Source organism: Coregonus clupeaformis, chromosome 7 (assembly GCF_020615455.1).
Source record: "Coregonus clupeaformis isolate EN_2021a chromosome 7, ASM2061545v1, whole genome shotgun sequence".
NCBI lineage: Eukaryota > Metazoa > Chordata > Actinopteri > Salmoniformes > Salmonidae > Coregonus > Coregonus clupeaformis.
The window spans coordinates 24,066,085-24,187,980 of NC_059198.1; the positions used below are offsets into that span (position 1 = coordinate 24,066,085).

General features: G+C 42.5%; 7 protein-coding genes and 1 long non-coding RNA gene across 10 annotated transcripts; 2 read left to right on the top strand and 6 right to left on the bottom strand.

The window, feature by feature from the left end:
* Window positions 1-2,229: 2,229 nt before the first annotated feature.
* On the bottom strand, window positions 2,230-24,011 carry LOC121550977. The gene is made up of 3 exons (XR_006661277.1): window positions 23,012-24,011; window positions 10,607-10,690; window positions 2,230-2,265 (listed from the first exon to the last, which is right to left on the bottom strand). It is a non-coding gene; the product is annotated as an uncharacterized LOC121550977 (long non-coding RNA).
* Window positions 24,012-53,938: 29,927 nt separating this feature from the next.
* On the top strand, window positions 53,939-57,847 carry LOC121570500 (growth arrest and DNA damage-inducible proteins-interacting protein 1-like). The gene is made up of 2 exons (XM_041881959.1): window positions 53,939-54,377; window positions 57,436-57,847. Exons 1-2 carry the CDS (start codon window positions 53,977-53,979, stop codon window positions 57,731-57,733), a joined length of 699 nt encoding a protein of 232 aa, XP_041737893.1. The 5' UTR covers window positions 53,939-53,976; the 3' UTR covers window positions 57,734-57,847.
* A 14,564-nt stretch (window positions 57,848-72,411) lies between these two features.
* LOC121570501 (tetratricopeptide repeat protein 39A-like) lies at window positions 72,412-85,074 on the bottom strand. The gene is made up of 18 exons (XM_041881960.1): window positions 84,815-85,074; window positions 83,738-83,842; window positions 83,041-83,172; window positions 82,191-82,249; window positions 82,030-82,106; window positions 81,146-81,210; window positions 80,771-80,870; window positions 80,585-80,650; window positions 80,207-80,315; window positions 79,954-80,021; window positions 79,588-79,647; window positions 79,269-79,430; window positions 78,911-79,002; window positions 78,670-78,790; window positions 78,435-78,546; window positions 78,104-78,218; window positions 77,511-77,627; window positions 72,412-72,598 (listed from the first exon to the last, which is right to left on the bottom strand). The coding sequence occupies exons 1-18, from the start codon at window positions 84,847-84,849 to the stop codon at window positions 72,487-72,489; spliced, it is 1,707 nt and encodes a 568-aa protein (XP_041737894.1). The 5' UTR covers window positions 84,850-85,074; the 3' UTR covers window positions 72,412-72,486.
* A 1,815-nt stretch (window positions 85,075-86,889) lies between these two features.
* Window positions 86,890-91,745, bottom strand: LOC121570503 (tetraspanin-16). Of its 3 annotated transcripts, XM_041881961.2 has the most exons (8): window positions 91,525-91,744; window positions 90,711-90,796; window positions 90,149-90,346; window positions 89,912-89,986; window positions 89,654-89,761; window positions 89,364-89,519; window positions 89,183-89,266; window positions 86,890-87,026 (listed from the first exon to the last, which is right to left on the bottom strand). In XM_041881961.2, the coding sequence occupies exons 1-8, from the start codon at window positions 91,610-91,612 to the stop codon at window positions 86,961-86,963; spliced, it is 861 nt and encodes a 286-aa protein (XP_041737895.1). In that variant the 5' UTR covers window positions 91,613-91,744; the 3' UTR covers window positions 86,890-86,960. The 3 variants fall into 3 exon arrangements, with proteins under 3 accessions (XP_041737895.1, XP_041737897.1, XP_041737896.1); XM_041881963.2 differs by lacking the exon at window positions 89,654-89,761 and having other exon boundaries at window positions 91,525-91,745; XM_041881962.2 differs by lacking the exon at window positions 89,183-89,266 and having other exon boundaries at window positions 91,525-91,745.
* Window positions 91,746-92,532: 787 nt separating this feature from the next.
* On the bottom strand, window positions 92,533-104,669 carry LOC121570504 (tetraspanin-1). Its single transcript, XM_041881964.2, has 8 exons — window positions 104,509-104,669; window positions 101,058-101,133; window positions 96,587-96,802; window positions 94,341-94,415; window positions 93,881-93,988; window positions 93,559-93,708; window positions 93,305-93,397; window positions 92,533-93,078 (listed from the first exon to the last, which is right to left on the bottom strand). Exons 2-8 carry the CDS (start codon window positions 101,112-101,114, stop codon window positions 93,019-93,021), a joined length of 759 nt encoding a protein of 252 aa, XP_041737898.1. The 5' UTR covers window positions 101,115-101,133; window positions 104,509-104,669; the 3' UTR covers window positions 92,533-93,018.
* Window positions 104,670-107,865: 3,196 nt separating this feature from the next.
* LOC121569414 (zinc finger protein 653) lies at window positions 107,866-112,626 on the bottom strand. Its single transcript, XM_041880347.1, has 10 exons — window positions 112,308-112,626; window positions 112,029-112,066; window positions 111,610-111,921; window positions 110,924-111,471; window positions 110,594-110,768; window positions 110,334-110,424; window positions 110,081-110,192; window positions 109,788-109,902; window positions 109,552-109,651; window positions 107,866-109,334 (listed from the first exon to the last, which is right to left on the bottom strand). The coding sequence occupies exons 1-10, from the start codon at window positions 112,601-112,603 to the stop codon at window positions 109,157-109,159; spliced, it is 1,965 nt and encodes a 654-aa protein (XP_041736281.1). The 5' UTR covers window positions 112,604-112,626; the 3' UTR covers window positions 107,866-109,156.
* A 148-nt stretch (window positions 112,627-112,774) lies between these two features.
* Window positions 112,775-114,247, top strand: LOC121569415. The gene is given in 3 exon segments (XM_041880349.1): window positions 112,775-113,032; window positions 113,351-113,491; window positions 113,662-114,247. Coding segments are annotated over 3 exon segments (729 nt in total). The 3' UTR covers window positions 113,992-114,247.
* Window positions 114,248-115,820: 1,573 nt separating this feature from the next.
* LOC121569416 (erythropoietin receptor-like) lies at window positions 115,821-120,425 on the bottom strand. Its single transcript, XM_041880350.2, has 8 exons — window positions 120,124-120,425; window positions 119,293-119,428; window positions 118,932-119,098; window positions 118,679-118,830; window positions 118,357-118,513; window positions 118,118-118,205; window positions 117,933-118,020; window positions 115,821-117,764 (listed from the first exon to the last, which is right to left on the bottom strand). Exons 1-8 carry the CDS (start codon window positions 120,377-120,379, stop codon window positions 117,063-117,065), a joined length of 1,746 nt encoding a protein of 581 aa, XP_041736284.2. The 5' UTR covers window positions 120,380-120,425; the 3' UTR covers window positions 115,821-117,062.
* Window positions 120,426-121,896: the final 1,471 nt, after the last annotated feature.

Here is a 121,896-nt window from a genome sequence, read left to right on the forward strand (position 1 = left end):
TTCTGTCTGGAACACAGGGGTTCTGTCTGGAACACGGGGGTTCTGTCTGGAACACGGGGGTTCTTTTTCAACTGGCTCACTCCAGTGGCAATATTCCACACCAATCAGAAAAGCACTATCAGACTCTCTGCACCACTGAACTCAAGCACAGTAATATTATAATTACTGTAAATCAGTTGGTAGAACATGGCGATTGCAACGCCAGGGTAGTGGGTTCATTTCCCACGGGAGGCCAGTATGAAAATGTATGCACTCACTAACTGTAAGTCGCTCTGGATACGAGCGTCTGCTAAAATGACAAAAAATTAAAAAACATATGTCTGCCATAGAAATTCTATAAAAGGCATTAAGGCATAATTTTCTTCCCACTGCAATTCAGTGTTTTGGAGCACTACACTTTGGGTGTTTGTTTTTGCGCCATAGATGAACCACAGTCAGTGCTGTCTGAGTGCCTCTTAAAAATTGGTATAAAACATAATTGCCATTCAGCCTAAAAATGGTGGATCCTGCAACACAGGCTAATTCAGTGATAACCACACAGCAGCCTAATCGGCATTAGGACATAGGACGGAAGGTTCTGGTGTGTTTGTGTGTGTGTGTGTGTGGCTGGGGAGTGCATGGGGCTGTTTGTGTGAGTGTGTATCTTTAATTCAAAAAATCCAACATTTCTGTTTATTCCGACTGTGGTTCCATCAGATTTTAATCCCCTGAACAGCTGTTCCAACTCATTTTCCAGGCCTGGGGAGAGAGACGGGGAGGAGAGGAGGCGGGGGGAGAGGAGGAGGGGTGAGGAGAGGTTAGAGGAGGGGAGGGGTGGGGAGAGGATGGAAGGAGAGGGGTGAGGAGAGGAGGAGGAGGAGGGAGTGGAGGAGGGGAGAGGAGGAGGGGGATGGGGGAGGAGAGGTTGGAAGGCCACCTCACAAAATGTCTACATGGAGGTTTCAGTGGAATACGAGGTTTAAACTACGATGGCACCACTATAAATCCTCAGTACAGAATAGTAATCCATACAATGGGATTACATCAATTTGGAGCAATATTCATAAACAATCTTGCTCATTCCATTCTTACTTACTGTTGCTGGAAAAAAAATATCAAAACACCATGTCTGATAACAACTGATAATGACATAGCCATAGCCGGTACCCCCCTGTATATAGCCTCCCTATTGTTTTACTTCTGCTCTTTTTTTCTCAACACTTTTTTGTTGTTGTTGTTGTTTTATTTTACTTTTTTATTAAGAAATAAATGCATTGTTGGTTAAGGGCTGTAAGTAAGCATTTCACGGTAATGTCTACACCTGTTGTATTCGGCGCATGTGGCAAATACAATTTGATTTGATTTGATTAGACAAATATAATCTATCTATGCAGCAACTCACAGTAATATAGACTTACTTAAACCTAACATAATTTAGGATCATTTAGGGCAAGTGACTAAGCCACAAATGTAGCCATAAAGGCAATTAAGACAAAGGTGAAATATTGAATGACCTGCAATACAAAGATGACATGCAACAAGAAATATGTTTCTTAGGACTAAATTGTTTCTAAACTCTACAAATATCTGTTTAGTCTTTCTGTCTCAAATATGCATGCAAAGAATGGGTTAATGGTAAAACATTTTGGGTTTGCCACTCAAGGGTTAATTACATGAAAAAGGGAAAAGCAAGATACATTTTCAAGGCATCAAGTTTGCAAATGTTAGATGACATCATTAAATTATGTGACTTACTTTTGCTAAACACTAGGCCTATCTGCTTGACTAGATGTCTGCTAGTAGGCTACATTCGGCCAATCGGTGCTGCAGGGCTGCAAACTGCATAATTAAGTTCAATTACAAAATGTTATTAAATAGCCATCTTGTTCTTTCTCCGCAGTTACCTTTTGTTTTATGTATGTTAAGCTTTTTAAACAAATGAGTAGGACTTTAGGCCTACAGCAAGAGTGATTGGCTGCCAGTGAGTTGTCTGAAACAAAACAGGCCTATATTTTTGTGCCTTGTGCCTATATCTTGACTGCTTTTCAACAAAGTCCGAACGTGCGGGAAAAACATTTAGCAAATGATGCCTAATTTCAATAAGCTGAATGGTTAAATTAAACGAATGTTTTACATTTTGAGTGTTTAAAAAAAAGTGTCATATAGGCTACAACAACCAATGCCTAATAAAATGTATATAACACACATTAAAATATATAGGCCTTCAAATAAATAATAGGCAACACTTACCACTAATGTATTGTTTAGAAGGTGAGTAGTGCAATACTTTAGTGTCGCGAGGGTGTTAAGAGGTGTGAAAAGCATTCCCGTGCAGGGGTCACCGTCCCGCGAGCAGGAGAGCAAAGAGAAGAGGAAGTTAAAAGGTCGTACGAGTAACAATAGTATAGAGTGATCACATTTCATTTATTGTTTAAACTTGTGAGCATAAATCAAATCATTAAAATAAAGTGGCTTAGGCAAATGCGAAAAGAAAATGGTGATGACCTGGTGTGCTTTATGGGAACAAGCCAAGCATGCCATGCTTCCTTGTAATAGCCTAATAATAGCCTATGCCTAATAATGACTATAACAAGAACAACAATGACAATGTAATTTGTATTTTTCAATATCACGGCAACTCCACTTAGGATGTGTAGAGAAGAAAAGTGTTGAAATCTGCTTTACTGAGCTAAGCTGGTTTGATTATATGTACGGGTGACAGAAATGAAAAAGGACACTTTTTGTTAAGACTTAGGCCTAGCCTACACTCTTTTAAAAAAGGGTTCCAAAAGGGTTCTGCGGCTATCCCCATAGGAGAACCTTTTTTGGTTCCAGGTAAAACTATTTTGGGTTCCATGTAGAGCCCTCTGTGGAAAGGGTTCTAAATGGAACTCAAAGGGGTTCTACCTGGAACCAAAAGGGTTCTCCAAAGGGTTCTCGACAGCTGAAGAACCCTTTTAGGTTCTAGACAGCACCTTTTTTTCTAAGAGTGTAGCGCTGTAAGAATGGAAAAGGCAATGCTATTCCGATTACTGTGTCTAATAACTCAGTCAATAGCCTATATCAGCCAGCCACACAACACGGTGACTTTGGTAGGCCTATTTCCATACCTACTGTAGATAACTTTTTGTATGGGCCTACATTGTATATAACATTATAAAAATGTATGCTTACTAAAAACAACACACGAATAAAGTCTATCCAGACCTCTGAATGCTTTCCATAATTTGCCTCCATTACACCCCCATCCATCTCGCCACTCTCAGAAAGGCTTTTATCACTGTTAATAATTTATTTGATTGTTTACATGTGTTGCCATATCCGAGGTCCAAACTCGTTTTTTAAATTATTAACCTTAATTAAATCAACATAAATGTGAGTCTACATCTGCAGACAAGAGGCACATCAGAAGTGAGGGGATTGCAGGAGGCTTTGGCTGGTCAGAGAGGCGCAAGCTCCACACACGCTGGATGAGTGCAATGCACAAAGCTGTTCTCTTGTTGAATATCTCCCTAAATGCATGAGCATACCAAACTCTATACAGTAAATGTATAGCTTTAAATAATACATTTATATTGTTCATCCAGTCCAAATGATTTAGCTTATAGGCCTACTTCTGCATATGTGCATCACGTGCGGAATGTGCAGTCAGATCTGTTGTCAATTAAATTTTATTAACGGACAAAAAATCTCTGGCTCTATGCAAGCTTCATTTTCTTTACCATTCATACTGCTGTATAACCGCTTTAGTAAAATAATTACAACATTGATCAATTCCAGAAACGCTGTAACTAAATATGCATGAGCATATTAGGCTATATGTGTACAGGCCTACCAAAATCTCAATGCTAAACTGTTGGAGAGAAAAGTTTGAGCCTATATAGAGATTTCTCTCTGTACATCTGATAAAGTCCCATTCCATCATTTCTAAATATGTGGGCCTATTTGCTTTCTCAGTTGCATTTCATTTAGACAGGTATGGCCTAAAAAAGTACAAGAGTCTCTCTTCCAATAGATATCCTCTTTTTAAAAATGTATTCAAATCAGCTTTGTCTCGCTTCTGTCAATCAGGGAGTAGAATAGACAACAACATATGATCATTGTGTTTTAAATGGAAACAGACTACTGGCTGTGCCCGCAACTGAGAAAAACACCCTCTCTGCTTCTGTAACAGGAATCAGAGGCATGGAAGTAAAATTATTTTAATAAAACACTGTAAAATGAGGAATGAATTACACATCACACAGGCCTTGGCAGTCTACTGTCCAATTAAGCCAAGGGATAAACAAGTTTGCTTTATAGGAGTAGATTTCCAACAGTTATGCCACCGGTTAGGAGAGTCACAGAATTGCAGATCATTTCAACAACCATTCTATTTTGGACCCAGGAAAATGCATGGCTTTTTAAAGAATCCATAAACATTAACAAAAAATCAACACACAAATGCATAGAAAGGAGAAAAGCAGGCCACACATTTTCTTTTTGCAGAACCAGGAATATATTGATGCAGAGAGTTAAATGATGGATGCCTCAATATTCAGTTTAGGCCTAGGAACTTTCTAAATTTGTATTATGTGGATTATTATTGCTAAAATATGTTAAATATTTCAGTCAGTCGGCTCAAACACCCCTGTTGTATGTCTCATTTATCTGTGAACATATACTGTTGACAGTACAACTTCAAGCAGAGCTTTCTCTGGTGCTTCCTTCCAAGTTACTTTGCCAAGCTAAGGAAAATTCCAGTTCCAAGAGTAATGATATTGCACATAAGTCAGAAATGAATAGTTACTGAACATCATATATTTAGAGTTCTTGGTGAGTCAAAAAAAAGTTAAGCAATGATGTGTGACATTTGGCCATTTTAGAATAGACCATAAATCACTGTTCACTTGACAGAGATCAGTTATAGGACTATTACTAATGCACATTATTGTTTCAAAGGAAATACATCCATAAACTAAATAACTAACTGTTTAAGTTATCTTAGGACTGTGCAATGCACTTTTTTGTTAAAATCCATCGAACACATCTCTGCAAAAGTTACAACAGGCACTATAATACTTCTTAATACTCTCTTTCATCATGGACAAATAGACTACAATTTCATAAAATAGACAAATATAAGCATTTTATAATTTTTCTAAGAAAACTTGCCTTGAATTCTTGATTTTCTAAAAATCATGTAGATTCTAAAACTGTTGTTACCTGATCAACTCTCCAGTTTTAACAAATAAAATATATCAAACAGATTTTTCCATTAATGAGCATGTTGAACAATAATTTATTTAGTTATATTATATAGCCAGAGATTATATATAGCTTTACAAAAGTACATTTTATTTGGGTAGGACCTTATCAATAAGCTATTTTTATCTGCCCAACTGTCCTCAGAAATGTGGAATATTGCATGTGGAAGTATCAGAGTATTCCCTATTGAATATGTCATTAGTCTTTTTTTTTGCAGACGCTCTTATCCAGAGCGACTTACAGTTAGTGAGTGCATACATTTTTCATACTGGCCCCCGTGGGAAACGAACCCACAACCCTGGCGTTGCAAGCGCCACGCTCTACCAACTGAGCTACAGGGAACTTTACAATTGATGGTGTATGTATACCAAATATACCAGGTTGTAGGGTCTGGACATGCACTGTATAGTTGAAAGTAGGTTATACATTTAGGGGAAAAGCAGCACAGAGTAAAACATCAGAGGTAGGTTTCTTATTCAAAGTTATGGTATATTTATCGGCTGTAAATTGTGGGTCGTTTTACTATGAACAGAAATGGTCAAGAGTTTACAATAGCAGATTAAATACAGTATTTGTGCTAGGTACAGTGGACCAGTCACTAAAATAAATTCATATCAGCTGGGCATGACCAGAACCTTGAAAATAATCATTATGGCGCATATATGCAGTGAGATACTCATGCGTAAAATAGTTTATACATTATATTCCCGAACATTTACTTTAACTAAATACGTACGTTATATTAATCAGAATCGAGCACGGTTGACAAGTGCAGGCTACACCGACCCAAAGCCCTCGAATGTCACAGATTCAACCGTTAGCGGATAAAGCTGTTTTACGGCCACGCTTCCACATGTAGCCTCTCTCACTGCCAAGCGTTTGCGAGATCAACATTTTGGAAAATGTCGAAGTAAGACCATCACATGTAACACTAAACTTCAGTCCAGTTTTCTACACTGACTCCTTTCTCCTCCTCCACTTCTCCCCTCCTTTTTATATTAAATAGATTCGGGAGGAGCGCCATTTTCTCTCCAAAACCATGTGCAATGAAATGCATAAGAAACTCCTGCGAAGAAATGCCATCTAAGAAGAAAAAGTGTCAGAGATACAAGGTAAATGCTATCAGAAAGGAACAGAGAGTAACAAATAAACTCAAATTCAACTATTACATTGTTTCAAATGGTGTGAGCACTAAGCTAACCCGCAACACCGACTGTATACTATGCAATAACAATAAAATAATGGCATTTACCTGTGTCAAGCAGTACGGGGAGTACATGGTTATTTTTAGAAATAAAAATTGGAGAGCTTATTTAAGTTGGATGGAAGTTCGCTGTAGTGCTGCATTGCAATCGCTCGCCGTCCTGTTTCGCTCACTCCATGCTGTACTGTAACCCCGCCTAGAAGGCTGAAAGTGAAAGCTTACACAAACTTATGGGGGAAAAAAAGTTTTGTCTCCCACCCTCTTCTATGGACTCTCCTGTCGTGTGCACTGATTTTTTATTGATCAGGGGCGACGGTGTTTGCTATACAACATAATATCACTAACATTAACCTCTCAATTTTGTAAATCATGCGGTGACAAACTCCTACTTAATCTGGTTGTTTCAGCTCATACTCAGTAATCATTCGTAATGACAATACGCCGCTCTTTTTCTTTATGGTAACAAATATGTTATTACGAGGGTTAAATGAATGGGAACGCCAAATGCATAATATCCAGCGTTTTATCAATACGACGTGTAGAGCAGCCTATAGCCTAAAAAGAGAAAGGTAAAATGCTTTACAGAAGGTCTGCCAGTCTGACGGTGAGCACTGTAAATTTTGCAAAGAGCTAAACATTTGCTATAGCTACAATGTGATTTTGTGTGTTTTCTATGAAATATTATTATAGACTTATTAAAGTCCATGCAAATGTATGCCATAAGAATATGATTGCTGTAAGGTCAAAGGTGCTGTTGCATATGGGGCCTATAACCGACAATAAAGACCTATAATGTTGATAAATAATAACTTGATATTAAGAGATTGTCTTAAAATATTGGAAATGTCATTTGTTTTCCATCTGAGAAATGAGAAGGTAGCTGAAATATTTAATGAGATTGGAAGAGAAGGACACTGGGGTCTTGGTTTGGATTCATTTTATCTAGACCCTTGTACATTTTATTCTAGCTATGTAAATTAATGGGTTTACATATAAGAGTATTACATTGTTATTACACTACAGTTACACTGCCTCTGCAATGTTCAGTAATATTGCATATAAATGGCATAAATTAGTTTGTAAAACAAATGAACAAATTATTTGTCAGTGTTCCGCATGTTTTGTGTTACTTCTATTGGTTTTCTGCCCTCTGATACAAAGGCACTTTCAGCATCTTGACTGAATTTCAGTGCACACTTCCAGCCCAGGCCGATGTACAAGTAAGACAATTAATGAACATGATCTACTGTGGAGCTTATTGCAGAGTGTATAGAACGCTATCAGACATTAAATCCAAACTGAAACCTGCAATGGCGACTGCAGTTGAAACAGCAGAGGCGCACGCTGCAGCCACACTGTTGGTCTGGCCAGGGACATTTACTACAATGAAGTTGACTTGAAAATGGAAAACAGCCCAACCTGAAGACTGCTGGATAAGAACATACTGTATGCTACCAAAACAAGATAGTGTCCCATGGAAGGAGGAGTGTATTAGAAAACACAGAATATTGGTCAAACTGGGAACAATTTTCAGAGGCATGTACCCTCTCACAGAAAACATCTCTCTCTCTCTCTCTCTCTCTCTCTCTCTCTCTCTCTCTCTCTCTCTCTCTCTCTCTCTCTCTCTCTCTCTCTCTCTCTCTCTCTCTCTCTCTCTCTCTCTCTCTCTCTCTCTCTCTCTCTCTCTCTCTCTCTCTCTCTCTCTCTCTCTCTCTCTCTCTCTCTCTCTCTCTCTCTCTCTCTCTCGCACACACACACACACACAAACACAAACACGCTTTTCACAAAGTAATAAAACAAGTTTTGGACCAGGTCCTAAGTGTGGTATAGGGGTTTGGTGGGGGTAACGTCAGTGTGGAGCTGAAATTTAGATCTGACACTGGAGTCCCTAAGATTTATGAGGCCTACTGCTTGTGCATTTACACCACAAGCCTCTGCTGGAGAAACAAAGAGATCTGGGCTCTGTGTGGCCAATTATACTGCACACAACCAGGGGAGCCAGAGACTGAGGGAAGGAGGGAGGGAGAGAGATAGAGAGAGACAGAGAGGGAGACATGGAGGGAGGGAGGGAGGGAGGGAGGAGGGAGGGAGGGAGGGAGGGAGGGAGGGAGGAGGGAGGGAGGGAGGGAGGGAGGGAGAGAGATAAGAGAGAGACAGAGAGGGAGACATAGGGGAGGGAGGGAAGGAGGGAGGGAGAGAGATAGAGAGAGACAGAGAGGGAGACATAGAGGGAGGGAGGGAAGGAGGGAGGGAGAGAGATAGAGAGAGACAGAGAGGGAGACATAGAGGGAGGGAGGGAAGGAGGGAGGGAGAGAGATAGAGAGAGACAGAGAGGGAGACATAGAGGGAGGGAGGGAAGGAGGGAGGGAGAGAGATAGAGAGAGACAGAGAGGGAGACATAGAGGGAGGGAGGGAAGGAGGGAGGGAGAGAGATAGAGAGAGACAGAGAGGGAGACATAGAGGGAGGGAGGGAGGGAGGGAGGGAGGGAGGGAGGGAGGGAGGGAGGGAGGGAGGGAGGGAGGGAGGGAGGGAGGGAGGGAGGGAGGGAGGGAGTGTGTGGTCAGGGGTCTGTGCAGACCACATAACCGTAACCTCCCCTTCTCACCACACAAGGTCATGCTCACAGCATTCCATACTGGTTGATTCCATCTGTGAATATGATATGACTGAAATAATAAACGTTACCTTGATATATTGGAAAATATATCCCAAAATGACGTCAATTCTGATAAGCAGTAACTTTCAGAGTGACAAACATACACATAATTTGGGCAGTTGTGTAACAGCAGGTGGAATGAATCCTGTTCCCAAGTTGTAGTCTCTGTCTAACTCAGTGTATTCATGGATGTTTTTTTTGTCTCGCTCTCTCTGTCTCTGAAGTCATAAAAGCACACAGGATCACAAAAGTGAAAGGTTGCAGAGAGTGGGTTTGAAGGGGCTCAAAAACTGTTTTCCTCCTTTATAGAGTTGAGTTGAATGCAACACACGCAAACACTCATCCAGCATCGCTCCTTAAATGAACCCCACATTTAGTGGTCTATGTGAGTAAATCTCTCATTAAGTAACACATGGTAGAGCCATATGCTATGGTTTTTGAGTCTGTGGCTCTCCTTTTCACACGCTGGAATATACATATTTGCTGTGCTACACCACTCAGTGTGGTAAAGTCAAAAATGGATTTGCTGTTATATTGAAGCACTGTAGCAGCAGCATCTGCATGGGTTGTTTTGCATACCACAAACACACAGAATATATGGAACAACTAAAACATACGACTCAGAAGTTAAGCACAGAATTCACAGGGTTAAAAATTTGATAAATGACTAAAATGTAAATGTAAATTAGGATTCCCAACCAATTACTCCCTCATATATGAAGACAAAATGGACAGACAGAAGATTCTGAGGTAGCTGGAGTGGTGATGGTGTCATGGTAGCCATGCGATGCCTGGGGCCTAACCTCCATATGAGGAGGTGAGTACAGATACCCTTCTCTGGATGGCCTTGAACTCACTGGCCCTGATATCTAATATGGTCACATTGATGCTCCTCCCCTCTCCAACTTCTCCACCAACCATGATACTCAATTACCTCCCATTATGGCTCATTTCTGTACCCCGAGACACACGATACACTGTAGCAACCCAGATTCTCTATAACTTGGCAAAAGGCTTTAGCTGGAAACAAAGAGTAGAAAACTGGCTCCCACCTCATTAACAATCACATTTTCAGTCATCCACAGACTACCACTCCCCCCATCCAGCAATTCTCTTTTTATTACCATTTCATTTCAGGCCGATCGCTGTAAATCCAATGCGCTCGCTGGGTGGAATTTTTAAAGCTGCATGTTTTTTTCAACTGTGTGTAGTTTTCTAGGTTTTTTGGGGTCCTTTTTTTCATTTTATACAACTCTGCATGCTGCACATTATCGTTATAATTTTCTTTCCCACGAGGTAAGGGCGCTTGGCGGAGTTGCAAGGCCCTTTTCTCAAAGTGTGTGTGGAAATAATGATTGTAATGGTTTGCAGCTGAGGAGAGGGAGCTGTGAGTGACATTATGATTGTGGTGCAATTACCAAGAGCATAAAAGCAGACCATCAGTCTGAATAATGACTAATGACTCAAATAACACATTAAATAATCATAATAATAACAATAATAACAAAATAATGCATACCCTGTAGGAATCTGATACTACAAAGCATTCAGGCATCCCAGGACCTCTGGAGGGGTCTTCATTCACCAGAAAGGTTTCGGTGGCCTGAAACGTAACACAACAGTCATTCATAGTGTCAATGCATTTACCATCCTTTAAACAACTCCTTACCTTATACAACACAACACACAACACAACATCATTTTCTTTTTTAATAATAATAATAACATTATTATAATATTATTATACTTATGTATTTATTAATTATTAATTATTATAATTATAATTATTGTTCTTATAATTATAATTATTACTATTGTTATTATTATTGGTCAGAGATTATGTGCCAATTACAGTTCAGTCAAGCAATATCAGCATAATGTACAAAATCTAATGGAAAATCCCTACCCCTCTTATACTCACACACAAAACATGATTCATAATGTGCACTGGCCAACTCATATGCTACGCAGGCCTGAACTCCAGTGCTAGCACCAGAATGGAGACCAGAACGTTTCAGCTGCTTTTGGATCACACCACACAATACACACTGACACAATGGCATTTCCTGTCCCTGGTTGTCACCTGGTGACTTCTCCCACAGCGGTGACTGATTCAGCACAAAACATTCACATGGGGCATACATTCACTGATCGATGCAGCAAAGGTATTTTTCTAAGTGTTATTTCCATTCAGCACAGTTCATTTGTATGCTGTGGAACACACCAGCTGGGCCTTGAGCGCTGAATGAGCATCCATTCCAGTTCTGCCGTCAATTGAGGCAGGCCAGCCCAGACAACATAGCTGGGAGGAAACCTTGATATGGAGAGTTGGGGGAAAATCCTATTTTCCAGAACCTTAAATCCTGATTTCTCAAGTTTCACAAAACAGGAACAAACAGTGTTCGAAGCCAACTCTGAATGCATGCTACTCTTAACTTGTGTACCTGGTAAACATACACTATATACACTTAAAACAGACATTAACACACACAGATAACACAGGAACAATACTTGAAGGAATACTTACACACACAGACACATGCATAAACACACAACACTATAATAAGTCCCAGACTTTGGCTAACCAAGCTGCGGCTAGAAACAAAGGCTATTCATATCCCACCCAATGAGAGGTTAGCACTCTTGTCTTTTCCCTTTCCCTTTTAACACTGGAGGGGCATCTGTGTGTGTGTTTGTGTGTGTGTGTGTGTGCCTGTGTGTGTGTGTGTGTGTGTGTGTGCCTGTGTGTGTGTGTGTGTGTGTGTGTGTGTGTGTGTGTGTGTGTGTGTGTGTGTGTGTGTGTGTGTGTGTGTGTGTGTGTGTGTGTGTGTGTGTGTGTGTGTGCTGTATAAACTAATCATTTAATGCAAATCCATTGCTTACTTTTGTATGTTTGCTCTTCAAGTTAGATTTCCGAATAAGAAATGTGAGTGCAAGTCACAACTGAAAACTCAAATTAGACGATTCATGACATTCGGCTTCAACAACCATGTTCGGACCTGCCATCATTAATATGGAGGAGAACAGAGTGAAACCATAAAAGGTTTGTTCCATCACAATAACTGCTCTTTCTCAGCTCTTCAAAGGTTGTTAAGGACCAAGGTTCATATGTAATATGTCCTTTACTCTCCTAATGGACATAAGCATATCGTCTTGACATTGTCCTACAGTGGTAGTTCTGCTTGCCACATACAGTGGGGAAAAAAGTATTTAGTCAGCCACCAATTGTGCAAGTTCTCCCACTTAAAAATATGAGAGAGGCCTGTAATTTTCATCATAGGTACACGTCAACTATGACAGACAAAATGAGAAAAAAATCCAGAAAATCACATTGTAGGATTTTTTATTAACTAATTTGCAAATTATGGTGGAAAATAAGTATTTGGTCAATAACAAAAGTTTCTCAATACTTTGTTATATACCCTTTGTTGGCAATGACACAGGTCAAATGTTTTCTGTAAGTCTTCACAAGGTTTTCACACACTGTTGCTGGTATTTTGGCCCATTCCTCCATGCAGATCTCCTCTAGAGCAGTGATGTTTTGGGGCTGTCGCTGGGCAACACGGACTTTCAACTCCCTCCAAAGATTTTCTATGGGGTTGAGATCTGGAGACTGGCTAGGACTCCAGGACCTTGAAATGCTTCTTACGAAGCCACTCCTTCGTTGCCCGGGCGGTGTGTTTGGGATCATTGTCATGCTGAAAGACCCAGCCACGTTTTCATCTTCAATGCCCTTGCTGATGGAAGGAGGTTTTCACTCAAATTCTCATGTTACATGGCCCCATTCATTCTTTCCTTTACACACGGATCAGTCGTCCTGGTCCCTTTGCAGAAAACAGCCCCAAAGCATGATGTTTCCACCCCCATGCTTCACAGTAGGTATGGTGTTCTTTGGATGCAACCCAGCATTCTTTGTCCTCCAAACACGACGAGTTAAGTTTTTACCAAAAAGTTATATTTTGGTTTCATCTGACCATATGACATTCTCCCAATCCCTCTTCTGGATCATCCAAATGCACTCTAGCAAACTTCAGACGGGCCTGGACATGTACTGGCTTAAGCAGGGGGACACGTCTGGCACTGCAGGATTTGAGTCCCTGGCGGCGTAGTGTGATACTGATGGTAGGCTTTGTTACTTTGGTCCCAGCTCTCTGCAGGTCATTCACTAGGTCCCCCCGTGTGGTTCTGGGATTTTTGCTCACCGTTCTTGTGATCATTTTGACCCCACGGGGTGAGATCTTGCGTGGAGCCCCAGATCGAGGGAGATTATCAGTGGTCTTGTATGTCTTCCATTTCCTAATAATTGCTCCCACAGTTGATTTCTTCAAACCAAGCTGCTTACCTATTGCAGATTCAGTCTTCCCAGCCTGGTGCAGGTCTACAATTTTGTTTCTGGTGTCCTTTGACAGCTCTTTGGTCTTGGCCATAGTGGAGTTTGGAGTGTGACTGTTTGAGGTTGTGGACAGGTGTCTTTTATACTGATAACAAGTTCAAACAGGTGCCATTAATACAGGTAACAAGTGGAGGACAGAGGAGCCTCTTAAAGAAGAAGTTACAGGTCTGTGAGAGCCAGAAATCTTGCTTGTTTGTAGGTGACCAAATACTTATTTTCCACCATAATTTGCAAATAAATTCATTAAAAATCCTACAATGTGATTTTCTGGATAATTTTTTCTCATTTTGTCTGTCATAGTTGACGTGTACCTATGATGAAAATTACAGGCCTCTCTCATCTTTTTAAGTGGGAGAACTTGCACAATTGGTGGCTGACTAAATACTTTTTTTCCCCACTGTACAGTGCCTTGCAAAAATTGCATTACAACCTGCAATTTAAATTGATTTTTATTTGGATTTCATGTAATGGACATACACAAAATAGTCCAAATTGGTGAAGTGAAATGAAAAAAAAACTTTCAAAATATTCTAAAAAATTAATAACGGAAAAGTGGTGTGTGCATATGTAGTCACCCCCTTTGCTATGAAGCCCCTAAATAAGATCTGGTGCAACCAATTACCTTCAGAAGTCACATAATTAGTTAAATAAAGTCCAATCTAAGTGTCACATGATCTAAATATATATACACCTGTTCTGAAAGGCCCCAGAGTCTGCAACACCACTAGACCAAGGAGCTCTCCAAACAGGTCAGGGACAAGGTTGTGGAGTACAGTACAGGTTTGGGTTATAAAAAAATATCAGAAACTTTGAACATCCCACGGAGCACCATTAAATCCATTATTAAAAAATGGAAAGAATATGGCACCACAACAAACCTGCCAAGAGAGGGCCGCCCACCAAAACTCACGGACCAGGCAAGGAGGGCATTAATCAGAGAAGCAACAAAGAGACCAAAGATAACCCTGAAGGTGCTGTAAAGCTCCACAGTGGAGATTGGAGTATCTGTCCATTGGACTACTTTAAGCCGTACACTCCACAGAGCTGGGCTTTACGGAAGAGTGGACAGAAAAAAAGCCATTGCTTAAAGAAAAGCAAAAAGGCATGTGGGCAACTCCCCAAACATATGGAAGAAGGTACTCTGGTCAGATGATACTTTTTGGCCATCAAGGAAAACACTATGTCTGGCACAAACCCAACACCTCTCATCACCCCAAGAACACCATCCCCACAGTGAAGCATGGTGGTGGCAGCATCATGCTGTGGGGATGTTTTTCATTGGCAGGGACTGGGAAACTGGTCAGAATTGAAGGAATGATGGATGGCGCTAAATACAGGGAAATTATTGAGGGAAACCTGTTTCAGTCTTCCAGAGATTTGAGACTGGGACGGAGGTTCACTTCCAGCAGGACAAAGACCTTAAGCATACTGCTAAAGCAACACTCAAGTGGTTTAAGGGGAAATATTTAAATGTCTTGGAATGGCCTAGTCAAAGCCCAGACCTCAATCCAATTGAGAATCTGTGGTATGACTTAAAGATTGCTGTACACCAGCAGAACCCATCCAACTTGAAGGAGCTGGAGCAGTTTTGCCTTGAAGAATGGGCATAAATCCCAGTGGCTAGATGTGCCAAGCTTATAGAGACATACCCCAAGAGACTTGCAGCTGTAATTGCTGCAAAAGGTGGCTCTACATAGTATTGACTTTGTGGGGGTGAATAGTTATGCACGCTCAAGTTCTCTGTTTCTTTGTCTTATTTCTTGTTTGTTTCACAACAAAAAATATTTTGCATCTTCAAAGTCGTAGGCATGTTGTGTAAATCAAATGATACAAACCCCCAAAAAATCCATTTTAATTCCAGGTTGTAAGGCCACAAAATAGGAAAAATGCCAAGGGGGGTGAATACTTTCGCAAGCCACTGTATAGGCTATTTCTGTGAATATGATTCGGTTCTCTTCATCTCAGAGAAAGAGGCTTATTCTCAGGCCTGAGGGTGTTACAGTCCTAAAAGCGGTTGGATTGACCAGTGGTTTGCTGAAAGGAGGGAGGGGTGAAGGGATGGAAGGATGAAGGGATAGCAGAGTGAAACCTCTCTCTCTGCTGCATGGATTGCCTTCATACTTGAAAAGGGGCATCATTTGTTTGAGGCGGCACTGATTGTTTGATGTAGCTCCCTGTAGCACTGGCCCCTTTTTCCCCTTTCTGTATGTTTGTATGGAGCATGTTGACAATTGTATATGCCACCCTTTTCTATATATATGCAACATATGCCTGATCCATATGGCCAGCCTTGAGCGAAAATAGTATTAAGGCCTCACTTAACAAACAATGATTTGATGTCTGGGATGGAGTTTTAGTGTTTGAAAATGTATGCACTCACTAACTGTAAGTCGCTCTGGATAAGAGCGTCTGCTAAATAACTAAAATGTAATGTAAAATGTGTTTTACCGAATTCAAATGTTCATCAAATGTAATTGATCAAGATTTGATTTCTTAACATTCCCATGTTTGGTTAGCAGTGAATGCTCAATTTAACTGTGTGGGTTTGACCAGCAACCAAAACAAAGGCAGAAATGCTTTCTTTTCCAAATGACAATTAATGTCTCAGATTTTCGTTAGTCTAATAGTTGATTGAAGTATTTTTGGGACCTGAATCCTGCCCAGTCTCTCTGTCCATCTCTTCCTCTCTTTTTATTACGCACACACATGCTGCAGACACACAACTCTCTCATCAAACTATATACAGTCAGGTCCATAATTACTGGCACCCTGAGCTACAGTTGAAGTCGGAAGTTTACATACACTTAGGTTAGAGTCATTAAAACTCGTTTTTCAACCACTCCACAAATTTCTTGTTAACATTTACATTTTAGTCATTTAGCAGATGCTCTTATCCAGAGCGACTTACAGTTAGTGAGTGCATACATTTTTCATACATAGTTAACAAACTATAGTTTTGGCAAGTCAGTTTGGACATCTACTTTGTGCATGACACAAGTAATTTTTCCAACAATTGTTTACAGACAGATTATTTCACTTATAATTCACTGTATCACAATTCCAGTGCGTCGAAGTTTACGTACACTAAGTTGACTGTGCCTTTAAACAGCTTGGAAAATTCCAGAAAATGATGTAATGGCTGTAGAAGCTTCTGATAGGCTAATTGACATCATTTGAGTCAATTGGAGGTGTACCTGTGGATGTATTTCAAGGTCTACCTTTAAACTCAGTGCCTCTTTGCTTGACATCATGGGAAAATCAAAAGAAATCAGCCAAGACCTCCGAAAAATAATTGTAGACCTCCACAAGTCTGGTTCATCCTTGGGAGCAATTTCCAAACGCCTGAAGGTACCACGTTCATCTGTACAAACAATAGTACGCAAGTATAAACATCAAGGGACCACGCAGCCGTCATATCGCTCAGGAAGGAGACGTGTTCTGTCTCCTAGAGATTAACGTATTTTGGTGCGAAAAGTGCAAATCAATCCCAGAACAACAGCAAAGGACTTTGTGAAGATGCTGGAGGAAACAGCAAGGAAGAAGCCACTGCTCCAAAACCGCCATAAAAAAGCCAGACTGCGGTTTGCAACTGCACATGGGGAATGTCCTCTGAAATGTCCTCTGGTCTGATGAAACAAAAATAGAACTGTTTGGCCATAGTGACCATCGTTATATTTGGAGGAAAAGGGGAGGTGCTTGCAAGCTGAAAAACACCATACCAACCGTGAAGCATCGGGGGTGGCAGCATCATGCTGTGGGGGTGCTTTGCTGCAGGAGGGACTGGTGCACTTCACAAAATAGATGGCATCATGAGGAAGGAAAATTATGTGGATATATTGAAGCAACATCTCAAGACATCAGTCAGGAAGTTAAATCTTGGTCGCAAATGGGTCTTCCAAATGGACAATGACCCCAAGCATACTTCCAAAGTTGTGGCAAAATGGCTTAAGGACAACAAAGTCAAGGTATTGGAGTGGTCATCACAAAGCCCTGACCTCAATCCTATAGAACATTTGTGGGCAGAACTGAAAAAGCGTGTGCGCGCAAGGAGGCCTACAAACCTGACTCAGTTACACCAGCTCTGTCAGGAGGAATGGGCCAAAATTCACCCAATTTATTGTGGGAAGCTTGTGGAAGGCTTCCCAAAACGTTTGACCCAAGTTAAACAATTTAAAGGCAATGCTACCAAATACTAATTGAGTGAATGTAAACTTCTGACCCACTGGGAATGTGATGAAAGAAAGAAAAGCTGAAATAAATCATTCTCTCTACCATTATTCTTACATTTCACATTCTTAAAATAAAGTGGTGATCCTAACTGACCTAAGACAGGGAATTTTTACTAGGATTAAATGTCAGGAATTGTGAAAAACTGAGTTTAAATGTATTTGACTAAGGTGTATGTAAACTTCCAACTTCAACTGTATATTGTTTGCAAAAAAAATTAGGAAATTAATATTATTTTATACTAATTACTCAGAGAAAGAGATTTAGTTTAACAAGTAATAAAAACAAATCTCAAAATGATAGGGGTCAAAATTATGGACACCCCTGTATTCAATACTCTAGCACCCTCCCCTTGCGATCCTTCGTCTGTTCTTATGGACTGTCCTCTTCAATTCAAACCACAGGTTTTCAATGGGGTTCAAGTCCGGAGACTGAGATGGCCATTGCAAAATGTTGATTTGATGGTCAATTAATCATTTCCTTGAGGATTTTGATTTTGATCCACTTAGCCTCCTGGCAGAGGCAACCAGGTTTTTGGCTAAAATGTCCTGGTACTTGGTAAAGATGCCGTTGACCTCAACAAGGGCCCCAGGACCAGTGGTAGCAAAATATCCCCATAACATCAAAGATCCACCACCATATTTTACTGTAGGTATGAGGTTATTTTCTGCTTATGCTTTTGTTTTTCAACTCCAAACCCTGTGTGGCCAAAGAGCTCTATTTACATGTCTTCTGACCACATCCACTGGGCACAGACGTCAGTTCAACTTCTACTTTCAACTAAAACATTCACCATGTCATTGGATTTAGGTTAAAAGCTGGGTAAAAAATATGAAATTCCCTTATGTTGATGACTTTTTGCAAATCTCAGTCTCTGGATTTGAACTCTATTGAAAACCTGTGGTTTTGAATTGAAAAGGGCAGACCATAAGAGCAGACGAGGGATATCAAGGATCTAGAAATAATCTGTATGGAGGAATGGTCTAAGATCCCTCCCAACATGTTCTCCGTCTCATAAAACTTTTTAGAAAAAGGCTCAGTGTTCTTATCCTCTCAAGGGAAGTGTGCTAGATTATTGAAAACAGGGGTGCCAATAATTTTGACCCCTATCATTTTCAGATTATTTTTTTTACGATATGTAAAGCTTATTAAAGAGCAGTGGTACTATCAAGAGCAGTGTGCGGGTTTCTTTTTTCTCAATTGTATTAGTATAAAATAATATATTTTCCCCTTTTTGAGCATACAATATAGCTCAGTATTTGTATTATTTATTTTATACAGTCATTTTTGCTCATCTTGATCAAGGGTGCCAATACCTGACTGTATGTATGGGGTTTGCCAATCTTTTCATGGCACAGGATAAATTAAAACATATACACGTTCTCTCTCTCTCTCTCTCTCTCTCTCTCTCTCTCTCTCTCTCTCTCTCTCTCTCTCTCTCTCTCTCTCTCTCTCTCTCTCTCTCTCTCTCTCTCTCTCTCTCTCTCTCTCTCTCTCTCTCTCTCTCTCTCTCTCTCTCTCTCTCACACACACAAACACACACACACACATACACACAATAGAGAAGCACCTGACTTCCCTTACTAATTTCCAAACCAGTCTTTCTGGCCTCACAACAATCCATGAGAACAGTCATCTCCTCCATTATTGATCAGACAGTGATCATCATCGTTATCACTCCTCATCCCCACCGGACATTGTCATCAATAGTGCCACAGTTAGTGTTCTTCAGCATCACTGATATCCTCCCAGTCCCAGTCAGTGGCTGCATGGGGCTTCACTGTATACTCGGTAACAAGCTAACGAACCTGTGCTGATCAAAGAGAGGACAGGGAGGGGGAACTTGTTTGTTAAAAAAATGTGGGGGGAAATATGAAAGGGGAAATGTCGTTGTGTGAGTCCACGCCAGAGCCACCTCAGGGAAAAATGCTGGGAAAATGTGATATTTTACACCTGCTTCTCAGGAGGTGAGGGGTAAGAGAGGGGAGGTGGGGATAATAATTAGAAGGGTGTATGTGGGATTGGAGATTGGAGATTGTTTATTGTTGTAGGGCTGTTTGGGGTTTGCCTTTGGTTCTTTCTCGTGCATTCCATTTTAAGTCTGAGGTGTGGATAATGTATTTGATGCCAGTTTATTATATTTGCTCAACCTGGTTCTAAATACAGAAGAAATGTAGAAAAATGTAATATGCAAATACAGCTCGACTGATAAATAGCCCTTAAGCTCAGTTTAATGAAAGTCTAATTCTTCATTAGAGACCCTCAACTGGAGAGCAAGCAAAAATAAATATATTGTTGGGAAATTATTTCAAATTAAACTAGGAGGGCAGAAGACACTGTAAAACAGTTCCAAACTAAATGGAATAAAATGACTCATTAAGCGTTGGTATGCAGTCTGCAGTGGGCATAGTACTATGGCTGAGTCTGGACTATATAAAACATTTGAGGCAGTATTTTGAATACAAATGTTATGACCTGCTCACAGTCATCTAAATTTGGTCTGACGCTAAAACGACATTATAGTGCACAATGAATGTGTGCCCAAGGGACAACAGGTTAGTGAGGGGTGGCAGGTAGCCTAGCAGGTTGCCTAACAGTTAAGAGCGTTGGGCCAGTAACCAAAAGGTTGCTGGTTTGAATCCCCGAGCTGACTAGGTGAAAAATAGTAGAATAATCTGTTGATGTGCCCTTGAGCAAGGCACTTAACCCTAATTGCTCATGTAAGTCACTCTGGATAAGAGTGTCTACCTAATGACTAAAATGTAAAAATGGGTGTGATGTGTACATCTTCTTCTCTCTGCAGTGGGCACTGTAAGATGCCTTTAACGGCTGAGGCTGGCATTCTAAAACAGGGGGCCTCATTCTGAAGAATCAGGATGGCTCAAAATGCAACACAACTTCTGCAGCATATGGATAGCTACCAAAACTTGATCCATGTTCATAATCTATGTACATAGTCCTCAAAGGTTATGGCTCCACTACCATATGCCCAAAGTCTACCCGAACTGCTAATCTAAGATGACCTTACATGACCACATACCTTTAAGATGAAATGAGAAACTGACTTCGGATCAGAACTGAAAGACAACTCTCTGCACCCTTTATAGAATCACATCCAGGAGTTAATATGACACATATGCATGCCATCACCTCCTCCCAAGTGTTTATTTAACAAAAACAAACCCTAGCATTCGTCTGGATTGCAACGCCAATGAGGATATGGTAGCCTCTACACCACAGATCACAAAAGGGCGAAGGAGGACCACATATACACAGTGAGAGATGACATCACTGGCAGCGACAGCCAAGAGCTGCAGAAAACATACGGCCTGGAAACCGCCTGTTTGATCATGTGGTGGGCTGCTCCCTCTGTACATACACATCAACATCTACAGCGTGGGATATACAATTACCTAACAATTTACACAGCTCCTCGAGATTATGACACAGTACTCCTCCTCATACAAATCACACACATCCTGACCATGGGCCAGAACATGTAGCACTCGAGAAAATACTACTTTTAGTGCCTGAAGTCAATAGAGGGAAGGGCATTATAGAATACTTAGAAAGGAGAGCATACATTAATTTGTGAAGCATATAAATTATATGTTATTCTTTAATATATGCATATATTTATGCACTCCTAAACTACAATATATTTGATACGTGAAGGACTCAATGGACAGGGTGAGTTTGAAGGATTGCCTTAGCATCCTTAAATACTGATTGTGCGTGTTTACATGTTTAGAAAATGTTGGGCAGAAATTCTAGGTCTAGCTTTTCATTAAAAAGAGGTGATTTGCTAAGTAGCTGAAAAACAAATCAACATAATCCCATGTGAGGCCTGTCCTGAATTTTGTTTTTATATTAAGGTACTGATGAGCTACTTGGACTAGTGCCATGCCAGTGTGCAAGTAAACAAATAATTATTCATACAAATAATTTTCCATATTCATGTGCAAATAGAATTGTAGGAATCTATCAGTAACTTCAAGGTTGTATATGTCAGTGGTTCCTCAATAGGCAATGTTCACAAAATGACTAACTCAATTGATCCTATGCCAAGATATCAAGCTAAAGGTCAAGAACCTGACAGCTACATTATAACTCATTAAACAACACTTTTACTTTCCATGACTAATTTAGAACTTAATAGCAGTCCACTTCTACCCAATATCCCACAACTGGACTACTTTGGAAAAATACACTAAACAAATAAAGGAGCAGAATATATGTCCTTTGTGCTTACATTTAATCAGAAGTCAGATCAAGTTTTTCCTTGACAGTCTTAGAGACATGATTCACTCTACTACTTTACTGTGTAAAGATTATATCAAACTTTGTTTTGGTGTAGGCTTACTTATAGCTTAGCAATATTTTCTGTTCTCAAGAAACTCATGTTAAATGTTTTAAGCCATAGAGGAAATTAACCTCTACTGAACTAAACTCTCCATTACAATATCATAACATGCAATCACAAGCAGCATCACAAGGACCAGTGCTGTGGACTTGGTGGGCCTAGTGGTTATTAGAATGGCCTTGTGCTCTCCTTACTGACCTGAATTCAACAAGTAGCCTTTACAGCTATGCGTAATTACGCACCAGTCGGTAAGAAGTTATAGGCCTACCGGTAGATCATGTTAACAGAGCACGAGAGGAAAGCAGTCTCGCCAATTATCTTCCACAACTAACATTGATTTCAGCAATAAAGTCCAATTCTTAGGGTAACATCTCCTATAAACTGTAGCCAAAATGCACTTATAAACCAAAAAGTAAGTGCGCCCGTTGACTATTCACATTAGGTGATTTCGATTTTTATGTTACTGCTTATTCAATTTCTTTCACGTTTGGGTTGTGCAACGCTGCGTTGACTTCGTGTATAATATAGATACATCAAAGTAGACGCTTGATTGGTGGAGAGCAGTGCTCTGCTTGTCAATATGGGGGCGACAGCATGACCACGAGCTGCAACGACTGGAAGCTGCTCAACTGCCCCGGGAACGTAGCGGAGTGGAGGGTAAAGGAAGATAAATTATCCGCGTTATCCTTGTTAAAATATAACCCACTTCCATTGATGATTTAACATAAAATCCTATACAGTATCAATATGAGATTGGGTAGTGCAAAGTTAACTTTAATGTATGGTATTACTCCTTAAACCACTCACAAGATAACTTTGGGATTATCATTAATAATTGTTGATGCACTAGCGTGATGTTTTCGTGTTTAAACAAAACATTAAGATGTTTACAAGCTTTCAGATGCATAAAATAGCAAATTATTGATTTACACAGCACGTACCATTGTGGAGGAGGGAAATGTGCCAACAGTCTCAAATACCCATTTTCCACTCTAAAAAAGTTCAGCTTCCAAAAAAAGTGTGGGAGAGAAACTACTCGTTTCTTCTGATACCGGAAGCAAAATAACCCTAATACGGGACGGCCTGTGGCCCGGTGAACATTTTTTTAAATTGTAGTTTTACTGTTCTCCTCCAACATGGAAAGGGAAGGGAGACGGCTTATCCAAGTCATCCACTTCCCGGCTTCATTCGGGGTGTTTATGTCCGCTATTAATGCGTGGGACTTCCATGAAAACACGGACGGCGGTTGTCGGAGCTGTGAGGACTTGCAATGGTCGCCTGTCAGTGCGCCATCCCTTCCGTCCGCTTTGTCCACCGAATACCCCGCGAGGCAAATCCGTGCACGATGCGAGCGTCTCGTCAGCTCCCAAGTAACAGAGCAGAGGTCTCTCTTTGCAAGGGACCGACAGTAAGTAGACTGCTTACACGCTCACAAATCAGCTGTTGCTTCTGTGTGCCTCAAAGGAACTCTGTGTGTTATCCTCATCCTCTGGTCCTAATAAAAAAAATAAAAAAAATAGAATTCCCTTTGGTTCTTCTTCACCTGTTCTTCAATGCCCATATTTACTCAAGAAAAAAGGAGACCACAACTAGCACAAGATCTGGCACCATGGATGTTGCAATATCATAGTTTGGGAGAGAGGTGATACTTGATCATGCCACTATGCCAGGCGACTTCACGAGAACGCGCATATGTATACGCTAAATCCCTGTACATATGACGAGTGAATTAAATAGTTGGAGTTAACGGCTGTTACAGTGTAATAAACCCAGAAAGAGTGATCCGGCGGTCCGGAGCTCGCGGAGGCGCAGCAGTGGATCGCGGCCGGAGAAGCGGAGGGCTGGTGAATTATTAATAAACGGAGCGGTTCACAGTCTGTCGTGCTCAGTGAGTAACCAGGACGGCAGCTGGGGGTTTAGAGGAATTAAATACGGGCTCAGAGTAAACCATGGACGGCAGGGGATTACCACTCACCGGCTACAGTGTAGAGGCAGAGCGGGGACGCGGGGAGGGAGGGAGAGCAGAGGGGGAGGTGGTATGATAAAATCCAAATAATTTAAACATTGGTCAATGATATAAGCTATAAGTTACAAACCTCTCTTCTCGGTATTAGGCCTAGATAACATTTAATCATTATCCAAAACAAATATGTAATCAGTTCACACTGCATGCAGGGATATGTTTCTTAGATTTTTATATGGATATTTAGGCTAGTCATGCCAGATATTTTACATATTTTATATGAGGCCAGAGTAGGCTATAGGAAAATATTTTGTAATCTAAATTAATACAAACGGACATTTTTTTCCACACAATAATATGCCCCAAATTGTCATGTTTGTGCGTTTTAGTAAAAACAGAGCAGGTTTGGAATAACTTTCTCTGGCTTGCAGTGAAGGACAAGATTAAACGAGGATTTACCACCAGTTTTGTAGGCTACATAATTATTTCCACTAAATTTTCTACAGAATTCATCCACATTTAGCCAACTATTGTAAGCAAACTATTCATTCTTAATGTAGCCTCGGCCTAGAGCAAGAACGGGACAGGTGCACGGATTGATGGGGCTGATCGTTTTTGCACCCTGTTCAAATCACTGTGGTGTTATTCATATCAAACAATACTGGGCAATGAAATTCATTTGACATTTAATAGGACTTGACTTTATTAAAATATTCATTTATTCCAACACATTTCTGAGTTGACCTTAAAGGTAAGACGATGTAAGAGTTGTGATGCCACAAAGTATGAGCGTGCCCAATCGATTCCAATACCCCTGTAGCTCAGTAAGTCGCTCTGGATAAGAGCGTCTGCTAAATGACTAAAATGTAAAATGTAGTTGTTCATCTCCTCTTCCGCAATATAAGTTTATGACCTTATATTTAGAAATACATTTTACATTTAAGTCATTTAGCAGACGCTCTTATCCAGAGCGACTTACAGTTAGTGAGTGCATACATTTTCATACTGGCCCCCCGTGGGAAACGAACCCACAACCCTGGCGTTGCAAGCGCCATGCTCTACCAACTGAGCTACAGGGGGACCCATGAGAAACACAAGCTGTTATTTAGTGATAGAGCTTATTATGGCTACTGCAGGTTTACAACTTCAGGAGAATCTAATAGCTAAAGAAGAGCAGATTATGATGATGATAATGATGATGATGAAGATACAGCAATAACAAAAATAAGAAAGAAAACAATGATCCCAACATTATTACAATTGCTGTAATATTATTATTAGGCTATTATTAGACACTGATTAATTTAAATACATACATTCAATTATTGTTATTATCACCATTAATCACTTTTATTTTTACTAATCATCCTTGGAAGTACTCATTTATTGCCTCCCCAGACGAAGTTCCTGCACTGCAATATAATGTCAGAAGCCTGCAATTCTTCGATTTTTAACTTTTAAATAAAAAATAAATAAGATTTAATTCTAAAGAGACATGAGGACATGAGAAGATCAGAATGGCACTTGTTTCATTTCTACGAGAAAATTAATTTACTATAATACAACTCTGCTTTAGAACGAAATTGATTATATTAATAAATGCAGCGTATCCCCAAAGACACAGTTTGGCTATTTTTAAATTGTATTCATAGATTTAAAAAGTGGTTGATTTGGATGACATTTTAGATACTTCAACAGACAGTTTCCATGTCCAATAATAGGCTACATCCAATTCAAATTATAATCTAAAATCCTCTGGAATTCAGGTGAGAGACCCGCAGGTTAGCTTTAGTAATATTAATTTCTGGATGTAGGTTGCCCTTGTCTATTTAATGTCATTTAACCATTGGGGAAAAAAACATAAAAATACACATTTTGTTTATTCTTTGAATGTTTTATGTCATAGGTCTACATCTACATATTAGTGTGGTTTGCAACACAATAAGTGTTAAAACATGTCTGTCACATTTAACTAAGCTGTATTGATACCAAGTCTAGGTCCAAAAGACTTCTCAACAGCTTCTACCCACAAGCCATAAGACTCCTGAACAGCTAATCATGGCTACCCGGACTATTTGCACTGCCCCCCCCACCCCATCCTTTTTACGCTGCTGCTACTCTGTTAAGTATTTATGCATAGTCACTTTAACTCTACCCACATGTACATATTACCTCAACTACCTCAACTAGCCGGTGCCCCCCGCACATTGACTCTGCAACGGTACCCCCCTGTATATATAGCCTCCCTACTGTCACTTTATTTTACTTCTGCTCTTTTTTTTTCTCAACACTTTTTTTGTTGTTGTTGTTTTATTTTTACTTTTTTGTTTAAAATAAATGCATTGTTGGTTAAGGGCTGTAAGTAAGCATTTCACTGTAATGTCTGCACCTGTTGTATTCGGCGCATGTGACCAATAAAATTTGATTTGATTTGATTTGATTTGATTAGGCCTAAATACTTTTTCATATAATCTGCTTTAAAATTATTCTTTGTAGAAACCTTTTTATAAAAATAAAAACGTTTCTTTAAATTGATGGGTGCTATAATTTGTTTCAAAATGTATGTCAGGTATCAGTTTAGGCAGTTAACTTTCAGACAAATAATTATTTTGTTCTAGGCCTAAAGAAGAAGAAAAATTGTATAATGCATAAGATATGATACAAGTAGACCTATATCTATACAATAAAATGTGTAAAGCAAAACATGTAATATTAACTAGGCCTGTTTGTGACATAATGACCATACTCAGCCTTTTGTCATTAAGCAAACATCACACAAGACGTTAAACCTAAAGTCATCATCATAACCTTGGTATTCGCTTGGACAAGAAGGTTCAATATAGTTCCGGAAAAAACAAGGGAGTAGGCTACATATTAGTGCCAGACCATGCATTTCTCTGTCTGACGATGCTGTCGGCATCGATATCAGGCAGACACTACTCCTGTAAGTGTAGGATATAACTGCAAAATACACTTCTCTATTATTTTACCAATTGTGTATATTTTATTTTAGTACTTTATTCGTTTATGATATAGCCTATAGGCCTAAGCAACTTAGTAAAGCTAAGCATTGTATCATATCCTGATTTCCCACATCTTCCTCATCAATAGTTTTCTGTCACCCAAACATTAGGCCTACACATGTAGGCTCTCAATGCCTATGTAATCTGAATTCATGAGAAGCCTATTTATCTAAACGATTAGATATAGGCAACAATGTAAAAGCACACAAAGTGATTTATTTATGTTGAAGAGAAACCATCCTTGTCTGATTTCTCACATAGTGTAATGTCAATCTTCACTTCCCTGCATGTGAAATTATTAAAATGTAAAAACTGCATTATTGCACACTGATATCGAATAATACAAATAAGCTTTACATATTACAAACACAAAATTGACCGTGTTCACTATATGCAGTGCAGAGCAGATAGACTCATGCACTGGCTGGCGCACTAATGAGTGTATAACAAAAACTCCTCAAAAAGTTTTCAGTTAATATAGTGATTAAGTCAAAGAGGGCCATTCGATAAAAATAAATAAATAGGTAGCCTTCTATTTCTGTCGAAATAAATAGGCCTACATCAACTCAAACGAACTTGAACACGTATTTAACCAATCCGGCAAAACCCGAAGTAGGGCCTAGGCCTAGGCCTAATGCATCTGCTTCATTTTATTACTCAACCTTTCAAGTCCATGTGATATAGCCTACTCTCCGCACTTTCACTTAGAAATTAAGAGTTGTGATTTAAGAGTTTTTAAGCATGTTCTAAAGTAGTTTATAATTTATAACAATAATTACAAAAGATTTAGGCCCAACACAAAGAAGCTCACAGCGTGCATGATGTGTCTTAGTACTGTAGGCCTATAGTGAGCATAGGCCAAAACTAAAGAGCCACGACAGTTTTGCATCAGCTCCAGCAAAATAATTGCATGCCATTTGTAGACATAGTAGACATGGCTCTTAATCCTGTGAATCTTTATAAGCACTGTTCTCGTTGCACAGCCACGGCCGATAAATAAAAATGTGTTTCTGATGGGCCCAAAAACTGTTATTCACAATCCATTCTTGGCCTAAAGAAAACGAAACAGTGTTGCTCTTGAGGTAGCAGTAGCTACAACCATAGGCTATCTGATTCTCATTAAAATGAAAATGGACTTTCAGGCAGCGTTGTAAAGTGTAAGCCCTTATTTCCCAATTCCATTATTCAATTCCTTCTCGCGCTCTCCTGCCCTAACCAGGGACTTTACTTGGATTCCCTTCGGTGTCTCTACAGTTTACCCAGTATTCTCGACTTGAGCTTTACAAAAACCGGGAAACAAAAGTTCCACTAGGCAACGGCGTGTTTAGGAATGCTGACATTGGCAATGCGAACGGGCACTGGCTGAAAGAGCAGCAGCCCTGCAGCCCAATTCACTGCCTCTGTTTCTCCACCACAGGTACTGTAAGCCGATAACTTCCCATACGGAAGGACTAAAAAGGGCTGTTTACACGCTCGCTTCACCTATTCCCACACAGTTCTTCAAAACAGCAATGCAACGGTTATCTCTCATGCATACCCTATCCCCAGTCTGTCTGTCGTAGCTCACTGCAAAGCAAGCGTAGGCAACTGAACCTATAACCTGCGCGCAATACTGTTTGAACAACCCGCTGTTAGCAGACCGTGGCCCGTGTTGACCAAACTACCGAATTTTAGAAACTGTGGGTCGCCATACTGCTTTCCTTTAACCTTACTCCTTCCCGGACCAGGTGGGAAGGGGTCTGACCCCAAACGACATGGTTACAACATTGGCCATGCCATGCCATGGCTCATCTAAACTCAAGAGTATTGCCTTGAACTAACTATAAGCAAGCATAACATAAACCCACAAAATGGCCTATAGGCCTATTCTTATAGGCTACAGTAAACTTATAAAACTTGACCTGTCTCATAGCTGATAGGCCTACTTGGATGTGGACTTTGCTTGCTTGAGTGATGTTAGGCAGAATTACTGTTTGCTTTTCTGTTCTGTCATTTTGTCCCCAGTATAGTAAACAGAGACCCCAAACATGGCATAATATTATAGGCTATATATCCTCAGGCGGGTATAGTTCTTTCATGATCTAAATGTCAGTACATAAATTGGTTACAGCTTCAAAGACAGAGAATAAGTTGCATCTTGAACATCTAGGTAGGCCTACCATAAATCTCCTGAACAAAATTGGTTTTTCAAAGGATCTTTCATCTTAAAGGTGTACATTTCTGTGTCCCAGTAGATTGTACATTTCATCTAGAAAATGACTTTTAAATAAAAAAAGGTGCTTTGAAAGTATGTCAGTTTTAAAGTATTACTGCTTAATTAACTCTCCACCCCTAATGAGTTTCTGTTGGAGTGGAACTATCAAGCCTGTGGAACCACAGAGGAGATAGAGGGTGTTAAAACATCTGTATACAGGAACACATATCCACACGCACGCGCATAAACACACGGTGGCCTACACATGATGCATTAGGCCTATTACCACAGCCCTGTATGTAACAAAGGCAGACACCTAACCAGTCCAGGTATAGAGTCCACCTCCAGGCACCCAGCAGTGAGATAAATAGCATGTGACAGAAGGCTGTGATTGGCTGGCCCCGGGACCAGGGCCAGGGTGGCTGCTGCAGGAAGCAGTAGTGCAGCTGTCCCTGTCCCTGGTCCCTGGCTATCCCACACTCCCCAGCCTTATCAGGCTCCTACACGGCACCGCTAGAGGAAGGCACCTCTCAGGAGGGCAGGGCAACCAGCACACCGCTTATCTTCCACCAGCAAGGAGGGTTTAGAGGTCCGATTAACTCTGTCTGTGTGTGCGAGTGTGTGCGTGCGCATGTGTTTATGAGAAAGGGACATTTATGTTTGTATGAGTGCATGGCATTTGGATGTGTGTGTATTGTTTGCACACGTGTGCATGAGTGAAGTGCTTGGTGAGATGCTGTTAATCATGACAAGAACAAAGTAAATTATGATACACACTTCTCTCTGTGCCAGCTCCCACTCTCTCAGTTAAAGCTCAGCTCACAGTTCTTCAAAGCCACTGTAAGGGAACACACAGGCTTTTTCTTAAACAAAGTCAAGTGTTCTGTATATGTTTAAATCCACAAGGTTATCTCTCCACACAAAGCGAGAAACAATGCAGTGTTTTCTCAGGCTGATGAACTGCAATCAAAAGCAAGCCACCAACATCTCGTTCCTGTGTGGAAAGATACAAAATTCTGTCATTTCTTTGGTCATTTCAGTACATGTGTGGCTCCATATCTCAGAGCCCCATTGGAAATACACTTCTTCATCTCTGTGATTTACTCAGGTCTGGCTCCAGCCAGTCCCATGGAGAGGGGGGCTGCAGGGGGGGTTTAAAGGAAGGGGGTTCTGGGAGAGTAGGGTTGTCCTCCCCCAGGAGAGACCAGCACTGGTATAATCTGTTTTCCTGGCTCTCCATGAAAGAGAGAGGGAGACCCATTAGAGACTGGCCCTCTCAGATCGGCTACCCCCCACCCCTACTGTCTATCTTCATCTGCTATCTCTCCATACCTCTCTCCAGCTCTCCTTTTCTCACTATATTCTCCAAAGCTTATTTTCATTCCCTCTCTCTATTCATCCACTTCATCTGCTATTCTGTCCATCCCTTGGTTTGAAATTGATTTATTCAACTCTCCATTCCAGTCCACCCTCTGCTTGCACAGGCATCCATTTGCTTTTCCTAATGGATACCGTTGTGTCAATGTTTCCTTATTCTTATCTAAACGTATGTATCTCTTTGTATCTACATTTGTATTAAACATGATTTCAAATATGGATTCATATTATTTATAAAAGATAAGGAAATCATTGTAATTATTTACATCTATTCACTTGAGAACAGCAGCTGCCAATATTCTAGTCTTTTTAGATCAGGGTGGGATTTAGCTACTACATGGAAACAATGATGTAGCTAGAATTCTATCCTAAAACTGTACAGTAAAGATGCTTTGTAAGCTTAATTAAAATTTCCCACAATTGAACAAAAAAGTCATATTTCATATTATTCCTAAAATCTCTAACTTCTTTCTTTCTCCATATTGTGTTTTTTTATTATTTATTAGCAGGTGGATCAGCTTTAATACTGCAAATAGATTGTGGCTTCTACCAATGTAATTGTCTGCATCATTCTCCATATTGTGTTACACATTCCCCCCTCTCTTCTTGCCCCCATCCTTCGCTCCATCCCTCTGCTTCCTGTGTTCACTCTTTCACACCTCTGAGAGGAGAGCGTTGTTTTATGGAACCGTCCATACAGTCTGGTCTGGTCTGGTGTGGTCCCCTCTCCCTCTCTATCTCAGTCCCTCCTTCTTTCCTCCCCGCAGTTTCCCCCATTTTCCTCCCTCTTTTTTCCCCCATCGATGGGTAGAGCCTCCTTAGTAGTGCCAGGCTCTGTTTGGTAGAGTGGATCCAAGAGAATATGAATATTCATGAATCAACCCCCCACCCCCCCACCGTCGGCGGCAACACTTGGTAGCAGCACATGGCGAGACAGCTGTTGCAGGCCAAGCCAGGCATCTGTGCAGTGGGAGAGGGAGACTCAGAGAGCGCCAGGCAGTGGCTGGGGCATCTGGGTAGAGAGAGCCAGACAGACAGACAGACAGACAGGACAGGGGCAGTGGCAGGGTCATCTGGGTGAAAAGAAAGAGACAGAATGAGGGATAAGGACACCGGAGGGGTAGTTGTCTGGAGAGGAAGAGGACAGACAGGTTGAGGAGCAGAGAAGAAGTGAGACAGACAGACAGACAGGTTGAGGAGCAGGGGAGAAAGTGAGACAGACAGACAGGTTGAGGAGCATGGGAGAAAGTGAGACAGACAGACATACAGGTTGAGGAGCAGGGGAGAAAGTGAGACAGACAGACAGACAGGTTGAGGAGCAGGGGAGAAAGTGAGACAGACAGGTAGGGATAATGGCAGGAGGGTCTGCAGACAGACAGACAGACAGACAGACATACAGACAGACATACAGACATTCAGTTTTGGTAGGAGTGGTCTCCTGGACAGGAGGGACATATGATAAAGAGACATTGAAATGTGTTTAAACACATTTGAGTGTGAGGTTTCAATGAAATGATACAGTAAGGAACAGTCTATTACATACTGTATATACATACGTATGAGCAGTCATGAAACACAACAAATGAAGACACAGAATCAGGCCCTAACAATGACAGTGAGAGTGCTAGAACAATACCAGATTTTCTGACACGTACGTTCCGGTTAGCAGGGCCTGCTGATTCTCCACAGGGTGAGAGAATGTTCCTTTACCAGCCATAATAACCCAGCCTTGCCCACCCCTGTGCCCCAGAATCCTGCAGTCGCCTCATCCCCTGCCACCCCCCTACGTGGGGCCCCAGTTCTGGCCGGCCGGCCTCCCTCCCCCTCTCCCTCCTCCCTCTCCCCTCCCCCTCTCCCCAAGGTGGCAGGCCCTGTGGTGCCCTACATAGCAGTGAGCACAGCAGGCTGGCACTGCAGGGAAGCCTGGGGTTTTCTAACTGTGTCAGGCTTCAGGACACCTCTGCGCTGTGTACCAACACACGAAGGACAATCAATGCAATGCAAACAAGAGTGGTACAGAATGATCAATGCTATCAATATGTACTATTTAATATAAAGGGGTCTGATGTAAGGGGTCAAATGATTGGTAGCTGGCAATTGGTTCTGAACCTAAGGGTGCAGAAATTGTTCGAGTTGTTTTGTATGAGTATGAAGCAGGATATATGATATATGTGGATGAAAAATGTAGGCTATGTAGATGCAAAAATATGACCTAAAATCATTATGTTATGCTTTTTGATAATTGTACCTCCAATCAATCCTTATTAGAAACAGTCCTCTGTCCATTTTTCTTTAAAGACTTGTGGGGAAATCACTGAATATTAAGTGCAAGCTGAAGTACAGTTTGAAACTATATCCATTGGCATTATCTTTAATCTCAAATATGAGATCATTTATTATTCAGTAGGTGATATGATACGATAAATGTATGCATGCCAAAAGTAACAAGTATTTTCAAAACATTTGAAGTCACAATATTCTGAGAGTAATAGGATGGATTTTATTTAATAACAGTCAAGGTCTGTATTCCACGACAATTAAAATATTTAATCTTGCATTGAATTATGTTAAATAATTGTGTGAGTGGCGTTTAGTTTCTACCAACTTTCACTTAAAAAAACTAGCCATCAAAGTACAGTTCAGGGCAGTAACCAAATTTTGTACACACACACCATTGAGCTTTTTACCATTTAATGTGGCCCAAAGAAAAAGCATTATTGAAAACACAAAATGATCACTATTGTTATCAGGATTTTGATGACTACACCATCATTCCAATATCAATTGATATCCAACTTCTCTATAGGAATACTTTCACCCAAGTCAACTAGACCCTCGCACATCAATACATCCTCTCACCATAAATCACTTCATCAAACATTCAATCAGTTGATTCCTGACCATAAACTTGCCATTTTAAAAGTAGATACGCACAGTAAGGAAACATTTCTATGCCCCATACCTGAGCAACAACCTTCACTCAAATGACATTTTAATGAAATAATTGTTTTACATTTAATGAAGAGATGGGCAATGGAGAGAGAGAAGAAGAGAGTGAGAGTGATAGAGAAAGCGATAGAGAAAGACAGGGAGTATCCCTACCATCCACCATGACCTGGCAGAGAAGTCATAGCACAGCTGCCACCTGAGCCCTGGGTCACACTGTCTGTCCGACGCCATTCCTGCGCTCACTCCGCCAGCCAAAATCCTCTTCCCGTGATGCCTAATAAATATATAAATAAGTCAATGAGGGAAAACACGGATGGCGCACAAATCAGGAGCTGTGTGTTACCAGGATGCACCCAGTGTGAGTGTGTGTGTGTCTGTGTGTGTGAGGGAGAGGACACGGACACAAAAACACCAAGAAGCCCTCTCCAAGCAGCTGTGCCCGGGCTTTGCCAGTCCTAGTACCCTGCCATATGTAGACTTAGAGATGCACCATTACTGAACCAATTCAGAGCTGTGTGTGTGTTTATGTGTGTATGTGTGTATGTGTGTGGGGAGGGGGGAGTGTACATTTTGTATTGTATGTTGGGCTGTCTATTTTTCTGGAAGTGCAGCCCATGGTGGATACATGCTACAAGTTGCTGCGAGCCAAAGTCACATGTCAAAGCCTCGTCATTGAAGTGCTTTCATGTTACAGGCCTTGTACATTTATCTTCAGTCTCTGTGAATAAAACCTATGAATTTCACAAAAATAATTGCTGACTGATAGTGAATTGAATAAAATGACCATTTACTTCAATAGCTGTGTCTCGTGTGTCCTGTCATCCTCAAATCACCGTAGTCTTGTGGTTCATTCACCTTGCGACATGATGTCTTGGTTCCCCTCCATAATGCCTGTATATTCTGACTGGATGGAGGTCTGTTGTTGATGAGCATAATGAAAACAAAATAAAGTCATTTTCCTCAGTGGTATAAACATTTAGTCACTGCACATGAGGAAAATATGACTGTGAATTCCATTTAGTCAAGCCTATTATGGAAAACAAAAAATAAATGTCTAAGATAAAAATGCGACTTTTACTTTGTGCTTATTCCAAAGAAACCAGTACTATTATCCATAACACTGTTTTCCACTGTAGGTCATTCTTTTTCCATCAACTTACACAGATACCATATAGCTTTGAGTCTGTCTGTCTGTCTGCCTGCCTCACTGTCTGTCTATCCAATATAGTCATAGCTGGATCATGATACAGATATGTGTTTATCCAGGGTCTCATTTGTAGTCATTGACAGACTGTGAAGGAGAGTGCCACCACAATGGCATGTATTCCCAGGTGATCTTGCGTAAGTGCTGCTGTCATCTGTGAATTTTACATGCGTGTGAACGAGAACGCAAGTGAGCAGAAGATAGAGGAAAGAGGCTGTGTATGGAGAGAGAGAGACAAAGCATGGATGGGGACCCGAGGTGTGGGATGAGTGGTAATTATAGGGCCTGTTATGGTGTGCTAGCTGTTACAGAGAAGCTGGGCTTGGCACGTCGCCCCAATTGAATTAAAAAGCGCTAGACGGGACCCTTTTGTGTGACCCCACACGCCCCCTCCCTTCTCCCAGCGCTGTCTTTAATCTTGCCAGGCCTCAGCGGGGCCTACAAGCAGAGGGAGTGGGCGCAATGCCTAGATGACCCCGGGTAATATGGAAATGGCTCGAGAAACTCCTAACAATACCCCCACCAACACACATACAGTACATACAGCCCTCCTCTCTTGACTTTATCAAAACCATTCCGGCTCCAATGGTTGCTGCCAACATCACCAATGCCCTCTTTTGGAACCTTGACTTACCTCTACAGTTCATGTGCTGCTATAATGTTATATAAGTGTTCCAGATACATTTACACGCAGCTCAAGAGCTTTCAGATGCTGATGGTGTATAGGTGGATATGAACACTCAAAAACAGTTTTATTGGCTAAAACCATACCACTAAAGTAATCTGTAGAATAAGAGTGGTACAGCCGTATCATCCGTACTGTACCTAATAGTGGATGAAGCACTCTCTGGCCTTCCCTGCCTGGCCCTCTACACTTTCTGATCAGTAATCACATGGCAGCATTTTTCCACTCAAGGCTAAATTTATGCCTCAGAGACAGGATACACTAAAATCCCAAGTTTACTCTCTCCCCTGCGCTCCCTCACACACTCCCGGCGTAATGTGCCTACCCACTAGTCTCACTTATTACATTTCAAAGGTTTCTGGGCAACGTGGTTTAAGAAAAAAAAGTAACCATGGCACCACTCCACCCGTCTTGCCCAGGACAAGGGGGTTACCATGGCATCGGTGGGCACCTTATAAAGCAGACCATTGTTGGGGTTTGTGTGTGTGTGTGGGTTTGTTTATGTGTGTGTGTGCCACATCAGGTTGCATGCCAGCGTCCTCTGAGCACCCAGACTCATAAGAAACCTAGATCTAGAATATGGGCAATGCCAGGTTGTGATACAACTACACCCACACCAAGCCTTTAGCCCTGTCCATTACTCCATCATCACATTGCTACAGAAATGTAAAGATTTCACATAGTCAACTGCAATAGATTTTCTTGAGGTGAAGCAAATTCAAACAATGTACTATTTCTCTGTGCATTGTGTACTCATTGAGCATGCATTGTCCAAGCAGTTTCACCATGTACATACTCATGAAACATAGAAACATTTCTGCTTAAAACATGGACAAAATGAAGAAATATAAACACAACCTAAAATAACCTGAAGGGGAAACTAAATGTTTATTTTCCTTTCTTTCCAACTCAAATCCATTAACAAAGAAGGGGTGTAATACAGGTTTGTTTGTAATTGTTTCTGTACCAAATAGCCCCCAAACACTAAGTTACTATGTGTGAAAACCTGGAAACAATTTGTGGTTCCCCTTAAAAGAAAAAACATGAGTGGAGGGAAAGAAAGCTATTTCAATTGATAAAAGTTTGGTAAGAGTTGAAACACTCTGATAACAATAACCTTTGACAGGTGTCTGTTCTTTGGTCCAAATAGCGTGTGTGTGAGTTGAGGTGGGGCTGGATGTGGTTGTGGTGTAACAGAAAGACCGGTGGCATGCAGCAGGAACAACCATACTTCAGGGAGTAAATGAGTACTCTGGCGCTCTCTGCTGATGGCTTTGGACCACTGCATTGTGCACTTCTCATGGGCTGTGGTTATAGGTGTGGTATTCAAGAAGATGCCTGCAGATCAATGCAATTACATTACATTACAGTATGTACGGTATCAGTCAAAAGTTTGGACACACCTACTCATTCAAGGGTTTTTCTTTATTTTTACTATTTTCTACATTGTAGAATAATAGTGAAGACATCAAAATTATGAAATAACACATATGGAATCATGTAGTAACCAAAAAAGTGTTAAACAAATCAAAATATATTTTATATTTGAGATTCTTCAAATAGCCACCCTTTGCCTTGATGACAGCTTGGCACACTCTTGGCATTCTCTCAACCAGCTTCACCTGGAATGCTTTTCCAACAGTCTTGAAGGAGTTCCCACATATGCTGAGCACCTGTTGGCTGCATTTCCTTCACTCTGCGGTCCACCTCATCCAAAACCATCTCAATTGGGTTGAGGTCGGGGGATTGTGGAGGCCAGGTCATCTGATGCAGCACTCCATCACTCTCCTTGCTGGTAAAATAGCCCTTACACAGCCTGGAGTTGTGTTGAGTCATTGATAGTCCCACTAAGCCCAAACCAGATGGGATGGCGTGTCGCTGCAGAATGCTGTGGTAGCCATGCTGGTTAAGTGTGCCTTGAATTCTAAATAAATCACAGACAGTGTCACCAGCAAAGCATCCCCACACCATAACACCTCCTCCTCCATGCTTTACTGTGGGAACTACACATCCGGAGATAATCCGTTCACCCACACCGCGTCTCACAAAGACACGGTGTCTGGAACCAAAAATCTCAAATTTGGACTCCAGACCAAAGGACACATTTCCACTGGTCTAATGTCCATTGCTCGTGTTTCTTGGCCCAAGCAGGTCTCTTCTTCTTATTGGTGTCCTTTAGTAGTGGTTTCTTTGCAGCAATTCGACCATGAAGGCCTGATTCACACAGTCCCCTCTGAACAGTTGATGTTGAGATGTGTCTGTGACTTGAACTCTGTGAAGCATTTATTTGGGCTGCAATTTCTGAGGCTGGTAACTCTAATGAACTTATCCTCTGCAGTGGAAGGTAACTCTGGGTCTTCCCTTCCTGTGGCGGTCCTTATGAGAGCCAGTTTCATCATAGTGCTTGATGGTTTTTGCAACTGCACTTGAAGAAACTTTCAAAGTTCTTGAAATGTTCTATTTGACTGACCTTCATGTCTTAAAGTAATGATGGACTGTTGTTTCTCTTTGCTTATTTGAGCTGTTCTTGCCATAATATGGACTTGGTCTTTTACCAAATAGGGTTATCTTCTGTATACCCCCCCTACCTTGTCACAACACAATTGATTGGCTCAAATACATTAAGAAGGAAAGAAATTCCACAAATTAACTTTTATGAAGGCACACCTGTTAATTGAAATGCTACATCATGAAGCTGGTTGAGAGAATGCCAAGAGTGTGCAAAGCTGTCATCAAGGCAAAGGGTGGCTACTTTGAAGAATATCACATTTAAAATATATTTTGATTTGTTTAACACTTTTTTGGTTACTACATGATTCCATATGTGTTATTTCATAGTTTTGATGTCTTCACTATTATTCTACAATGTAGAAAATTGTAAAAATAAAGAAAAACCCTTGAATGAGTAGGTGTGTCCAAACCTTTGACTGGTACTGTATGTGATTATTTTAATATCTGTCAAATATAATGTTGTGTATAGTGTTCACAGATTATCATTTGCAAGAACATTGGATTCATTTGTTCCAGAAGATTAATAACAAAAATACCAGTTTGTCCTTCATTCTGCCATACAATGTGACACTACGCCTAGCCCTTTACTTCGGAATAGTCAGTAAACTCTATGTACAAAACCTAATACCCTAACATTTGTGGAACTATAGATCAACTTAAAATGTCCATAGCTTCTTAAAGGACAAGTGCGGTCAAAAATGTGATTTTCCTGTGTTTTTTATGTATGTTTCCACACTATGAGGTTGGAATAAAACTGTGAAATTGTGAAAATGATCATAATGCCCTTACTGTAAGTTTTGGCCTGCCTGGTGTCATCAATAAGAACGAGAGTTCCAAACCTCTTTTCCAATAACAGCTCGTTTTCAGTTTTCCCCTCACCACTCAGACCACTCCCAGACAGTCCTAGCAAAATTCCTGCTTGAGAAATTGCTCTTTGTTATGAAGCTATTTTTGAACATTTTTGAACATTTTAACTGAAAAAAATCACAGTAAGGTACTTAATTGTTACCCAGAAATGATTTAATATTGAGATAAAAAGGTCTGCATTGGACTTTTAAGGAGAAGCTTCATTGACCACTGATGTCCTGGGAAAGATGGAAGGCAAATGTAATGTCAAAACTAATACATGTAACCACCTGGAAGAGACTCTTAGTCTGCCTGGCCAAATAAATACGAGTTGCATTTAACACAGGCAGGCCTGGCTGCATGCGTCTGCCATGGACGTTTGGTGCTTGGCGATGTGCAGCATGTGGCCTACAGATTAAAGCTTCAAATTAGTCTCTCTCCTGTTCATACCATGAATGCACCCTCTGTTTGACTACAAGGCCTGGTTGTGAGAGAGTGGAGGGAATAAGTGGCTGTTTTGGATCTTCTCCTGTGCTGAGGGGGCATCCCATTATGATAGAGGACCAGGGGAGGACTTGGTCACAAAGGGTTAAACCTGAGTTTCTTTTGCCACAATAAGCAGGACTGGCTTCTTTACATGTGGAAAACAGCTCCAAACAGATTTTGACACAAGACAGGTGCCAGCATTACCATCTGCTTTGAATTCTACCCCCCTTCTTCTCTCTCTCCTCTACCCTTAAATACCCTCCAATCCCGCTTTATCCAGCTCTTGCTCTCTCCTGTTCTCTTTCTACCCATCATCAAGCAAGGCTCATTCTCTCCCTGCCTGGCTGACACTTTTTAAGTACCTGGCTGAAAAGTGAAGAGAAAGCAAATCAAAAGGAATTCATTTACATCTCACACACACACACACACACACACACACACACACACACACACACACACACACACACACACACACACACACACACACACACACACACACACACACACACACACACACACACACACACACACACACACACACACACACACACACACTTTCCCTTCAACTGATGTACAAATCAGTAAACATTGGAGGTGTATGTGTAGACCTATCATACTAAAGTTATCACTGCAGGCTACTACAGGTTTCAGGGTGAGAAGTAAGGAATGGTACAATGAAGTGTCACAATTTGAGATGAAATACTGAACTCCCATCTCTGAGTTGTAATTAATTATACATAATAGGTTTAGAAGACTTCTACCAAACAAGACAATGACTGCAGTCTACATCCCATAGCTCCCTACATTTTTCTTATAGTCGGTTCATGTTGTCCTTAGTTGAACTCTTGGCTTAAGGTTCTCACTCACTGGTGTAGTGGAGGCCCGTCAATAAATCACCTATGAAAGTACATGAGGCCTGCTGCCGCTAACGCCAAACACAGAAAACCATTGGGACTCCAAATTTATGTTCCATACTATTCTCTAAACTTGCTCCCACTGACTTTTTAAACACAGCCTACGTTGGCTATTCCCAAATCCGTTGTTTTTGCCTCTCAAGTAGAGAATATAAAACATTCCAATACGGTGAGATTCATTTTTTGAATAGAATATACTGTATTTCTTGTGAAAATATAAATGTTTGTGCTATAGTTGAGTTATGAAAATAGCATAGTTCAAATGAAACCATATTGTATTTTGTGAGCTTACCCAACGTTGAGAGCCTCATTTACCGTGAGGTGCCTGTGCGTTGGAGTCTCATTACTCTAACCTGTGATTCGCGCCTTGCCAGCACGAAGCTCCCGCTAATGAGCCCATTAGGACAAAGGAGAGTCCTAAATAAGCAGAAGAAAATAAACAAGCCAGGTGACAAATTGCTGCACATTAGAGTTGAGACTTCTGTCGTCAGAAACCCACAGCCATTTTCAGCTTGTGCTTTGCTATCTTCTATAGCCTTACTTTTGAGTTACACAGAGTGCGCCAATATTTTTTTGGTGGCTTAGAGAGACTTTTTGTCGGTCTTGTGAGGGACACAGATCTCGCAGGTGCTGTTTTCAAATGCAGCCCAATTGCCAGGCACTTTTTGGCCGATCTTGAATGTTGAGCTGCTTGCAGGGCCATTTGTTTGCGTACTGGGTAGCCTATTTTATTTACAGAATGCAGCCTTTCAACACTGTCACAAGAGACACTTTTCACGATTTTCTCTTGCCTACTATAAACCTGTAACAGTCAGAATAATGAGTGTGTTTATGTTTGTAAAAGTGCAGACAGGGGCGTCATGCACCCCCAAAATCTGAGGGGGCACAAAGCAGTAGCAGTGTGTGGGTAAAATCACTGGGGAAGCCAAGCCAGAAAAAAAGCCATATTACAATCTATGTGTTGTGATAATTGTGTTGTTTGCAGTATAACCTGTTAGTTCATATGCCTTGCCACTGTGATATATAGGCCTAAGGCCGAGACAAGAAGATACAGTGGCAGAATAAATTCAACCACACCTTTGTTTCATCACAAAACTGGAGAACAACATCTGTCTGGTGAACTCCACAAAGCACATTGCATGTAACAAACAGTTACATGACTTACAGCATGGTGAAGCAAGTTAATGTTTCCGACGTTTCGGACCACTAAACAACTATTGATTTAGAACCACGGAGAGTTAACGCAAGTCGCAATGAAAACAGGAGCTGCCTCCACTATTCCAGCACCATTTCAACATCATCAAATCACCTATGCTTAGTCTAATACCAAAAACAATTTAGTCCAATCAATGTAAGCTAAATATGATGTGGCTGTCCATGGTTCTGATTTCTGTGTGTGTGTGTTTGTGTGTGTGTATGTGTTCGTGCAAGTAGAAAAAACATGTTGACTCACCCTACTTGTAGAGAAACGCCAATGCCCTCTCTTTCATGTTGACGAAACGGTCTATGACTCTGTCATACAGTAGCCTACACTCTTACATTTGTTGTTGTCCTAGGCTACCTGGCTAAAATGCTTGCTCGCTAGCCTAACTTCCTTTCATGGGCAACGTTAGCTAGCCTTTTTCAACATTAGCCTTCTACATCTAGCTACATATTGAACTTCCATCCACTTAGGCCAGGGGCACGATGTATGAATTTATGGTTGGATCAGAATGGCCATTATAATCATTGGTCTGTACAGAGAATTAAGTAAAACCACAAGTCTAAATCCCTATCTCCATCCATGGCTAATTTAGGAAAGGGCCAATTTTAGCTAGCTAGCTAACCACCGGAGGACAACGAGATGCAACAATTCAAGTTGTTTCTGTCAATGACATATTGCTCTCGATGTGACGTGATTGGAGGGAAGCCAAATCCAAACTGGCATCCCTTGACACTTTGTTTTGGTGTACCAGGACCATCCACAGTTGGGCTTACTCAGTTTACCTCAGCACTGATTTGGTAAATTTTTTGGGAAGCCTCGCAATCCTTGGCATCCATGAATACACGTCACTGGCACAAAGTACGTCATTTAGCAGACGCTCTTATCCAGAGCGACTTACAAATTGGTGCATTCACCTTATAGCCAGTGGGATAACCACTTTATAATGTTTATTTATTTATTTTTTTTTATTTTTTTTTGGGGGGTGGGGTAATGGGGGGGTAGAAGGATTACTTTATCCTATCCCAGGTATTCCTTAAAGAGGTGGGGTTTCAAATGTCTCCGGAAGGTGGTGAGTGACTCCGCTGTCCTGGCGTCATGAGGGAGCTTGTTCCACCATTGGGGTGCCATAGCAGCGAACAGTTTTGACTGGGCTGAGCGGGAACTGTGCTTCCGCAGAGGTAGGGGAGCCAGCAGGCCAGAGGTGGATGAACGCAATGCCCTCGTTTGGGTGTAGGGACTGATCAGAGCCTGAAGGTACGGAGGTGCCGTTCCCCTCACAGCTCCGTAGGCAAGCACCATGGTCTTGTAGCAGATGCAAGCTTAAACTGGAAGCCAGTGGAGTGTGCGGAGGAGCGGGATGACGTGAGAGAACTTGGGAAGGTTGAACACCAGACGGGCTGCGGCATTCTGGATGAGTTGTAGGGGTTTAATGGCACAGGCAGGGAGCCCAGCCAACAGCGAGTTGCAGTAATCCAGACGGGAGATGACAAGTGCCTGGATTAGGACCTGTGCCGCTTCCTGTGTAAGGCAGGGTCGTACTCTCCGAATGTTGTAGAGCATGAACCTACAGGATCGGGTCACCACCTTGATGTTAGCGGAGAACGACAGGGTGTTGTCCAGGGTCACGCCAAGGCTCTTCGCACTCTGGGAGGAGGACACAACGGAGTTGTCAACCGTGATGGCAAGATCATGGAACGGGCAGTCCTTCCCCGGGAGGAAGAGCAGCTCCGTCTTGCCAAGGTTCAGCTTGAGGTGGTGATCCGTCATCCACACTGATATGTCTGCCAGACATGCAGAGATGCGATTCGCCACCTGGTTATCAGAAGGGGGAAAGGAGAAGATTAGTTGTGTGTCGTCTGCGTAGCAATGATAGGAGAGGCCATGTGAGGATATGACAGAGCCAAGTGACTTGGTGTATAGCGAGAATAGGAGAGAGCCTAGAACTGAGCCCTAGGGGACTCCAGTGGAGACGGCTTCTCGCCACGCCACTTGGTAGGAGCGACCGGTCAGGTAGGACGCAATCCAAGAGTGAGCCGCGCCGGAGATGCCCAGCTCGGAGAGGGTGGAGAGGAGGATCTGATGGTTCACAGTATCAAAGGCAGCAGACAGGTCTAGAAGGACAAGAGCAGAGGAGAGAGAGTTAGCTTTAGCAGTGCGGAGAGCCTCCGTGACACAGAGAAGAGCAGTCTCAGTTGAATGACCAGTCTTGAAACCTGACTGGTTTGGATCAAGAAGGTCATTCTGAGAGAGATAGCAAGAGAGTTGGCTAAAGACGGCACGCTCAAGAGTTTTGGAGAGAAAAGAAAGAAGGGATACTGGTCTGTAGTTGTTGACATCAGAGGGATAGAGTGTTGGTTTTTTGAGAAGGGGTGCAACTTTCGCTCTCTTGAAGACGGAAGGGACATAGCCAGCAGTCAAGGATGAGTTGATCAGCGAGGTGAGGTAAGGGAGAAGGTCACCGGAGATGGTCTGGAGAAGAGAGGCGGGGATAGGGTCAAGCGGGCAGGTTGTTGGGCGGCCGGCCGTCACAAGTCGCAAGATTTTATCTGGAGAGAGAGGAGAGAAAGAAGTCAAAGCATAGGGTAGGGCAGTGTGAGCAGGACCAGCAGTGTCATTTGACTTAACAAATGAGGATCGGATGTCGTCAACCTTCTTTTCAAAATGGTTGACGAAGTCATCCACAGAGAGGGAGGAGGGGGAGGGGGAGGAGGATTCAGCAGGGAGGAGAAGGTGGCAAAGAGCTTCCTAGGGTTAGAGGCAGATGCTTGGAATTTAGAGTGGTAGAAAGTGGACTTAGCAGCAGAAACAGATGAAGAAAATGTAGAGGGGAGGGAGTGAAAAGATGCCAGGTCCGCAGGGAGTCTAGTTTTCCTCCATTTCCACTCGGCTGCCCGGAGCCCTGTTCTGTGAGCTCGCAATGAGTCATCAAGCCACGGAGCTGGAGGGGAGGACCGAGCCGGCCGGGAGGATAGGGGACATAGAGAGTCAAAGGATGCAGAAAGGGAGGAGAGGAGGGTTGAGGAGGCAGAATCAGGAGATTGGAGGGAGAAGGATTGAGCAGAGGGAAGAGATGATAGGATGGAAGAGGAGTGAAGGTTGCGACGGCGCATTACCATCTGATTAGGGGCAGAGTGAGTAGTGTTGGAGGAGAGCGAGAGAGAAAATGATACAAAGTAGTGGTCGGAGACATGGAGAGGAGTTGCAGTGAGATTAACAGCTTTTTCCTGCAATCTAGAGCTATAATCATTATACTTAATTCTATGTCAAAAATATGTTTATTTTTTTGCACATCTAAGCATACCTCTTGTGCTGTCTGTATCCTCCTGACTGGTGGTTATTTTTATAAATAAACTAAATATGCTTCTCTGCATCTCTGCTCAAATCTGGGTAAAAATTGAAAGGAATGTGTGTCATATTCAGTAAATTTAGTAATTGCTTGCTTTTCTAAAGTCTACCAACCTTGCCAGCAGGCATGCCAGCTAAGATAGTTAGACAAGCTAGCAACTCTAACTTGATTGATAGCCTGAAATGGCTTCTTGGTAGCTAGTTATGAAGTTGGGTGAAGGGGGAACCTATCTGGGCTAGCTAAAGCCATAAAATTGCTCGGTGGCTAGTAGTATTACAGAGAAACAACAACAACAACAACAACAACAAAACATTTTTGGGGGGACAAATCTGAGGGGGCACATGCCCCTGTGCCCCCTATGAGGATGACACCTCTGAGTGCAGACTGACCATATCCCAAACATGCCATGCATAAGTTGGCCTGCTGTTGATGGAGAGCTCATTTGGCAATAGATTTTATTTTTTCTGATAATCACAACAGCTGAAAAGCAATATACTTACGCCAACTTACAACACAGTTATAGGCCTTATAATCGACATGACATGCCAGTGTCCCCAAATAATTGATACTCTTTCAATATAGAGAGGGTGTACTGTTCCCTAATGACAATTATGAATTATTGCCCAGTACTTTCATTCTGTTCTTGGGAGAGTGTGTGAGAGTGTGACACCCATAATCTTGATGTGCATGTGAATTTGTTAGCAGATTTGAAAGTGTACTGAACAGCAGTACCACTCTGTATGGCCAGGGCACAGTTTGCTGCCTCTAATTCACAATTAACTGGACAGATTCATCCTCACTCTCTCAGCAGATGGTTTGGGAGCTCCTAATTTGTGAGCAAGTGCATGTGTATTGGTTTAGCGGCAGCTGTGGGAGGTAAGCTTTGCCCGATGTTCTGAGTCTAGCAGCTTCATGTGCAAGCACAGATAATAATAAGAAAAAAACCTTGAAATCTCAAAGATCAGGAAATTTCAAAAAGAGCTTCTCTGCCAAGCCTTCCGTAAAATCCTCATATCATTCTCTGTATCATCTTTAGAGGCGGCCGCTGGTTTCATTCCAGAGTAATCCTTGAGATTATATCCGTGCATGGTGGACAATGAGCATATTGTTTTGATCTTGTTGCTGTAATCCAGATCAGTGCTTCCGCACCATATGCAGTAGGCTAGAGGAGGCCTCAGACAGCAGAACTGAAGCATAGACATGGTCTGTGTTGAGTCCTATTGCAGCACTGTGTACCACAGGCGGTTCAATTAGTGAAAATAAATCTGAACGTAAAATACACAGGATTTAAATATTTATTTAGGGAGATACTATCAACCAAGTGATATTTACCATTCAAGTAGATGGTAAAATAACTATTGTAAAGCCTGATATTTCTGACAGTCATAAACACTGCAACACCATGCATTCACATTTCCTAAAAATACAACATACACACTGAGACTCAGTGATACCCCAAATTCTTACAGAGGGAGAGTGAAAACAAGGAGAGGATGAGGCCATCTGTTTTACGGTATAATCTGGAGGAGTCAAGGCTCATAAAGAAAGAGAAGACTAAGGCCAAATTGACAGTCAGTGGACGGGACGTCACAAGAGCCAGACGGATTTGCCTTGAGGAGAATCTACCCAGTGTGCACAAGTCCAATCCAGCTGAATCACTGCACTCAAATCTAATGTTTGGTTCTGGTGCTGCACTGTGGTTCCGCTAATGGAAACACCAAACATGCTGCTGTAACATTGGGTGACAAGGGCACCTTGGGTTTGCAGATGTTCACGCTGATGACAGATGGTACCGGTGCGGCTAAGGGAGCGACGGGGCGATGTCTGCGCCAGCCTTGTGCCACCTGCACCCCTCTTAAACTCCCTCTCTGCACCCCATTCCCATATCCCAAAACAGAGTGGTAAATTGTTTGTGTGTGTGTGTGTGTGTGCATGTGTGTGAGTGTGTGTGACATTACTCAGCGCCGTGGGATCACAGGGTACCAGGAATTGGCACGCTGCTACAGACAGTGGGTGTGTCTGAGTCTCTGGTTGGGTCAGGTAACACAGGCAGGATAAGCTGGTGGCTGGAAGTCCTTCAGCATTTCCACTTCCCTGGAGATGGAACATACAACAGCACATGAGGTCAAATCTATCTGCCACATCAAGCTCAGATCTCAGGGTTTGCTGGGCTCTAGAGGTAGGCCTATATATTTTATTTTGCAGTGAGAAAATGCTATAAGCTGCTAAAAATGTCTTACTGAAGTGGAAGTATAAAAGGTGTTTTTCCCATACTGGTATAAAGGGATATGGAAACTCAACGGATCTTAGTTACCAAAAGTATACTGATGCACAGAAAGTAGTGATCACATTTGTTGTCAACAATTACTCTAAAACAGAATAAAATACAATCCATCAAGTTTGGGTGAGGACACAGATTTTGAAAACAGGCATGGCTTTTTCATCATGACCACACAGTGAGGTGATGGGTTAAAACATAAAGGGGTGCCATCAATTTGCATGGTGTGCCCTGTGTTAAGAGACAAATGACTAGCTCCTGAACCACAGGAAACAGGGAAGGGGAAGAAGGGCTGTGAACGGAGAAGAGAGCCAGTAATTACCCCCATTCATCTTCATGGGACCCCAGCACCCTGTTATGGAGACGCGCCCCCAGAGGACTGCATCCCCACATTTGATAAATCTCTCCTTAAATTAGTAGCCACCGGTGGATAGGGCCTCCATCACTCCTTATGCTACCATTCATCATCTCATTAAGAGTTTGGGCCAGGGGTGGGTTGAGGACTCCCAACATTGTGGGAGACTTTGAGCTCTTCCAAAGACAAGCGGTATGGGGTAGGTTATGGTTGTTTATGGTAGGCCTATGTCCAGTCACATTGGATAATGATAAGAAATCACTAATTGGTTTAATGTGTTTGCCATCTTTTGGAGGAAAATATTTTGATCACAGGCCACTATCCCTTTACCATTTGAGAGATATGTTGCTGCTACTGTTGCTGTTAGGTCTACAATGTAACAGGATGCCAAATATTTTGTTGTTTGAAATTAAATATATCATCTGTCTGTATTTATGTACCCATGTATGTATCTCTGTATGTGTTTACATATGCGTGAAGAGGATCCATTCATGTGAGTTAATTTGGTTAAAATGCACCAGCGATTATGTGAGAAATAAAGGCTCCCTCTGGATTACCCCCCAACCCCCCCCGCCCAGGTGGATGAATCTTTTTAAAAGCCACAAGCATCTCTCTTTTTCCGCAGACTCAGAGGAGTAGGGCACTGAGCCCACGAGTCCCGTAGCGCTCCAAACACATCACTAACCGGATCTCCATGTGGTACATCCATTACTGTAAAATACGCTGCCACTCCCCGCTGAACGCTCTACGCTCACCCCCCTCGCATTCTCGCCAGCCCCCCTCCCTCCATAAAACCGCTTACGCCGACAGTTCTGAATTGGGCTGTGTCCAAGTTTAACATTAGTGGGGGGAGCTGTAAGAGTGATCACAGCCACAAGTTATGCTCCAGTGATAGAATCTGCACATGGATTATTCCATACTCTGCAGTCAGTGAGCTCTCTACCATGAAGATGTCGGTTACACCATTGACTTACAATACAGTCTAAACCACAGTCATATACCCCTCTCTTTCATTTGGATGTGATATCCCATTGTCTATTGAACTTCACAGTGATCACTCAAGCGATTTATCAAGGTCAATTGACAAATGGAAACTCAAAGCTAAAGTAAGATCTGAATTTATATAACAAATGTGTCATAGTTCCTCCAAAAACATAGCAGCACAGCCTTCTCATCCAGTCAGCTGTGTTGTTGCTTTTTTCTTTTACAGTATAAACAGTATGACATCACTGCTGGTAAATGGTATATTTTTAGATTCACTGCGCTTTTTATTTGGAATTTGTCTTCATAGCTCGTTTTAAAGAGGAGATGCTGACAAATCAGATTCTTGGTGCCAAATTCTGGAGGAAGTACTTTTCATTGTTTATTTCCAACAAGAGAGGACTATATTTGGGCCCATATGATTGTTATTTCTTCTTTGTCAACAAATATTAATGCTGACTGTGCAAATGTTATATCAAAGCCAAACATGGTGTATGTGAGTGTCAGTGGAGTCTCCTCAGAGGAGGAAGGGGAGGACCATCCTCAGTGAATTTCATAAAAATAGAAAAACATTTTAAAATGTATCCTTTTTAGATAAAACTATGCTAAATATAATCACGTCACCAAATAATTGATTAAAACACACTATTTTGCAATGAAGGTCTACAGTAGCCTCAATAGCACTCTGTAGGGTAGCACCATTGTGTAGCCGGAGGAGAGCTAGCTTCCATCCTCCTCTAGGTACATTGACTTCAATTCAAAACCTAGGAGGCTCATAGTTCTCACCTCCTTCCATATACTTACACAGTCATTATGACAACTTCAGGAGGACATCCTCCAACCTATCAGAGCTCTTGCAGCATGAACTTACATGTTGTCCACCCAATCAAAGGATCAGAGAATTAATCTAGTACTGAAAGCATAAGCTACAAGTAGCTAGCACTGCAGTGCATAAAATGTGGTGAGTAATTGACTCAAAGAGCGAGAAAGACAATAGTTGAACAGTTTTGAACAAATTCATTTATTCCTAAATGAAGGAGAAGCAAGAGGGATATATAGAGAGAGATTGTCATTTTTTTTCACTTTCCGTTTCACTTACTTAGCTAGCAAATGCAGCTAGCTAGTTTAGCCTACTCAAACACCCTGCTCAAATATGTTAGCTAGCTGGCTATGACTATCCAACACAACACTGGAACTCTTCCAAGTCAAGATAAGCTTTTGGTTTTACTCATTTATTGCCACGGGGCCCGCCGGTGTAAGAGCTAAACTGCTTACTGACTGTACACTGTAACGTTACTACATGATTGTAGCTGGCTTACTAACGTGTTAGTTCTATTAGCTATGTTGACTATGACCTTACTTTAGCTAATATGGTGACAACGATGTAGGCTGTGTGTAACGGTTATGATATGGTTTGGAAGGTTTTTTCGCCTGGTCACATACAGCTGATGTGTTGTGCATTGAAGTCCACAAGCGAAGGGAAAAGGTGAGAGGAATAGAGCGCATAGATGCGAGAAGGAATACAACGTGGCTGCTATGAAAGTGAACTGTGTTTACGTGTGATCAGAGGTGTATTCATTCTTCCGATTCTGTTGAAAAAAAGTTTCTTAAATGGAAGCAAACGGAACCAAACAGGGATAAACATACTTGAATTTGTCCAATAGAAACTCTCGTTTGCAACTGTTGGACTAATGATTACATTCTATATCAGCTAGATGCAGGCTATAGTGTGCAAGGCGGTATTGAATGTGTCAGTCACCTCAAAAAAAATTATTGACCTGTGTGCACCTACGTTGTAAACTTTCATTCATAGGCTCAGTTGTAGCAACCTCATGATGGGTAAAGGGAAAATTTGAGTATCATGTAGTAGCCTAAACCTATCACTTACATTGAATTGGGTGAATGGAATATGAATGAGTCATCCAATATGCTGTAATAGAAATACAGTGCCTTGCAAAAGTATTCATCCCCCTTGGCGTTTTTCCTATTTTGTTGCATTACAACCTGTCATTCAAATGGATTTTTATTTGGATTTCATGTAATGGACATACACAATATAGTCCAAATTGGTGAAGTGAAATGAAAAAAATAACTTGTTTCAAAAAATTATACAAAATAAATAACGGAAAAGGGGTGCGTGCATATGTATTCATCCCCTTTGCTATGAAGCCCCTAAATAAGATCTGGTGCAACCAATTACCTTCAGAAGTCACATAATTAGTTAAATAAAGTCCACCTGTGTGCAAGTGTCACATGATCTCAATATATATACACCTGTTCTGAAAGGCCCCAGAGTCTGCAACACCACTAAGCAAGGGGCACCACCAAGCAAGCGGCACCATTAAGATGAAGGAGCTCTCCAAACAGGTCAGGGACAAAGTTGTGGAGAAGTACAGATCAGGGTTGGGTTATAAAATAATATCCGAAACTTTGAACATCCCACGGAGCACCATTAAATCCATTATTAAAAAATTTAAAGAATATGGCACCACAACAAACCTGCCAAGAGAGGGCCGCCCACCAAAACTCACGGACCAAGCAAGGAGGGCATTAATCAGAGAGGCAACAAAGAGACCAAAGATAACCCTGAAGGAGCTGCAAAGCTCCACAGCGGAGATTGGAGTATCTGTCCATAGGACCACTTTAAGCCGTACACTCCACAAAGCTGGGCTTTACGGAAGAGTGGCCAGAAAAAAGCCATTGCTTAAAGAAAAAAATAAGCAAACACATTTGGTGTTCGCATGTGGGAGACTCCCCAAACATATGGAAGAAGGTACTCTGGTCAGATGAGACTAAAATTGAGCTTTTTGGCCATCAAGGAAAACGCTATGTCTGGCACAAACCCAACAACTCTTATCACCCTGAGAACACCATCCCCACAGTGAAGCATGGTGGTGGCAGCATCATGCTGTGGGGATGTTTTTCATCGGCAGGGACTGGGAAACTGGTCAGAATTGAAGGAATGATGGATGGCGCTAAATACAGGGAAAGTATTGAGGGAAACCTGTTTCAGTCTTCCAGAGATTTGAGACTGGGACGGAGGTTCACCTTCCAGCAGGACAATGACCCTAAGCATACTGCTAAAGCAACACTCAAGTGGTTTAAGGGGAAACATTTAAATGTCTTGGAATGGCCTAGTCAAAGCCTAGACCTCAATCCAATTGAGAATCTGTGGTATGACTTAAAGATTGCTGTACACCAGCGGAACCCCTCCAACTTGAAGGAGATGGAGCAGTTCTGCCTTGAAGAATGGGCAAAAATCCCAGTGGCTAGATGTGCCAAGCTTATAGAGACATACCCCACGAGACTTGCAGCTGTAATTGTTGCAAAAGGTGGCTCTACAAAGTATTGACTTTGGGGGGGGTAAATAGTTATGCACGTTCAAGTTTTCTGTTTTCTTGTCTTATTTGTTGTTTGTTTCACAATAAAAAACATTTTGCATCTTCAAAGTGGTAGGCATGTTGTGTAAATCAAATGATACAAACGCCCCAAAAATCCATTTAAATTGCAGGTTGTAAGGCAACAAAATAGGAAAAATACCAAGGGGGAATACTTTCGCAAGCCACTGTAAGTCCATGCTCATGAAAAAAAAAAGGTGTCCTCCCGCCTCTTAAACGGCACTGACTGCCACTGGATTGTGTGTGTGTGTGTGTGTGTGTGTGTGTGTGTGTGTGTGTGTGTGTGTGTGTGTGTGTGTGTGTGTGTGTGTGTGTGTGTGTGTGTGTGTGTGTGTGTGTGTGTGTGTGTGTGTGTGTGTGTGTGTGTGCACACTAGTAGGTGGAGGTAAACGTTTATTCTGGCATCCTGCTGAAGTGGCCAAACTTAATGTACATCTGGAGACTCCACGTGTGAACTCACGAAACATAATTATAAGATTAAATGAGTGCAATGTGGAAGGGGTCACAGAAATGAGGAAGGGTACAGTGACAATCATGCAATTTAAACATTCATTTTACTTGTGTTTATAAAAGTGTGGAGACATTTTAATATTTAATCAAAAGACCATATGGATGTCCTCTATAGGCGAACTCACTGGGGTTGGCAAACAGTGAATCAATCCTTATGCTTCCATCTCTACTGTCCATGGGAAGCCATGTTTGGTGCCAGGGACTCCTGCTTTTCCCATCCTCTTCCAACACTCCCCAGTAGATACCATGTACATTATCCTCATCCACACCATCACTGGGACCTCCACTATACCGGCCATGACCTTACCATGATGCCTTTACAGCCAGCTGGCAGGAGGTGCTTGACCACCGCGGTTCAGTTATTTTCTCTCCTTTTCAACTTAACTCATCTTGTCCACACAGTAACTCTAGAAGTGAAGGTCCCTGCATAGAAAATTAGTTTGGGTTAATGTTAGTCAGTTCATATTTTGTTATCCATTTACAGATCCTCAGATCATTTTGAAAGCTTTTTGTGATAAATAGATTGGTTTATCTTATGATGTCCTACTTAATTCTGTTAAATCTTTATCTATATATCCCTCAGTCAGAAATAGACCAAGGCAATGTGCTTGCCATGCCATCGCTTATCTTCTAACTGCTAACAAGCCTATTTGCCAGTGACTGACGTTGATTTGATCCCTAAAGCCCTGAGCTTGGTACCGGATTGCTCCTAAACCAAATTAAGCCTTTGTCATGCCCACCCCCACCTTCACCCCTCTCCTCCTCCTGCGATGGAGAGCTTTGCGCAGCTCCCGCAACACAAAAGCCTGTCTCAGTAAGTGCTGCACTCAAGATCACCCCATTTGTTCTATCTCCCCTTCTTGAAAATACATCTAAAATAAAAGAGGAATCGGTGGGAGGGGGCTGCTAAAAGAGGAAAGGGGGGAGAAGTTAAAACAAAGAACCTTTCTTTCAAAGTGTGTTTTCTGGTTAATTCCCCATACAGCATTCCTAATGTTCAAAGAAGGTGTTAAATAGTCTATACTTCTCCCCTGGCTCTGGTTTTGGCTATGTTGCTCACCTGCCCACTGCTGGTTCCAGGCCCCACTTGGATTTGAAAGGACATTTTCCCCAGATTAATTTATAAGTTTGAAACTCAAACCCATTGAAAAATAGTTTTCAAACTAAAAGTGGCTTGCAAGAGCATATGATGGTGGACTCATGAGAGATGTTGATATGATCATCATAATTTATGTCTGTGGCAGAATTTAACTTAATAAGACAACAAATAAGTCAGTTATTGAGCATAGCTCTATTTCATATGCACATCAGCCCTTAAAATAATGTATTTACCTTTTCCAGCATGACTTCCACTGATAAGACTGATTGGATACAGCCCACATTCTGTAGCATACAGTACAACTTTTCAAAATGAAGGCAATTTCGACCTAAACTTCATTATAGGCTATGGATAATAATTTGGCAACACAATAAGATGTGTTTTAATTATAACACTGAATAGGCCTATAGCCTAAGAGTTTCAAATCAGAATTGGCAATACTGTCTTTTGTCACAACATTTTTGATACCTCTATGATCCTCTAGTTTATGACGATGACAACAATAACGGACAGGCGATGTTGTAGTCAGCTATGAGCAAGCAAATGTGACGCAACAAGGGTCCTCCGAACTTTGACACAAAAAATGGCGACCTCTATGCTGTGCAGGAGGACAGCAGTATTTACCTGGGCTATTCGAGGGGTTTCATCCTTAAAATCGTATAATCCTGCCAGCTCACACTGCGGGTTTCTACAGCAGACAGCAAATTATAATCATAAACCACTAAAATTAAATCTGAAAGATCCATACATACCAGATAGGGAAAGCGAGAAAACTCCGGAATGGCAGAAGACGGCGAAGTATGACCGCAAGCTATTCGGGCGGTATGGCTCTTCGTCAGGAATCGACCCTGCAAAGCTGTGGCCCAACCATACCCAGCTCGAGGAGATGATAGCAGAGGAGAGGGAATGGAACCCTCCACTACAGGTGATGTTGAAGAACGTTGAGGCGAAAACGAAGGAAGCCAATGCGAAACGTCTCGCGAGGTAAACATCCATGCTAGCCAAGCTAATACTAGTTATCTTTTTGGGACCTGTCAAATTACATGTTTGTTTCTACGCAACATGCCATACTAGATAGCATTGAGAGAAATTGAGAATGGTAACTAACTACCTTGTTAGTTACTGCATGACATTTGCCTATATGACTCAAGGCAACTACAGTTGAAGTCGGAAGTTTACATACACTTAGGTTGGAGTCATTAAAACTCGTTTTTCAACCACTCCATACATTTCTTGTTAACATACTATAGTTTTGTCAAGTCGGTTAGAACATCTACTTTGTGCATGACACAAGTAATTTTTAAAACAATTGTTTACACACAGATTATTTAACTTATAATTCAATGTATCACAATTCCAGTGGGTCAGAAGTTTAAATACACTAAGTTGACTGTGCTTTTAAACAGCGTGGAAAATTCCAGAAAATGATGTCATGGCTTTAGAAGCTTCTGATAGGCTAATTGACATTATTTGAGTAAATTGGAGGTGTACCTGTGGATGTATTTCAAGACCTACCTTCAAACTCAGTGCCTCTTTGCTTGACATCATGGGAAAATCAAAAGAAATCAGCCAAGACCTCAGAAAAAAAATGGTAGACCTCCACAAGTCTGGTTCATCCTTGGGAGCAATTTCCAAATGCCTGAAGGTACCACGTTCATCTGTACAAACAATAGTACGCAAGTATAAACACCACGGGAACACGCAGCCGTCATACCGCTCAGGAAGGAAACGCGTTCCGTCTCCTAGAGATGAACGTACTTTGGTGCGAAAAGTGCAAATCAATCCCAGAACAACAGCAAAGAACCTTGTGAAGATGCTGGAGGAAACAGGTACAAAAGTATCTATATCCACAGTAAAATCAGTCCTATATCGACATAACCTGAAAGGCCGCTCAGCAAGGAAGAAGCCACTGCTCCAAAACTGCCATAAAAAAGCCAGACTACGGTTTGCAACTGCACATGGGGACAAAGATCGTACTTTTTGGAGAAATGTCCTCTGGTCTGATGAAACAAATGTAGAACTGTTTGGCCATAATGACCATCGTTATGTTTGGAGGTTTACATACACCTTAGCCAAATACATTTAAACTAAGTTTTTCACAATTCTTGACATTTAATCCTAGTAAAAATTCCCTGTCTTAGGTCAGTTAGGATCACCACTTTATTTTAAGAATGTGAAATGTCAGAATAATAGTAGAGAGTGATTTATTTCAGCTTTTATTTATTTCATCACATTCCCAGTGGGTCAGAAGTTTACATACACTATTAGTATTTGGTAGCATTGCCTTTAAATTGTTTAACTTGGGTCAAACGTTTCAGGTAGCCTTCCACAAGCTTCCCACAATAAGTTGGGTGAATTTCTCCTGACCGAGCTGGTGTAACTGAGTCAGGTTTGTAGGCCTCCTTGCTTGCACACGCTTTTTCAGTTCTGCCCACTAATTTTCAATAGGATTGAGGTCAGAGCTTTGTGATGGCCACTCCAATACCTTGACTTTTGTTGTCCTTAAGCCATTTTGCCACAACTTTGGAAATATACTTGGGGTCATTGTCCATTTGGAAGACCATTTGCGACCAGGCTTTAACTTCCTGACTGATGTCTTGAGATGTTGCTTCAATATATCCACATCATTTTCCTTCCTCATGATGCAATCTATTTTGTGAAGTGCACCAGTCCCTCCTTCAGTAAAGCACCCCCACAGCATGATGCTGCCACCCCCCGTGCTTCACGGTTGGGATGGTGTTCTTCGGCTTGCAAGCCACCCCCTTTTTCCTCCAAACATAATGATGGTCATTATGGCCAAACAGTTCTATTTTTGTTTCATCAGACCAGTGGACATTTCTCAAAAAAGTACGATCTTTGTCCCCATGTGCAGTTGCCAACCGTAGTCTGGCTTTTTTATGGCGGTTTTGGAGCAGTGGCTTCTTCCTTGTTGAGCGACCTTTCAGGTTATGTTGATATAGGACTCGTTTTACTGTGGATATAGATACTTTAGTACCTGTTTCCTCCAGCATCTTCACAAGGTCCTTTGCTGTTGTTCTGGGATTGATTTGCACTTTTCGCACCAAAGTACGTTCATCTCTAGGAGACGGAACGCGTATCCTTCCTGAGCGGTATTACGGCTGCGTGGTCCCATGGTGTTTATACTTGCCTACTATTGTTTGTACAGATGAACGTGGTACCTTCAGGCGTTTGGAAATTGCTCCCAAGGATGAAGCAGACTTGTGGAGGTCTACAATTTTCTTTCTGAGGTCTTGGCTGATTTCTTTAGATTTTCCCATGATGTCAAGCAAAGAGGCACTGAGTTTAAAGGTATGCCTTGAAATACATCCACAGGTACACCTCCAATTGACTCAAATTATTTCAATTAGCCTATCAGAAGCTTCTAAAGCCATGACTTCATTTTCTGGAATTTTCCAAGCTGTTTAAAGGCACAGTCAACTTAGTGAATGTAAACTTCTGACCCACTGGAATTGTGATACAGTGAATTATAAGTGAAATAATCTGTCTGTAAACAATTGTTGGAAAAATTACTTGTGTCATGCACAAAGTAGATGTCCTAACCGACTTGCCAAAACGATAGTTTGTTAACAAGAAATTTGTGGAGTGGTTGAAAAACGAGTTTTAATGACTCCAACCTAAGTGTATGTAAACTTCCGACTTCAACTGTATGTAAGAATAACATAAATATAATATAATAATATAATATGCCATTTAGCAGACGCTTTTATCCAAAGCGACTTACAGTCATGCGTGCATACATTTTTGTGTATGGGTGGTCCCGGGGATCGAACCCACTACCTTGGCGTTACAAGCGCCTGTGCTCTACCAGCTGAGCTACAGAGGACCATATTATATTATTATTATAAATATGCTCAACCATCTGATAGGCTTTGGTTCCAATGTATACTGTTCTTTGATTGTTTTGTGGAAGTACAGCATTTTCTTGACAGGTGGATAAAGCTCTGTCTAACCATACCTTTTTATAGTAGCTTTTATGATGACATGATACTTCGCTAACACCCCCTCCAATCTTCTTTTGCAGAGAGACACTGGTTGCAGCCAATATGGCAAAGATGCCTAAGATGGTGGCTGACTGGAGGAAGGAAAAACGGGAGGTGAAACAGAAGTTGAAAGATGAGAAGGCCCGCCGTGAAAGGCTGCTAGCCGAGGCCAGAGAACGCTTTGGCTATGCAATGGACCCCCGAAGCCCCAAGTTCCTGGAGATGGTCAGTGAAATCGAAAAGGAGGAGAAGAAGAAAAGGAAGCTGATGAAACGTAGACTAAAAGAAGAACAGAGCCACGCCCCTCCTGCTGCTTCCTCGGCTGATTCCTCGTCATAAGGCACATATTGACTGACATTGTAAATATGACTATTTAGTAAACTTTGTAAATGTATTGTCAACTGTGTGTTTTGAATTTGGCTGCTGTAATAAATTAAACGCATTAGAACTAGGCCTAATGTCTCCATCATACCTTACTGACACTCAGGAGTCTTGTTTACTGAGCTATGGACTAGTAGCTAGTATAGGAAGAAGGCTTTTCATGTGATACAAACATGTTTATTATAGGAAAACAATTACACAATGTATTAAAAACAAACAAAATCCACATCTATATTACACCACATTTAGCCATTTTGCACACATTTCTTATCCAGAGACACAGCAGGAAAAACATCAAGAATCACATTCTTGAGTAACAGTCTGTCCTCAACAGATGACGGGAAGCTGTATGTCACATTCGGCATTTGACCAGCCGCCCTCTGTGGATCGCATATAGATGCAGGGGTGGCAGGCCGCATCGTTCTGTGTGTACCAGTTGTTGTAGAAGAATGCTGCATGGTCGGTCCACATCCACTAACCCTGGAGGTAGAATTCCCCGAGGCAGGCGTAGTGGTGTGCCATTCGTGTTAGCTGCTGCAAAAAGCTATACTCTGTGGGGTTCCGAGCAGAGGCCAGGGTTCACAAAGAGGATACAGACGTCCGGGCAGTTCACAGACCTTTGTTCATCAGCCTCAGCTTCCCCATCTTCTGGCAGTAGTGGCAGAGCAACCTGAACCAACTTAATTTTCTCATTCCGCGGTGACCATTGGAGCACCAACCAGCTCCTCCAGCGACCCAGTATCTTCAGCCTCCTCTGGTACTGGAACAATGTTCAGCTGCTCCACCTTCAGAGTATTTAGTCAGCCAGCAATTGTGCAAGTTCTCCCACTTAAAAAGATGAGAGAGGCCTGTAATTTTCATCATAGGTACACGTCAACTATGACAGACAAAATGAGAAAACAAAATCCAGAAAATCACATTGTAGGATTTTTTATGAATTTATTTGCAAATTATGGTGGAAAATAAGTATTTGGTCAATAACAAAAGTTTCTCAATACTTTGTTATATACCCTTTGTTGGCAATGACACAGGTCAAACTTTTTCTGTAAGTCTTCACAAGGTTTTCACTCACTGTTGCTGGTATTTTGGCCCATTCCTCCATGCAGATCTCCTCTAGAGCAGTGATGTTTTGGGGCTGTCGCTGGGCAACACAGACTTTCAACTCCCTCCAAAGATTTTCTATTGGGTTCAGGTCTGGAGACTGGCTAGGCCACTCCGGGACCTTGAAATGCTTCTTACGAAGCCACTCCTTCGTTGCCCGGGCGGTGTGTTTGGGATCATTGTCATGCTGAAAGACCCAGCCACGTTTCATCTTCAATGCCCTTGCTGATGGAAGGAGGTTTTCACTCAAAATCTCACGATACATGGCCCCATTCATTCTTTCCTTTACACGGATCAGTCGTCCTGGTCCCTTTGCAGAAAAACAGCCCCAAAGCATGATGTTTCCACCCCCATGCTTCACAGTAGGTATGGTGTTCTTTGGATGCAACTCAGCATTCTTTGTCCTCCAAACACGACGAGTTGAGTTTTTACCAAAAAGTTATATTTTTGTTTCATCTGACCATATGACATTCTCCCAATCCTCTTCTGGATCATCCAAATGCACTCTAGCAAACTTCAGACGGGCCTGGACATGTACTGGCTTAAGCAGGGGGACACGTCTTGCACTGCAGGATTTGAGTCCCTGGCGGCGTAGTGTGTTACTGATGGTAGGCTTTGTTACTTTGGTCCCAGCTCTCTGCAGGTCATTCACTAGGTCCCCCCGTGTGGTTCTGGGATTTTTGCTCACCGTTCTTGTGATCATTTTGACCCCACGGGGTGAGATCTTGCGTGGAGCCCCAGATCGAGGGAGATTATCAGTGGTCTTGTATGTCTTCCATTTCCTAATAATTGCTCCCACAGTTGATTTCTTCAAACCAAGCTGCTTACCTATTGCAGATTCAGTCTTCCCAGCCTGGTGCAGGTCTACAATTTTGTTTCTGGTGTCCTTTGACAGCTCTTTGGTCTTGGCCATAGTGGAGTTTGGAGTGTGACTGTTTGAGGTTGTGGACAGGTGTCTTTTATACTGATAACAAGTTCAAACAGGTGCCATTAATACAGGTAACGAGTGGAGGACAGAGGAGCCTCTTAAAGAAGAAGTTACAGGTCTGTGAGAGCCAGAAATCTTGCTTGTTTGTAGGTGACCAAATACTTATTTTCCACCATAATTTGCAAATAAATTCATAAAAAATCCTACAATGTGATTTTCTGGATTTTTTCCCCTCAATTTGTCTGTCATAGTTGACGTGTACCTATGATGAAAATTACAGGCCTCTCTCATCTTTTTAAGTGGGAGAACTTGCACAATTGGTGGCTGACTAAATACTTTTTTCCCCACTGTAGATGATCAGGACCTTCATGGTGATGCTGGTTATTTGTCTCTAGTAGTAGGTAAATCACAGGTACTCTTTCTCAGGTAGGCAAGTGATGAGTGGAAGTTGCTCTGCTGTTTATATACTGTCCTATCCCACTTGATTTTATTTTAGGATCTCTTAGTCCTCATTTGGACTAATCTTCCAAGCATGCGGCATACAGTAAATTATGAATCTACTATACCTTTTTATGGTGGCCCTGAACAGATGTAACTGGCAATGTTAATTATTGATAATTTCACTTTTATGTAATGGTTCACACCCTCTTTTCAAAGTGGGTGTTTAAGGAAATGATAGTAAGCAATAATGATGTTTTCTCTGCACTTGAGTGACATGACTACTCAGTGGCGATTTTAGCATGTAAATCTTGGTGGGGCAAACACATTTGTTGGGGGGGATGCATTCCAGCAAAGCCACAACACAATACTAAACAATACATTAATTGCACTATAATGGTGACAAACGGTGCCCACAAACTGTTAAGGCCTACATAAAGCTGTCCCAACAGCAGTCCTTACCACACCTTACCACTGCTACACCTGGCTATCAGCGGAGCCTTGTCTGGCAGCGAAACAGTTCATTCAGCCTCATTTACTGACTTTAAAAAAAACATAGCTGATATGGCTGACTTGCTTAAACAAATGTGGTTTCTACTGACAATTGAGATGAACAAACTATGGCATAAGGGGACAACAAGTGGATAAGAGGCAATCTGTAATTGTGATTAAGACATTAATGAGCGAGCTAGGATGGAGGTAGTCAATATAACTATTTGTTCAGCACTTTTGAAATGTACAGCGACAGAATTCAGAATATGGGCCGTTCTTACAGTGTTCTCCCTGTACACCAAGTCAGAACCGTAGGATAAATAAAGGGAGCATATAAGCAGACAATGAAAGCTCTTACAATATTAGATGATTACATTACTCTAAAACAGGTTATAGGCTACATGTGCACCACCAAGTCAGAACAGTAGCCGAAATTAAGAGGGGAAAATAGACAAAATTATTAGGGTGAGGCACATGGGCTACTAACAGCTTACTACACCACATACACTTAGCATTAATTTCTTAGCTACAGTGTACATATCTCCCTGGCATACTACATCATGTATGCAGCAGCATATAAGGCATTTTTGGACTCACCTTGTTGTGCTGTGCTCACTTGAACAGGAAGGTGGCATGGCGGTCCTTCGTGGGCATATTTTGTCATCAAACTTTGTCATCAAAGTCTGGCATTCTCTGGCTTTATGGTGCTTTCAAGACAACTGGGAACTCTGAAAAAAACAAGGTTGAATCATGATGACGTCAGTGATCTTCAGGTCGTAGCTCTAGAAAGAGGCCTGAGTTCCCGATGTACAATTCCGAGTTGGATTACCGTTCAAAACGTATTTTCCCAGTTGGAGCTAGTTTTTTCCCGAGTTCCCAGTTGTCTGGAACTCACTGAAGTCAGATTTCCCAGTTCCGAGTTAACAGTTGTTTTGAGCGCGGCAGAAATCATGCTGGATTGACAGCATGGCCAATGTTGAATGTTTATCATTTTAAACTTGGAAAAGAGACCCTTAAACCCAGAATTGGGACCACACACCCACTCCACTGAATATCAGGCTAGTGATTGCTTTGCAATGCTTGCAGTTAGACACTGATTCCTTCAAACCACTCATTGTTGAATTTGCGATTTCGAATTTGTTGTGTAATGTTTACAGTGGCTTGCGAAAGTATTCACCCCCCTTGGCATTTTTCCTATTTTGTTGCCTTACAACCTGGAATTAAAATGTATTTTTGGGGGGTTTGTATCATTTGAGTTACACAACATGCCTACCACTTTGAAGATGCAAAATATTTTTGTTTGTGAAACATCTAGCCACTGGGATTTTTTCCCATTCTTCAAGGCAAAACTGCTCCAGCTCCTTCAAGTTGGATGGGTTCCGCTGGTGTACAGCAATCTTTAAGTCATACCACAGATTCTCAATTGGACTGAGGTCTGGGCTTTGACTAGGCCATTCCAAGACATTTAAATGTTTCCCATTAAACCACTTGAGTGTTGCTTTAGCAGTATGCTTAGGGTCATTGTCCTGCTGGAAGGTGAACCTCCGTCCCAGTCTCAAATCTCTGGAAGACTGAAACAGGTTTCCCTCAATACTTTCCCTGTATTTAGCGCCATCCATCATTCCTTCAATTCTGACCAGTTTCCCAGTCCCTGCCGATGAAAAACATCCCCACAGCATGATGCTGCCACCACCATGCTTCACTGTGGTTCTCGGGGTGATGAGAGGTGTTGGGTTTGCGCCAGACATAGCGTTTTCCTTGATGGCCAAAAAGCTCAATTTTAGTCTCATCTGACCAGAGTACCTTCTTCCATATGTTTGGGGAGTCTCCCACATGCGAACACCAAACGTGTTTGCTTATTTTTTTCTTTAAGTGATGGCTTTTTTCTGGCCACTCTTCCGTAAAGCCCAGCTGTGTGGAGTGTACGGCTTAAAGTGGTCCTATAGACAGATACTCCAATCTCCGCTGTGGAGCTTTGCAGCTCCTTCAGGGGTATCTTTGGTCTCTTTGTTGCCTCTCTGATTAACGCCCTCCTTGCCTGGTCTGTGAGTTTTGGTGGGCGGCCCTCTTTTGGCAGGTTTGTTGTGGTGCCATATTCTTTCCATTTTTTAATAATGGATTTAATGGTGCTCTGTGGGATGTTCAAAGTTTCGGATATGTTTTTATAACCCTACCCTGATATGTACTTCTCCACAACTTTGTCCCTGACCTGTTTGGAGAGCTCCTTGGTCTTCATGGTGCCGCTTGCTTGGTGGTGCCCCTTGCTTAGTGGTGTTGCAGACTCTGGGCCCTTTCAGAACAGGTGTATACAGTGAGGGAAAAAAGTATTTGATCCCCTGCTGATTTTGTAAGTTTGCCCACTGACAAAGACATGATCAGTCTATAATTTTTATGGTAGGTTTATTTGAACAGTGAGAGACAGAATAACAACAAAAACATCCAGAAAAACGCATGTCAATGTTATAAATTGATTTGCATTTTAATGAGGGAAATAAGTATTTGACCCCTCTGCAAAACATGACTTAGTACTTGGTGGCAAATCCCTTGTTGGCAATCACAGAGGTCAGACGTTTCTTGTAGTTGGCCACCAGGTTTGCACACATCTCAGGAGGGTTTTTGTTCCACTCCTCTTTGCAGATCTTCTCCAAGTCATTAAGGTTTCGAGGCTGACGTTTGGCAACTCGAACATTCAGCTCCCTCAACAGATTTTCTATGGGATTAAGGTCTGGAGACTGGCTAGGCCACTCCAGGACCTTAATGTGCTTCTTCTTGAGCCACTCCTTTGTTGCCTTGGCCGTGTGTTTTGGGTCATTGTCATGCTGGAATACCCATCCACGACCCTGGCTGAGGGAAGGAGGTTCTCACCCAAGATTTGACGGTACATGGCCCCGTCCATCGTCCCTTTGATGCGGTGAAGTTGTCCTGTCCCCTAAGCAGAAAAACACCCCCAAAGCATAATGTTTCCACCTCCATGTTTGACGGTGGGGATGGTGTTCTTGGAGTCATAGGCAGCATTCCTCCTCCTCCAAATACGGCGAGTTGAGTTGATGCCAAAGAGCTCGATTTTGGTCTCATCTGACCACAACACTTTCACCCAGTTCTCCTCTGAATCATTCAGATGTTCATTGGCAAACTTCAGACGGGCCTGTACATGTGCTTTCTTGAGCAGGGGGACCTTGCGGGCGCTGCAGGATTTCAGTCCTTCATGGCGTAGTGTGTTACCAATTGTTTTCTTGGTGACTATGGTCCCAGCTGCATTGAGATCAATGACAAGATCCTCCCATGTAGCTGATTCCTCACTGTTCTCATGATCATTGCAACTCCACAAGGTGAGATCTTGCGTGGAGCCCCAGACCGAGGGAGATTAACAGTTATTTTGTGTTTCTTCCATTTGCGAATAATCGCACCAACTGTTGTCACCTTCTCACCAAGCTGCTTGGCGATGGTCTTGTAGCCCATTCCAGCCTTGTGTAGGTCTACAATCTTGTCCCTGACATCCTTGGAGAGCTCTTTGGTCTTGGCCATGGTGGAGAGTTTGGAATCTGATTGATTTATTGCTTCTGTGGACAGGTGTCTTTTATACAGGTAACAAGCTGAGATTAGGAGCACTCCCTTTAAGAGTGTGCTCCTAATATCAGCTCGTTACCTGTATAAAAGACACCTGGGAGCCAGAAATCTTTCTGATTGAGAGGGGGTCAAATACTTATTTCCCTCATTATAATGCAAATCAATTTATAACATCTTTGACATGTGTTTTTCTAGATTTTTTTGTTGTTATTCTGTCTCTCACTGTTCAAATAAACCTACCATTAAAATTATAGACTGATCATTTCTTTGTCAGTGGGCAAACGTACAAAATCAGCAGGGGATCAAATACTTTTTTCCCTCACTGTAGATACTTTTGTACCTGTTTCCTCCAGCATCTTCACAAGGTCCTTTGCTGTTGTTCTGGGATTGATTTGCACTTTTCGCACCAAAGTACGTTCATCTCTAGGAGACGTTCATCTCCTTTCTGAGCGGTATGGCGGCTGCGTGGTCCCATGGTGTTTATACTTGTGTACAGAGGGAATGTTTTAGTGTGACGCCACATACAACCGACAGGAAGTGTGTGTTGTAGACAGGTGTCCTGTGTGAATTTAATCCTGTGTGAATTTAAGTATGCTCTCTCTAATTCTCTCGTTCTCTCTTTCTCTCTGAGAACCTGAGCCCTAGGACCATACGTCAGGACTACCGGGCATGATGACACCTTGCTGTCCCCAGTCCGCCTGGCCTTGCTGCTATTCCAGTTTCAACTGTTCTGCCTGCGGCTACGAAACCCCTACCTGTCCCAGACCTGCTGTTTTCAACTCTAAATGATCGGCTATGAAAAGCCAACTGAGAGACCTGAGCCCTAGGACCATACGTCGGGACTACCGGCCGTGGTGACTCCTTGCTGTCCCCAGTCCGCCTGGCCTTGCTGCTATTCCAGTTTAAACTGTTCTGCCTGCGGTTATGGAACCCTTACCTGTCCCAGACCTGCTGTTTTAAACTCTAATGATCGGCTATGAAAAGCCAACTGAGATTTATTCCTGATTATTATTTGACCATGCTTGTCACTTATGAACATTTTTGAACATCTTGGCATGGTTCTGTTATAATCTCCACCCGGCACAGCCAGAAGAGGACTGGCCACCCCTCATAGCCTGGTTCCTCTCTAGGTTTCTTCCTAGGTTTTGCCTTTCTAGGGAGTTTTTCCTAGCCACCGTGCTTCTACACCTGCATTACTAGCTGTTTGGGGTTTTAGGCTGGGTTTCTGTACAGCACTTCGAGATATTAGCTGATGTAAGAAGGGCTATATAAAATAAAATTGATTGATTGATTGATTGATTGGACAGCAGAGGGAGCAACCCATATTTTTGCATTCTTTATAAGTATAGGCTGGAGGCAGAGGGGGTTAGACGTTCATCTCCTTTCTGAGCGGTATGGCGGCTGCGTGGTCCCATGGTGTTTATACTTGTGTACCATTGTTTGTACAGATGAATGTGGTACCTTCAGGCGTTTGGAAATTGCTCCCAAGGATGAAGCAGACTTGTGGAGGTCTTGTAGTATCGCGTCAATGCTGGTAATTATTGCTGTCAAACAAAGAGTCCGCTTAGGCTGTACTTTGATTATAAGTTTTATTTATATCACAAGATGTCAGCATAAGTTTACAGACCCTGCCGGGCTGGAGAACAGTGTCCAAAGATAATGTCTGTTCTAACCCCCTCTGCCTCCAGCCTATACTTATAAAGAATGCAAAAATATGGGTTGCTCCCTCTGCTGTCCAATCACCTGTCTACAACACACACTTCCTGTCGGTTGTATGTGGCGTCACACTAAAACATTCCCTCTGACACTAAATAAACATCCTTTCAGTTCCACTTAAAAAACATTAACAAAGACATAATCTTAATACACTACAGTCTACAATATTTTTTCTGAGGTCTTGGCTGATTTCTTTAGATTTTCCCATGATGTCAAGAAAAGAGGCACTGAGTTTGAATGTAGGCCTTGAAATATATCCTCAGGTACACCTCCAATTGACTCAAATGATGTCAATTAGCCTATCAGAAGCTTCTAAAGCCATGGAATTTTCCAAGCTATTTAAAGGCACAGTCAACTTAGTGTATGTAAACTTCTGACCCACTGGAATTGTGATACAGTGAATTATAAGTGAAATTATCTGTCTGTAAACAATAGTTGGAAAAATTACTTGTGTCATGCACAAAGTAGATGTCCTAACCAACTTGCCAAAACTATAGTTTGTTAACAAGGGGTGCCTTGTAAGGATCCGACGGCGAGCGAGTAAACTGCCTCTTCCATCAATCCTATTAGCCAATGTTCAGGCAATCAAATAAATTAGATGACCTAATATTATGCTTATCCTACCAACGGGACATTAAAAACTGTAATATCTTATGTTTCATCGAGTCGTGGCTGAACGACGACATGGACAACATATCGGCAGGATAGAACGGCTGACTCCGGTAAGACAAGGGGTGGCGGTCTGTGTATATTTGTAAACAACAGCTGGTGCACAAAATCAAATACTAAGGAAGTCTTGAGGTTTTGCTCTCCTGAGGTAGAGTATCTTATGATAAGCCTCCCGAGTGGCGCAGTGGTCTAAGGCACTGCATCGCAGTGCTAGTTGTGCCACTAGAGATCCTGGTTCGAATCCAGGCTCTGCCGGCCGGGACCGGGAGACCTATGGGGCGTTGCGTAATTGGCCCTGCGTGGTCCAGGGTAGGGGAGGGAATGGCCGGCAGGGATGTAGCTCAGTTGGTAGAGCATGGCGTTTGCAACGCCAGGGTTGTGGGTTCAATTCCCACGGGGGGCCAGTGTGAAAAATAAAATAATGTATGCACTCACTAACTGTAAGTCGCTCTGGATAAGAGCGTCTGCTAAATGACGTAAATGTAAATAAGCTGTAGACCACACTATTTACCAAGAGAGTTTTCATCTATATTTTTCATAGCTGTCTATTTACCACCACAAACCAATGCTGGCATTAAGATTGCACTCAATGAGCTGTATAAGGCCATAACTAAACAGGAAAATGCTCATCCAGAGGCAGCGCTCCTAGTGGCCGGGGACTTTAATGCAGGGAAACTTAAATCCATTCTACCTCATTTCTACCAGCATGTTAAATGAGCAACCAGAGGGAAAAAAACTCTAGACCACCTTTACTCCACACACAGAGAAGCATACAAAGCTCTCCCTCGCCCTCCATTTGGCAAATCTGACCATAACTCTATCCTCCTGATTCCTGCTCATAAGCAAAAACTAAAGCAGGAAGAACTGAGCTAGGGTAGAGCTGGGTAGAGCTGCCGCTTTCAAGGAGCGGGACTCTAACCCGGATGCTTATAAGAAATCCAGCTATGCCCTCCGACGAACCATCAACCAGGCAAAGAGTCAAAACAGGACTAAGATTGAATCGTACTATACCGGCTCTGACGCTCGTCGGATGTGGCAGGGCTTGCAAACTATTACAGACTACAAAGGGAAGCACAGCCGTGAGCTGCCCAGTGACACAAGCCTACCAGACGAGCTAAACCATTTCTATACTTGCTTCGAGACAAGCAACACTGAAGCATGCATGAGAGACCTGCTGTTCCGGATGACTATGTGATCACGCTCTCCGTAGCCGATTAGACTTTTAAGCAGGTTAACATTCACAAGGCCGCAGGGCCAGACGGATTACCAGGACGTGTACTCCGAGCATGTGCTGACCAACTGGCAAGTGTCTTCACTGACATTTTCAACATGTCCCTGACTGAGTCTGTAATACCAACATGTTTCAAGCAGACCACCATAGTCCCTGTGCCACTAAGATAACCTACCTAAATGACTACCGACCCGTAGCACTGACGTCTGTAGCCATGAAGTGTTTTGAAAGGCGACCAGAAACCCTAGACCCACTCCAATTTGCATACCGCCCCAACAGATCCACAGATGATGCAATCTCTATTGCACTCCACACTGCCCTTTCTCACCTGGACAAGAGGAACACCTACGTGAGAATGCTATTCATTGACTACAGCTCAGCGTTCAACACCATAGTGCCCTCAAAGCTCATCACTAAGCTAAGGATCCTGGGACTAAACACCTCCCTCTGCAACTGGATCCTGGACTTCCTGACGGGCCGCCCCCAGGTGGTAAGGGTAGGTAACAACACATCTGCCACGCTGTTCCTCAACACGGGGGCCCCTCAGGGGTGCGTGCTCAGTCCCCTCCTGTACTCCCTGTTCACCCATGACTGCATGGCCAGGCACGACTCCAACACCATCATTAAGTTTGCCGATGACACAACAGTGGTAGGCCTGATCACCGACAACGATGAGACAGCCTATAGGGAGGAGGTCAGAGACCTGGCCGTGTGGTGCCAGGATAACAACCTCTCCCTCAACGTGACCAAGACAAAGGAGATGATTGTGGACTACAGGAAAAAAAAGAGGACTGAGCACGCCCCCATTCTCATCGACGGGACTGTAGTGGAACAGGTTGAGAGCTTCAAGTTTCTTGGTGTCCACATCACCAACGAACTATCATGGTCCAAACACACCAAGACAGTCATGAAGAGGGCACGACAAAGCCTACTCCCCCTCAGGAGACTGAAAAGATTTGGCATGGGTCCTCAGATCCTCAAAAAGTTATACAGCTGCACCATCGTGAGCATCCTGACTGGTTGCATCACCGCCTGGTATGGCAACTGCTCGGCCTCCGACCGCAAGGGTAGTGCGTACGGCCCAGTACATCACTGGGGCCAAGCTTCCTGTCATCCAGGACCTCTATACTAGGCGGTGTCAGAGGAAGGCCCACAAAATTGTCAAAGACTCCAGCCACCCTAGTCATAGACTGTTCTCTCTACTACTGCACGGCAAGCGGTACCGGAGCGCCAAGTCTAGGTCCAAAAGGCTTCTCAACAGCTTCTACCCCCAAGCCATAAGACTCCTGAACAGCTAATCATGGCTACCCAGACTACTTGCACTGCCCCCCCACCCCTACCCCATCTTTTTACGCTGCTGCTACTCTGTTAATTATTTATGCATAGTCACTTTAACTCTACCCACATGTACATATTACCTCAATTACCACAACTAGCCGGTGCCCCCACACATTGACTCTGCACCGGTACCCCCCTACTGTTATTTTATTTTACTTCTGCTCTTTTTTTCTCAACACTTTTTTGTTATTGTTTTATTTTACTTTTTTATAAAAAAATTAATGCATTGTTGGTTAAGGGCTGTAAGTAAGCATTTCACGGTAATGTCTACACCTGTTGTATTCGGCGCATGTGGCAAATAAAATTTTATTTTATTTTATTTTATTTAACAAGACATTTGTGGAGTGGTTGAAAAAACGAGTTTTAATGACTCCAACCTAAGTGTATGTATACTTCCGACATCAACTGTATTATAGGGTATTGTTTTTGTGTATTTGTATGATAACTTCACAAAAGGAATTTCCATGTAAATGGGAAGAAAGCATATCATATAGTATAAGGATGTAGAACATTTATCCCCTGGCCTCTGCCTCACATAGCGCACACTGTTGTGCAGACGGTGTGTGAAAGACACTGGGTGAGATGTCATGATCCACTGATTAAGTTCATCAAGGAAGTAGCAGGTAAGGTTATACACAGTATACAAAACATTAAGAACACCTTCCTAATATTGAGTTGCACCCCCTCTTTTGCCCTCAAAACAGCCTCAATTCATCAGGGCATGGATTCTACAATGTGTTGAAAGCATTCCACAGGGATGCTGGCCCATGTTGACTCCAATGCTTCCCACAGTTGTGTCAATTTGGCCGGATGTCTTTTGGTTGGTGGACCATTCTTGATACACACAGGAAACTGTTAACGTGAAAAACCCAGCAGCGTTGCAGTTCTTGATATAAACCGGTGCGCCTGGCACCCACTACCATACCCTGTTCAAAGGCACTTCAATATTTTGTCTTGCCCATTCACCCCCTGAATGGCACACACACAATCCATGTTTCAATTGTCTCAAGGCTTAGAAATCCTTCTTTAACCTGTCTCCTCCCCTTCATGAATAAGGGATCATAGCTTTCACCTGATTTCACCAGGTCAGTCTATGTCATGGAAAGAGCAGGTGTTCATAATGTTTTGTGTACTCCGTGTATGTACAAGTCATACATCTTTATCTGTAAAGTCATAAAACATCAACTCTTAATCAGTTTGTTATTTATAGGGCAATCTGGACAACGAGGTGTTACCCTCTACTTTGAGATATGCTCCAGTAAACGCTAATAAAACAATAAGGACTAGCAACAAACTGACATATTTAATGTTTTTCAAATCATTTAAATCACATTTAACCATGCCTTTCTTTATACAAGGTCTTGAGAGTGACAGTCTAAACTTTATTTGAAGTAATGAATATGAGGTTAAACTTATTTCAACTGACTATTGTCTGTACATTTCAGCAGGGACAACATACATAAAAAATTTAGCATGACCTATTGATTATTAAGGTCCTTCTACACTTACTAATAGATATGTTAATACATTTGTTAAAATAACTCTTGGATCAAAGTAACGTCATACGTTATGTAGTCTTATGTACGTCTGTCTTGTTCAGTTATCACCAAAGGGGTGCTTTTGTCAAAATACTTACAGTTATACTCAATCACTTTTAGAGAAGTAAAAAGCAAAACTATACCTCACATATCAGTACATACGAGCATTACTTACATTGTTAATGAGTTTATTTCAACAACAAAAAAAGTATCCACAAAACAGTGGATATACTGTAGTAAAAGTGTTTTGAGCAACTGCCTCCCATCCACTGTTATGGGTAACCAGTACAGTGATATAAGTACCACACATTCAAACACTGAAGATAGAAGTTGACCCTAACCACAGATGTAGGATCAGGGTGTTCATCACCCAGTAGGTGGATAAAATGCCTCTGATCTAGGACCAGCAAGTAAGGGCAACTTCTACCAACTCCATTCAAAACTCAAGTATTTTAATCAGGGAGAGACCACCATCCATGAAGGAAGGAGACTTTCCCCATCAAAGCAAGTAACATTTGGAGGCAGTGATTGAGGATGTAAAAGAGGTCAAGTCTTCCTGGAACGTCTATACAGTGCTATGAAAAAGTATTTGCCCCCTTTCTAATTTTCTCTACTTTTGCATATTTGTGATACTGAATGTTATCAGATCTTCAACCAAAACCTACTATTAGATAAAGGGAACATAAGTGAACAAATAACACAACAATTACATATTTATTTCATAAACAAAGTTCTTACTGTGGAATGCAGAGTTTGGTTTTCGCCAGGCATTACTGGAACCATGTCATCCAAAAAGTTATACTTTTGAATAATCTGTCCATAGAACGTTCTTCCAAGAGTCTTGATGATCATCCAGGTGCTTTTTGGCAAACTTGAGTCAACTTTTTGGACAAGATGGGTCCCATTATGCCTGGCGAAAACCAAACTCTGCATTCCACAGTAAGAACATCATACCAAAGGTCAAGCATGGTGGTGGTGGTGTGATGGTTTGGGGATGCTTTGCTGCCTCAGGACCTGGACGACTTGCCTTATAGAAGGAACCATGAATTCTGCTCTGTATCAGAGAATTCTACAGGAGAATGTCAGACCATCCGTCTGTGAGCTGAAGCTGAAGCGCAGCTGGGTCATGCAGCAAGACAATGATCCAAAACACACAATCAAGTCTACATGAAAATTGCTAAAAAGCAACAAATTGGAAGTTTTGGAATGGCCTAGTCAAAGTCCAGACCTAATCCCAATTGAAATGTTGTGGCAGGACTTGAAACGAGCAGTTCATGCTTGAAAACCCACACGTCACTGAGTTAAAGCAGTTCTTTATGGAAGAGTGGGCCAAAATTCCTCCACAGCGACGTGAGAGACTGATCAACAACTACAGGAAGCATTTGGTTGGAGTCATTGTAGCTAAAGGTGGCACAACCAGTTATTGAGTGTAAGGGGGCAATTACTTTTTCACACAGGGGAATTGGATGTTGCATAACTTTGTTTATGAAATAAATATGTAATTGTTGTGTTATTTGTTCACTTATGTTCCCTTTATCTAATATTAGGTTTTGGTTGAAGATCTGATAACATTCAGTATCACAAATATGCAAAAGTAGAGAAAATTAGAAAGGGGGCAAATACTTTTTCATAGCACTGTACATGGCAGGGGAAGCAAGTCCAGTGCTTGCTCAGCACAATGACACCTGTTATACTACAGTGCTGTGATTTCATCTTGGTCACTAGTGTCAGCCTTGAGTTTGGAGAGGGCAGCATGGATCCTGAACTGGGTGCGTGACTCCATGGAGTACTCCTTGTAGTTATTTCTGAGGGAACAGAACAAAGTGGATAGGAATCATGAGTAAGACATAGTAACGGGGTAACGTTGTGTGTGTGCTATATACAGTGAGCTCCAAAAGGTATTGGGACAGTGACATTCTTTGTTTTTTTGGCTCTGTACTCCAGCACTTTGGATTTGAAATTACATTTACATTTACATTTTAGTCATTTAGCAGACGCTCTTATCCAGAGCGACTTACAGTTAGTGAATACATTTTTTTTTTTTTTTATACTGGCCCCCCGTGGGAATCGAACCCACAACCCTGGCGTTGCAAACGCCATGCTCTATCAACTGAGCTACATCCCTGCCGGCCATTCCCTCCCCTACCCTGGACGACGCTGGGCCAATTGTGCGCCGCCCAGGAGTCTCCCGGTCGCGGCCGGCTGCGACAGAGCCTGGATTCAAACCAGGATCTCTAGTGGCACAGTTAGCACTGCGATGCAGTGCTTTAGACCACTGCGCCACTCAGGACCACTGCGTCAACTGACAGTCTGGACTTTTAACCTCATAGTCATTGTATAATTTCAAATCCAAAGTGCTGGAGTACAGAGACAAAATAACAAAACATTTCACTGTTCCAGTACTTTTGGAGCTCACTGTATCTTCCAGCCGTCACCAATCCTGGTCCTGTAGAGCAAAATAGTGTGCAGGCTTTTGTTCCAGTCTAGCCTCAATACAACCAATTAAAATCAAATTGTATATTTGTCACACGCCCCGAATACAACAGGTGTAGACCTTACCGTGTAATGCTTACTTACAAGCCGTTAACCAACAATGCAGTTTTTAGAAAAATATGAGTTAAGGAAAAATATTTACATAATAAACTAAAGTAAAAAATAAGAACAACAATAAAATAACGAGGCTATATGCAGGGGGTACCGGTACCGAGTCAATGTGCGGGGGTACAGGTTAGTCGAGGTAATATGTACATGTAGGTAGGGGTAAAGTGACTATGCATAGATAATAGATAATAAACAGTGAGTAGCAGAAGCATAAAAAATCCATGCAAATAGTCCGGGTAGCCATTTGATTAGCTGTTCAGCAGTCATATGGCTTGGGGGTAGAAGCTGTTCAGAAGCCTTTTGGACCTAGACTTGGTGCTCCGGTACTGCTTGCCGTGCTGTAGCAGAGAGAACAGTCTATGACTAGTGTGGCTGGAGTCTTTGGCAATTTTTAGGGCCTTCCTCTGACACTGCCTGGTATAGTGTGAACTGGATGGCAGGAAGTTTAGCCCCAGTGATGTACTGGGCCGTACGCACTACCCCATGTAGCGCCTTGCGGTCGGATCTAAGGACCCATGCCAAATATTTTCAGTCTCCTGAGGGGGAATAGAAGTTGTCGTGGCCTCTTCACAACTGTCTTGGTGTGTTTGGACCATGATAGTTTAATGGTGATGTGGACACCAAGGAACTTGAACCTCTCAACCTGCTCCACTACAGCCCAGTCAATGAGAATGGGGGCGTGCTCGGCTCTCCTTTTCCTGTAGTCCACAATCATCTCCTTTGTCTTGGTCACGTTGAGGGAGAGGTTGTTGTCCTGGCACCACACGGCCAGATCTCTGACCTCCTCCCTATAGGCTGTCTCATCGTTGTCGGTGATCAGGCCTACCACTGTTGTGTCGTCGGCAAACTTAATGATGGTGTTGGAGTCGTGCCTGGCCATGCAGTCATGGGTGAACAGAGAGTACAGGAGGGGACTGAGCACGCACCCCTGAGGGGCCCCCGTGTTGAGGATCAGTGTGGCAGATGTGTTGTTACCTACCCTTACCACCTGGGGGCGGCCCGTCAGGAAGTCCAGGATCCAGTTGCAGAGGGAGGTGTTTAGTCCCAGGATCCTTAGCTTAGTGATGAGCTTAGAGGGCACTATGGTGTTGAATGCTGAGCTGTAGTCAATGAATAGCATTCTCACGTAGGTGTTCCTCTTGTCCAGGTGGGAAAGGGCAGTGTGGAGTGCAATAGAGATTGCATCATCTGTGGATCTGTTGGGGCGGTATGCAAATTGGAGTGGGTCTAGGGTTTCTGGGATAATGCTGTTGATGTGAGCCATGACAAGCCTTTCAAAGCACTTCATGGCTACAGACGTCAGTGCTACGGGTCAGTAGTCATTTAGGCAGGTTATCTTAGAGTCCTTGGGCACGGGGACTATGGTGGTCTGCTTGAAACATGTTGGTATTACAGACTCAGTCAGGGACATGTTGAAAATGTCAGTGAAGACACTTGCCAGTTGGTCAGCACATGCTCGGAGTACACGTCCTGGTAATCCGTCTGGCCCTGCGGCCTTGTGAATGTTGACCTGCTTAAAAGTCTTACTCACATCGGCTACGGAGAGCGTGATCACATAGTCATCCGGAACAGCTGGTGCTCTCATGCATGCTTCAGTGTTGCTTGCCTCGAAGCGAGCATAGAAGTGGTTTAGCTCGTCTGGTAGGTTTGTGTCACTGGGCAGCTCGCGGCTGTGCTTCCCTTTGTAGTCTGTAATAGTTTTCAAGCCCTGCCACATCCGACGAGCGTCAGAGCCAGTGTAGTACGATTCAATCTTAGACCTGTATTGACTCTTTGCCTGTTTGATGGTTCGTCGGAGGTCATAGCGGGATTTCTTAAAAGCGTCCGGGTTAGAGTCCCGTTCCTTGAAAGCGGCAGCTCTACCCTTTAGCTCAGTGCGGATGTTTCCTGTAATCCATGGCTTCTGGTTGGGGTATGTACGTACGGTCACTGTGGGGACGACATCATCGATGCACTTATTGATGAAGCCAGTGACTGATGTGGTGTACTCCTCAATGCTGTCTGAAGAATCCCGGAACATGTTCCAGTCTGTGCTAGCAAAACAGTCCTGTAGCTTAGCATCTGCGTCATCTGACCACTTTTTTATTAACCGAGTCACTGGTGCTTCCTGCTTTAGTTTTTGCTTATAAGCAGGAATCAGGAGGATAGAGTTATGGTCAGATTTGCCAAATGGAGGGCGAGGGAGAGCTTTGTATGCGTCTCTGTGTGTGGAGTAAAGGTGGTCTAGAGTTTTTTTTCCCTCTGGTTGCACATTTAACATGCTGGTAGAAATTAGGTAGAACGGATTTAAGTTTCCCTGCATTAAAGTCCCCGGCCACTAGGAGCGCTGCATCTGGATGAGCGTTTTCCTGTTGATTAATGGCCTTGTACAACTCATTCAGTGCAATCTTAATGCCAGCATTGGTTTGTGGTGGTAAATAGACAGCTATGAAAAATATAGATGAAAACTCTCTTGGTAAATAGTGTGGTCTACAGCTTATCATAAGATACTCTACCTCAGGCGAGCAAAACCTCGAGACTTCCTTAGTATTTGATTTTGTGCACCAGCTGTTGTTTACAAATATACACAGACCGCCACCCCTTGTCTTACCGGAGTCAGCCGTTCTGTCCTGCCGATGTAGCGTATAGCCTGCTAGCTGAATGTTATCATTGTCGTCGTTCAGCCGCGACTCGGTGAAACATAAGATATTACAGTTTTTAATGTCCCGTTGGTAGGATAACCGTAATCTTAAGTCGTCCACTTTATTTTCAAAAGATTGAACGTTGGCTAATAGGATTGATGGAAGAGGCAGTTTACTCGCTCGCCGTCGGATCCTTACAAGGCACCCCGATCTGCGTCCCCGATATCTCCGTCTCTTCCTCACGCGAATGACGGGGATTTGGGCCTTGTCGGGTGTCTGTATGATATCCTTCGCGGCCGCCTCGTTGAAGAAAAAATCTTTGTCCAATACGAGGTGAGTAATCGCTGTCCTGATATCCAGAAGCTCTTTTTGGTTATAAGAGACGATGGCAGAAACATTATGTACAAAATAAATTACAAATAACGCGGAAAAACACACATAATAGTACAATTGGTTAGAGGGCTGTAAAACGGCAGCCATCTTCTCCGGCGCTGTTCTCAGAACCTGTTGGATCGGAGGGTGAGGGCTAGGGCCATTCCCCCCAGAAATGTCTGGGAACTTGCAGGTGCCTTGGTGGAAGAGTGGGGTAACATCTCACAGCAAGAACTGGCAAATCTGGTGCAGTCCATGAGGAGGAGATGCACTGCAGTACTTAACGCAGCTGGTGGCCACACCAGACACTGACAGTTACTTTTGATTTTGATCCCCCCCTTTGTTCAGGGACACATTATTCAATTTCTATTAGTCACGTCTGTGAAAATTGTTCAGTTTATGTCTCAGTTGTTGAATCTTATGTTGATACAATTATTTACACATGTTAAGTTTGCTGAAAATAAACACAGTTGACAGTGAGAGGACGTTTCTTTTTTTGCTGAGTTTAGATGAAAGCTCTCTTGGTAAATAGTGTGGTCTACAGCTTATCATGAGATACTCTACCTCAGACGAGCAAAACGTAGAGACTTCCTTAATATTTGATTTGGCGCACCAGCTGTTATTGACAAATAGACACAGACCGCCACCCCTTTTCTTACCGGAGGCAGCTGTTCTGTCTTGCCGATGCACGGAAAAACCAGCCAACTGTATATTATCCATGTCGTAGTTCAGCCATGACTCGGTGAAACATAAGATATTACAGTTTTTAATGTCCCGTTGGTAGGATAGTCTTGAACGGAGCTCATCCAGTTTATTCTCCAATGATTGCACGTTGGCCAATAGGACGGATGGTAGAGGCGGGTTACCCACTCGCCGACGAATTCTCACAAGGCACCCGGACCTGCGTCCCCTGTATCTGAGTCTTCTCTTCATACGAATGACGGGGATTTGGGCCTGCTCAGGTATCTGGAATAAATCCTTCACGTCCGACTCGTTAAAGAAAATATCTTCATCCAGTTCGAGGTGAGTAATCGCTGTTTTCATGCCGAGCTGGAATGCAAGCCTGCTACATCCTACTACAGCTTGCAGGCTGTATTGGAACAACCAGTAAGAGGTGACTCACTTGGCCTTCACCAGTAGTTTGATGGCTTCCTCCTTGCGGCCCGTGTCCATGTAGACCACACTGAGCTCCAGCAGAGCGTTGGGCACCAGGTAATGGTCAAACTTGATCTTCTTCTCACTGGAGGTTAGAGAACAGACGGCCATATCATTAACCTCTTAGTCATTTACACTGAGCATGTTCATCTATCACTGACTGTCTCTAGACATTATTCAGAATGCATTTCACTGCTATGAGGTCCTACTGTCCTTCATAGCACTGCATTGCTCAACTTGCTATGATAAAACACTAGTGTGGTTTAATCAAACAAAGAACACATTGTTTGATTAAATACCATGAAAATATTTCCTTTTGGAATGGATGAGCTTGTTAAAAAAAACAAAAAAACATTGACACTCTGGACCTCAGGAAGAATAGCTGCTGTTTCAGCAAAAGGCTAATGGAGATCCAAATAAAACAATAAACTCGTTGTTTTATAACCTCTCAGCAAACATGATACATATGCGTCTGCATGTATTTACCATCTTGTTATACAACACACAGATCCAGGTGTGTATAAATGAAAGATACTCAGACTAAAAGATTCCCTATCTCACCTGTTGTACACCTTGTTGAAGCATTCCTCTGCAGCCTGAATGTGTCCCTGGTTCTTCAGACACAGCCCCTTCAGTAGGTGGATCACACAGCGGTCATCCACTGAATACTCATTTGCTGCCAAAACAAAAAAGAACACAGATTATAAAACCATGCATTCAAAATTACTCAACACAGGCTTAAGCAGAATGTGTGTAGAATGTCTTTATCCATTCTCTTTTGGTGATATTATAAGAGTAGTTATTGCTTCATGGCCAGCTGAGAGAAGCAGGCTGGTTTGGTCCAGTCAGTCTGACCGTCTGAAACTGGTTAGCCCCAGACAGGTTGCATTACCGGGAGATTCCAGCAGGGTGCGCTCTGCCTCCACCAGTGTCTGCAGCATGCCCTCGGTCAGCTCTGGCCGCTTGCTGATCATGGAGAAGCCGTTCCACATGTACATCATCTCCTACCACAATGTAGAAAGAGAGAATACTGTCAGAACCATACAAATACAACTGACCGTTACCATTTTAGCTACAGATTTGAGTATGTCTTTATGCAGCTTTGCGTATGTGGGGTGGGGTCTTACCAGCACAGGCACTGGGAGCCTCACTGGGCAGCTAGCTTTGTAACGTCTAGCCTTGCGAATGGCAAACTTCTCTGTGGGGGGAGACTTCCCTGCTATCTTTTGCTTGAAGGTGGACACCTGTCTAAGAGAGTGGGCAAAGACAGAAAAAGAGAAGGGGCCAGGAAAGAGAGGGGTGGTCACAAAGAAGGGACTGGGGAATTTCAAGTTAGTTTTTTTGTTGTTGAGATTAGCGTTTGTTTACCTGAAGAGCTCAACCTCATCTTCCCCAAAGGGCCTAGCCTCCCCTGGAGCCAGCATGCTCAGGTAAGCAGCCTTCATGTACACATACATGGCCTGAAGGAAAGACAAGCCTCATTTCCGTCAGGACCCAGCCATACAGTAAGTACAGTTTAATAATGTCAACAGTCTGTGGTGGGGAGAAAATACTGCATTGGCTTTAAAAACCATACACTTAGTGGGCAGGTCAAAACCGTTGACTGAATTCAATTAAGAGTGTCTGCTCAAGTGGTTTTGTGTTTTCGATTAACATATGGGCGTGGGAATTGTGTCTTCCCAATTGGGTCCTAGGCTATACTCAACACTACAGCACACTCTCTTGCCTTGGACCAGCGGCTCTCATTGCTCAGTAGGTCTGCGTAGAAGTAGGCCATCCTCCACACGCACTTGTATGTGAAGCACCACATCAGCTCCCAGTAGCACATGTGGTGGAACTGCTTCCACTGCTGCTGAGCTTTGCAGCCATCCTCAAACAGCACCACCGCCTGGTAACACATCGCCATTACAGTATACCCCACCAGGAAAACAGGCACACACTGACTCATTCTAGGCCTATCAATAAAAACACCACTGCTAAATATGACTGTAAAAAGGGACAGATAACACAAATAGCATCACAAAGACATTTAACTTGAGGCTCACCTCATCAATGTTCCCCTTGATCGCCTCAGCCCTACCTGCGAAGAAGAGAAATATGGCCCCCTGAAGGGAAGTGGAAAGAAACGTAAACATTCTCTGATAACACCATATATAATACTTTGGCAGTGGCTAGCACTTGTAAAATGACAAACTTACACAATGGTAGCTCAAGCATAAGCACCTCCTCTGACTAAATGACCTATCACATGGTCAGTGCATTACTTACCCACATTACGCCCACATTGTAAACCTATTATTTTAGATTGTGTTTGCCAAGACGTCTGCTGGTATCGGTACACATTGTGTTCCATACAGAGTTGAGTTTGCTTTGGGCTTGGTGAGAGCCTGGGGAGGAGGAGTGTCACTCACCTGTGGGTAGCGCAGCCGGAAAGGCTTCAGCAGCTTCTCAGCATCAGCCACGTCCCCCTCACCCGTCCCTGTAGAGTGATAAAGAAATGAAAACACAGAAACCCACAAACACAGTCTACCCTCTCTCTCTTCAGCTCTCTCACACACACGTGTATGTTATACATAAATTATGTTGTAATGTATTTCTGTCATGTCCGGACAGCCAAGTCAGTTGTGATCTCCATTCACTTCCTGGTTGTGAGGAGTAGAGTACCGAGTATGAAGGTGAGGAAGGTGTAGTAACAGAGCAACAGCAGAGCACACAGCATGGAGCGCAGGTTGTGTGTAGTGGCACCATCATTCAGCTGGGACAGACCATACTCCTGCACACAAGAACATACAGTATATGCTGAGGGAGAGAGAAACAGAGACAACCTGTAAAGCAGGGCTGCCCAACGCTGTTCCTGTTGAGCTACCGACCTGTAGGTTATCTAGCAGACCTGATTCTAATAATTACCTGCCTGATAAGGTGAATAATGGTAATTACAACTGGGGGAAAAACTACAGCAGGCTAGCTCTCCAGGAACAAGGTTGGGCCGCCCTGCTGTAAACCAATCACTTTCTATATACAAGATAGAATGAGCAACTATACCTTGTCTCCAGAGAAGCCAGCAAACTCTAAAACTTTGAGTAACCGAGGTGGGAACATGGAGAGAGTCTGTGGAAGACAGTACAGAACCCTGTGATACAGCATAAGGTCTGACTGACACGTGGTAAAACACGTAATGATCTAACAAATGGGCCATTAATGGAATATGGGGATGCTTGTGGGACATACCAAGTTGAATGCTCCGATCCCAAAAGACACCCCTCCCTCTAAGTGAATGTGGTTGGGTCCTTGGAGAGAGCTGTTAGACTGTATGAAGGTGTGCAGCTCCCTGTGTCATAAAAAGCAATTATGTCATTCATAGTCTAACATGATTATACATAATGATATAATAGGGTGTAATAATGCGGGATTATTACACAATAAAAACACATCTAACTGACTGATAACTACAGACACTTACCAGAGAAAATGGCCATTATTGTTTTAACAACTGAACAGTGTGTTATTGTAATAGCAGTGCATAATTTGGTAAATATAATTATTGATTCACAATTACACTGTATAATGTTAGAACCATTTTTGCCCTTTCTCCTGCAAACTTACTTGTAAATCAGGTAACTGTTGCGTACTTTGATTCCTCCTTTGATAAAACTCACCATGTTCTCATCCTTGAGGAAGAGGGAAAATAAAACAGATTTTAACAAAAGGTGTCAACTGGTGAGACAGTAATGTACTGTATCCACAAATGAATGGGAGGACAGGGGAAACCTGTTGGATCACGCTTTAAACTATGCACACAGACTCAAAACACCACGAAGCAGGAAGGCAAACTACAATGTGTTTCATCGACCAATATCTAAATCAGTTGGATACAGTTATCATACATACAGGTAACGGCCAACATAAAGGAAACACCAGCATAAAGTGTCTTAATAGGGCGTTGGGCCACCACGAGCTGCCAGAACTGCTTCAATGCGTCTTGGCATAGATTCTACAAGTGTTTGGAACTCTATTGGAGGAATAAGACATTCTTCCACTAGAAAATCCGTAATTTTGTGTTTTGTTGATGGTGGTGGAAAATGCTGTCTCAAGCACTGCTCCAGAATCTCCCAAAAGTGTTCAATTGGGTTGAGATCTGGTGACTGAGACAGACACACACACACCCTTTAAACCCCCTATGCTCCTTCAAGACCCCTCTTTCAAAGTAACTGATCTCTTCTTCTAGCCATAGTATCCAAAATAATGGGCAACTAGGCATGTTTATACATTATCCTAAGCATGAGGGGATGTTAATTGCTTAATTGACTCAGAAAACCACACCTGTGTGGAAGCACCTGCTTTCAATAAACTTTGTATCCCTCATTTACTCAAGTGTTTCCTTTATTTTGGCAGTTACCTGTGCATCAATGCTAAAACGAAACATCAGCATTATGTCATTAACCAGGATCAGTAAGATTTAGAATTGACGACAGGAGGACCTGTCTTACCTGTAGGAAGGTGAGAGCTGCCCTTTGGAGCAAGCATTCAGCATAACACGCTTCAGCATGGAGAGCTTGGAGCTGTTCTGCAAACCCGCACACAAACGGTCAGTGGCTATTTGAAATCTGCCATAATAATAGGCTGAGGCCCAATTAGAAAAGCCCTTTACCTTCAGTTAGACGCTCTCCAGGTGATTTACTGATATTACTAGGGGACTTTCGTCGAAACCTAAGAAGAAATTAGACAAACTATGAGCCTAACACAATATATATATCATTGAGCAATGCATGTTTCTCATGTTAGTCACATGGGCATTCATATGGAACAACATTATAACACATGACAGCCTTTCGACCACCTCCAGCAATCTCAAGTGACCTTGCTTGCTGTAGGCTAGAGGTGTCAAACTCATTCCATGGAGGGCCTAGTGTTTGCAGGTAGAACAGAAAACTAACAGGCTCCGGACCTCATAGGGTAAGAGCTGAGTACCCCTGCTGTACACCATCAAGAGCCGCTCTGGCCATGCAAACACAGGCAAATTCCAGCACGGGCGCAAAGAGACCTGGTTGCCATGTAAATGCTCTCATTTGCCTGCAGGCTGATGGAAAGGGGAATAATAGCCTTAGTGGCATATTAGGTCTAACTGTTAGAGGCCAGACCAGACCAACTGTCTGAATATTCCAGGATGTCCCTCTATTGGGCTCCCGAGTGGCGCAGCGATCTAAGGCACTGCATCTCAGTGCTTGAGGCGTCACTACAGACCCCTTGGTTCAATTCCAGGCTGTATCACAACCGGCAGTGATTGGGAGTCCCATAGGGCGGCGCACAATTGGCCCAGCGTCGTCCGGGTTTGGCCGTCATTGTAAATAAGAATTTGTTCTTAACTGACTTGCCTAGTTAAATAAAAAATATATAAAATATTGACCTTTTGTGGATGTTGCTTGTGCCTATAATATGAACTAATGTGTAAAAGAGGACATGAAACAGATGACAGTGTCCATGTACAGTAGCATCCTCACCTCTGGCAGACCTCCTGGGCACTCTTCATGGTGTTGCCTGCATTGACGATGTCATCCTGCTGGAAGGTCATCATAGCCTGCATCTCCAGCACAGTGGCGTAGATCAGAGCATGGTACATACTCTCCTTTACCCTTCAACGCAACACACACAACATCATCATCATCATACACACCCCACTGACAACAATCAGAAAATAGCAAGTATTTACCTTCCAGCTAACTTTTTAATTTCCTTTAGAAATAAATATGTGGCTTGCTTCCAATATAGGGATTGGCTTCACCCATTGGTAATGAGGAAAGACATACAGTAGCCAACAGTAAACACCTCTAATTATTTTTCTATCTTCCTCTATCTCTTCCATTTCACTACAGCTTGTGTGTGTATGGTGTTCATTTTCCAGGGCCACTGTTCTGCCCGTTGAGCCCTGGGCGTCAGCTTCAGTAAACACTCCATATCCTGGAGAAGTGACAGGGCCTGATGCCTTGGGTAGTAGGAAGTGCAACACTACACTGTTCACTGCACTACACCACAATACCAGGTCACACCTCAACAGTGCTGATGTTGCACTAAGTTACACACCACTCAATGACAAAAGGCTAAAGGCTGCACAAATATGCCTCAAGACACCCTGTACACACTAACTGGCCAATGGAGAGTTTGAAGCCCACTTTAGTCCAGTGAGAGTTGCACTGTTACCGTGGCCGCAGTTTGTCCAGGCTCTCACTGAAGTGGTTGTTGAGGAAGAGGTCCAGGGCCTCCATACACTCCTCAAGGCACGCCTGCAGGGTCATCTGTGAGGAGCTGCACACACACACACTACAATGGTTACACGGACAGTAAGTATCAGCTTTATTATTGTCTCTCTTCCAGAGAGAGAAAGAAAAAGTGTAATGGAAGGGCTCTAAAGCCCATAGGTAAGGTAAGTTGCCTGCAACAGTGTCAATACACACATGCACAAGCACCCCCCTGTTCACAGCAGTCTGCACACACCGCTCATAGTGTCTTACCTTGATTACTGCACTGTTAGGTTTAGAGCTTGCAAGAAAGGCATTTCATTGTACTTGTGCACATAACATTAAAACCTGGCACGGTTGGATCCAAAGCTTTCTGGTGCACAGTAAAAATAAGAAAAATTAAAAATATCCTTTTGGCCAAGCTAGTCCTGTCAAAATCCTCTAATGTACGCATTTATTTAGAGTCAGAACTCTTAGAAATCAGCTGCAAGATGATCTAAGAAAACTAGCATTCTTGTATGACTTCAAGATAAAGAGCTCATCAACATAAAACATATGTTCAACATAAAACATGCTTTGTGAGGAGTAATATTTGTGTCTGAGGAAAGCACTAAACTGAAACTACACTTCACTTGACAGGAATAAGGAAGAAAGGAGGGGAGAGAGTGAGTCATGCTAAAATAAATAAGATATCTTCACCTATTCATGCATTGGCTGGTCTTTTGTTGAATTATTTGATTAAACATGAATCGGATGTACTCTCTCCAAAATAATATATTATTAAACTACCATCCTGATTCTGTCCATCTTAATGTCAACACAAAACCAATGTAGAGTAAAATAAATTAAATATCCCAAATAACTTCCAAATAAAGTAATGCAACTAAGTACTTCATCAGTAAGTACTTGTCTTGATTTCAAAAAAAAATATCCGCGTATTTACATTAATTAAATTGATGTTGAATAACTATATAAACCGAACAACCAAGAGAAAATTGTTCAGTGCAGTAGGCCAAGCTGTCTCGATGTTGAAACTTACTTCGCTGCCGCAGGTGCATCTTTCCCATTGGACATTTTTTCTTTCGGGCACTCTGCCCAAAACACCTGTCTAAAAGTAGCCTACTCAGAAGGGTTTGAGGAAAAACATTAACTAGCAAATTGTTTTAATAACAAGCTGGGTGGAGGGTTGATAGATTCCGCTTCAGAACAGAAGTTGAATTGAGTTGTGGAATCTTGTTGGGATTGTAATTTGAGGAGGAGAGTTGCAGAGGCGTCAAGTGCTCGAATGCGGTGTGTGGAAAAGAAGCGAGGACTGGATTGACTCCTCCTTCAACATCAGCAGGCTCAATAGGTCATGTCTGGAAGGGATACTGCTTTTGTCAAATTGACGTCAAAAGTCTTCTTTTTTTTTGGGGGGTGTATAATATGGCCAAGTCCCATTGTGTCCAATTTATGCACATCTTGGCAAACTAATAGGATAAGAAACTGCAGTTTTCCAACAGCCTACATTTTATATTAAGTAATTCATTCGGGATTATATTATGTGTGTGTGTGTGTGTGTGTGTGTGTGTTTGAAAAGGTCACACGCCAAGCCTCTCTTATATCTGACCCTTTACATATTAACATTGTTCTGTAAACTGTATAACTCACTGAAGAGAGATGGAAAACCCTAAAAGTAAACACCAGTTCAGATGAATTCCAGTCTCACTGAAGGCAGTAGAGGTGTCATAATACCCATAAAACCTAGCGGTCAAACGGGGGATTGGTTCCAATCGTTTTTCCATCTTTTATTTTTCCCATGTGATTTTAGAAACACTTAAATAAGGGCTGTGTTTCGTGTAGGTTTACCCTGGGGTAACATTTTGATAGCCATGTCAATCTCTCTCAGACCAGGTGAATTTTATCAAAATATTCGTCTCTATTTACTCTCAGATTCAAAAATGCTTATTAGCATCAAAGTAGACATCTTGCAAAACTACAAATCCCTGCAAGCTCCTGCACTTCATCTCTAGCGGGCACCTTTGCTAACAGGTCAATTTAAAACTTGCACAACACAGTTCACAGAATTGTCCATTTAAAGAAATTTAGCCAATTTATGAATTACTACATTTAACTAACATTAGATAGTTAATCCAGAGATTCTTACCTTTGCCTTGATTCGGCAGTCTCGTCCAGATCATCATGGCATTTGTAGTTCTTTATGATAGCCACATTAGCAGCTAATTAGCATTTCATTTTTGGGAGGTAAATACAGGCGAGGATATTGATAAGTCACCTTGTCCTAGAGAGATTTACACGGTTATCAAAACGTCACGCCAGGGTAAGCCTACACGAAACACAGCCCTTGTAAGTGGACAGACAGTCCCTGTAATCACAGGGATTTTAGATGTGGCCTTCAAGTGTCACTTATTTTATATTATTTTTGAACATATTCTACACCTTATCAACAATAGTTGCAATAGATGTAAAAAATAATAATAAACATTATCAAAGTAAATAATAGTTCTACCTCAATCAGCTATTTTGTGTAAATAGAAGCAGCTATTGCATAGAATTGTATCAAGTCACCTTAATCTTAAATGTAAAAATATGCATGGGAGGTAGTTTAGATTTAAATGTATTCTCTCTACACTTCACTAATTTATAAATTCACATGAGGGCGCTGTTGTCATATTTGTGAGCACTAAAATTCAACTGAGCTGATTGCAGAATACACATTCTGTTGGAATTTAACATAAAGTGGGGTGGCAGGAAGTCTAGCGGTTAAGAGCGTTAGGCCAGTAACTGAAAGGTCGCTGGTTAGAATCCCTGAGCCGGAAAAGTGGAAAAATCTGCCATTTTGCCCTTGAGCAAGGCAGTTAACCCCCAACAATAACTGCTGCCCGGGTGCCGATGATGTCGATTAAGGCAGCCCCCCACACCTCTCTGATTCAGAGGGGTTGAGTTAAATGCGGAAGATGCATTTCGGTTGAATGCATTCAGTTATGCATACTGACTAGGTTTCCCATTCCCAGTGAAAACAAAGTACATAGCTTTAAAATAAATATAATTAACTTTTAATATAACCAAAATAACAGATCAGATTTCATCTAAGGAAAACACACTAACTTTTATTGTTTAGCAGAACTTTATTGTTGCCTGTGGGGGTTGTTGGTGTCCTCCAGGTGTGGATGGACCCTTTGGCTTCACCAAGGATGCCTCATGAGCCCCAGCTTCACAAACAAAACCATGGCAAGGATCATGGAGGATAACTGCAAAGAGAAGAGAGGATAGGAAAACAATGACTTGAAGCCAAGCAACATTATCTGTTCAGCAACCAATTGCTATAGAATAGATCAACTCAGCAAAAAATGAAACGTCCCTTTTTCAGGACCCTGTCTTTCAAAGATAATTCGTAAAAATCCAAATAACTTCACAGATCTTAATTGTAAAGGGTTTAAACACCGTTTCCCATGCTTGTTCAATTAACCATAATTAATGAACATGCACCTGTGGAACGGTCGTTAAGACACTAACAGCTTACAGACGGTAGTCAATTAAGGTCACAGTTATGAAAACTTAGGACACTAAAGAGGCCTTTCTACTGACTCTGAAAAACACCAAAAGAAAGATGCCCAGGGTCCCTGCTCATCTGTGTGAACGTGCCTTAGGCATGCTGCAAGGAGGCATGAGGACTGCAGATGTGGCCAGGGCAATAAATTGCAATGTCCGTACTGTGAGACGCCTAAGACAGCGCTACAGGAAGACAGGACGGACAACTGATCGTCCTCGCAGTGGCAGACCACATGTAACAACACCTGCACAGGATCGGTACATCCGGCAACAACAACTGCCCGAGTTACACCAGGAACGCACAATCCCTCCATCAGTGCTCAGACTGTCCACAATAGGCTGAGAGAGGCTGGACTGAGGGCTTGTAGGCCTGTTGTAAGGCAGGTCCTCACCAGACATCACCGGCAACAACGTCACCTATGGGCACAAACCCACCGTCGTGCTCTTCACTGACGAGTCGCGGTTTTGTCTCACCAGGGGTGATGGTCGGATTCGCGTTTATCGTCATAGGAATGAGCGTTACACCGAGGCCTGTACTCTGGAGCGGAATCGATTTGAAGGTGGAGGGTCCGTCATGGTCTGGGGCGGTGTGTCACAGCATCATCGGACTGAGCTTGTTGTCATTGCAGGCAATCTCAACACTGTGCGTTACAGGGAAGACATCCTCCTCCCTCATGTGGTACCCTTCCTGCAGGCTCATCCTGACATGACCCTCCAGCATGACAATGCCACCAGCCATACTGCTCGTTCTGTGCGTGATTTCCTGCAAGACAGGAATGTCAGTGTTCTGCCATGACCAGCGAAGAGCCCGGATCTCAATCCCATTGATCACGTCTGGAACCTGTAGGAACGGAGGGTGAGGGCTAGGGCCATTCCCCCCAGAAATGTCCAGGAACTTGCAGGTGCCTTGGTGGAAGAGTGGGGTAACATCTCACAGCAAGAACTGGCAAATCTGGTGCAGTCCATGAGGAGATGCACTGCAGTACTTAATGCAGCTGGTGGCCACACCAGATACTGACTGTTACTTTTGATTTTAACCCCCCTTTGTTCAGGGACACATTATTCAATTTCTGTTAGTCACATGTCTGTGGAACTTGTTCAGTTTATGTCTGAAAATAAACGCAGTTGACAGTGAGGACGTTTCTTTTTTTGCTGAGTTTAGTAAGCAAACTAAGAATACTTGTCAAAGAATGTCTCTTTAGGTCCTAATGGTGAGCTACTGTAGAAAAAGTATTACTTTGCTTTAAAAAGTACAGTTGTTTCCAGCAATAGTTATTAGGTCTGAGAGAGGTTAAAGTTCTCCAGAAGACCTTAAGGGAGCAGCGTAACTCATAGGGAGATTCTCAATTGTGAAAAGTCCTCTCCTCGACTCCTCCGTCCTCCTCTCCTCCATGACCCGGAAACCGATAAGTGGTCGAGTGGTCGAGGACAGTTGAAAATCGTTCGTAGGCGAACAGAGGAGTTTGCTCCCCTCGATTACTTTGTTCGGCAAAGGATACTGAAGTGCATCCTCCACAAAGAGTTTTGAAATCTGCCACACACCCTTTGAATCAGCTGTTTACTCGGATGAGAAAAGCATGCACAGATTTTAAAAGGATACTCTACTAATCCTTTTATCTTCATTTATTTTTACCACTTTTCACATGTATTTTGCGATTCCTCTGTAAACGTCATCTGCTTGATGACGAGCTAGTGGAGAAAGAGTCATTTCATACAAGCACTTTTTTTACACGTTTCCTATCCTCGACTCCTATCCTTGATTACTTTTGACCTTTTTCAAAAAGAGGCGAGGAGAAGACGGAGGAGAGGACGCAAGGAGTCAAGCAAAACCAATTGAGATTCTCCCATAGCATACCTCCATCATACATATGCAGCCAGCTGCTGATCCCAGAATGACACTCTGCTGTCTGATCACTGTGATGACCTTACCAAAGCAGCTCTTGGGGAAACACACAGGGGGCATTTGGCTTAAGGCTTTACAGCATTAGAGCACAGACTGATACAACATAGTGCAGTGAGGCACTGGGTTTGGTTACCTGTGGTTGGATCAGACTTGGAGTGATGGTGATACCGTCACAGTCTGCAAGGGTCTTGTTCATGCAGCATGTCTTAGGGTAGTTCAAACCTGTGGTTGTACTGAACACAGAGCCCTTGAAATCTACTGTCGAGTTCTCAAAGCCACAGCATTTGAACTAAGAGATGAAAAACCAATAAAGAAATCAAAGACATTAGCTGTAATAACTACTGTCTGGGATGCTCTGGTGGTCAAAGGAACCAAATAGTAAAGCCAAGCCTATTTGGACCTTTCCCCATTAGAGCATCTCACCTTGATCATGACTGTGTTCCATGCTGTTGAGATGGGGTCTGTTGCCGCTGGGCCCATATAGGCAGTCATAAGGGAATTCTTGCTTGCATCACGTACCACTAAGCTAACCTGTCACATATAGACATCACAGTTTATCGAAAGGCATAGCCTGGCTAGGCTATATCATACAAATAATTGAATAATTTACAGGGCTCTAAATTATGATATACGTTTGCCTTCTTGATGATACAGATGCCAGGAGTGTTCAATTATTCTTACCAGATTCCGGTACGTCAAGACAAAAATAGTCCCAATGATTTCAGCAACAAACAGCATTGTCACGATGAAGAAAAACTGTTCAGGTTACAAAAAAAACAGGGATAGTGAAAATGTTGCCTCTTATTGAAGCTTGTAGGGGGTAAAGATTGGGACATTTACAACTCTGCAGTAGTATAACACAGTAAGACAATTACTGTCTGGTGCCTTGAAATTGACTGCACAACTGTTGTCTCGCACCAGCATGATGAAGAAGCGGTTCTCTTTCCAAGCCCCACAGCAGCCGATGAGACCCGTGAAAGACAGCACTGAGCCCATACCAATACAGATGTAGCTGATGTAGATGAGCTGAGACGAATAGGGACCAAGGACATCCACAAAGGTAGCTGCTCCATATCTAATCCATGCACCAAGCCCCAGCAGCACAAAGCCACTTATCTGGAGGGGAGAGGATTGTGGTGTTCTTTCAATATTATTATTTTTTCATCATCAACTAATAAATTGCATTTGAGTTGTTATGGACTTGTCTATTTTTCTTCTATGTTTTGCCAGTTAGATTTCTGAGGCTAGGTAATATTACAATGACAACAACAGCAGTTGCTGTCTTCTTCTGTGTGTTTGACTTTTGCAATGCATTCACAAACCTAGGTTTTATGAGAGGGCAACTATATTTCTGAAGATATAGCTAGCCAAGAACAGTTTACATGATAGGTTATAGAAGAATGTTAATTATTTGCATTTCAAACACAGGCACAGTTCAACAGGGCTTTGTTTGTTAGCTAGGCAACAGTTAGCTACTTACAACAAGTATCACACAAAGCAGCAACATCAAATACCGCATCCATGAGTACAGTTTGTCATGTCTAGCCATTTTGCGAGTTCGACCTTCTATAATCAAAGGAGAAAAGACATGACAAAATTATACAGAACAGGATAGGCTTATAATAATACTAGCTAATGAGACACATTTTGGGTAAACAGCTGAGGGATGGGGCTGAATAAATGTTACTACTCTCAAATTCATAGATGGAGCTATGGATGCCAGGACTGACCATCCATTAGATCCAAATGTTAACCATGTTTTGAAGTTGTACAGTGTTTGTTTATAATTACAAACAATGGAATAAATATGGGTTTTAATGTGGCAAGCAGTTTAACTAACGCTAAGCTCATGATAAATGTATGAGTTATATTCTTCAAGAGTAAATAGCTAGCTAATAGTATCACTAATTAAAAATATAGATTAAAAAATGGATGTACCAACCCCAGATTGCCCCTTTAAAAATTGACTAACATTAACGATCAGTTCGATGTGGCTAGCGTTAGCTAACTAACGCGGCAAGCTAACTATTAGCCTATTTAGACTAGGTACTGTAGCTAGCTAACGTTAGTGACCTGACCATGGATCGCTTGCTACTGGTAGGTAGCTAACTTAGCTAGCTAACGTTAGCAAACACGTTACTTTAACATGCCCAAAATTAACTAGTCAACCCTCTATGTTTAGACATTATAGTTAAATTAGCTAGCTAGCGCAATTTTAGATAGCTAGCTAACGTTAGCATTAGTTAGCATAGGCTAAATGGTCACATGAAAAAATAAGGACCGTCTGTCCTTACTTTTAATAGGTCCAGACGATTTAGGCCTACTGCTATTAAGGCCTACTTGCTGCCAACTGTCTGTGTCTGCCTGGCCAACAGGTGTCATGTTCTGGGTCCAGTCACACACTTTGGTCAAAGACAGCACAGTATGAAGAAAGTCTAAAACTGCTTCTCCAATAGAAATCCCCAATCAAACTTGTAGGCGATGTCATCGTCATGGCGACGTTGGCTAGCTAAACTCATGCGTAGAAATACGTAATCGGGTCTAACTGTCGTCTCGCGCCGAACTGCGCATGTGCAGGCCGTCAAATCTAATACACTCCTTCGATATAAAGTTGTTTTTTGCGAAAATAAAAACGTGTCAGTTTGTCGTCACTTTCACGAGGTTGGAGTAATAACATGTTCAACTACTTAAGACATTGGCTCGAATCTAGGTTGTGCCTTTAGATTTCACTTCTCTCATTGACTTTTTGAACTACAAACACCGGCCTGTTCGGTTTGGTCTGTTTCGCAAGCATTCCTGGAAGTCTCGCGATGTTGCGCCTCTGGGTTTAGCAACTCCGTGTTGTTGTGAATCTCCGTTTTGCATCCTTTCTGAACAGACAGACACTAAAGAAAGAATCTCCAGCAGCCAGTGGCGATTTTAGCATGTAAATCTAGGTGCGGCAACAAAACAAAAAAAAAGTGGGATGCATGCCAGCAAAGCCATTACACAACACTAAACAATACATGAATTGCACTATAATGGTGACAAACGGTGCCCACAAACTGTTAGGGCCTACATAAAGCTGTCCCAACAGCAGAGTCTCAACAGCATGTTTTTTGTTTGTATTATCTTTTACCAGATCTAATGTGTTATATTCTCCTACATTAATTTCACACTTCCACAAACTTCAAAGTTTCCTTTCAAATGGTATAAAGAATATGCATATCCTTGCTTCAGGTCCTGAGTTACAGGCAATTAGATTTGGGTATGTCATTTTAGACGAAAATTGAAAAAAAGGGTCCGATCCTTAAGAGGTTAAACTTATTTTCAGTGTTGCAAGTTGCAACCTTTTTATTCATTCTCCAGAGCATGTAGCATCTGTTGAAAATCAATTAATTAAATAATAAAAAAGTGGCACATATATATATTTCCTGACAGTGAATTGATAATGTTATTTTAATATAAACCTTGATGATACTGTGCAGAGTGGAATGGACATAGGACACATTGCATTGCTTCAATCTAAATGTAAGACAGCATCATTTTCAGGTGAAATATGTATACAGTACAATATTTCAATACAAATAGACATTTTCCCATATCCAATAATCTTGTACAGGATTTAATTTAAGCTGGCTCAGTTCAATGGTGGGGTGCCTCTCCTTATCACAAAGCTTCCTTAGATTTCTCTTCAGCCTTGGTGATTTCAGAGATTGTTATGCATCCATCCCCATAGTTGTCCTAAGGAGGGTCCAGAGATGCCATCCAGGCAGATGTCTCTATGGCCCTCCTTCCTCCATTGGTTTTCAGTCAATCTTTGAGCCTATTATGCAGTACAAAGTCATGGAGACAACCATCGCCAATATCTAGGGAAACAGGAACAGTAAATAAATGCTTAGGTTATGCAAAACTTTTAAACAAAGCCCACTGTGTGAAACTGAACACAACATCACATTCTTTTTGTTGAATTTGCATATCATTTGCATCAAAGCATCTACATTTGTGGTATTTCAAAAAATATCAAAACAATGAGATTGTGACCTTGCTATGTTTGATAGAAATTGACTGAGGGAGGGAAGGAGTCAACAGTACCTCAAGGACAGAGATTCCCAATGCCACTGCCACAATGACAATACTGTTTTGATCAATCAGTTGCTTAAACCTTTGGAAGCAGCCGGTGATTGTCTGTGGGGACACACAAATGTAATACAGTTATTTAGACAGGTGAGGCCACTGGATGTCCAACTGTAAAGTGTGTTACATTCCTAAATGGGCCTTCCATTGATGAGTTTGAGTATGGATGGAGTGTGATTAACTTGTTGAGGTGATGAGTTCAGAGCTCGTACCAAGTTTGGACCCGCACTGACTACAGCACTTGTATGATTACAAAAGCTTAAAAAAGGACTGTTGCAGCACTGTTGAGGATAGAGATGGGTGTAGTTTTCAAATGGAGAGCCAGTGAAGTCTGTATAGTTGTAGAATCCACAGCACTTCAGCTAGAGTGGACACAGAGACAGTTCATATTAGAACAATTCTATTGACAAAACTGAATAAGATTTCTAATACACAGGCAAATATAATGACATAATAATGTTATTTGAGACATTATTTGTAGGCCTAATATGTTTCCAAGGTATTAAAACAGGCCGGTAGGATATTGTAAAGTACCGTATCCATAGTAGCATTCCAGAGAGCGGTGACGTCTGAATTTGCTCCATAGTCCTTCCTAATGTTCTGAACCGCTTTGGTGCCCAGTTTCTCAATCAACTCACCTGCCTGAAAGACATAACACAAATCACACACTCTTAGAAAAAGGGTTCCAAAAGGGTTCTTCGGCTGTCCCCATAGGAGGACCCTTTTTGGTTCAAGGTAGAGTTCCAGTTAGAACCCTTTTGGGTTCCATGTAGAACCCTCTGTGGAAAGGGTTCTCATGGAACCCAAAATAGTTCTACCTGGAACCAAAAAGGGTTCATCAAAGGGTTCTCCTATGGGGACAGCCGAATAACCCTTTTAGGTTCTAGATAGCACCTTTCTAAGAGTGTAGTCTTTTCATCAAATTCTCCACAGACAGTCTTTACCCCCCTTTAGCAATATGAGGTGAGTGAATGGGCTCTCTATGTACGCTTACCAAGGGTTTAAATACCAGGATCACCACTGCACCAGCCACCTCTGCGATGAACACCACCAACACGATCACAAAGAACTAGAAAAAGGAGACCGTAAGGAAGAGAGTTTGGACTGAGAAAACTGTTTACAGTGTATTTACACACATTTCATACATATTGAACAAAAATATAAACACAACATGTAAAGTGTTGGTCCCATGTTTCATGAGCTGAAATAAAAAGATCCCAGAAATGTTCCATAAGCACAAAAAGCTTATTTCTCTCAAATGTTGTGCAGAAATGTGTTTACATCCATGTTAGTAAGCATTTCTCCTTTCCCAAGATAATCCATCCACCTGACAGGTGTGGCATATCAAGAAACGGATTAAACAGTACGATCATTACACAGGTGCACTTTGTGCTGGGGACAATAAAAGGCCACTCTAAAATGTGCAGTTGTCACACAACACAATGCCATAGATGTCTCAAGTTTTGAGGGAGCGTGCATTTGGCATGCTGACAGCAGGAATGTCCACCAGAGCTGTTGCCAGAGAATGTAATGTTAATTTCTCTACCATAAGCCGCCTCCAACGTTGTTTTAGAGAATTTGGCAGTACGTCCAAACGGCCTCACAACCGCAGACCACGTGTAACCACGCCAGCCCAGGACCTCCTCATCTGGCTTCTTCACCTGCGGGATTGTCTAAGACCAGCCACCTGGACAGCTGATGGAACTGTGGGTTTGCACAACCAAAGAATTTCTGCACAAATTGTCAGAAACAGTCTCAGGGAAGCTCATCTGCGTGCTCGTCGTCCTCTCCAGGGTCTTGACCTGACTGCAGTTCGGCGTCATAACCAACTTCAGTGGGCAAATGCTCACCTTCAATGGCCACTGGCATGCTGGATAAGTGTGCTCTTCACAGATTAATCCCGGTTTCAACTGTACTGGGCAGATGGCGTCGTGTGGGCAAGCGGTTTGCTGATGTCAACGTTGTGAACAGAGTGCCCCATGGTGGCGGTGGGGTTATGGTATGGGCAGGCATAAGCTACGGACAACAAACACAACTGCAGTTTATCGATGGCAATTTGAATGCACAGAGATACCGTGACGAGATCCTGAGGCACATTGTCGTGCCATTCATCCACCATTACCTCATGTTTCAGCATGATAATGCACAGCCATATGTCGCAAGGATCTGTACACAATTACTGGAAGCTGAAAATGTCCCAGTTCTTCCATGGCCTGCATACTCACCAGACATGTCACCCATTAAGTATGTTTGGGATGCTCTGGATTGATGTGTACGACAGCTTGTTCCAGTTCCCGCCAATATCCTGCAACTTCGCACAGCCATTTAAGAGGCATGGGACATCATTCCACAGGCCACATTCAACAGCCTGATCAACTCTATGCGAAGGAAGAGCCTCCTGAGTGGCGCAGCGGCCGAAGGTATTGCATCGCAGTGCTAGAGGCGTCACTACAGATCCGGGTTCGATCCCGCGCTGTGTCGTAGCCGGCCGCAACCTGGAGACCCATGAGGCGGCGCACAATTAGCCCAGCGTCGTCCAGGTTAGTGGAGGGTTTGACCGGCTGGGATGTCCTTGTCCCATTGCGCTCTAGCGACTCCTTGTGGTGGCCGGGCGCATGCACAATGACTTCACCAGCTGTACAGTGAGGTCACCAGCTGTACAGTGTTTCCTCCGACACATTGGTGTGGCTAGCTTACGGGTTAAGCGAGCAGTGTGTCAAGAAGCAGTGCGGCTTGGCGGGTCGTGTTTCGGAGGACGCGTGGCTCTCGACCTTCGCCTCTCCCGAGTCCGTACAGGAGTTGCAGCGATGGGACAAGACTGTAACTACCAATTGGATATCATGAAATTAGGGAGAAAAAAGGGGTAAAAAAATTATAAAGAATATGCAAAGTAGTTGTCGCCCTGCATGAGGCAAAATGGTGGTCACACCAGATACTGACTGGTTTTCTGATCCACGCCCCTACTTTTTTTTAAAGGTATCTGTGACCAGTCATGTGAAATCCATAGATTAGGGCTTAATTTATTTATTTCAATTGACTGATTTCCTTATATGAACTGGAACTCAGTAAAATCTTTGAAATTGTTCAGTTTATATTTTAGTTCTGTGTAGCTACCTACTCTACTGTGGAAAATCCTTAAAGGAGATATGAGGAGCTTGACAATCAAGCTTGTTGACTGAGTCAGTATACATTACACTGGTGACAACATATACTGAATAGCTCAGGTTTGAGGTGACCTACCAGGAGCAGCATACACCTGCTCTCCTTCATAGCGCCACAGCAGCCCAGGAAGCCTATGACCAGCAGCACTGCCCCCACAGCAATCAACAGGTAGCCCACGTTGAGGATCTGGCTCATCTCCGCCGGAGCGTCTTTTATCCCCTGGAGGAACCCCAGGATGGTGCCGCTGTCCACCTTCACCCAGATCCCCACGCCCAGGATGGCAGCGCCCGCCAACTGGGGGAAGAGAGCATAGCATTGTAGGGTGGTTTCCATTCATTCAATGAAGACCACATCAACTGCTGCCCTTTGTCTTACCTGACATGCACATACAGTGCCTTCTGAAAGTATTCATACTTCTTGACTTATTCTACATTTGGTTGTGTTACAGCCTGAATTCAAAATTGATTAAATTGATTTTTCCCCTAACCCATCTACACACACACACACACACACACACACACACACAATACCCCATAATGACAAAGTGAAAACATGTTTTTAGAAATGTTGGCACATTCCTTGAAAATGAAATACAGAAATCCCATTTACTGTACATAAGTATTCACACCCTTGAGTCAATACTTTGTAGAAGCACCTTTGGCGGCGATTACAGCTTTGAGTCAGTGTCTATGTCTATCAGCTTTGCACATCTGGATTTGGGGATTTTCTCCCATTCTTCCTTGCAGATGTTCTCAAGCTCTGTTAAATTAGATGGGGAGCGGCGGTGAACTGGAATTTTCAGGTCTTTCTACAGATTTTCAATTGGATTCAAGTCTGGGCTTTGGCTGGGCCCCTCAATGACTTTAATATTCTTGTTCTGAAGCCATTCCAGCGTTGCTTTGGGTGTATGCTTGGAGTCATGGTCCTGTTGGAACGTAAATCTTCACCCCAGTCTAAGGTCGTTTGCACTCTGAAGCCGGTTCTCATTAAGGATTTGCCTGTATTAGGCTCCATTTATTGTTCCCTCTATCCATACCAGTCTCCCAGTCCCTGCCGCTGAAAAGCATCCCCATAGCATAAAGCTGCCACCACCATGCTTCACGGTAGGGATGGTGTTAGATAGGGATGGTGTTAGACGGATGATGAGCGGTGCCTGGCTTTCTTCAGACATAGTGCTTTGCATTCAGGCCAAATAATTACATTTTTGTCTCATCAGACCACATAATATTTTGCCTTGTGAGCCTAGAAGGATGCTTACCTTCTAGGCAGAGTTGCAAAGAAAAAGCCATATCTCAGACTGCCCATCTTCATCTTTTCTTTTTATTGGCCAGTCTAAGATATGGCTTTTTCTTTGCAACTCTGCCTAGAAGGTCAGCATCCCGGAGTCGCCTCTTCACTGTTGACGTTGAGACTGGTGTTTTGCGGGTACTATTTAATGAAGCTGCCAGTTGAGGACCTGTGAGGCGTCTGTTTCTCAAACTAGACACTAATGTATTTGTCCTCTTGCTCAGTTGTGCACCGGGGCCTCCCACTCCTCTTTCTATTCTGATTCGAGCCAGTTTGCGCTGTTCTGTGAAGGGAGTAGTACACAGCGTTGTACGAGATCTTCAGTTTCTTGGCAATTTCTCGCATGGAATAGCCTTCATTTCTCAGAACAAGAATAGACTGACGAGTTTCAGAAGAAAGTTATTTGTTTCTGGCCATTTTGAGCCTGTAATCGAACCCACAATTGCTGATGCTCCAGATACTCAACTAGTCTCAAGAAGGCCAGTTTTATTGCTTCTTTAATCAGCACAACAGTTTTCAGCTGTGCTAACATAATTGCAAAATAGTTTTCTAATGATCAATTAGCCTTTTAAAATGATAAACTTGGATTAGCAAACACAACATGCCATTGGAACACAGGACTGATGGTTGCTGATAATGGGCCTCTGTACGCCTATGTAGATATAAAAATAAAAAAAATCAGCCGTTTCCAGTTACAATAGCCATACATAACATTAACAGTGTCTACACTGTATTTCTGATCAATTTTATGTTATTTTAATGGACAAAAAAATTGCTAATCTTTCGAATACAAGGACATTTCTAAGTGACCCCAACCTTTTAACGGTAGTGTATATATACAGTGGGGGAAAAAAGTATTTAGTCAGCCACCAATTGTGCAAGTTCTCCCACTTAAAAAGATGAGAGGCCTGTAATTTTCATCATAGGTACATGTCAACTATGACAGACAAAATGAGAAAAAAAAATTCCAGAAAATCACATTGTAGGATTTTTTATGAATTTTTTTGCAAATTATGGTGGAAAATAAGTATTTGGTCAATAACAAAAGTTTCTCAATACTTTGTTATATACCCTTTGTTGGCAATGACACAGGTCAAACGTTTTCTGTAAGTCTTCACAAGGTTTTCACACACTGTTGCTGGTATTTTGGCCCATTCCTCCATGCAGATCTCCTCTAGAGCAGTGATGTTTTGGGGCTGTCGCTGGGCAACACTGACTTTCAACTCCCTCCAAAGATTTTCTATGGGGTTGAGATCTGGAGACTGGCTAGGCCACTCCAGGACCTTGAAATGCTTCTTACGAAGCCACTCCTTTGTTGCCCGGGCGGTGTGTTTGAGATCATTGTCATGCTGAAAGACCCAGCCACGTTTCATCTTCAATGCCCTTGCTGATGGAAGGAGGTTTTCACTCAAAATCTCACGATACATGGCCCCATTCATTCTTTCCTTTACACGGATCAGTCGTCCTGGTCCCTTTGCAGAAAAACAGCCCCAAAGCATGATGTTTCCACCCCCATGCTTCACAGTAGGTATGGTGTTCTTTGGATGCAACTCAGCATTCTTTGTCCTCCAAACACGACAAGTTGAGTTTTGACCAAAAAGTTCTATTTTGGTTTCATCTGACCATATGACATTCTCCCAATCCTCTTCTGGATCATCCAAATGCACTCTAGCAAACTTCAGACGGGCCTGGACATGTACTGGCTTAAGCAGGGGGACACGTCTGGCACTGCAGGATTTGAGTCCCTGGCGGCGTAGTGTGTTACTGATGGTAGGCTTTGTTACTTTGGTCCCAGCTCTCTGCAGGTCATTCACTAGGTCCCCCCGTGTGGTTCTGGGATTTTTACTCACCGTTCTTGTGATCATTTTGACCCCATGAGGTGAGATCTTACGTGGAGCCCCAGATCGAGGGAGATTATCAGTGGTCTTGTATGTCTTCCATTTCCTAATAATTGCTCCCACAGTTGATTTCTTCAAACCAAGCTGTTAGATTAATTTGTATTTTAAGAATAATGACTAAAGGATTTCACCCCAAATACAGTATAAATGTGTGAACGGTGTTAGAGTTATAATGTAGTGGCAACCCACTAGCAGAGGGGGTGGGACTAAACATTCCAGGGTGAAGTGGACTGAGAAAACGGGTTTAAAAAAGCCTCCTAAAGGTGGGCGGAGCAAAGTGCCTTTGTGTGTCAAGGGGTATAAAACAGGAGTGTATGGGTTTTGGCGCCAGAGCTCTCCATGAATAAAAATACAGATCATTCTTGCTGGTTGTGGACCTTGAATCATTTATGATTAAAACCAGAGCCCTACAACCTCTGGTAATGATTCAAGCTTAGGTTGAATTAGAGATAGAAATTCATGACACAAGCTGCTTACCTATTGCAGATTCAGTCTTCCCAGCCTGGTGCAGGTCTACAATTTTGTTTGTGGTGTCCTTTGACAGCTCTTTGGTCTTGGCCATAGTGGAGTTTGGAGTGTGACTGTTTGAGGTTGTGGACAGGTGTCTTTTATACTGATAACAAGTTCAAACAGGTGCCATTAATACAGGTAACGAGTGGAGGACAGAGGAGCCTCTTAAAGAAGAAGTTACAGGTCTGTGAGAGCTAGAAATCTTGCTTGTTTGTAGGTGACCAAATACTTATTTTCCACCATAATTTGCAAATAAAATCATAAAAAATCCTACAATGTGATTTTCTGGAAAGAAAATTCTCAATTTGTCTGTCATAGTTGACGTGTACCTATGATTAAAATTACAGGCCTCTCTCATCTTTTTAAGTGGGAGAACTTGCACAATTGGTGGCTGACTAAATACTTTTTTCCCCCACTATATATTTTTTTATTTAATAGCTTCTTCGCATTCTCTGACATTCATGCTGTATTTGCCTTGCAGCACATCACACTATTATACTCTGTGCCTAATCTTATTTATGTATTTTTTTGCCTCATCTTTGCGTCAACTCTAACATTTTCTTCTTTCACACTCTATAAAATGGTCCAAAATGACATGTCTGTGTCATAAAAAGTAGTAAAACCACGATAAATGTCATGTCTATCCTTTTGTTTCATGTTCTCATAACTTTTTCACATTGCAGTTTAGATAATGTTTTTCTGGGACACAGAATAAGGATAAGGAGTGATAAGTGATAAGGAGCGATAAGGAGTGTTTTGAGTGCCTGCATATTCATTATTGTGAAGCATAAATTAACTCCATCGCTATTATCATCAATAGTTTACTCAGAAAGACGAAAACATCTCCAACTTACAAAGATGATGCCATTGAAGGCAAACATCATGACTTTGAGAAATCCAAAGCAACCCATTCTTGATGAATTCTTCTGCCTGGAAGAAAAGAAGAGGAAAAGGGAGAGAAAGGGAACATTGTTATGATTAATCATCTATGGTAATGATGAGAATGTTTACAAATTATATGGGACTTTGAATCATTAAGATGAGATCAGAGGTCAAATGTCTGAACTAAATCTACTGCCTATGTCTATAGCCTGCTGTCTATAGGCCTGGTTAGAGGAGGAAGCATATGGTTAGAGGGTGAAGCATATGGTTAGAGGATGAAGCATAATGAGCAAAGGTTCTCTTTAATTAAATGGTGAAGTACCATCTTAACATGACAGCTAAATTATGTACTTCTTACCTTGTTATTTATCAATGACATTATGGAAATTGTATGTTGAGGGTTTTGGCCACAATCTTATCTTGCAAACTTACACCAGGAACCTTTCTGCATTTCCTGAATAAACATTTGACAAATTTTGAATGAAATTGGAAGGTGACAGTTATGGTTTTGTGGACACAGAATCAGTCACTAAGGAAGCAAACATAAATTCTGTCAAACAACAAAGACAAAGCGTTTCTTTACAACTTTAGAGTTGTTCCGTGTCATTTGAAATTAATTGTTATGTCTGGCTAATTAGGTGACGGATTAACAATTCTACACACTCCTTGATGCTGTTTGCCGTCTCTGACTTGTTACCAGGAAACCAGCCCTTTGTCATCTACAGTAAGACGTGGGAGGGTGTCAAGAATGCTGTAGGTGGGTGTAGTGGTGGAATCAAGCGCAGGACACTGAAGTATAGTCCAAAAGACTTTAGTTCAAATTCCAACAAGGAAAATACGAACAAAACTTGCCCGAAGGCGAAAATACGCACGAAGGCGACACAAACAAAAGGCGCACTAAACATGTGCGTAAACGCTCCAACACAGTGGAGTGAAGCTCAACCGAGCGAAAGCAAAACAAGCACAACACACGACAGAAATAATCACACACAAACACAGACACACCCAACGAGACTTAAATAGAACACTAATGAGGACTAACTAGACACAGGTGTACAACATCAAGACCAAACCAAACGAACATGAAACATAGATCGGTGGCAGCTAGTACTCCGGGGACGACGACCGCCGATGCCTGCCCGAACCAGGAGGAGGAGCAGCCTCGGCCGAAACCGTGACAGAGGGAAGGAGTGGGGAAAAACACCAGCCACTTAACTTATCCTCCCTATCGCCATATCATCCTAGAACAGTCAAGAGAGCCCTTGCTTTTTTTTTTACTAATGTCATATGACATTTACTGTACAGTCCACTTTCCCAACACCAATGAGAGTTAAGTGAGCCTTTGCTTTAGAATTAAGGAAAGTCCAAAGGCAATGACAAGGCAGCATGTCCCACTGTATTTTCATATAAATGGGCCCCTAAACAAATAAAAGGATGATCAGTGTTATGAAAATAGATTAAAATGCTACAAAGAGGCAGACCATAATTCCATGTCTGAAAACCCTCCTTCACCTGGGGCCAGTACATTTGCAATGCAAAAGACATCTAATTACAAGAAAACTATCAAAATGTTGGACATGGTCTGCTCTTCAGATGAGAACAGTGTCCATCACCTGTCCAGACTGTACAAGGAAGTTGTAAGGAACTTTATCTTCCTCGCCCTCAGTGTCAATCGGGGGCCTATTAAACACAGGAGCCCATTACACACACACAGACACATTGCAGGTTTATGACCTGTCACATTTTGCTAGTTAAATCATCTGTGGATCATCTCATCCTTCTCTGTTTTATGACCCCATGTGGTGCCCTTTACCGCTGTGTGCGTTTAGGACTGTCTGTCCCTAGTGTGTCTGACTGCATTTGACCCCATAGGATGGGAACAGTGATTGAGTGACTAAACGACAACTGGTTTGTACTGTATCTTATTCTTAATAACGGCAATAACAAAACAATAGCACTCTGTGGCAGTAGCACCAGTAGTGTGACAGGGAACTCTGTCAGGGAGTTTCTGATTGACAAGTGTGTCACATGCTTTGGGATTTTATGATTACAGTATTCATAATTGTGTGTTTATCTTATACGGTCCCAGATAGAGTACTTAGAAAGTGAAATGGCATACAGTACAAGTACTGAGAGATGGATGCTAAACGTCAGGATGTTTATCACTGTGTCAATGTTTAGCCATGAGCATCAGGTTAATCATATGAAGGGGGCCAGTGGGCGCATAGCAACATATCTTGAGTTGGTTTTCCCCCTTTCATTCCCAGAGTTTTTCTTGCAAGTGGCCACTCAACTTCCGCCTTCACAAAGCCATAGGCAACAGCAGTGGCCATAGTTGGCCTGGTGATGTATTAACAACCACAGTCACATGCAAATGACTAACAAAACATCCCAGCCAGGAGCCATGAACATAGAGTACAAAGACACCAACAGAAATGTTGAGGACTGCCATTTTGAGCTAGACTGTGAATTACAACCTCAGGGCACTGTATTGTAATGAGTCGACACATTATATTGGTGCTTTCATGTTTTGAAAAATAAATTGACACTGTTACACGAAGATGAGGATAATATACAGTAGCTAGGGCCCTTAGGACTTTACATGCTTTGAAAATTCAAATGCAATAAACACAAAGCAGCTAAATAACCCACAATCCCAATGTGAAGAACATAATTTAGACAAGAAAAACCTAAAAACGAAATCAATAGCTACAATGATCAGGTGAATTTCCTGGAAAGTGTTCTTTAAGCTGCTGAATAATATGACAGAGTGAGTGGCATAGCTTTGTTGATATCATGTTAGGAATAATGTGGTATTCAGTCATGAAGACTGGGATAATGAATTCATCCACTAGGAAAGCCAGTGGGGACACACCTGGTGACAAACATTTCCCGGAATGATGATCAAGATAGCCAATGTTTGTTGACAAACATGCAAATTAACGACTAGAGGAAAGAAAGTATAGACACTGCCCCTGACTACAGGAGAATATAAAACACAAAACCAAATAACTACATTTTCAACAACCAGATGAGTCAACCCTTGTAGTGGGTTCGATCCCCGGGACCACCCATACACAAAAATGTATGACTGTAAGTCGCTTTGGATAAAAGCGTCTGCTAAATGGCATATTATTATTATTATTATTATTATTATTATTCTCACTTACAATAGCCTACCTTACAATGGAGTGGTACAACAGGTTACGTTGAGACCAGTGGAGGCTGTTGAGGGGAGGACGGCTCATAGTAATGGCTAGAACGGATCCAATGGAATGGCATCAAACCATGTGTTTGATGTATTTGATACCATTCCACTGATTCTGCTCCAGCCATTACCACGAGGCTGTCCTCCCCAATTAAGGTGCCACCAACCTCCTGTGGTTGAGACGTAGAGAGAAAGAGAGGGAGTCTGAGGCTTACCTTCCCTGAGGTGATGGAGGCTGTTTACAGGAGTGTGGGAGTCAGTAGACTGGCTGATTTACCGTGTCCTCGGAGAGTGACCTGTATTGCGTTTTTCTCTCTCCTACACACACTCTCTCTCTCGTTCTGTTCCTGTGCTTCTCCGTGACTGCAGGTTGGTTATAAACAGGGAGGGAGGGAGGGGGAGAGCTGAGGAAAACAGGTGGGAGTGAGGCAGGTTTCAGAGGCAAAGAGCTCACTTCCCTGTGGAGTAGAAGTCCCACCTGAGGGAGTGTCACAGCAATGTTAAAGCTACATACACACAGGCATAAGCACATTCTTCTATCACCATTTTTACCTGTGGCATCACTGTATATTCAAGTAGGATTTTGGAGACATGTGAATGGTATGGAAGCAGAGAAGGAATATATATCTATAGATTTTAAAGAAAATAGTATATACTATAGGACCTGATTTAATTTTTCACATGACTATGTGAGTTCCATTGAAGTCATTGTTTTATAGACATAAGATAATTAATCAGCCGGAATGTTTCTCTCGCTTAAAAATTAGCTCAGACTTTGACCTCATAAGTCTTCCTATGACAAACACTTTATTTGTACATACACTGCTCAAAAAAATAACGGGAACACTTAAACAACACAATCTAACTCCAAGTCAATCACACTTCTGTGAAATCAAACTGTCCACTTAGGAAGCAACATTGATTGACAATAGATTTCACATGCTGTTGTGCAAATGGAATAGACAACAGGTGGAAATTATAGGCAATTAGCAAGACACCCCCAATAAAGGACTGGTTTTGCAGGTGGTGACCACAGACCACTTCTCAGTTCCTATGCTTCCTGGCTGATGTTTTGGTCACGTTTAGTGGTAGCATGAGACGGAGTCTACAACCCACACAAGTGGCTCAGGTAGTGCAGCTCATCCAGGATGGCACATCAATGCGAGCTGTGGCAAGAAGGTTTGCTGTGTCTGTCAGCGTAGTGTCCAGAGCATGGAGGCGCTACCAGGAGACAGGCCAGTACATCAGGAGACGTGGAGGAGGCCGTAGGAGGGCAACAACCCAGCAGCAGGACTGCTACCTCCGCCAGAGAACACCAAGATTGGCAAATTCGCCACTGGCGCCCTGTGCTCTTCACAGATGAAAGCAGGTTCACACTGAGCACATGTGACAGACGTGACAGAGTCTGGAGACGCCGTGGAGAACGTTCTGCTGCCTGCAACATCCTCCAGCATGAACGGTTTGGCGGTGGGTCAGTCATGGTGTGGGGTGGCATTTCTTTGGGGGGCCGCACAGCCCTCCATGTGCTCGCCAGAGGTAGCCTGACTGCCAGTAGGTACCGAGATGAGATCCTCAGACCCCTTGTGAGACCATATGCTGGTGCGGTTGGCCCTTGGTTCCTCCTAATGCAAGACAATGCTAGACCTCATGTGGCTGGAGTGTGTCAGCAGTTCCTGCAAGAGGAAGGCATTGATGCTATGGACTGGCCCGCCCGTTCCCCAGACCTGAATCCAATTGAGCACATCTGGGACATCATGTCTCGCTCCATCCACCAACGCCACGTTGCACCACAGACTGTCCAGGAGTTGGCGGATGCTTTAGTCCAGGTCTGGGAGGAGATCCCTCAGGAGACCATCCGCCACCTCATCAGGAGCATGCCCAGGCGTTGTAGGGAGGTCATACAGGCACGTGGAGGCCACACACACTACTGAGCCTCATTTTGACTTGTTTTAAGGACATTACATCAAAGTTGGATCAGCCTGTAGTGTGTTTTTTTAATTGAGGGTGACTCCAAATCCAGACCTCCATGGGTTGATAAATTTGATTTCCATTGATAATTTTTGTGTGATTTTGTTGTCAGCACATTCAACTATGTAAAGAAAAAAGTATTTAATAAGATTATTTCATTCATTCAGATCTAGGATGTGTTATTTTAGTGTTCCCTTTATTTTTTTGAGCAGTGTATATATATATTTGTTTAATGTAACCCCCCTTTTTCGTGATTACGATCTTGTCTCATCGCTGCAACTCCCCAACAGGCTCGGGAGAGGCGACGGTTGAGTCATGCGTCCTCCGAAACATGACCCGCCAAGCCGCGCTTCTTAACACCCGCTCACTTAACCCAGAAGCCAGCTGCACCAATGTGTTGGAGGAAACACCGTTCAACTGACGACCAGGTGCCCGGACCACCACAAGGAGTTGCTAGAGCGCGATGAGCCAAGTAAAGCCCCCCCGGCCAAATCATCCCCTAACCTGGACGACGCTCTGCCAATTGTGCGCCGCCCTATGGGACTCCCAAATAATGTTGTTGACATCCTATACTCGTATGTGGCCAAAGCTTAAATTGGAGAAAAAACACTTTTTAAAAAACACCTCAAACTTGTATCTCAAACAGACGGTTTCAAAAATGCTTACTATTTCCTCAAAGAGCATGATGTCATCCTACTGAGGAGGATGAGCTGCCCAATCAGCGGTCTACTCATGAATATTTTTTACGACCGGTATATGCCCAACACCATTCTGTTGTTGGGGTACGCCCACACCATTCCAACACAGAAAAGCTGCATTTTAACATACTTAATTAAAATACATTGGAAGTAAAACTATTTGACTCATATTGTAATTAATTACCCTTTCGGTCATACCTAATAGAAATCTGGAAATACTGGACAGTTACTTTAATACAGTATTGCGGTGAGTATAACAACTCGCTGTTGGCTGGGTTCTCTGCCTGTGCCATTAAACCCCTACAACTCATCCAGAACGCTGCAGCCCGTCTGGTGTTCAACCTTCCCAAGTTCTCTGAAGTCACCCCGCTCCTCCGCACACTCCACTGGCTTCCAGTTGATGCTCGCATCTGCTACAAGACCATGGTGCTTGCCTACGGAGCTGTGAGGGGAACGGCACCTCCTTACCTTCAGGCTCTGATCAGTCCCTACACCCAAACGAGGGCATTGCGTTCTTCCACCTCTGGCCTGCTGGTCCCCCTACCTCTGCGGAAGCACAGTTCCCGCTCAGCCCAGTCAAAACTGTTCGCTGCTCTGGCACCCCAATGGTGGAACAAGCTCCCTCATGACGCCAGGACAGCGGAGTCACTGACCACCTTCCGGACACTTGAAACCCTACCTCTTTAAGGAATACCTGGGATAGTATAAAAGTAATCATTCTACCCCCCCACCCCACCCCACCCCCACAAAAATAAATAAATAAAATAATAATATTAAATAAATAAAAAACATATATATATAAAACAAATGAAAATTAAAAATATACTCTAGATTTAAAAAAAAACAAAATTAGAAAATGATAGATTGTTTTTATTTATTTCATTGGTAAAAGTGGTTGTCCCACTGACTATCATAAGGTGAATGCACCAATTTGTAAGTCGCTCTGGATAAGAGCGTCTGCTAAATGACGTAAATGTATATGATTTTAGCTAAGTCTAATGACCATTTATATCAGGTTAGAGCATTAGCATTCAAATACCTTGACTTACTCAACATCAATGAAATTATTTTGAACATTTATGTCACACCAGCCATTGGTGTCACATCTGGTATGTGTCTTACATTCATCCCACCATGCACTAAAAATACATGTTTGCCAGTTCATTGTGTCAACACTCACATTATGCCTTTCCTTGCCACATCAGACAATCCTAAACTCCAATACAGTACTCCTTTTTTATTTTACATTTGTCTCAAACAAATGTCTCTTCCAGAAATATGTACATAATCTATTTAGGTCATATTCACATATTTTACATTGATAATTTCAGTGATACAGAAAACAGGAAAAGAACATGACTATAAATTAGCGATTTTAAATTACATTTGCCATTTTAGAACCACAAGACAACATCACTCTGTTCATAGACACACAGCACAACATAGACAGACCTGAAAGATGATGCAAGACTTTCACTCAAAAAGACTACTCCTTGGTCAGGTCAACGACAAAGACTGTAGACCAAAATATTACCAATTCTCTACTTCAATGTAAGCAGCCCACTTGTGTGACAACACAACTCTTCTTGCTGAATACATGACATCATGTCCTTTACATCCATGTACATTGTTACAATTAATACTCAATAGGTTACATTTTCATTTCCCCATGAATATGTAAGTTAAGTTAGTTTTGGCATTTTACCAGTAGGCATCAGTTCATGTACATGTATTGACGTGAGAACACAACCATTAACAAAAATGACATAGTTTTAATGTACTTGTTGGAAAAAAGTATGTGGATGACAAGTGTATAAAAATGAATTTAAAAAAGAAAAGAAAATCAATGGATATGTTAATAATATGGTATAGAGACAGTATGGTTTAGAGGCATACAACACATTATGTAAACAACTGTGCTGAAATGTACTACACCAACAGCAAGGCTGCCTCTGTGAGCTCTGAAAAGGCTGTGTCCAGCACAGCTTTGAGAACATGGTCTAAAGCCCATTATAGGGAGGGAGACTAAGCAATGTCCTAAGTGTTCATTCAAAAGAGCTGCTCTTTCCCCAAAAGGTCATACCTGTCTCTATGGGCACTCTTCCTCTATTGTTTTATTTTGTCAGACAGATTCAGTCCCATTCTGGTCTGACCCTGGCCAGCTGATATTTAATGCACATTCCAGCAGCACTGCCCTTCACGTTGCCTGTTTGTCTGGGTGGCTCTTTAACTTGTGGAATTTAACGCTGTCAAGCTTTTCAAACCTCTTGCCGCAGTGTTCGCAGGTGAAGTTGTAGTGGGCCTCGGGGGTGTGTTTCTTCATGTGCCAGTTGAGAGATGCTCGCTGGCGACACTGGTACCCACAGATCTCACACCTGCAGAAGAAGTAGAGGAGGGAGACAAGACGAAGGGGAAACATTAAAGATTATTCTAATCTGCAGAAAATGTTTTTAGGAGTGCAACATATTGTCATTTCTGTTTGGCAGACAAAATTGCATATATTGTACAAAACCTAAATATAAAATGTGTTGAGAAAATGAAATAAACTGTCTGGGAGTAAAAACATGTGAGTGATCAAAGTGTTTCACTCACTGAAGGGGCGTCTCTCCTGTGTGCGTGCGCCGGTGAACCTCCAAGTGATTCTTCCGTTTGAACGATTTCCCACACGTTTCACAGATGAAGTCTCGGACTCCTACACAAAGTTTGATGAAGAATTAGATCGGCATCTGCGACAAACTTTGTTGAAAAATGAGGGGACAAAGTTATTCCTACTAGCTCATGCGCCAATGTATATCAGTATTTAGAGTTGTTTGTATGTGTGTGCCCACCTGAGTGGATGATCATGTGGCGATGCAGGTGGTTTGACAGATAGAACTTCTTGCCGCAGCCAGGGTGGGGGCACACCTTGGTCCTCCCCTTCCTGTGAACCAGATTCACATGGTTCTGCAGGGAACATACAAAGAACAAAAAGTACATATTATGAATCACAGCATGAAATGGTAGTTACAGCAACATGTACATTTCTATTTCCTTTATTCTGAACTTGATGGCACTACAAGGTCCAGGTGTTCCAAATCAAGGCAAAATCTGAAGTGGCGAGTGCTTGAAAGAGCCTATTTACCTGAAAGCTGCTGATGGCTACATAGACCTGACTACAGCCTTCATACGGACAGTGGAACATCTTGAGCATTCCGTCTGCCTCGATGACAGGACCTCGTCTGCTCCTCCTACATCTGAAATAGAAAAGGGAGCGATGCCTGTGGTTAGTCTACAGAAGTGCTCTGAGGAAGTCAAGACAGGAATGAAAATGGCATGTCCATCCAAGTTTGTCTCTACAGATGTGATCCCCATAATTCTCCATGCTGGCCACTCACCTGCTCAGGCCCCTCTGTAGCTCCCTCTCACAGGTGGGCTCCAAGCCATGAGACTCAACACTGGACTGGAGCAGCTCCTTGTCACTCAGGCCTGAGGGGTTGAGAGAAAAATGTCTCAAACCATTGGAATAGCAACCTATTCTTAATTGATTCTTGTCAATGTCAGTATCCTTTAATAAGCATATACAGCAATTACAGCATATTCGAATGCATTGTCTGTCGGTGTTAGCAAAGGCTAAAATACTCTGTGCCAGCAGTACCTGTGATGGAGTCTTCCTCTGTCGTCCTAAAGTCTGCCCCTGACTGGCACATTTGGTTGTAAGCCACACCCTCTATGACAGTGCAGGTGACCTCCTCCACGTCTCCGCCCCCCATGTTGAGCTGGATGCCCTCGGACGCCAAAGCCTCGTAGCTGGGGCCAGTGATGATGATCAGCTAGGAATGACAGGGAGAGGGACATAGGATAGGCTACATGTTAATATGACTACTATATAAGGCAGTGCTTTCAGGGACGACAAATACTTGATTGTGATAAAATTCCAAGACAAATGACTAATGAGTATTAGACCCAACACGTTTTTTTTTTAAACCTGAGAACCCTCCAGAGTTCCTCGCTGGTCTGGTATCTCACAGCTGGTCCCCACAGTCTGTAGTGTCTGAGAATCAAACAGCTCCCCCTGCCCAGGCACCTGCAAAGAGACTGGGACTGGATGGAGGTTGGGCTGAGTGTCTACACCAACTGTGTCACACATTGTCTGTGTGGTGTCCTCCTCATCGGTTTTGTCCAGTCTGTCAGTTAAGGATGCAGTCACTACAACACACTCGTAGCCATCTTGTGATGTACCCACTCCTTCATCTCCTCTGTCTCTTCTCAGGTCCTCCGCCTCCTCCTCTGGGTTGATGTCCTCCCCTACAGCATTGTAACCTGTCCCCTCATTGTCAGACTCCTGGGCTTGCTGTCTGCCTGCCTCCATCACCACCTCCATCTCCCAGACAGACTGGTTCTCAGAGAGGTGCTCCGTTAGTGGAGTTTCCCTAGATGGGGCCTCCATCCCTGGGAGCTGGCTGAGAGCCGTGGCCTGCTCCACCTGATTGATAGTCACCAGAGCTCCGGCCACTTCCAAATCCCCTCCTGCATCTAGGAAAGTGTACAGAATACAGATGCATTTAAATACAGGTTACTTGGTTTATGTCAGATCAGTGGTTCCCATACTGTTACATGTGACCCTGAACAATTAAAAGCCAAATTAGTATCTGAATGTACTGTATCTCTTACCAGTGAGCTGTCTGTGGGCATCTGTCTCTCTCCTCCTCCTCCTGGTCATGATTCCTCCGGTTTCCTCTGTCCCAGTGTCCCTGTCAACTTCCTCCTCTGTCTCTGTCTCCATCTCAGGATCACTGGGCCCTCTAGGTGGTGAGGAGAGGTGCTGTACAAATGAATGGTCTGCATCACACTGCCAGATAGCAGAGGTGGAGAATCCATGTTGTGGTTCCAGAGCTCTGAGCTGCGGTTCATGTGGGCAGGTCTGGGAGTGATCCTGGTACCAGGTCACCACGCTACAAAGGCTAGACACTCTCTCCTTCTTCCCTGTAAGAAAATAAGTATCAACAGTGACATAAATGTATCAATCAATCCCTCATGTAGGGCTACCTTTCTTCATAGGTAAGTGGATAAAATGTGTTGTTCTTTCTTACCTCTTTTCAGTTTTGCACATACTTCTAGGGTGGTCTTCCTAGCGGCCAGGAATATAAATATGACAGTAACTTTATTGCATGAGGATACTGTGTTAACGTTAAGCACTATTGAGTTGATAGCATGAGCTAGCTAACCCAATTGATTAAAGGAAGTGGCATGGGGAAAGGATTCACATTTATCTGAATGTCAACAAAAGACGAGAGGGGATATGCTACCTAAACAATATTAGTTACTAGTTAGTTTGATATTCTGATTTTATGTATTATTCGTAAACATACCCTCCGTATTTTTGCTGGTATCTCTCCCCATACGTGGAGTTGAGCAGGATTAGGTACTCGGCAAGTCCAGCGTCACTCAACCTCGTTCGCCGGCGAAGCTCACTCCAAACCTTGTGAGATTCTCCAAGATAAACTCGCCTAACATCATACTTCTTGCGGGACTCGAGACGTCTTTGTGCTCGGTCAGAATCCGTGAGCCTGGGACGGCCTCTACAACGCCTCAAAATTGATTTAATTTGATCCCCGGCTTCTTTAGCGTCCAGGGGACCCTCTTCTCCTCCATAGCCATCCGCCATCTTGACAACAGCTGTCTGTTGTTGTCATTCCTAGCGGAAGTTGTCTTACGGGAAGTGACACCACGTGGCGGGAAACGAAAATGTTCTTTGCACATCATGCAGAACGTTTTATCAAAGTTATAACAACGATAAACCAAGTTCAAACATGTAGATAGATAGCTAAAGAAAGATATGGCCGATATTTTGACGCTCGTCTATGGAAAATGTAAGGATTTCAAAATCATCGCACCATCAAAATGCAGTACATTGGTGGTCGGAGACTGTAACATCAACCGTTCGTTGCTGCTACTTGCCGCGGTGACTGCTGCCTCTGAATTGGGGCTCAAAGTGTCATTTTTCACTCAAGTTCAAATTCAGAGCCTTCCAGGATCGTTGCAGGAATCCATGTCCAACATGAGCCCTGAAATGTGAAGGTAATTAGCTATTCTTGTACTACTTGACCCTAATAAAAACTACATAGCTTGGCTAGCATTGGTCCAGCAGCTGTGTTATTTTGCACAACCTTGATAAACATGACATAACATTTACATTTACATTTTAGTCATTTAGCAGACGCTGTTATCCAGAGCGACTTACAGTTAGTGAATATTTTTATATTATTATTTTTTATTTATTTTTTATAACACACAAGACAACACCCCCCATTGAACTCATCGTTGTTTAGCGCACTGACATTACTATTTCTTATCTTGACATCAAGCACTTAAAAAAAATATTCTGTTGATTCTTGGCATTACTTTATTGCAGAAAATTAATTTTGCATACCCCAGGTCCTTGGAAGATTTGCTTCAGGACGTGGCCTCTTTGCATGAATCAGCCTCTGGATCTGCTGCCCCTCCTTCGCTGATCATCGTGGACAGACTGGAGGGCTACCTGCCCGGGCCTGGGGTGAGTGGTGGCCTTCAGCAGGCAGAGCAGTCCTCTACTGCACACATTACATTTACATTACATTTTAGTCATTTAGCAGACACTCTTATCCAGAGCGACTTACAGTTAGTGAGTGCATACATTTTCACATCTCTGCTCTGCTGTATGACACGGCTGCATTTCTCACACAGACCTTGGAGGAGAGAGCCACTAGCCTGGCTCCCTGTCGGGTCATGGCCTCGTTCCAGTCCGAGTGGGAAGGGCATGCTGGTGGGGACCCCTCAGCCCCAGACCCTGTCCTCTCAGTGTTAGACCGCTACTTTCAGGTTAGGTGTACCTTGGACCGAGACTGGAACTCTGCCCCTGCTGTAGCAGGACCACAGGACACGTGGCATGTTTACCTCTCTGGTGCTGGGATCACAGAAGCCTCTCTTGCTAAGGATGAGGAGGATTCAAGTCTGGCACGAGAATGGCAACTGGTCATTCGCCCCAATCGCTCAATGGAGTTTACAATGGTTTGAAATCCATTCAATTACTTACCAGTGGACGAGGAAGAAATAAGAGACATGCAAAAAACATATATACTTATATCAAGCAATTGCATTCCCAAAGACTGAGATGCAAGGGGAACTGTTTTTTCTAATGCACAGAATGGTTTTCACTAGTGTTTACAAAAAGTTTTCAGCAAGGTTTTTGCGTGAATTAAACATTTACATTTTAGTCATTTAGCAGACGCTCTTATCCAGAGCGACTTACAGTTAGTGAGTGCATACATTTTCATACTGGCCCCCCGTGGGAAACAAACCCACAACCCTGGCGTTGCAAGCACCATGCTCTACCAACTGAGCTACACTCCTATGACTCAATCTTACTGTTCCTGACTGCTCTGGCACACTATAATTTTAGTTTGTTCTCCTCCCTTGCCCTGTTGTCTTATCTCTCCTACACAATGTGACTTCACATTCACCCATTCAACTCCCATTACATTACTTTTTTGTCTAACCGTTGTACCTGTGGTGCTTTCGAAGATCATTTGTAAAGGGAAGATTAGGCTGATGCTATAGACGGGATAGCAGAGAACGTCACAAACGATCCACACGCTTCAATGGGGCAGAAAGCCGTGTGTTGTCATTCTAGATGGCCAGATAGCTAGCAACAATGACAAGAAACTGCCATGTGGGGAATCTTAAGTGGCTCGTTTCAGCTAGTTTTATCTTGTTCTTGATACCATCTCTTGTTTTGACTGATGTCACTTCTATGCTAATATGGCAAAAAGTTGCTAGCTAGCTAACCAACAACTGTAACTATGTATTTGAGAGACGACAAGTGCTCATTGTACAACTTTAATAAACATTGGAGACAAAATATAGCGTACATTTTGTCACCAATCTAAGCCAACCTCGTCCATTTTTCCCCATAGCTGTGCACCCGTCAGTTTTATTGCTAAAAAACCAACCCATCTATAGCTATTAGCTATCAGGGACTATTAGAATGTCTCCCCACGTTTTTCTCAACTAAAGGACAACAAGAACATCAAATGGTACACAGTTTACAAGCATTTCGCTACACCCGCAATAAAATCTGCTAAATATGTGTTTGTGACCAATAAAATTTGATTTGATTTGCTTTAATGGCATACATTTTAAAGTCATATTAGTACAAAAATACATTGTGAAGATATCTAATATGGAGGCGCATCAGAATTGCTTAACATTTATGTTATATTTTAGGCATGATATTGACATTTTTGTTGACTGTAAAGAGATACAGAAATGATAGATTGCCAGAAGTTCAGTTTAGGTAATCATCACAGTATTATCATAACATGTAATGAAAAAATGAGGAAACATTCAGCAGTTTGTTTAGAAATTAACACTGAAAATAACAGAAAAGCAAAGGATTTAAAAATAGACATTAGGAAGTAGTTAATATTCTACATGTTTAATAAACTAAAAATAAACTAAACATGTTTGATTGGAGCCTTTATTCTAAACAAATGTTCACGTTGGTTGTTTTTAAAAGATTTTCCCTTATTTACTAGGCTATGTTCTATACCTGTGTTCTGTGAGGAGATTGTGCTCCTTATCTTCTCTGGACAGATCAGGACCTCAGCTCATTATGCTAAGATCTACGTCACTCATATAAGGAAATTGTTGTGAACTTCACTTGTTATGACGTCAAATACCCTTTCCCCCAATGCCTATTCAACTACTGTCCACATTCTAAGGCCGGGACAATACCACTATCTCGGCAAAGAAACAAAACATGAAACGGATTTAACTTCTTTAGGAAATCATTTTGTTGTCATCCAGAGTCATGTTTTTATTTATTTTCCAAGCTATAGCACACAATATTTTACCTACAGCAGGTTTTTAAAGGACCAAAGAGTTTAGTCTGCTTTGTGTTTTAATTTTTGCCATGGAAAAAGTATTGTGATACCCTACCACCCTGAAACTAAACTCTGGACCTCGAAACCAGTTCCACTGCTTTTTTTCATTGTTCCCATCTAGTCAGGGACTGATTTAGACCTGGGACACCAGGTGTGTGCAATTAATTATCAGGTAAAACAGAAAACCAGCAGGCTCCGGACCTCGTAGGGTTAGAGTTGAGTATGCCTGCCCTACCACATTGAGTTGTCATATTCACGTGCTTATGTATACAACTGTATTTTTACAAATGAGACAACTTAAAAAATGACAGTTTTTTCAATCTAACTATACATTTAGCCAAACCACAATTGTTGTTTGTTGGGTGGGAGGAATTGCCTACATTTTCAACAAACTGGTGTTTATTTAAACCAAAAGATAAAATTTAAATTATTTACAGTTTCAACAATTATGCCCTCTCAAAATGTATGATAATATGTAAGATTCAATGAGGTGACAATTAGCTAGACAGATATACAAACATTCATACACTGGAACCATGATGACTTTTACAACCTTTGTTGATCTAAGCATTGCAAGCAAGAGGTGTACAATAGCATCATACTGAAATGTGACACATTGCCTAAACACTTTCCTGCACATCCTACAGTACCTCTTCATTCTTGCAGGAACTTCATGTTAAGATCAGGGTTACATCTTAGTGATACGCTTGTACAATACACAATAGACAAACACAATATTTACAATTAAGTGTCAACTTTCTCTAGTTATTCCAGTAAAAATATAGAAAGTAACCTTATAAATGTACCTACAAGATCCAATGATCTTAGAATATACACATTACATGTGTTTTATAATATCAGCTTTAGAGTGTTTCAGTTGTTCATGTATTTATCAAACAGCTGCCTTCTGATGAAGGGATATTGTGAGAATGAGCTTATGACATCCAAAGAAATATACAATCCTTATCAGGGATACTTTTGACTTTTCCTTACCAAAGCCTTTTAGCTTACATTTTGGTTTGTCTGTTATCGCATAGTAATGAGAGTAGCCTACATCCTGGCTTTTTACATTCCACTGACAAGAAGATCGAGTCAATGTAGAAGCCTTGGCCAAACGACCCAATGGCAAATATTCAACTGTTTTTCAGCTTCATTGGACCTTTAAGCCTCAGTTCATAGCCTGTTACATAGCTTAGCCTTAATTCAGAATGCAAAGTGGATGGGGGTACCTATGGGTCTTCTGTGTGCAGGGATCTCGTTCTTGTACTCATTGGTATAGATAACTCCCTTCCCAATGTCATCGATCTTACTCGAGCTCATCGGACTGTAATCCATGGAGACACCCGAGTCGGCCACTGCCATGTAGGTGTACCCGGGGCCCTTGGGCGGCCAGGTGTGGTTTGGGTACTCAAAACTGGACTGGGACGAGAGGCGGCCCGACCCTGAGCTCTGTTGGAGGGAGCCCAAGTCTGAGCGAGATTCAGAGGATGTCCTTCCAGAGGCAAAGAGAACCTGCAGGGGCAAGGTTTCCTCCAATATGTCATCAAGAGGCTCCTCCCCACTGTGGTTCTGAGCGTTGAGGGTGACGTAGGCATCGTGGGACTCCAGTAGAGACGACTGGGACCGGGGTGCAGGATGCTGATGAAAAGCCCGGAGCTGGTCCATCAGCCAGTGCTCCTGGGGGGTTTCTCTCCACCCCTCCATCAAGGCAGAGTCCACCCTCTTTAGCTTCTTGTCTTCATCCTCCTCCTCCTCTCCTTTTTCACCAAGTGCCTCTGAGGCCTTGGGCGACAAAGCGGGACCAAGGCTAACCTCTGAGAGGACCTCTAGTGGAGTCGGGAATTCCTCGGAGTAGAAGTAGGCTGGCCTCAACCATAAGCCTCCAGTGCTGTGGCCCAACCACTCCTATTGACAAACCGAATGAGAGAGGTTCAGGAGTCTGCACTAATATTGAGTCAAGATGAACAGACTACGATACACACAAAGGATATAGATAAACACTGCACAAGGTACTTCATACTGAGTTTCATATTCCAAGGATACAAAGACTAAAACTGGATTTAATTGACTCACCTGAAAGTCACCGCCATAAACCGTAAAGAGGCCTTGGAACTTGCTTTCAGGGGTGGGAATGATTGGCCAGATGTTCTTCAACAGGAACCTGAGGACAATATTGTACAGCCTTATTCCATAAATATACCACTGATGATGTCTGGTATACTAAGAACTATGGAAAGTTGTTGTTTATGGAAACTGACCTGGAATGGGACATGAGCACAATGAGAGACAGCAGGGTGAGGACGAGAGCGATGATGAGACTCAGGGACACGATGAGAGGGTCCAAGTCTGCAAATAAGATGGCACAGCAACAAGGTTACACCAGGGATGAAATCCAAGGGAGGGATCCCTCACAAATAGAACAAAGATGTTTAGCTCACAAGACAAGCACATTATTTTGGTGACAATGTTAATGTTGCTGCAGGAGAAAGAAGCTTACCACCAGGCATTGTTTCCATCAGTACCGGGTCAGTCCAGGCGCTCCAGTAGCCGCTGTAGCTGATGCCGTCCAGTTTGACACGAATGCGCACCTTGTACTTGGTCCCTGACTGCAGACCACGCAAGATGAGCTCAGAGCTGGCTTGCACCTCCTCCACCTGAAGACGAGACGATAATGCATTGTCATTGACACATCTCTGCAGAAGGCCAATAAAGGAACGGCACCGTTATTCACAAAGACTTCAAACATTTCTCTTGTCTGGTAACAAACTTCTACCTCTGATATAAGTGTGTGTGTTGGTGAGGTGTGTGTTGTTCAGTACCTTTCCAATGTGGCTCCCTGCCATGGCGTAGCTGACCTCGTACATCATGCTGTCGCTCATGTACTTGAGAGAGGGAGGCAGCCAGCTGGCCTTCAGCTGCCCCTGCTTCCCTGTACTTGTCACTGTCAGATTGGCAGGCGGGTCTAACAGGACTGACACACAGACAGGAGAAGAACATTTCATTCCTAAATCCTGAGAAAAACAAATGGAATAGTTCTCAAAAGTCACCCACAACGAAAACTCTATAACTCACAGACAAGTTCAACGAAGAGACTGCGGTTGTGGATCAGCAGGCCATCCTGAAATACCCGGATGTCAAGAGGCACAAATAATTGAGTCTGGGAAAACCTGCAAAAATACAGTCTCTTGCCGCCTGCTGCTGGTAGGGCAGTTACGGCACACTCACTGCTGTTCTCATTCCTGCAGAGGAGGAGAGACATTTGGGTTGTTTACACACTTTGTATCAAGTTTCTAGGCTAAATGGGCAATTGAGGTGATCATTCTTCAAAACACATATTCATAGCAGGTAGCTACCCTCTACCAAGACAGGGTGAGAGGATATGGTACGCGCAGCAGCAATTATTAACTGAACGCTTTGCTGGATCATGACTTACTGGTATGTGTATATGAATGAGTACTGATCAGCAGAGCCAGCCCTTTCCTCATCCTCCTCCCAGAAGCAGGTGAGGTCCCACATCCCCTCAGCAAAGCACTTTGGATTCTCTGGCTCAACGTGGAGGAGCAGAGCCACTGTGTGGACAAGGGAGGGAAGGCTTAGTCCACAAGGAAAATGGGTTTTGGGACCTTATTGGTTTGACATTTTAGTCATTTAGCAGACGCTCTTATCCAGAGTGCATACATAATTTTTTTATTTTTCATACTGGCCCCCCGTGGGTATGGAACCCACAACCCTGGCATGGCAAACACCATGCTCTACCAACTGATCTACATCCCTGCCGGCCATTCCCTCCCCTACCCTGGACGAAGCTGGGCCAATTGTGCGCCGCCCCATGGGTCTCCCAGTCGCGGCCGGCTACAACAGAGCCTGGATTCGAACCAGGATCTCTAGTGGCACAGCTAGCACTGCGATGCAGTGCCTTAGACCACTGCGCCACTCGGGAGATGTTTTGACAATTTAGTAAACACTGCTGAAGACTTAAAGTAAGTCCCCAAACAGCTCCAGAGGAATGACTATTGATGATTAATGATTGTTATGACTGTATTATTAACAGCCATTAAATTCACCAAATTGTGCAAGGAAACACCTAAAAAAAACTTTAGACAATTGATAACGTCTAATATCTTAACCCAAATCTAAAACATCAAACATAATATGTCAAAATACAAAATATAACATGATTTAAAAATAAGTGTTGTAATTGTAAACACTTGTGTTACAGAAGGTGAAGAAAACAAGTAGGATATTTGGGGAAAATGTGTCCTACCTTTAGTTTCCAAAGCTTGTGCACCATGCACGATGGACGATTTCTGAGCGCAAAATAATACACAAAATACCAACAGCTTATTCAGGTTATCATTTGTCATTTTTTTGTCTCCTCTGAGAACAAAGCGGCCTATGCGTTCTGTTGTACTGCATAACTGGTAGACAACCTGCTCCAAACGTCTGTTTTCTCCTTCTCGCCTTGTGACAGTCGGTCTCTGAGATACTATGGATAGCGCAACACAGTTGTGTGCGTGCATCACAGGAGATAAGGTGTGAGCAAGTGTCCAAGCCAAGCTGTTTACTTTCTTCTCAATCCCAACTGTAGAGGTGGAGCATTCAAACTCACAAAGTATTTTCATTCATGTCTGTGGGCGGGACTAGAATAAGTTTACAACGTGCTTCCAACGGGACAATATGTCCCACCAAACCACAGGAACCCTTGGAGAAAGCTGAGGGCCACAACACAACTCTAAGTGACAACTGCATTTAGTTGTAGTGGGCAATTTTTTCAACATGCATAATTGAGGTTCCTTATTGTGAGGAACAAAGGAGGCACGTGGCAGACATACACAGGTAATAGGGTACAAGTGTAGGCCTAATAACTGAAACCACACATGGAGCCAGTGAACTCACAACTCACGTAAACGGTCTCTTATCTCTGACCTACACCCATGTTTTTGAGCTCGACCTGCGATATCTGTATTGCAAGGAGTAGTGTCCCGTGATAAGCATGGGGGCGTTTAGACTCATCCCAACCCTACATCATTTGAATGTAATTTAGCCTTGCCTTACATCACTTGACTTTAGTGGGCTCAGGCTGAGGATTCCTCCTCATTTGGCACTAAGGAAGATCACTGATAACTCTAGTAGGCACCAGTATATGATGTAAAAATATTAAAAGGTTACAAAACATTGCAAGGACATTAACTGCAAAGGACACAAAGGCTGTGGGTAACTGGTAGGTGACAGGAAAGGGCACCAGGAAACCTCTTATTGTTGAGGAGGACCACGGCAGTGTGGTTTTCTGTGTCGTTAGATAAAGAAACACCACAAACCCCCCTTTATCCAATGGGGAAGGGAGGTAGGATGTAAGGCCATAAATTATAGATGGTACCACCATAGAACATGGGTCTCAAGCCTTTGTCCGCTTGAATGCATAGATGTTGTGCTTTCACAAGTTCTAATCATCTAAACGATTTAGCATCAGGATTGCACAATAAAACAACAACTCAGCATTTATTTAGTAATGAATAGTCTTTATTTTCATAAACACATATTCAATGTATATGCCTTTTCTAATAAGACTTTCCATCAAACAGTTCCAGAACCTTCAATAGGAACAAAACAAATATACATTAAGACACAAAACAGTATGGTTCCCCCTTAATAGTATAACAAACCTCCTATATAACCTATGGAATGCAAGACAACACATAAAGACTAACCAATTCCACAGAAAAAATAAAGGATAAAATTACTTCCACTTAAACAACTTTTTAGATGTTGAACATAATTATCAAAAAAATATGTTATGGGACAGAGTACTACCATTTGGTAGTTCTTTAATCAACTGACATTGAGGACTTTAGATAAACTGGGTATCAGTGCATCAGCGCATCAGCATGTGATTTAGAGAAGTCCTCCTCAGGACTTTCAGTAAAACCTCACCACTTTCAATCCAGTTACCTTCAGCAGCAGAAAGAAAAACACTTTAAATACACTGACAAACACCACCCAGGAGAATGCTTTACAACTTGGGCATAATGTAGATGGA

Excerpts from the sequence above, each read along its gene's own strand:
- LOC121570500 (XM_041881959.1), top strand. The coding sequence starts at position 53,977 with ATGGCGACCTCTATGCTGTGCAGGAGGACAGCAGTATTTACCTGGGCT. Across the intron at positions 54,378-57,435 it reads AATGCGAAACGTCTCGCGAG|AGAGACACTGGTTGCAGCCA; the intron begins GTAAACATCCAT and ends CTTCTTTTGCAG.
- LOC121570501 (XM_041881960.1), bottom strand. The coding sequence starts at position 84,849 with ATGTCCAATGGGAAAGATGCACCTGCGGCAGCGAA. Across the intron at positions 79,003-79,268 it reads ATGAGAGCCGCTGGTCCAAG|GCCATGTATGTGTACATGAA; the intron begins GCAAGAGAGTGT and ends TCTTTCCTTCAG. Across the intron at positions 77,628-78,103 it reads TTCAACAAGGTGTACAACAG|TGAGAAGAAGATCAAGTTTG; the intron begins GTGAGATAGGGA and ends TCTAACCTCCAG.
- LOC121570503 (XM_041881961.2), bottom strand. The coding sequence starts at position 91,612 with ATGACACCTGTTGGCCAGGCAGACACAGACAGTTGGCAGCAAGTAGGC. Across the intron at positions 90,347-90,710 it reads TGCTTTGTGTGATACTTGTT|ATAAGTGGCTTTGTGCTGCT; the intron begins GTAAGTAGCTAA and ends TCTCCCCTCCAG. Across the intron at positions 89,267-89,363 it reads CAAGTCTGATCCAACCACAG|AGCTGCTTTGGTAAGGTCAT; the intron begins GTAACCAAACCC and ends TGTTTCCCCAAG.
- LOC121570504 (XM_041881964.2), bottom strand. The coding sequence starts at position 101,114 with ATGGGTTGCTTTGGATTTCTCAAAGTCATGATGTTTGCCTTCAATGGC. Across the intron at positions 94,416-96,586 it reads GCAGGTGTATGCTGCTCCTG|TTCTTTGTGATCGTGTTGGT; the intron begins GTAGGTCACCTC and ends TCCTTTTTCTAG. Across the intron at positions 93,989-94,340 it reads TCCTGGTATTTAAACCCTTG|GCAGGTGAGTTGATTGAGAA; the intron begins GTAAGCGTACAT and ends TATGTCTTTCAG.
- LOC121569414 (XM_041880347.1), bottom strand. The coding sequence starts at position 112,603 with ATGGCGGATGGCTATGGAGGAGAAGAGGGTCCCCTGGACGCTAAAGAA. Across the intron at positions 112,067-112,307 it reads TACCAGCAAAAATACGGAGG|GAAGACCACCCTAGAAGTAT; the intron begins GTATGTTTACGA and ends CCTGGCCGCTAG. Across the intron at positions 111,472-111,609 it reads TGCCCACAGACAGCTCACTG|ATGCAGGAGGGGATTTGGAA; the intron begins GTAAGAGATACA and ends ACACTTTCCTAG.
- LOC121569416 (XM_041880350.2), bottom strand. The coding sequence starts at position 120,379 with ATGCACGCACACAACTGTGTTGCGCTATCCATAGTATCTCAGAGACCG. Across the intron at positions 119,429-120,123 it reads ACAAGCTTTGGAAACTAAAG|TGGCTCTGCTCCTCCACGTT; the intron begins GTAGGACACATT and ends TTGTCCACACAG. Across the intron at positions 117,765-117,932 it reads TTTATGGCGGTGACTTTCAG|GAGTGGTTGGGCCACAGCAC; the intron begins GTGAGTCAATTA and ends GTTTGTCAATAG.